The sequence below is a fragment of the Mesocricetus auratus genome, unplaced genomic scaffold (assembly GCF_017639785.1).
Source record: "Mesocricetus auratus isolate SY011 unplaced genomic scaffold, BCM_Maur_2.0 Super-Scaffold_100019, whole genome shotgun sequence".
NCBI lineage: Eukaryota > Metazoa > Chordata > Mammalia > Rodentia > Cricetidae > Mesocricetus > Mesocricetus auratus.
The window spans coordinates 4,371,095-4,515,273 of NW_024429200.1; the positions used below are offsets into that span (position 1 = coordinate 4,371,095).

The 144,179-nt window shown below is 42.0% G+C and overlaps 1 protein-coding gene and 1 long non-coding RNA gene across 2 annotated transcripts in view; one reads left to right on the plus strand and one right to left on the minus strand.

Annotated features, from left to right (window-relative positions):
• The window catches only part of LOC110343174, an 11,322-nt gene extending 10,708 nt beyond the window's left edge, over positions 1–614 (plus strand). The window contains exon 4 of the long non-coding RNA XR_002385370.2: positions 1–614. This exon is cut by the window's left edge and continues 117 nt beyond it. This is a non-coding gene — a long non-coding RNA (uncharacterized LOC110343174).
• A 33,127-nt stretch (positions 615–33,741) lies between these two features.
• Positions 33,742–108,115, minus strand: Akr1d1 (aldo-keto reductase family 1 member D1). The gene is made up of 10 exons (XM_021234289.2): positions 107,993–108,115; positions 71,273–71,411; positions 68,852–69,016; positions 65,970–66,086; positions 49,568–49,645; positions 43,277–43,399; positions 41,398–41,507; positions 40,433–40,598; positions 37,510–37,592; positions 33,742–35,177 (listed from the first exon to the last, which is right to left on the minus strand). Exons 2-10 carry the CDS (start codon positions 71,363–71,365, stop codon positions 35,135–35,137), a joined length of 978 nt encoding a protein of 325 aa, XP_021089948.1. The 5' UTR covers positions 71,366–71,411; positions 107,993–108,115; the 3' UTR covers positions 33,742–35,134.
• Between the last annotated feature and the right edge of the window lie 36,064 nt (positions 108,116–144,179).

The window sequence follows — 144,179 nt, forward strand, 5'->3', positions numbered from 1 at the left end:
GCCAGCCAGGTGAAGCAGAGCACAGCTATGAGGCAGCAGTGAGCGCAGAAGGTGCACCTGAGGATGACACTGCAGGCCACTCCCAGCACCGGGAAGGACAGGACCCACTGTAGCACTGAGATGACCTGTGGCTGCTTGTCCTCCTTGGACCTGTTGTCCCAAGTGATGGAGAAGATGTCCTGGAGGGCCGAGAGGATGCTGGAACCAGTTCCCCATCGCCCGGACCCCTCGTGTGCTTGTTCTCGCTGCAGGCAGCTTCGACTGTCACAGCTGTACAGAAAGTGGCCTCACATGGCACCCCTGGCTCATGCCCCAGCCCCCAGGGCCGGGGCTTCGCGCTGAGCTCTGGGAGCCTGGGAACAGTGCCCAGGCGGTGGTGGAAACGGGGCAGAAACCGGGCGGGGACCTAGGCAGGCAGCAGTGAGCCAGGGAAGGGCGGCCAAGCACCTCGCTGCAGCCCACCAACAGTGTGCATTTTGTAAACATACCAATTCATGGCTTTCTTTCCTGTGATGACGAAAGCTCACGGAACTTTGACACGGTGGAACATGCCATTCAAAGTAACTTGACTCCCTAGTCCCAGGCGTGACCTGTGACTTTTGGCTGAGAATAAACCACTTATTTCCTAAAAGCAGAGTTTTATTTTATGCCAGTGTTGGATAAACGTGGAACTGAAGCAAAGGAAATATTTGGTTACAGTTACCTCTTCTGGATTATTCCAATTGAAGGTCTCTAGTTAGAGGTTAGGCGTCACTTTCTGACTGGCTAAGGTTAAGCTGTTTTCCATTTTGCTAATCATTTGCAAACAGAGTGTTTGAGTTTCGTTTGTCTTGCCTACATAGGGATCTAGGACATTAGAACCATTCCATCTAATGTCCTCACATTTAATCATCTTAACAGTGTCCTCTGGTCTTGTTTGCCCATTACTGATCTAGCTTCTAAGTTTTGATTGATACCTTTTGTCTCATATGGTTTTATTCTTTTGGCCTTTGAATTTATGGTGGTTGAAGTTCAAAAGTAATAGATCAAACAGTGCCACTCAGGCATGCTCAGTACATTAAACTAAATGACAATGTAAGGCCTACCTCACCTGGCCTCTCTCTCTGATTTTAAGGATCCTCCTTTGTTGCTAGGCAAGTTAGGAAAATCATTATTTTTCACCTCTACAGCAGACCATAAAAACAACACTCACCAAGTCCTATAACCCAGAGATAATTTTCTAACCTGGGCATTGTGACTCATGCCTGTGATCTTAGGAATGGAGAGACTGAGGAGGGTCATTAATTAGAGGTTAGCTTGAGGTACATAGAGACCCTCTCTCAAAAACTTAAAAGTAAGGATTACTCTAACCCAGTGGTTTTCAACCTTCTTAATGCTGTGATCCTTTAATACAGTTCCTCATGTTGTGACCCCAACCATAAAATTATTTCATTCCTACTTTATAACTATAATTTTGCTACTATTATGAATCATAGAGTAAATTTGTCTGATATACAGGATATCTAATACGTGACCCCCAAAGAGGTCGTGATCCACAGGTTGAGAACCACTGCTCTGACCTTCCCTACTTCCCTGACTTACGTTGTGGGATATTGGTTATATGACCTTGAGGAAGGGTTCTGACCTCTACCTCAGGTAAGGGAAAGCTTTACAGAGAAGCCTGAAGAATTTGAACAGATCTTGTTGAAGTCTTAGTCTGGTACCATCAGATTGCATCGTCTCTGTCCTCCAATCCGGTTTCTTCACAGGTATTTATCCTCATCAAATGTAAGCATACACTGAACATTTTCCCCATGCGTCTTTCTTTGTGCCTTTGTTTCTAAATCTCGTGCTACTTTGAAGACATAAATCCATTATATTTCTCTCTTGCTAATGTGCCTTTGGTTGTGGAAGTGTTAGCTATGGCCCTTATGATGGTAGGAAAAGGATGCCATCTTCCTGCCTATCGTGTGTGTGTGTGTGTGTGTGTGTGTGTGTGTGTGTGTGTGTGTGTGTGTGTGCTGTGTCAGAAGCGGAGATGAACATGTTTGTGTCTTCCCACGGCGTCAGAATATATTTCATGACAATGAATTCACAAGGTATGCTGGTTCTGTTGGCAGCATTTGCCAAGTAGTCTCTGTCTTTGACAGCCACCGAGGCCATAAAGGTTCTTTTATTCCAATCTTAATTGCCGATCGTTACTCTCAAATCCCCCCCCCTCTCTCGTAACACACACACACACACTCACACACACACACACACACCCTAGGATGGCTTCAGAAGGATTAAAGAGGCCGTAGTATAGTTCAAGGATGCTGACCAGAGGCAGAGTGAGAACCTGATAGGGATACTAAACAGTTTCGGTGGGGAAAGGGAAAAAATGATAACAAATCAAGGCTGACTGGAGCTTGCTGGAGACTCCTGCAGCTGTAGAATCCGGCTGCCTAGTTAGAGTTGAGCTGAACCTCAGGGTCAAGCTGAAACTGTAAAAGCCAAGTGTGACACCTTGGAACCTGTAGAGGCAGAGGGAGACTGAGTCCCGATGAATGGGCAGACGGCTGGCTGGCAGGGGAATCAACGTTGGGGACCAAGTGGAACTGAAGCCCCCAGACGGTCCGGAGCTCTCTGCTGTCTGTCAGCTCTTAGTCATGCACACCAGGTGGCCAGATGGCGGATTAGTGGTACTGTTGCCATCACAGTGTTAGCTAATCTCTTCTTTGGGATCCAAGTGAGGAAACCGTATCCTTTCTTTTTTTTCTCGTCTTTTTTCTTATTTAAATTAGAAACAAGTTTGCTTCATATGTCAATCCCAGCTCCCTCTCCCTCCCCTCCTCTTCCCCCACTCCCCCAATCCTCACTCCTCCCCAGGGAGGGGGAGGCCCTCCATGGGGGATGTCCAGAGTTTGTCATTTCTTTCAGGGCAGGGCCTAGGCCCTCCCCCAAGAGTCCAGGCTGAGAGAGCATCCCTCATTGTGGGATGGGCACCCAAAGTCCATTTGTATGCCAGGGATAAATACTGATCTACTGCCCAAAGCCCCATAGATTGCCTGGGTCTCCTCACTGACACCCACATTGAGGGAGTCTGGATCAGTCCCATGCTGGCCTCTCAGCCATCAGTCTGGGGTCCATGAGCTCCCCCTTGTTCAGGTCAGCTGTTTCTATGGGTTTCACCAGCCCAGTCTTGACCCCTTTGCTCATCACTCCTTTCTCTCTGTCACTGGGCTCCATGGGTTCAGTTCGGTGTTTAGTTGTGGGTGTCTGCCTCTGCTTCCATCAGTCGCTGGATGAAGGTTCTAGGATGGCATATAAAGTGGTCCTCAATCTCATTATCAGGGAGGGGCATTTAAGGTAGTCTCTCCACTACTGCTTAGTTTGCCAGTTGGTGTCATCCTTGTAGATCTCTGGAAATCTCACTAGTGCCAGATCTCTCCTCAATTCTATAATGACTTTATTATGGTATCTCTCATCCTGCTCTCCTCTATTCTTCCCCCAACTCAACCTTCCTGCTCCCTCATTGCTCCTCTCTCCTCTCCCCTCCTCTTCTCCCCTTCTCTTTTTCCCAGCTCCCCTCCCCCCATCCTTTCTTTAGTCTGGTAAGTTCTTGGAGCTAGTTTTCCTGGTATGATTTTAATATTTCCATGTCCTTCCATAGTCCCATAATATACTATGAGAAATTTATAGAGTGGTTGTTAGTATTCAGGCATCTGTCCTGGCCTGAACTTGGGGTTCTGACAGGATACATCCTCAACTACAGTCACTAAGAGCACCATTTGTGCACTGTGGGGGCAACAGACCTTGGCCAGAGACCCACTTCCCCATCAGCCTGGGACCAAGCAGCTGTAAGACAATGTTTACTAAAAACAATACAGTGCGTGGGACAGTAAGTTCCTTAAAAGGACGTGCCCACGGGAATACCCTGACCTCGACCTTTTCCAAAGACTAACCGCCTCTTTCGATCCACCCACCGCTGCCTCTGGTGTCAGGGTATATAATAACCAGCCAGCGTAGGAATAAAAGAGAGCCTTCTTGAAGAGCCTTCTGGAAGCCACTGATGGGTCTCTGTGTCATCAATCCCGATACCCTCGCCACATTCTCAGATACAGGCTGCGCAGGGGGCGTGGCAGTGCACATTCACTATGTTCCCTTTTAAAAGGACCCTGCCCACTTCTCATCTCTCTCTCTCTCTCTCTCTCTCTCTCTCTCTCTCTCTCTCTCTCTCTCTCTTTTTGCTTATCTCTCTCTGTCTCTGTCTCTCTGTCTCTCTGTCTCCTCTCTCTCTCTCTGCCTTTCTCTTCTCTTCTGATACTCCTGTCCCCAGAGGCTGGTCCCTTCTCCCCTTGCCCTCTTTTCCATTCACTTTCCCCCAATAAAAATCCCCTTCACCCAAGCTCTGTCACATGACATCTTTTTTTTTAATTGCAGCAGAGGTGCCCTTTCTACTTTAAAGAATAAATTATTTACCACTCTGTGTATCTAGGTGGTACAGGACAGGTGGTGGTGTTTGTGTGTCTGCCAAGTTTCGGAGCCATCCTGCCTGGGCATTTGCACTTGAAATGGAGTCAATCTGTTAGTTTACACAATATGCAACCACTCAGGCCATGGTGCAGCTTGATCTCAACGTTCTTCTACATGGCTCATTTGACTTTTGTTTTCCATGCAGTTTCTGGATGATTAGTGGAAACATGTTCATGCATTTGGAAGCCTTACTTGTCCCATCTACTTCTTTCCAAAAGCAATGATTAGGTTTGGAGACGTGACTCAGCAGTTAAGAGCAATGATTAGCTTTGGAGACATGACTCAGCAGTTAAGAGCAATGATTAGCTTTAGAGACATGACTCAGCAGTTAGGAGCATTGGCTGCTCTTCCAGAGGACCCAGTTTGATTCCCAGCACCCATATGTTGACTCACAATCACCTGAACCTCCCCTTCCAGGGCATTGGACACCCTCTTCTGGCTTACTTGGGTACCAGACATGCATGTAGTACACATGCATATGTGCTGTCAAAACACACATACACAGAAAATAGAAGTAAATAAACCTTTAAAAAATAGTTTAAGAACAGTGATCACTAGAAGGTTCTCCATTGCATGGAGAAAGAGGATGGACAGCCTAGCAGTCTGAATTTCACCAATGTCTTACTAAATATCTGCACACGCATCATGGCAATCTGACAAAAATCCAAGCTGATTTGTCTGACTCCTGCAGAATTCTATCATTAGCAGGCTTTCCCTGGGCCCAAGGCTTTAATTTTATAACGTGCTTGATGGCTGTGCTCGGGGCGTGCAGGAGCTTCTTGGGGTAGAGGTGGTGCTGTGCTGGGGCAGTAGATGAAGAGGCTCAGAGAAGCTCTTCAATCTGTCAGTGGACAGCTGCTGTCTTACTCCTGACTGCTGAATCCCGGCAGCCTTTATGCGTGGAATTTAACCCTGTTCCCACGGTATGCATGAGCACTGCTCTTCGTTCCCAGCCCCTCCTACACAATACAAGGATCTCTCCTAGTCTGTGATGTATAAATCATATATGTACACACATATGGTATTACAACTCTGATCTTGCTTCTGTTCCGTTTGTCATAATTTATACCTGCTTTTCTTTCATCCTTATTATCTCTTTATTTCATCTGTCTTCTTTCCGTCACTATGAATTTTGCTGTGTTATTTCTCTTAGGATGTCTACTTTGGCTTAATAAAGGAGACTGAGAACAAATTGCACATGTATTTTGGGCATTCTTTGATTTATGGAGGAAATCTGTTGATGGAGGAGGCTGGGAGATTTTCAGTTCAGATTTACGGTTTTTCTTTTCTTGTTTATAATACCAGGTTAATTCTGTTTGTAATACTGGATTATACACACACACACACACACACACACACACACACACACACACATTCACACCTATAAGACTATCTGGAGTTGTTTTCAAGATGAGAGGGATGGTGGTTTTAAAACTGGTGATGTGAAACCTGTTTGATGTAGACAGAGCTATTTAGAGACAATATTGGGAAGAACAGAGCCCTGAAAACTCGTTTGCTTTCCACTCCCTTAGAGTAGATGAAAGATCACATTTACGAAGCTTCCTTACGGTTTCTTCTGCAGAAATGGCCACCATTCAGCATTTCCTAGTTCTCTTTATAGAAGCAAATGATCCTTCAAATCATCTATACAAAGAGAAAAGGCCTCTCCAAGTCTAATCCTCGAAGAAAATCTCCTTGAGAGTTAAATCTGAGTTCCTGGAACAAGGGAAGAATAGGCCAGGGTTTCTTTATCTTCCCCTGCTTGGGGATTCCTAGGCAGATCACACAGACGTGAAAGCAAGCTCAGGGCTAGACATTCTTCCCTCTGCTTTTTGTTTCTTCTCCCTTTGTGAAGTCTAGAAGACAGACTTGCCCAGAGGCAAAAGAGCTCAGCAGTTTCTAAACTTGAACTAGAGGGCAAAGCCTGGTAGTATTGTAAAGACCTTTGTTCCTGATTAAGATAAGAATAGAATCCAGGCGAAACTGTGTGCCAATGCTGAGTGTAGGAAAATGAATAGTGATTTTTTTTTCCTTTCTGGGAGGATTAGCAGCATGATGAAGGCTTTCCTTTACAGATTATGATAAATCAAACTTGAGAAGCATCCTTTCCCAAGGACCTCCCTCCTTTTGAGAAGAGGGTGTTGTGTTATTCAGAATGCCCGAGTTAAACAATGATTACTTGGGTTCCCCTCATGGCCTCTCCTGCCCTGTACTCTAGTGAGACCCCACTCCAATCAAAGGCGGCTAACCCATAAATCTTGTAAAAAATGTTCATGCAAAGGAATTAAAAAAATTAATCTCTACCTGGTAAGATCTACATTGATGCACAAGCCTTACGGCATCCCTGGGACCTGATGGCCCAGAGCAGAGTGCTCCATCCCTTTTGTCCAAATTAGCCAATCAGAAGTAGACTATGAGGCTGAACCTCAGTTGATGAGAAATGGCCGATTGTTCTCTTTCACTAGGGATGAAGGACAGGACAGAGGCCCGTTGTGCTGCTTGCTAGTCCAGTTTGGGTTGTAGAAATTTCCTTGCTGAGTTGCTTCCTCATCGTTCATGTGTGTGTTTGTGCAATATTGGGATTATTCTCAGCCAACACTCAGCCTTTCTTAAAGTCAGATGAGGGGCCTCCCACTCAGTGACAATAGGAATGGTGGTATTTCACAAGTAGGGGTGGGGGAATGGTGGGGGGTGCGGGTGGTGTCAGGAAGAAGTGGCTAGCTTTTGGAAAAATCAAAGTCAGGGTATTCCCATGAGCCCTTATCAGGAACTTATTGCTCCTTGTTCCGGTAAACATTTCTTGAGCACTGGATTGTTTTCAGTAAACATGTTTTTAGCAAACATTGTCTTACAGCTGCCTGCTCCCAGGCTGATGGGGAAGTGGGCCTCTGGCCAAGGTCTTTTGTTCCCACATAGACCTAGGTACAAAAGTCTTGACAGGTAAACAGGCAGACAGGTAGGCGGTTGAGCAGACTGTGTCAGGAACAGTTGACCAAAGTGGGCTGAAGCTTTAGGGGCAATCAGGTAGCTCTCTGCTCCTTGGTCCTTTATACACAGAGACACCAGGTGTCGGGGGTAGGTTGGTGCGGGCCTCCACGCCACACTCTTTCCTTGTTCTGGTGTGTCTGATAAGTTCTTGGACCTGGTTTCACTGATATGATTTTAATATGCCCATGTATCCCTATAGTTCACCCCCAATAAACTATTATAAAAACCAGAAAACAACAACAAAAACATAGTGTGGCTCCCTCTCTGCTCCTAAGACTGAGTCACTCATTAGATTTTGCTGATGGGTGGTACCTGACAGGTGCCACCATTTCTGTCCATTTAGGGGCTGTCATCATCTGTGTCCCTCAAAACGAGGGCAAACACACTTGAAAGAAAATGAAGTCTCCTAGGACAAGGCACAACCTGAGAACAAAAAACAAAACAAAAGACCGTTTTATACAACAGGGAGTCACGTAGAGCAACAAGAGTCCACCACTCAAAGCATTCTCTTAACTGTGAGATTCTATAAAATAAAAAACCAGGTTACATATTTCCAACATACAATGGCACTGTTGGGGTACCCCGAATTGAGGAGGGGTCCCCAAGCTGGATTTGTCACCCCAAGAATCAAGAGTCCACGTGCCAATTGATGCAACACGCAAGAGGCTTTAATTAGGCATCTGCAGATGGGCCTCTCGGTCAGCTTTTAGACTGATTGGCCCCGAGGTTCAGTTACAATCAGCTTTTAAAGACAAAAACCACAAGCTTTTGGGAGGGGTCCCTATCTTGTGACGGGGGGAAGGGGGTATGTAACTCCCGACCCAGGGAAGTAGATGTCTTCCTGACCTACATGCTGTAAATTCCTCAAACCTTGGCATGAGTTAATTATCTCTCCCTAAGTAAATAGTGTTATCTCCTTGTTTCCCACTAATCTTGTTTGCCCATCTCTGACGCCCTGGTCAGTTCTTCACAGGTGGTCAGCAGCCCGGAATTGGCGTTTTGTGGGTTTACAGCCCTTCTGCAATTAAGGTTGCTAAACCATACATTCCATTCTGTGGTATGGCCGGTTCCTGGGATGGAGTCCTTTGTTCACTTCCCAAGTTCTCTAGTGGGGTGCCCTCCCCTGTTTAAGCTTATATTTTATTTCTATAAATTCAGGGTCTTTCAGCACAAAATGTATATTCCCAATTTTAAAAAAATTGAAGAGTAGCAAGGAATGATTGGACCAAAGCAAGACTAACACACAGCAGGGCAAACCCTGAATCCTACAGCTCCATATCCAGCATTTGGTATGCATGATGAAGCTGGACAGACTCCAAGGAAATTCCACTGTGTTACACCCCCAGTCTGTTCCTCACAGCACCCTGACCCTGCCATAAATTTCCTGGTCAAGATGCTTTCTGGCACCATGGAACTCCATGACTCCCTCAATCGTATAGCTCGCATGCCTACAAAGCCAGTGTTGCAAGGGTCACACTACGACCACCATGGCCAGAAGGAGGCAAGAAGGGGTTTGGTTCAACACAACTAAGTATTCAGTGTTGGTTCAGACGTTAAGAGTCTGAACCCCAGGAACTAATTTTAGGCATATTTAAGTATAGCACAATTTGGTAAAATTTTTCCTGGTGATAATTAACTTCATCTCATATGCACAAGAAACCTAGAGATGTGACTACATCAAAACTCTTTGTGAAGTACATGTGATGCCTTCCGTAAAAATAGATTCTGTAGATTGACAAGCTCATGTTAAGGGTCTGGGGATCTGGTGTGGTATCGGCCCCATGGATGGTGTAATGGTTACCAGGCTATTAACCACATCTGCTTCCAGCCTTCTGGGCAGATAACAAGATAAGCATTCCTCCCTCTGAAGGCACAAACCATGTGTTTAACATGCCTGGTGCTTCTATGCTGATCTGGGAGCCTAAGAACCTCCATACATGGATGACATCACCAAGCTATACTGCCAGTTTGAGATGCAATCTGACCCCGCAAACAACAGTTTGTCTGAAAACAAATTTTTAAAAATGGAGAATGTATTTGCCCTAGTTGAGAGACCACAGAGGTTATGCTCCCAAGTAACTGGATGTATCCATCATCATCTCACTCAGTATCCTAACAAGTCGCACATGGTTACATAATTTGAGCATGTTCTTATGTTACCTAGCATGAGTCTTCTAGAATGCAACTGGTAACAGCTCCTTGGAACGGCTTACACCTCGACATCTTGGTTCAGCCTTTCCACATTCAATTTCCCCCTTCCCCTTCCTCCTTTTCCTTTAAAACAGGAGGTGAAAGCAAGGAGAAGGAGCAGGTGCTGGGGGTGGGAATTATGCGGTGGGACAAAACGAGTGGCGTGTGGGAAAACACGTGACTACCTTCTCTAAAAACTTTAATTAGCTTTGTCAGTGAGTATACACACACTGGCAAATATATATCCCATGTGTGTGATATTTCTCCTATTAATAGGTGAGTTTTACATCACATTAAATGTGACATTACTGCCTTCCCACACCCTTGTATAGTGTTTGCATCGCTGGAGGATCCCAGATAAAAACTGTTTCAACAGGAGTCGCTTATTTACAGACTTTGAAAACAATTTTTCTTTCCACCGTTTCTTTCTGCAAGCATTTGGCAATACAGTTGGCGGTCAAAGCGGATTAAAATGGCTCAGGTCAGGAAGCTCGTACTTGAGAAAGGATGCTCAAGGGCTGACATCTGTACCACGACCCACGGAAAACAGTGAAACTGCTGTCCCGGAGGTAAAATGTGCTATGGTATGTTCGTACTTCCATGTTTCCTGAGTAATAAACTCAGACTGAAGTGGTAAAAGCTCCAGAAAGTGGAAAGAAGAGAAATCCATTCATTTCCATACAGTTGCTAATAGCTTATCATTTCTTTTCTGGTCATTTTCCAAGCAGGGGGGGGTCTCCCTTCCCTCCTTATGACAGTTATTATGCTGTACATACATGGTGAAGCCTTAGCTTTCCAAGGGACCCCAAGTTTGACGCAGGAGGGCACACCACGGAAGGCTGGGGATTTTTGGCCCAGCCGCGGTGTGGTGCGTGGCTGGCTGGACAGGTGGAGGTCCCTTCCGTTTTGAAGGTGTAGGCTTCCTCCCCAGTTCTGACACCAGCTGACGCAGGAGGTCAATGCAATATGGAATATAACATATTTATTTACATACAAGCTGAGAGGACAGAAAGCATGGCAGGCATCCAGAGGAGGAGAGAGAGAATACTTTTTCTTTCCTTAAATAGCCCACCTGTCTAATCTTCATATCTCCGCCCCTTTTGGGCGGATAGCTTTGTGGGGTTCACCCCTACAATAGTTGTTGTTTTTTTTTCAAATTTATAATTTTCAGTCTCTAAGCAGGATCTTTTATCAAAGCCATGCTCACTTACAATATGGCCCAGCTAACAGACAGTGAGAAAATTACTGATTAAGGAGCTGAGTGTCAGATCACACCCGAACCTGTCTGGAATTTAAGGGAAAGTTTGGGGAGTATTCATATCCATTTTCTCCTCAATAGCCAAGGGTGCTTTTGGCAGCCAGCCTGGTGATAAACTGCCAGCCACCACCGCCAACTACTGGCAATTATCTTTAAAAGTCTCAGAGCTTTTGACAAGCATGGAAGGAAAAGGCTAGTTCCTGATTTGTAAATATTTGGTCTATTATTCACATGACAGACACCAAAAAAAAAAATTGATGCAGAAAATGCCGTTTATGGTAAATCTTATTTATTTGGAAGACTGGCGTGAACGGCCATCTCTGGTCTGTCGATCCATGACGTTTCTAACTGACTCCCACAGGGCAGTTTTCAGTATCATCGAATCTCCAGCATCTCAAGCCCTGAGCAGGCGTTCACATTTGTTCTTAACTTTGGTGGCGAGGAGATTCACACATCCCGCCATTTACCCCCTCCCCTCTCCCGCCCCCCCCCCGGAAGGCTTTCCTTCCCTAGAGAAAAATCAGCAGAGGATGAACAGTGTCAGTGTTCAGAGGGCTTTATGCAGACAGACACTATGAACAATTCACAAGAAATCAAGCGAATGCCACCGACCCGGGGCGTTTATCTGCCGCTGGCGCCCGAATCTCCCTCGTAGAAGCAGGGACCCGACGACGTGAAGGATGAGGAGCGCACCGTGCGCACAGCCATTTCAAAGCAAACACCCCTGTGCACAAAAGCACTGCTTTGGGTAAAAGATGGCAGCTGCAGAGCTGGAATGGTCGCTGGTTGCCATAGTTACCAAAAACTCGGATTCAGCCATCCTGTGCCACCTGGCGTTCTCAGCCTGGAAACGCAGCCCTGGAGTGGCCTGGCTTGGCCCTAGGACCTTGGCAGGGGCGGTGGTTCCTGGGCGGTAGAACCGCTGGGGCTTGAAGTTGCTTCTATTGTTAGACCTGCCACTGGAAAGCGGGGGTCACGTGGCATTATGAATCAAATTAAGGGTTCAGCTGGGGAAAGAGATTACAGCTGTGTGTTCTTTCTCTTTCCCTATATGCGTGTCTTCCCTCCTTCCCCCCTTCCCATTTTCTGTCTTCTTCACCCCCCACCAGCCCTTTCTGAGTTAATTAGCTCATGGAAAGTTACCATTTGGATGTTTATTTTCGAAAAGGTCAGCCTCAGTGGTAGAGCCTGTTCCCGGCATATGGGAGGCTGTGAGTTCAATCCCTAGCACTAAGAATTATATATTCTGTCTTTTCAGAATAAACTTGCTATTCCAAATCTTATAACCCATAGGCTTTAGCGACAGCAACAACTCAACGTGCTGATGACAATTACAGAGCATAGATGTGTATCAGTTCACAGCAATCCATAATTCCCACAACGATCTTCTCTTCCTTTCTTCCTCCCCCTCAAGTGCAAGGGATGGAAACACCGGTGTCTCCCTTGGTGCGAGCTACATCTCCAGTTTTTCTGCCTTCTGAAAATGCTATAAGGCAAGCAGCATCCGTATGACATTTTTAAATACAAGAAGACATTAAAAATGTGTATTTTTATTTTATGTGTATTAGTGTTTTGCCTGCGTTTATGTCTATGTACCATGTGCATGCCTGGTGCCTGTGGAGACCTGAAGATGGCATCAGATCTTCCAGAACTGGAATTACAGGTAACAAGCTGGAATGTGCATGCTGGGAACTGAACTTTGGTCCTCTGAAAGAATGATAGCTGCTCTTAAGCACTGGGCCATCTCTCCAGCCCCAATCTGACTATTTTAATATTTGTATCTACCTTTTTTATGTTTAGATAATATATAGGTATGTGATGACCTTTAAATGAATATATGTAACTTTATTTGACACAGTCTTTGAAACAATAAATCTATAGCCTTTGAGCTGTACCCCAATGGAATGGAAGGCAGAAGCCAGCCTCTCGTCTTGAGACTCCTTGGGAACATTGGCGATTGTCGGTTGTCACTGCTTACTGGTATCTACGTACGCAATGTGATGTAGGGTAGTGATACTACAATCTCAGTCCTGATGGTAAGTGTGGGACTTTGTGTTGATTTGTATGCTTAGAAGAAGGATATTGATGAAGGTTAAATATTGCTGGTGATTCAACATTGATGTAAGGTGCTCTGAGTTGAAGAAGCAGAAAACAGTTGTTACTCCCTATAATTATTGCTGTTATTTCAGAACGTTTAACAACATTCAAATAAAGAATATAGAGTTGTCTTTGAGATGATCAGGAGTCTGTCTCATCCTTCTTCCTTTTCTTCTTCTAATTATCAGTATTATTTTTATTTTATGTATATGAGTCTCACCGGCACCTAAGTGAACACACACATGCAGTGCCTGCAGAGGCCAGAAGAGGGCATCAGATTCCCAGAACTGTAGTTAAACGTTTATGGGCTGCCATGTGGGAAACCAGACATGGAGCTTTCACAAGAGCAGGAAGAGCTGTTAACCACAGAGCCATCTATCTCTCCAGCCCCATAATTATTTATATTCTTAATTAATTTATTAGTAGTTGATTAATTTGAAATGGGAGTCTTAGTATGTCATTCAAGCTTGTCTCAAACTGTTGGGTCAAGTGATCCTCTCAGTCTTGTGAGTAGGTGGTACAAGAGTATGATATCACATTGGGCTTTACTTTTTAAAAAATTTGTTCAGCCGGGCAGTGGTGGCGCTCGCCTTTAATCCCAGCACTTGGGAAGCAGAGGCAGGAGGATCTCTATGAGTCTGAGGCCAGCCTAGCCTACAGAGTGAGTTCCAGGACAGCCTCCGAAAGCTACACAGAAAAACCCTGTGTCAAAAGCAAACAAACAAAAACCAACCACACAAACAAAAATTGTTGTTCATCAGAAGCACCTCATTGTTTTAAGTAATTGACTTGTAGTGACTACATGAATGTATGAAATGCATGTTGTTAGGTAAAGCGGAATGGGAAACAATTGAAAATAGCTCTTACTTCTCCTACATTTGAGATTTCAAATGTAATTTTTCCTTTGCAAAATTTAGCGATCTGTTGTTAGAAGTCAAAATCAGTAGATTTGACAGTGTCAGAGCCCCACTCAAATACAGGCGGTCGCCCCCAGCTGATGACCGTTGGGACTTCTCAGCCTCTGCTGACATGAAACCCGGTTGTCCCCAGCTGGTGACCGTAGGGACTTCTCAGCCTCTGCTGACATGAAACCCGGTTGCCCCCAGCTGATGACTGTAGGGACTTCTCAGCCTCTGCTGACATGAAACCCGGTTGTCCCCAGCTGATGACCGTAGGGACTTCTCAGCCTCTGCTGACATGAAACCCGGTTGTCCCCAGCTGGTGACCGTAGGGACTTCTCAGCCTCTGCTGACATGAAACCCGGTTGCCCCCAGCTGATGACTGTAGGGATTTCTCAGCCTCTGCTGACATGAAAGCCATAGTCTCTCCAGTTGCAGCTCCACCTCTCCCTCCTGTATTAGCTACTTCCCTGTTGCCATGACCACCATGACCCAAATCTTGTGGAAGAAAGGGTTTATTTTGGCTTACGACTCCAGAGGGATAAGAGTCCGTCATGGCAGCCAGTGACAGGCATGATGATGGGAGCAGGAAGCAGAGAAGTCACAGCTCAGCTACAATCTCGAAGCATACAAGTCAACTCAGGGAGCTTTAGGAAACTTATCCTTCCTTACAGTCCATCTGGAAATGCCGTTCCTGCCGTTATTGATTGGATCAAGGAAAAAGGAGTCATGTAGCTCAGTGTTGCAATCTGATGAGCTTCGAAGCAAATGCAAACCAGGTCTATCTGTCGAAACACTTCAGGTTCAAGTGTGCATGCATCAGCCTCGTGGTCACAGTGACCGAGCACCTTAAAGTCTGAAGGATTTATTTCTGTGCACAGCGTTAGAGCCTTCAGCCTACTGTTGTGTGGCTCTGTGTGCTTACAGGAGCTTGTGGTGCAGACAAACATCTACAGTTCACCTGAGAGTGTCACCGTCTAGGGACTAAGTAGTCAACTAGTGAGCTCGTGATGACATTTCCTATTCAAACCGTAGAAAATATTTTTTCTCTTTGTCTGCTGGACGTGATTCAAACAGGTACCACATAAATTCTGGCATTCCTAATCCACTCATGCTCTAAATTCCACCCCATCTTGTTATAATAGACCATGTCCAGCCTGAAAATAAAAATAGACCCAAAGAGAAAAATTGCATTTGCATTTTTAAATTGAATAACCTTCTCTTCTGCAGCAGGACTTCTAACTGGTATTAATAATAAAAACTCAGACACAGATATTGGGATTAAAAGCTGATGATCAGAGAAGCAAAGCGGCCAGCCACCAGAGAGTTCTCACCTCCACCAATGCTCAGACCAAAGGGGCGACCCTGTCCTCATCCTGCATCTCCAGACTGCATCTGTCTCCACCAAACCTCCGACTGCACCAAACCTCAGACTGTGCTGAGCTCCTGTCTCCTCCCACCTTATATTCCTCTCTAGTGCTGGGATTAAAGGCGTGGATCCCAAGTGCTGAGGTCACCTTTGTGTGAGCTCTATTTCTTTTTTAGACAGGATCGATTTGGTGTAGCTCAGGGTGGCCTTGAATTAACAGAGATCCATCTGTCTCTGTCTCCTGAGTGCTGGGATTAAAGGTATACACCACTGCTGCCTGGCTTTTATGGCTAACTAGTGTGGCTTCTGGGATTAAAGGTGTGTGCCACCACTGCCTGGCCCTTATGGCTAGCCAGTGTGGCTAGCCTTGCACTCTGATTGTCAGGCAAGTTTATTTGTTAGATCATAAACAAAATATTGCCATACTCTTTGATGATCACGTATATAAAATCATTAAAAGTGCACTTGCACAACTTCACCAAGGTTGGGTTGTTCCAGTGGTTGGCTCAGTACTAGTATCTGCTAGTACTTTCCTTATCACTGTCTCTGTTAGAAACCTTTTACCTACCACCATCCTTGTTTCCACACCCACCAGTGCAGAAACCAAAGCGGAGAGACAAAGCCTTTCAGTTCTGGGGATGGTGGCTACCAGAGTCTGGAGTGGTAGGTGGGAGGCAGCCATCTTCACAATAGTTTTTAAGACATTCTAATCTGTTGACTGAGTTGCTGTCCCGCCTGATCCTGCAGCCTAAAGAAACACACAGAGGGTTATATAAATTATAAACTGTGTGGCAGATGGCTCAGGCTTCTTATTGGATAGCTCTCTCTTAATTATTAAACCATTTCTATTAAACTAGGTATTTCCATGAGGTTGTAGCTTACCCGTAGTACTCTGGCATGTTACTCCTTCGGCGGCTACAAGGTGTCTCCCCTGGTGACTCACTGCATTCCTCTTCCCTGCCTTCTCCGTGTCTGGTAATGTTGCCTGTACTTCCTGCCTGGCTAATGCCCAATCCAGTCAGCATTTATTCACCAACCAATAAGAGCAACATATACTCACAGCATTCAAAAGAACATCCCCCATCACTAATCAGTCTCACTGTTTGAGCTGGGCTTCTTTATTTACTTATTTGTGTGTGTGCGTGCATGCGTGCGTGTGTGCATGTGTGTATTTCATGAACACGCCCGCAGACATGCTCACGCATGCACACAGGCACATGCAAGCAGAAAACTTCCCATTAAAACACCTCAAGGACGCCCCATCCTCCTGCAGGTACAGAGAACAAACCATGCTCTCTGCTTCAGACTCAGAGAGTGTGGTATTTCTCAAGGATACTTGCTCTGAATTTCGAGTGACTTAACCACAGAAGCAAAACTGTTGACACCACTCTTGATACTTTTTTTTTAAATACATAAACAAAATCATTTCAATATTTCTAAAAATTTTAATTATAGCACACTAAGTAAATACTCATTGTGTTTTGGTTCTTTTCTGTACATATTTATAGTCAAAAGTAAGATATTTTTCAGTGTTGTTACAAAATGTCAGCCCCACAGTTACGTACACTTTTTCATACTGTTGCTATGGTGACCGTGCATGGCTTTAGCTTGCTTTTCCTTTTACGATCCTATCCTGTCATGCAAAGAGATGGGTTCTTATAGTTGACGTAACGCTGATTATCGCTGTGCATTTATTTACGTTCATCTTATTTGCATTACTTTGGTTGTAGTCGAGAGTGGGTGGTACACATCTGGATTTCAAGCCTGTGGTGAGCCTGTGGCACTGCAAGTTCCTTGGGCTGCTTAGCAAGAGCCCATCTCAAAATAATAACGTAGAGAAGGGCTTAGGCTGTAGAGGTGTGGTAGACCACTTGCTTAGCGCATGAGGCAGGGGTTCAGTCCCCGGTCCTGAAAAATTTAGCGTTACTGATGCCTTTCAGCATTAAAATTTAATCTCTTGTGTTATGTCTAGCCCACAGAACCTGCAAAGTTATATATAGAGATTATAAATATATGTGTATATACATACAAATATATATGTGCATGTATATGTGTGTCTATACTTAAATATATACATGTGTATATGTATATGCATGTGTATATACTTGTATATGATATATAAATAATCTCCAAGTATCTTACTTTAATTTGCTTACATTTACTCTAGGTTATGCATTTATTTACACATTCCTGACATACATTTTCAATACTATTTTTCAGCTCTTGAATTATTACAAGGGATCAGGCAGTGGTGGCACACGCCTTTAGTCCCACCACTTGAGAGGCAGAGGCAGCAGAATTCCTGTGAGTTCGAAGCCAGCCTGGTCTACAGGGTGAGTTCCAGGACACCCAGAGAGACCCTGTCTCGAAAAATAAAACAAATCATTACCAAGATGGCCGTCATGTGCACAGATCTTGCAATGGGCTGGAGTTGAATCTCTCCAGAACAGGGTGGCTCTGAGTACCCGAACCAGACCACAGCTGACTATGCACCTTGGTCATGCCAGTCATCTGGAGCTTGGTGCGCTGGTGAGAGCCGCTGCCACTTAGCTTGTGTCCCCTTCTGCCCTCGCCATCGCCCCTGAAGCTGCCAAGGAGGAGCCTAGGCTGCTGCCAAACAGCTGGAACCCAAGCCAGAGCCAGAAGGCTACCCTGCCCCAGGAAACCCAGGGAATAGCACCAGAGAGAACGACCATATCTCTGGTAAATGTGCCCTGGCACATCTGTAATTTCCATTATCAAAACGTTTTAGATGGGCGGTGGTGGCGCATGCCTTTAATCCCAGCACTCGGAAGGCAGAGGCAGGCGGATCTCTGTGAGTTCGAGGCCGGGCTGGACCGACAGCCTCCAAAACAATACAGAGAAACCCTGTCTCGTAAAACCAAAAAAAAAAAAAGTTTTAAAAATTATTCGAAGATCAATTCAAACTGGTGGCCGCCAGCACTGGAGGGGCCACAAAGCAACTCATAGAGTGGGTTCTCAATGCCCCGGGAGGCTTGGACAGTGGACCAACCCACAGCATGGAGCTGCCATTGCTGCCGCTCATGTTGCTCGCCCTACTGGGAGAGGGGAGTCGGGCCAAGGCTCTGCCAGTGGGCTGCAGGCAAAGATGGCTATACCCACTGAGTCAGCAGAACTCCACCGAGGGCAGAGGGGTATGTGGCAGCATGGAGCTCTAGTGGATCCTGCTCCCAGATGCTCTGGCCAGCCAAAAGATCACGCTGACTCTAGGCAACAACAGAATATCCAAGACGAGTCTCAGTCCAGTATTTGTGGTGTTTCAGAAACTGGGAACCTTGAGCCAAACCAATGACTCATTGCAAAAAGCATTTGTTTGTAAAGTGTTAATATATACTGTGTGGTGCATTGCAGTTTGCAACGGCACGTGGATGAATACGAGTGTGATGGAGAGAAGGGAAGGCGGCTGAACGGAGCAGCGTGTGTGTGTGTGTGTGTGTGTGTGTGTGTGTGTGTGTTTGTGAGTGTGAGTTGTGCGCGTGTGAGTGTGTGAGTGTGTGAGTGTGTGAGTGTGGTGTGAGTGTGTGTGGATGTGTGTGAGTGTGTGTGGTGTGTTTGTGAGTGTGTGTGTGGTGCGATAAAGATCCTGAGGTGAACCACATGGAACCTTCTAAAAAATCAACCACATACTTGGCAACATATCAAACCTCAGCAGCTACAAAAAAAATTGGAATAAGTCCATGCATCTTATCAGACCACCATGCGTTAAAATTAGAATTCAACAACAACACAAATTGGAGAAACCCTACAAACTCATGGAAATTGAATAATGCACAATTGCACCATTCATGGGTCAAAGAAGAAATAAAAAAAAAAGAAATTAAAGGCTTCCTAGAATTCAATGAGAATGAAGACACAACACACTCAAACCTATTAGACACTTTGAAAGCAGTGCTATGGGGGAAATTCATAGCACTAAATGCCCACATGAAGAAACTGGAGAATAGTTATACTAGAGAATTAACAGCACAGCTGAAAGCTCTAGAACACAAAGAAGCAAACTCCCCCAGGATGAGTAGATGCCAGGAAATAATCAAACTGAGGGCTGAAATCAATAAACTAGGAAAACAATACAAAAAAAATCAATGCAACGAGAGTTGGTTCTTTGAGAAAATCAACAAGATAGACAAACCTTTTTTGTCCAAACTTCTTACCAAATAGTAGAGTGTGAACATGCAAATTAACAAAATCAGAAATGAAAAGGGGGACATAACAACAGACTCTGAGGAAATTCAGAGAATCATCAGGTCATACTTTGAAAACTTGTAACCCAACAAAATTCGAAAATTTAAAGGTAATGGACAATTTTCAGGATAGCTATCACTTGCCAAAATTAAATCAAGAACAGATAAGCAATTTAAATAGACCTATAACCCCTATGGAATTAGAAGCAGTCATCAAAAGTCTCCCAACCAAAAAAAGTCCAGGTCCAGATGGCCTCAGTGCAGAATTCTACCAGAAATTCAAAGAGCAGCTTATACCAATTCTTCTCAAAGTATTCCATGCAATAGAAGCAGAAGGGTCTTTGCCAAACTCTTTCTAGGAGGCTTCAATAACCTTGATCCCCAAGCCACACAAAGACACAACTAAGAAGAGAACTTCAGACCAATCTCCCTCATGAACATTGATGCAAAAATACTCAATAAAATACTTGCAAATAGGATCCAAGAACACATCAAAACAATCATTCACCATGATCATGTAGGTTTCATCCCAGGGATGCAGGGATGGTTCAACATACAAAAATCCATCAATGTAATCCACCATATAAACAAGCTGAAAAGCAAAAATCACAGGATCATCTCACTACATGCAGAAAAAGCCTTTGACAAAATCCAACACCCCTTCATTATAAAGGTCTTGGAGAGATCTGGGATAACAGGAACATACTTAAACATAATAAAAGCTATATACAGTAAACAAACAGCCAACATCAAACTAAATGGACAGAAACTCAATGCAATTCTGCTAAAATCAGCAACAAGACAAGGCTGTCCACTCTCTCCATACCTTTTTAATATTGTACTTGAAGTTCTAGCTAGAGCCATGCGACAACAAAAGGAGATCAAGGGATACAAATTGGAAAGGAAGAGGTCAACCTTTCACTATTTGCAGATGGTATGATAGTTTGAATAAATGACACAAAGAACTCTCCCAGGGAACTCTTATAGCTGATTAAAACCTTCAGAAAAGTGGCAGGGTACAAGATCAACTCAAGAAAATCAGTAGCCCTACTATATACAGACGATAAAAGGGCTGAGAAAGAAATAAGAGAAACATCACCCTTTACAATTGCCACAAAGAACATAAAATACCTTGGGGTAATGCTAACCAAACAAGTAAAAGACCTGTATCACAAAAACTTTGAGTCTTTAAAGAAAGAAATAAAAGAAGACACCAGAAAATGGAGAGATCTCCCATGCTCTTGGATAGGTAGGATCAATGTAGTAAAAATGGCAATCCTGCCAAAAGCAATCTACAGATTCAATGCAATCCCCATTAAAATACCAGCACAATTCTTCACAGACCTTGAAAGAACAGTAATCAATTTTGTATGGAAAAACAAAAGACCCAGGATAGACAACAACCTTACTCAACAAAGCAACATCTGGAGGCATCACCATCCCTAACCTCAAGCTCTATTATAGAGCTGTAGTCCTGAAAACAGTTTGGTATTGGCACAAAAATAGACAGGTAGACCGATGGAATCGAATTGAACACCCTGATATTAACCCATACATGTATGAACATCTGATCTTTGACAAAGAAGCTAAAAATATACAATGGAAATAAGAAAGCATCTTTAACAAATGGTGCTGGCATAACTGGATGCTGGCATGTAGAAGAATGTGAATAGATCCATGTCTATTGCCATATACAAAACTTATGTCCAAATGGATCAAAGACCTCAACATAAATCCAGTCACAGTGAACCTCTTAGAAGAGAAAGTGGGTGGTACCCTTGAATGAATTGGTACAGGAGACAGCTTCCTGAACATAACAGCAGTAGCATAGACAGTGAGGCCAGTAATTAATAAATGGGACCCCCTGAAACTGAGAAGCTTCTGTAAGGCAAAGGACATAGTCAACAAGACAAAAAGGCAGCCCACAGAATGGGAAAAGATATTCATTAACCCCACATCTGACAGAGGGCTGATCTCCAAAATTTACAAAGAACTCAAGAAGCAAGTCTCCCAAACATCAAAGGATCCAATTAAAAAGTAGGCTACAGAACTAAATAGAGAATTCTCAGTAGAGGCGTCTAAAATGGCTGAGAGACACTTGAGAAAGTGCTCAACATCCTTAGCCATCCGGGAAATGGAAATCAAAACAACTCTGAGATACCATCTCACTCCTGTCAGAATGGCTAAAATCAAAAACACCAACAACAATTTATGCTGGAAAGGTTGTGGAGAGGGGAACACTCCTCCATTGCTGGTGGGAGTGCCAACTCGTACAGCCACTTTGGAAATCAGTATGGAGATTCCTCAGAAAAATGGGAATAAACCTACTACAAGACCCAGCAACTGCACTCTTAGGCATATATCCAAAAGATGCCCATTCATACAACAAGGATATCTGTTCAACTATGTTCATAGCAGCATTATTTGTAATAGCCAGAACTTCGAAGCAACCTAGATGCCCTTCAACCAAAGAGTGGATAGAGAAAATGTGGTACATTTACACAATGGAGTACTGAATAGCAGAAAAAACAATGGAATCCTGAAATTCGCAGGCAAATGAATGGCACTAGAAGAAACCATCCTGAGTGAGGTAACCCAGTCACAAAAAGAGAAACATGGCATGTACTCTCTCATATATGGATTTTAGACATAGATCTGGGAAGTGCCAGCCTATAATCCCATGACCAGAGAGTCTGGGAAACAGAACCTTCATTCAATGGTTGATGGAAGAAGAGGCAGACTCCCACAACTAAACACTGAGCTGAACTCAAGGAATCCAGTGACAGAGAAGGAAGACTGATGAGCAAAGGGGTTAAAACTGGGCTGATTTAACCCCCAGAAACAGCTGACCTGACAAGAGTTAGCTCTTGAATCCTAGACTGATGCCTGGGAATCCAGCATGGGACTGATCAAGACCCCCTGAATGTGGGTGTCAGTGAGGAGGCCTAGGTAATCTATTGGGCCTTGGGTAGTAGATCAATATTTATCCAGGGTATACAAATAGACTTTGGACACCCATCCAACAATGAGAGATGCACTCTCACCCTGGATAATTGAAAGTGATGCAGATCTTTAAAATATTTTTCAAAAGATCATTGCTGTGGAATAATCTTCTTGTACACTGTGAAGATTTGTCACTGTGATTGGCTTAACAAAGAAGCTGACCAGCCAATAGCTGCACAGGATAGAGTCAGACAGGAGAGCCAAGTTGAGAATGCTGGGAAGGGGAAGGGTTGAGTCAGGAGTTGCCAGCCAGATGCAGAGGGAGCCACAGATGCCAACAAAGGAACTGCCATATGGCAGAGAGTAAATAAGGAATATGGGTTTACTTAAAATGTAAGAGCTAGGCCTGGCAGTGGTGACTCACACCTTTAATTCCAGTACCTGGGAGGCAGAAGCAGGCAGATCTCTGTGAGTTCAAGGCCAGCCTGGTCTACAAAGCTAGTTCCAGGACAGCACAGAGAAACACTGTCTCAAAAAACAAAAAACAAGCAAAGCATGTAAGAGCTAGTTAGTAATAAGCCTGAGCTATCGACAGAGCTGTTGTAATTAATATTAAGTGGCTGAGAGATTATTGGAGAGTGGCTGTGGGACAGGAACAGTCTCCCTACAGATCATATCTTGCAGTGTTGCTGAGGCTGGCTTTAGATTTTTGGGTTCAAACAAAAGTTCCTTCTGATTCAGTCTTCTAAATAGCTGGGACTATAGTAGCATGCCAAGCACCTGGAGTTTTACAATATATATGCCTTGGGATATGAAGCCTTTCCATGTGGATTTCCATAATGTATGGGCTAGTTCATAGCCCCCCCCAATAGCATTTATTCTCAGTTGTTTTGTTGATGACTGCCTTTGGGGAGATGGGTTAGGAAGGAATTTAAATGCACTTTAGATTTGCATTTCTTTGATTGTTAGTGAGGTTGAACATATTTTCCAGTGCTTTTGGCCATGTGTCTTTTGAAATATCCGTTCATTTCATCAGCCCCTTCAACTGAGTTCTTTTTCTAGCTATTACTATTTTCAGATGCAAAGCTGGCAAAGATTTTTCTACCTGGCTCCTTTGCTGTGTTGGAGCTTTCTAAGTTCATGAAGTCCTGTCTGTCAATTGATGATGCTATTTCCTGAGCCACTGGATCTCACTCCCATGGAATAGTTAAGGCAACACTGGTGTTTTACTGATAAAATCACAGAAAAGACAGCAATCTCTGACCCCAGAGTACTGGAACATTTTAACTTATACCAAGAATCATCTTGTTAGGACTATGGTATAAACCCTTCTCCTGGGTTTGTTCCTGTCACTGGTTTCTTTGCTTTCCTCGGGCAGATGTTAGGAGGATAATGCTTATATATGAAAAGTTGTAAGGCACTGGTCCTTTTGTAGCTCCATAGACCCCTTTAATACTGACAGGTCTCCTGCTCCTGACTATGGTTATGGCCCCGTCCTCTTCCCTGCTATAATTGCATGCTTGGAGGGAATGCTGCAATCAGCTTCCCTTTGTTGTTTCCCCCCTTGTCCCATGGTTCATTTTTTGTTTTTTAGATTTATTTATTATGTATACAGTGTTCTCTCAGCCAGAAGAGAACACCAGATCTCATTATAAGTGGCTGTGAGCCACCATGTGGTTGGTAGGAATTGAACTTAGGACCTCTGGAAGAGCAGCCCATGCTCTTAACCACAGAACCATCTCTCCAGCCCCTGTCCTGTGGTTCTAAAATTACTCTACACAGTGTTCTGTTTTTCTGTCAGACTTAGTAATTTATCTTCTTCAGGTATACTATTCTCTTATTTGGATTTTATGTACATTAGCGTTTTGTCTGCATGTATGTCTGTGTGAGGGTGTTGGATACCCTGGACAGTTGTGAGTTGCCATGTGGGTACTGGGACTTGAGCCTGGGTCCCCTGGATGAGCAGTCAGTGCTCTTCACTGCTGAACCATCTCTCCGTCCCCAGATATAGTATTCTCATTGATTAGAAGGGAGGAATTTTTAGCTTTCGGAACAAATGGATACTGGTACTCCTCAGAGCGGTGTGTGTGTGTGTGTGTGTGTGTGTGTGTGTGTGTGTGTGTGTGTGTGTGTATGTGTGTGTGTGAAGAATTACAGTTGCATATGATCAGTTCTGAGATCCAACCTGGGGCTTTGTGCATGCTAGGCAACCAACCAACCCTACACTCTAGCACCCTAACAGTTCCTATGTTTTTACTTGCAGTTGACTTTAAGGCTGGAGTATGTCTAATAAAGTCCCTATATTTGTAGCAGTTGATTACTGTATGCATTCTAGATTACAGTATTGTTTCATTTCTTTGCCAATCCAATTCCTTCTTTTTGTCATTTAGGACTTGGAGTTCCTAAAAGAATCTTTTTTTTTTAATTCAATAGGTGACATAGATTTGACCTTCCTAATTTGCATAGTTATTCTGAGGAATCTGTATGAGGAGGTGAGGGGAGTAGATCTTCTTCTTAATATATTCTCTCTGCCCCTTTTTTGATAGCAGCCTGCTATTTACCAGAGTAATTTGCTCTTAACATGCTAAGGAAATACTTTATATAATTTTTTCTTCTTGTATTAGCTAATTTTCATTGGGATTCATTTGTCCATCTGCTATAAACTCAAAGGCTAGCACATGAAACCCGTTGTTTTAGAGTTTTCATTGCTATGAAGAGACACCAATGACCATAGCAACTCTTACGAAGGAAAATATTTAATTGGGGGCTGGCTTACAGTTCCAGAGGTTTAGTCCAGTGCCTTCATGGTGGCGTACAGGCAGACATGGGTGCTAGAGAAGGAACTGAGAGTTCTACAACCTTGATCTGCAGGCAGCAGAAGCAACTGTGTATCACACTAGGCCTCGCTTCAGTATATATGAGACCTCAAAGCCCACCTCCACAGTGACACACTTTCTTCCACAAGGCCACACCTCCTAATAGTGACACTCCTTATGGGCCAAGAACTCGAGCACATGAGTCTATAGGGACCATACATATTCAAACCACAGCATTCATCATCAGTTTAACAGTCTGTGAAAAGATAGAAGGCATGAAGAAGCATGGATAAGCAATAAGGGATTTGTGAGAATTTTTTTTTCTTTGAAAGTTGGTTAGTCTGACAAGAGCTCTTATTCCCTGAACTTCTTCTAGCTCCTACATACTGATTAACCAGTCACCTCAGATGTGAAATTAAGCTCCCATTAATGGGATGAAACGAAGTCAACGCCTACACCAGGGATAAAAGAGGCCATGTAGGTTGAGTATGCTGCTCCATACGCAGGCTTAGGTCGAGGCACACCCTTTTTATAGAAATAAATTGTCTTGCTGAATTACTTCACTTTGGGTGACACTGATGTTATTCTTTCCCAACAGATGGACTGTTTATGTTAAGGATTGTAGCAATGAGCCTCAGAAGACTGGCTTTCAGTTACATACAATGAGCTGAGATCACGGTACGGGAATGAGTACATTTTAACATCTATTAAGAGCTTGTGTCAGCAAAGTGTTGCAGCCTCCTGACTGGCATTTGGAGCTGGGTAATTCTTTGCTATAAGAACTGCCTGATAATCAAAGACCTCAACATAAATCCAGTCACACTGAACCTCTTAGAAGAGAAAGTAGGAGGTACCTTTAAACGAATCGGTACAGGATACCACTTCCTAAACATAACACCAGTAGCACAGACACTGAGATCGACAATTAATAAATGGTGCCTCCTGAAACTGAGAAGCTTTTTCGAGGCAAAGCCACAGTCAACAAGACAAGATGGCAGCCCTCAGAATGGGAAAAGATCTTCACCAACCCTACATCTGACAAAAGGCTGATCTCAAAAATTTACAAAGAACTCAAGAAGCTAGTCTCCAAAACACCAAATAATCCAATTAAAAACTGGAGTACAGAATTAAATAGAGATTTCTCGATAGAGGAGTTTAAAATGGCTGAGAGACACTTAAGAAAATGCTCAACATCCTTAGCCATCAGGGAAATGCAAACCAAAACAACTCTGAGATACCAACTTACTCCTGTCAGAATGGCTAAAATAAAAAACACCGAAGACAATTTATGCTGGAGAGGATGTGGAGAGAGGGGAACACTTCTCCACTGCTGGTGGGAGTGCCAACTCGTACAGCCACTTTGGAAATCAGTATGGAGATTCCTCAGGAAAATGGGATTCAGTCTATCACAAGACCCAGCAACTCCACTCTTAGGCATATACCCAAAAGATGCACATTCATACAACAAGGACATCTGTTCCGCTATGTTCATAGCAGCATTATTTGTAATAGCCAGAACCTGGAAAGAACCTAGATGCCACTCAACTGAAAAGTGGATAGAGAAAATGTGGTACATTTACCCAATAAAACACTACTCAGCAGAAAAAAACAAACAAACAAAAAACAAAAAAACAAAACAAAACAAAAAACAATGGAATCTTGAAATTCTCAGGCAAATGAATGGAACTAGAAAAAAAAAAACATCCTGAGCATGGTAACCCAGTCACAGAAAGACAAACACAGTATGTACTTACTCATATATGGACATTAGACATAGAGCAAAGGATTACCAGCCTACAATCCACACTGCCAAAGAAGCTAGGAAACAAGGAGGACCCCAAGAGAGACATACATGGTCCCCTGGAGAAGGGGAAAGGGACAAGATCTCCTGAGCAAATTGAGAGAATGGCAGGAAGGGAGAGGGAGCTAGAACAAAGAGAAGGGGAGAAGAGGAGGGGAGAGGAGGACATGAGGGGCCAGGAGTTTGAGTCTGGGAAAGAATAGAGGAGAGCAGGATGAGAGATACCATAATAGAGGAAGTCGTTATAGGTTTAAAGAGAAATCTGGCATTAGGGAAAGGTTCAGAGATCTACAAAGATGACACCAAGTAATAATCTAAGCAATAGTGGAGAGACTACCTTAAATGCCCTTCTCCAATAATGAGATTGATGACTACCTTATATGCCATCCTAGAGCCTTCATCCAGTAGCTGACAGAAGCAGAAACAGAGACCCACATCAGTACTGAGCTGAACTCCTGGAATCCAGTTGTAGAGAGGGAGGAATGATGAGCAAAGGGGTCAAGACCAGGCTGGTAAAACTCACAGAAACGGTTGACCTGAGCAAGGGGGAGCTGATAGAGAACCCCTGAATGTGGGTGTTAGTGAGGAGGCCTCAGCAATCTATGGGGCCTCCGGTAGTGGGTCAGTATTTATCCCCAGCATACGAAGGGACTTTGGGAGCCCACTCCACATAGAGAGATACTGTCTAAACATAGACACACATGGGAGGTCTAGGCCCCACTCCAAATGATATGACAGACTTTGAAGATTCTCCCATGGAAGGCCTCACCCTCCCAGGGGAGACAAGAGGGGATGAGATAGGGGATCAGTGGGGGACAGGGGAGGAGGGGAGGGAGAGGGAACTGGGATTGACATGTAAAACAAACTTGTTTCTAATTTAAATAAAAAAATAGAAAAAATAACTAAAAAACAAAACAAAACAAACAAATAAACAAAAAAACCCTGCCTGATAATTGGAAAGTATTTAGCAAACTTTTGCCTCTGCCTCCTAAGTGCTCATTGCATTTCTATGTCCCCAACCCCAGTTGTGACAAGCAGAGACACCCTCAGACATAGCTAAATCTCTTCTGTAGGAGGATAGAACATAATTGCTCATAGTTAAGAATGAGGGCAGTGAAGGAATTAAATCACTCACTCACTCATTGTAACTTTTCCAGTATCACAGGTAACAACTAATAACACACGACAACATGTCTGTTATATACAACTCAAGACTTTAGAACATACTGAAAATTGTTCTAACCTCATGTTAAGAACACTGTTATCTGAACTCAGTATGATTAAAAGTAGATTATGAACTCAGGAGGATAAAGCTCTCATATTAAAAATTAAAATAACTTGCAAATAGCTATGAAGTATTTTCTCTTTTGTTTATATTTACTGTGTGTGTGTCTGTGTAAATTTATGTGCATGTGTACACATACCGGAGGAAGCCAGAAGAAGGCAGTGGATCTAGGAGGATGGAGTTACAGGTGGTTGTGATCTCTCTGATGTGGGTGCTGGGATCTGAACTCAGGTCATCTGGAAGAGCAGTAAACACTCCTAGCCTGTGAGCCATCTCCCTAGCCACCTGTAAACATCTACCAACCAAAGAATTAATTAAATTTGGAGTTTAGGAAATGTGTAGAAACAAAACTAAAATTGTATTTGTAAAAATCTTAACCCTAACAGTACTTAGAAAAAACTTCACTGTGTTTGGAGTCCATATCACTAAGCAAGAAAAAGATAAGCAAACCAAAAACATTGGTCAAATGGCATTTAGCCTAAGAAGTAAGGGTACTTACTATTGGTAAGCAAAGAAAGACAGAGGAAAGATGCTAGGATAAGAAAATTAAATCTGAATGGATAAAACCATGGAGCGAGTTATATTTTTCTTTTCTTTTGCAAATTTATTCTAAGTGAAACCCAGAAAGAAAATAAAAAGGAACAAAGAATTGGACTAAGCACAGATTAATTGATAGCAAAAGGTAAGAATAAGAACAGAAAAAAAACTGAATATGCTATAGGAAAATTAACTGTCATTAAAGAATAAGAATGTAAGTACTGAGAATCAGATTTCTGTTGTGCTCACTGAGGTAGCCCAAGGAGCTAACCAAGCACACAAAATATATGTGGGATAAATAAGTGAATGCACTTTTTCTATACAAAATAACAATAATATATTTTGAAAAAATATGAATTTGTGAAATTGGTCTTTGATGAAAAATAAAATATATAGACTATACACAGAGATAAAATTCTGAGGCAAGCATCTAACATACTTTTACATTTATTATTATTACCTTATTTTTTGTGAATTTGTGTATTTGCATGTGCATAGTTGTATTCATGTATGTGAGCTTTGTAGCAGTCAGAGGTCATTGTCAAATGACATTTCCGTTCCTCAGTTCTCTACCTTATTTTTGAGGCAGGGTTTCTCACTGAACCTGGAACTTGATAATTCAATTAGAGTGGTGGTTGACCAGTTGTCCCAAGAATGCTTTGGGCTTTGCTTCCCTATCAGCAGGGTTTTTCTGCAGGCTCATAGTGCTGTGGTAATGGAAATTGAATTCAAGTCCTCATGCTTGCATGGCAAGCGCTGTACTAAGTGAGCCATTTCCTCAGCCTTAGAAATGCTCATCTCTTGATCTGAATGTTATCTGTGGTGTGATAGTTCAAAAGAAAATGGTCCCCAAAGGGAACATCACTATTAGGAGGCGTGGTTTTGTTGGAGTAGGTGTGGTCTTGTTAAGGATAGAAGGCTTTATAAGGATAGAAGAAAGGGCTATGAAATTTGCCTCCTCAACTAAAGAAAGCCACTGAACCAAGCATGTGTCAGGAGTGTCTCTAAATGGAGGCCCAGAGAAGCTATTGCATGAAGCTGTGAAGGTGAATCCTGGATTACCTTGGAGACCCCAAGATATTACAGATGCCAGAGCCATGGGAAGCTGCCAAGGAAAACTGCTAACAGGGAATGGAATCAGTCCAAGAGAAAGGAGTATGCTGCAGTCAACAAAGCTGAAAGGAGTTGGAGATCAGAAGAGCATTTTGACATCAGACATGGAGATGCAGAGTTTGGAGTTTGCCCAGCTGCTTTTCAGTCTTGGTTTGATCCAGTATTTCCTACTATGCTTTCTTTCCCACGTTTTGGAATGGTAATGTATATCCTGTGCTATTGTATGTTGGAAGTAAGTGATCTGCTTTTTTATTTTGATTATACAGGGGATTATTGTGAAGAGACTACATGAATCTCAGAACAGACTTTGAGCTTTTTAGACTTTTAAACAAGTTTGAGACTGTGATACGAGATGATGGGGACTTTTGAAGTTGAACTGGGTGCATTTTTGCATTGTGCTATGGCTACAAGCCTTTGGGGGCCAGGGAATGGAATGTGGTGGCTTGAAGAAATGGCCCCCAAAGGGAATGGCACTATTAGGAGGTGTGGCCTTGTTGGAGGAAGCATGTCACTGTGGAGGAGGGCTTTGAGGGCTCCTATGTGCTCAAGCCATGCCCAGTGAGACAATACTTACTATTGCCTGCGAGTCAAGATGTATTAGCTCTAAGCTCCTGCTCCATGTCTGCCTGTACCCCACCACATCCCATCATGATGATAATGGACTCAGCCTCTGAAAATGTGAGCCACCTAATTAAATGCTTTCCTTTGTAGGAGTTTTCATGGTCATGGTGTCTCTTGACAGCAATAAAAACCCTAAGATAGGCGAGTACGTATAAATGTGAAAAATATCCCTGAGCTGCAAGCCGCAGATTCATGGACCCCATGTACCTTGCTCTGTGTGTGGATATAAGCCAGTACGCTGTACTGTAAAATGAAGAACTCGTGTGTGGGTAAACACAGAGCGGAACTGTTGAGTGGTCTAGCGGTACTCAGTTTTACTGAGTCCTTCTTTCCTGTGAGTTTGTTTGCTTGTTGCCTGTGGGGATGTTTCATGTGGACATCTGGACACTTTAGTGCCTCTGCCTGTAGAGCAGGTAAGTGCCTAAGGTGACCCCTGAAAGTACTGCAGTATCCCTGCCCCAGCTCAGCAAGAGCACACGAGGATGGCTTCATAGCGAGACAAAGTTATCCAATATCTGAAAAAGAGTGAAAGTTGCTGTGGGAGCAGTGTGCAGCTGGCTTCCTCACAGGCTACCTGGTTTCCCAGAGAAACTTTCATGTTTTTGTTGGCTATATGTACATGTGTGTGCATGCATCTGTGTGTGTGTGTGTGTGCATGCATCTATCTTGTCTGTGTGTGTGTGCATGCATCTATATTGTCTGTGTGTGTGTGTGCATGCATCTATCTTCTGTGTGTGTGTGCATGCATCTGTCTGTCTGTGTGTGTGTGTGTGTGCATGCATCTATCTTGTCTGTGTGTGTGTGTGCATGCATCTGTCTGTCTGTGTGTGTGTGCATGCATCTGTCTGTCTGTGTGTGTGTCTGTGTGTGTTCATGCATCTGTCTGTCTGTGTGTGTGTGTGTGTGCATGCATCTGTCTGTCTGTGTGTGTGTGTGCATGCATCTGTCTGTCTGTGTATGTGTCTGTGTGTGTGCATGCATCTGTCTGTCTGTGTGTGTGTGTGTGCATGCATCTATATTGTCTGTGTGTGTGTGCATGCATCTATATTGTCTGTGTGTGTGTGTGCATGCATCTATCTTCTGTGTCTGTGTGTATGCATGCATCTGTCTGTCTGTGTGTGTGTGTGCATGCATCTATCTTGTCTGTGTGTGTGTCTGTGTGTGTGCATGCATCTGTCTGTCTGTGTGTGTGTCTGTGTGCGCACAAGCTCGAGTGCGCACATGCACTCAGTTTGTTTGATTCTATGTTTTGTGATGGAGTCTCACTTTGCAGCCCAAGCTAGCCTCAAACTCGCTGCAATCCTTCTGCCTCAGGCCCCCTCAAATGCTGGGATTAGAGGCCTGGGCAGTCACACCCAGCCAGTATGTTAACTGTTTGTGGTAAAGGTCTCCTGAGTCTACCCTCAGGTCCCATGACTTACTAAAGTAAGGCACAGAACTCAGGAAAGGAGTCATACCCATGTCTATGGCTAATGACAATGCGAGTATGTAGGTTATAATTAGCCAAAGTGCAAGAAGCACAGGTCAGAATTTGTGTGGGAAATCAGGCACAGGCTTCTATTGTTTTCTTCCAGTGGAATTCCACGGATCTTGCTTACTTGCCTCCAAGCAATCGTGTCTGACGATCTATCTGTAGTACTGCCAGCCAGGGAAATCCACCTGAGATTTCAGGTCCAGAGTTCTTGTCTGATCAGCTGCTTAGGCATGAAGCCTCGGTATGGCTGAGCCTGCTCAGTGTACAGACTCTGTAGGACAAAGTAAGACTATGTGGTAGAAAGTTCTCATGTTATCATTCACTACCATAAACCATCCAGAACCTCCAATGGACCAGATATAACATTCTTCTTGACAATGGTATTCCAGTGTCATCTTCCTTGAGTGGTTAAAGGACAGATTTGGGATGTGTGGAGTGTGAACATACCAGACCCCCGAGTCAGTTTCTCAAGAGAATGCTTTGTAGCTTAGTGAGGGCAGTGGCCTCTCGCTGAAGAGCTGGTGGTGATGAGCGTGATGGCCATTCAGCAGTGCTGCAGGATCTTCGGGCAGAGGTAAATGATGAAATCTGGTCACCTTGGGCTCCATGGTTTTATAGTCCTTGAGAACACTTACCTGCCCCCACCACACATATTTCTCTTTTCCTCCCACCCCTTCCTTTCCACCTCAGGCATTGAACCTACGGTTTCTCATATGCTAGTCAAGCACTCAATGGTACCCCAGACCTCCTTTTACTCTTAAGACAAGATCTCACTAAGTTTCAGGCTGGCCTTGAACTTGTGTTCCTCCTGCCTTGGGCTACCCAATAGCTGAGACTACAAGCCTGTGTGTGCCATCAGGTCTGGCTTCCTGTAGTTCTCTCATTACCTTGACTGATTCTGTCACTGATGAGCTATAGGAATCATTGATATGTTTACACTTTGTATTCATATGAGAATGATACTTCTACATTTTTAAAAAAAAAGTTTGCTTTGATTATTTTCTATCATTATGCCTGCAGCTGGTGAACCTGTATGCTCAGGGCTGTGTTGTTTTGTGCAGGGACTCTGAAGTGATGGAATCAGTGTGACCCCATCTTAATTAACCACAGATATCAGGACCTTTTTCATATAATGCCATGTCCTGCGTCACTGGAGTTTGAGATTTCAACATAAACTTTGGGCGGGGGTAGGAGGAGACATACTTTATACGAAGAACTGACATACAGAGGTTCATACCAGACTATCATTCTTTTCCAAATTCTCTATTTTCTGTCCCCAACTCTTTTCCCTCCATTACTTCTATAATTAAGACAGACCTTATCCTCTTTTGATTCAGGAACAAGTTCCTTGACAAATGGTGGGACCCTTTTTAAAGCATCTACCTCTTAGAAATGGTTTGTCAGATGTTAAGTCTAGTCCTGCCTCCACATGACCCCTACCCCCATGAAAAACCCTAAAGGGCTCTAACAACAGAGACTCATATTTCTCATTCTGTACTCTTGTCTTTCTTCTCTTCCCAAAGCTAAAAGCACAGGAAGAACTTGACCTCAGCCCTTTCCATATACTTTCATGAAGACGCTTCCTCCATCCTTAGAAACAGAACAGAGATCGTGCAGTAGAATGAATCATTATACTTTATTAATTCTTGCAAGTAAAATATTTTCCAGAGAACAGCATTGTTGACATTAATATTGGAAAAAATTCATGTAATCACATTTTTTAACTCACAATTTCTCTGAAATGTTTTACTTTGGGCCATTCAATTTTATCAATTTCTAGTGGAAGAATATGATATTTGAAGAATTCCCTCGCCCTTTGAGAGTGATCTAATATAAACCAATATATTATTTTCATAGTTAAATTAAAAATAGACACAGTTGTAATCATTCAATTTACTTCTTAAAAATTTACATATCATAAAATTGTCCGTGTTCTTATAGAACTTGAAACTTCATCAAAATTCAGATAGATATCCCAATATATTCTTAAGCCTTTGTAAAAGAAGCTTGTGAAGACCTTATCTTCTAGTATTTCTCATATCCGCCTTTAAAAATTCATTCATTTAAAATCACCATCTTCAGACCATTTTATGACATGAAAAGCTTGATTGGTATGTGTTGGTTGTTTTAGCCACCTTACATGATGGTTTTCTTGATGAATGGAGAGTACAAGTATGGCTTACCAGTCATGTGGAAGCCCAGGCCCTTAAAAATGTAATAGAGACCAGGGGTTCAGTTTTTAAGTCCAGTATCAGATGCACAGCAAGTGGACGGGCAGCATGAACTACATGAAGCCCAGCCCCAACTCCCCACCACTCCGAACAAAAAAGATTTAAGAAAGAATCAGTACTTCCTATCCTTCAAGCACAGTAAAAGCTGAGTGGGTACACTGGATGGAAACAAATGAGAAACAATCATTATGCCTTTGCTGACTGACCCCACACCCTCACCGGGGTCTCCAGCATGCCAGCCAAGCACTGCAGCATGCCCCTACAGCCCTTGCCCAATCTATTGTGTTTTTTCTTTAAAACATTTCTAGACTTCTAGTTCTCTCAATACTCAAGATGCATTAATAATGGCACACAGATTTCTGTCTTGGCTGTGTCTGTCTTGCAACCAATGACCCAAACCTTTAGTAGATCAAGGTCATAATCAACACCTGGAAGCATGCCAGCTACAAACCTATTTTTGCTGTCCTGATAAAGGCTAAACAATGCAGACTTTCTTACATATTTGTGAGTCAGAATTGGCTTTTATGTGCCACTTTTGAAGTAAAGTTTACTGTTTTCCATCAACAACCTAGAAGACATTAATCTAAAAATAACTAGCAAAGCATTTTCAAAGAATTACTTAGATAGATTTGAATCTATTTATTTCTTCATCAGAACTTTGTTGAGTTCATACTACACAAAAGTTAAACATGGTGTGTTCTATTCAATCTAAGGATAGCAAGACTCTCCTCCCCCATTGATTTCCATATTTGGAGAGGATTACCCAGCCCAAGATCCTGAATGAGTGAAAAACATCTTTGGAAGAACTGTCCATGTTCAGTATTCATCATGAAATGGGTATTCAGGATGGTCGCTCCACCTGCCAAAATAACACCCCCAAGAGGAAGACAGTTTATTGTAATGGTGGCACAGCTGTGTTACCAACATCCTTTGATAAGGTCATGCTCTTCTCCCCCTTTGTTTCTAGTCATTCACCTTTTACTTCCTCCTCATCTCCTCTTAAGCCAGCACCTTTTCATGGTGTGAACACACATACACACACACACACACACACACACACAGTAGGCAAGGGAATGCTGGTTGTAGCTACATCATTTCACTCAAAACAAAACAAGGTGAGGGTCTTGCCTGCCTGTCCTCGCATTCTAAGTGCTACTGTTTGTAATGATGATGATGCTAATGAATCCATTTCATACTGTTTGTAACAATGAGCATGATGATGACGATGGTGGTGGCAATGATGATGATGATGATGATAACCCTACCTCTTAAATAACAAAGGTGAGAATGTTCAAAACAGTCAAAAGTGCATGCATTTCTGTCATGGAACATATCCAAGATTTAGCTCTCTGCAACTACCATGAAAATATAAAACAAATGGTGCTCTTCAATAGCATCAGAGAAAAGTCATAGCCCAGGACATCTCAAAGACACAAATTTTAAATTATTATTATTAATGGAGTTTAATCTTTGTATCACTTTGTTGATTTTCTAGTTGTTTTCTGCAAGAATGAGTCATATTCCCCCTAGTACTGTTATGTAAATCAAACAATGTTGTTAGTAAAAGAAAATCAATAGGATGATAGATTCAGGTCATATTATTATTTCTTCTTAACGATACTGTTAAGTAGGAATAGCATATCTTCAATAGCTATTGATTCCCTTATAGCTTAGTTTCTGGTAAACAGTTATGCGTGTTTGCGTTTTTTCATATGTTTTGAGGCTGGGTGGTATCTTTATATGCCAAGCAGTGTTCTCCCTGGAAAAAGTCACATTAAGGAGCTGTTTTATTACAGTAATTCAGAAAATCAATGCCACTCCATCCAGAATATGTTCTGACTTGCGAAAAGCAATGAGGTCAATTGTGTTCCGACTCTAGGCATTATCTTCATGGGTGCTGTCTAGCTTTTTGCTTAAAGAGAAGACCAAATAAAGAAAGCGACTGCCAACATAATTTGAGAAATCAGTAGGAGTGATGGGAAACTGACAAAGAACAAAATCCAATATGTGCATGCATATACACATCTGACCATGTGTAAGCCACACCAGTTTTAGCTTAAAGGACCTTCAGTGTTGAGGGGATAGAGAGCTACTTTGTTGTCTTGGCCAAGCTTGACAACATCTTCACATGGTGTGAAAAGGTCTCATAGGAAAGGTAGCTGACACTCAGAGCTTAGCTCTCTAAATCATTTTAAAAGGATACATTTTGTTATTTTTCACGTGTATGTGTGTTTTGGCTTCACGTATGTCTATGAACCACATGCATGCCTAGTACCTGGTGAAGCCAGAAGAGGGTATCAGAGCCCTGAGAACTGGAGTCACAGATGGTTGTGAGCCACCATGTGGGTGCTGGGAACTGAACCCAGTCCTCTGGAAGAGCAACCAGTACTCTTAGCCACTGAGCCATTGCTCCAGCCCTGTTTATTTATGAATTTATTTCTGAAGACAGGGTCTTCAGTATGTAGCCCTGGATGGCCTGGAATTCATTAGACAGACGTAGCTAACATTGAACTCACAGAAATCCACCTGCTTCTGCCTCCTGAGGGCTGGGATTTAAGGTACATTCTACCACACCCAGTTTACTTATTTAGTTTTATTTGTGTGTAAGTGTGGGTGTGAATTTATGTGCACCGTATGAATGAAGGTGCCTTTGATGCCAGGAGAGGGCTTCAGATCCCTGGGAACTGTAGTTATTGGGGACTCTGAGCTGCCTGACTGATATGGGTGCTGAGAACTGAACCCAGATCCTAAAAAGAGCTGCAAGTGCTCTTAACCACTGAACAAATCTTTCCAGTCCCAAAGCCCCAAATCTTACAGGCAAGAAAATATTTGATTAAAACTCTAGGTTTGGTTCACAACCTGATATTCCTTCTATACTATACAAGAGGGCCTCTCCCAGATGTTTTAAAAAATAGATTTGCTCCAATTTGGGATTTTTAGTTAGAAGTAAACAGTGTTATTTCAGAACTTGTGCTGTTGGCAGTAGCAGGTGTAGCATGGAGGGTTAATTCTCCTTGTTTCCATGTCACGCCTTCACCTGTGTCGGACAGTCACCCAGGTGTGTCTACTATTCAGACCACACTGCTCATCCCTCATGCTGGTGTTTCAATGGGCATCGGGGAGGGTGCACAGGCACCTCTTTGGTTAACATGTGAAAAGCGCTATCTGAATGGCGATCCCAGGACACTTACATGAGCAGCTCCACAAAGCGGACATTTTTATTCAAGGCTTCAATGTCCTTCATTTCTTCTTCAGTGAGAGAGAAGTCAAAGATCTGAAATAAGAGAAACAGAAGACAGGACATTTGTGAAGATGGCTTGGAGGCAGCCAGGGAGAACCTCGGGCGAGCTCTACAATTGTCTGAGAGAGCTGGGTTCCTGTATGAGGGCATGTATCCTGCAGGAGAGCAGAGGATAGGCGAGGGCGGGGAGGGGCTCAGTTTGACCTTCTGCTCTGACCTTTGTCTTGGAAGCAATTCTCCTTGGGACCCCTCAGACTTACTGAACAGTAGGCATTTAAAACATCTAATGCTCTATATGTGAAAGATTCTTTTTTTCCACATTAAATATTGGATGGTTTTATTCTGGACTATTGCCTTCTCACACTGAGAACATATCTCCTAATCTTTAAAATTGCTAATAATAATAATGATAATAATGACAACAATAATGTTCTGAGACAGGGTCTTGCTGTGCAGCTCAAGCTGGTCTGGGACTTGCTAGGTCTCATGATCCCCCTGCTTCAGCCTCCTGTGTGTTGGGATCACAGGTGCACTCCACTGTGTCAGCTTCTCCCATCATCTTAAATGTCTCTTCTTAGTTTTGCTGCAATTATTTTCTCTGTTTCTCACATCTCTTTGTTTAGTGTGTGCATGCATGTCTGTTGGCACACATGTGTCATGGCTCACATATGGGGCTCAGAAGATAATTTGCAGGGACTGGTTCTCTCCTTCCACGATGTGGCCTCTGGGAACTGGACTTGGGTTGCCAGTCCTTATTTTTTCCTTCTTTCTTTTGTTAAGGCAGGATTTCTCTTTGTAGCCCTGGCTGGCTCTCCTGGAATTTGCTCTGTAGACCAGATTGGCCTTGAACTTAGAGATTCATTTTTTTCCCAGCTTTTTTTTGTTTTGTTTCTCTGTGTAGCCTTAGCTGTCCTGCTGGTATTAAGGGTGTGCACCATCACTGCCTGGCAGTTTTTCCTAGATTTTGTACTTTGTTTATATTCTCATTTTATAATTGTTCTGTATTAGCTTTTGATGTTTTATTTTCACTCCAATTTTAATATTTAGTGTATCCACAGTTTATAATTTTTAATTATGTAAGTAGTTTGTAAATCCATGCTCTTCATAAATAGACGCTGTATGGGTTCCAAAGGGGAAGGGTCTTCACCCACCCACTCTGGCACTTTCTCTTTCCAGGTGCTAAACATGTCAGGGTAAATAAATGTAGCACAACTCCCTTCCTTACTCATACATTAGTGGTCCTTGTGATCTGTCTATGGACACATAGAAGTAACCTTATTTTTATTCAGTCACTTTTCACAGAATATATTAAATACACTTACTTAGTTGCTCCCCCATGGATCATGTCCAAGCATTAGTTTCAGAGAATTCCTTCCTTTGATTATCTTTTATCCAGACATTGAAGTTCATGAAATGATAGAATGAATTGTTGGACTACGGGGGAGGGGGGGTTGGAGAGCTGGCTCAGCGGCTTAGAGCACTTGCTGCTCTTGCAGAGGATCCGGGTTCACAATCACCTATAACTCCAGTGCTAGGGGATATGGCACCCTTTTCGGACCTCTGCATGTACCAGGCATGTACGTAGTGAACATACATACATACATACATGCAGGTAACACTAACACATACAAAATAGGAAAACAAAATCTAGAAGAAAGATTTAAAAATTGAGTTATGAAACCCCAGTCCCAATAAACTCTTGGCTAGAGAAGAGTCCTTCCACAGGTACACTCTTTGCTCATAGTAGGTCTATTCGCTCCACCATGGATCCTAGTGACAAACTGAAGCAGGCCTTGTAAGGACACAGATTTCATGAACTCAATAATGAGAGAAGATTTGAAGATTTATTTTACTTATAGGCACAATATTTCCCAAGTAAAGGCAAAGCCAAGTTTAAAATTCATATGTATATATATATATGCATACATATATATATGAAAAGAACAGCTGATATTAAAATTCCCCTTCAGGTGAAAAAGTATTCTCTTTAGGATCATTCTATGAAAGTCTCTGTGAAATATAGGATTCTGTGCTGCATATCATGCAAATTTTATCAAATGTCTCATAAAAAGCCAGCACGGATTTTGCTTCCTCTAGGATTCAGTCTATGTAGGCAACTGGAACCTACATTTTGCTGTGAATCAAAGAAATCCATTTGTAATTTTGTAAATTTTGGTTTTTAACTTCAGGATAAACTTCCAAATTCTCTCTTTCTATGTTGTCTCTAATCATTTTCCTTGTTCAATGTGGTCTTCTTTTAATTTCATGGCGCAAATGTGAAGGGAGATTTCATACTATGAAATGAAATTATTAACTGCCAGGTAATCGTGCCTGTACCCTCAGACAGGTGGAGGCAGAAGAATCAAGCTTCCAAAGCCATCCTTAGCTACACAGAAAGCCTGAGGCCAGCATGAACCAAAACCCGTATGACACAGTTTCCCATCAGAGTAAATGTTCTAAGAAAGAGAAGAGTGTCAACTGGACGAAATGTGTTTGAAATCTCTGACCCCACAGAAGTCCCCTGTGCCCCCGAGGAAAGCTGTCCCATGTGGTCTGCGGGGTGAAATCTCAGTTTTAATGGGGCTAAGGTAACGGGGAAGTGGCCTGAGAGCAGATTTCCCTTTCAAGAGGTTGGCTGCAAACAGAAAGAGGGCCACCGCGGGGAAGTGAATCTGCACCGGCTTTAAGTCTGCAAGACCAGAAGTCTGAGTTCCACAGAGAGGGGAGTGCTTAATGCGCACGGCACACAGCAGGGGGCGTTTGTGAGACTGATGGCATGAAAGGGACACATCACACTGTCCGAGAACATTCCCCGGGAGCAACAGCAGACGACACGGTCAGTCTTTCCACATTTCCAAAGGCAATTCTCTTACCTGGAAGTTCTCTTGAATCCTTTGGGGATTAAAGCTTTTAGGAATGACAACCACCCCTCGCTGGATGTTGAAACGCAACCCAATTTGAGCTGCAGTCTTATTGTACTTTTTCCCCAGTGAGTTTAAAAGCTTATCCTTTAGCAAGGATGGAGAAGATACATTCACCCTTGGAAAAAGAGAAAATATATGTCATCTTTAGAAGCTACCGTTGTCCCCATTCACTGCCAGGACACTCAAGTCACCTCTAGTTTAATTTCTCTGGGTGTAAAGAATTATGGAGTGAAGAGTTGCCTTTAGCATGAAAAGATCAAGGGAGGCAGGTGGGTGGGCTGATACAGAGGACAAATAATACACACCTATATACATTATATATAACTATATATTACATACAATACATATACAGCACACACACACACACACACACACACACACACACACACACCAAGCCTTCTTTCTCTTCATGTGTGTGGATGTGGGGTAAAGAGTCTTACAGAGAGTTTGGTCTGAAGTAGACTCATAGGGAAAGGCAAAGAAAAAAGAAAAAAGAAAAAGAAAAACAAAAACTGGAGTAGAAGAGAGGAGCTCAGCCCACGCCATCAGGGTACACATGTTTCTAAAGCCCCTTGGAGTCCATCAAAGGTATTGCCATTGTGTACTGAATTCAGCCACTTAAAAGCTTTCAGAACACAGCTACAGAAACTCTCATATACCTCAACATTTACTGAGTTTCTTACACATCAGGAAGTAACAGGAAATGCCATAGATTTAATGTAATCAACAGGTAACCTTCCTTCAGTGAGGAAGGTATCATGAGTTTTCATTTGTTTATGGGGACCTTGACTTGAAAGGGCCATTTTTTTGAAGATCCCACAGCCAGAGTCCTTCCACTTAGCAAGTTCCCTCTGTGTTTGTGCCTTATTAACATGGAAGGAGACACTTCTTGAAGAGAACACAGCATCACTTACCACATTGGGTTCCGACAGGTCCCCAAAGGGCTATATGCGACAATAACAATGTCATGTTGCCGGCAAAACTTCAAGAGTTTTTGTTGGGTGAAATATGGGTGGCACTCCACCTGCGTGGTTCCATTAGAGAACAGAGAGCAACATTAAGGTCTACAATCAAATGCAGCTCTACATAGCTTTTGAAAGTTATTTAGGGGCTGGTTACACGGCTCAGTAGACAAAGGCCCTGGTCACCGAGTCTTCTGACCTGAGTTCAATCCCTGGGGTCCACATGGTGGAAGGAGAGAACCAACTCCTCCAAGTTGTCCTCTGACCTCCACACACATATGCACACGCTAATAAAACACGCAGTTGGAAAAAAAATCTGAGACCACAAATACAAATTGCTATCCAGAAGGGCTGAACCGATCAATGTGCATTCATGGATGCTCCATCCCTTGCTTAGAGGATCATTGTATGAAACACAAGTCTGATAGGTTTTTTGAAGACTTGTTTTCCTTTTATTTTATGTGTGTGGGTGTTTTGCCAGCATGTATGTGAGGATACCACAGATGTGCAGTGCCCACAGAGTCCAGAAGACAGTGCTGGACTCCCTAGAACTGGAGTTACAAATGGTTTTGGGTGCTGGGAACCAAACCTGGGTCCTCTTTGAGAGCAACAAGTGCTCAAAACCACTGAGCCATCGCTCCAGCACCAAGTCTGATATGAATGTGCTTGCACGTAATAGGGCCTCACATTTACATCAAGTCTTCTCTAACAGTGAGTGGAGCATTTCCCCATGTTTAATAGTCTTGGGAGTGGCTTTCTGTGACTTTCCATTTGTTTGTTTTGCTAAGTTTCTGACAAGTCTTAGAGGGATTTCCCCCCCATCAAGTACTTTAGTTCATTTTTGTTAGTCTTTTAATTCATAAATGTATGCATTCTTTTATTTTACTTAAAATATGTCACTGTATTTTTGCTTGCCTGTTGTTTCTAGCAGGGTCTCCCCTCAGTTTTAGGAACTCAGCCAGGGTCTTGTGCCCGCTGGATGAGCATGGCCACCACTCGGCTAAACTGATCCAAGTTTCCTTTACGACTCTTTCATGGCTTCCTTTTCTATCCGTGGTTCCAGAAAACAAAATTCTTCTGCTGAATTTACAAATGATTCCTGTCTTCTAGTCTAGGAGAGTGCCGTGAAGCAAAGCCCACTTGTTTCTAGACAGCCAGCCATTTTTCTCAAACTACTGGGAGATTTCATGCCTTTGCCATTAGTTTTGTGTTGCTTCATTTTAGAGCAGGTTTTTTTTTAAAATTATACCTTTGTCAGCCTCTAAGTATTTGTTTTCTTCTGTTAATCTGCATTCTTTGTTCATGTGCCACCTTTATATATTATTTAATTTTTGAGAGAGGGTATTGGTACTTGCTGGTCTCGATCTTCTGGCCTGAAGGGATCTTCCTACCTTAGTTCCCTGAGCCATGGGTTATTTTAAATGCTCTATATAACATCTTGATCTGGCAAGTCTCATTTCCTTTCCACTTCTTTTCGTCTTCAAAAAACCATTTCGTTTACATCCGCTTGGATCTGAGTTTTCAAAATGATGTAAACTTTTTGTTTGTTTGTTTTTGTTTTGTTTCTTTGCGACACACTCTTGTGCTGTAGCCCAGGCTGGTCTCAAACTCACCTGCATTTCCCCAGATGTGCCTACTATGTCTGTTTTTGCTTTTTTTTTTTTGGTAAGAGATGTAAATTGAAAGAAGTGAAAAGATTGTCCTGGAGTCTTAGACTATGATTTCTGTGGAACACCTGGAAGACTTCCTGCTGCAAGGTCCCAGGACCTTGTTATCACTTAGAAATTCTACTGAGTGCCTCTCCCCACACAGCCAGACCGCTCTGCTGTACCTGGTTGCTGACTGGCTTGTACTTGAGTCCTGGTTTGTTCAAGATGAGCTCCAGCTGCCTGCGGTTAAAATTAGATACCCCAAGGGATTTCACCAAGCCAGCATCTTTGCAAGCTTCCAACGCCTGTAGGGGAAAGGCCAACAGTCAACAGAGAGACTCTCGGGAAATAAGAATGAACGTGGACAGTGCACACCCACCATCCCCAAAGAGATGCATATTTTAAAAACCCAAACAAAAGAAAATGCATTTTGATACATTCTAATATATGCACATGCTAGTAAAATAATTCACCCTATACATCAGTGGAGTGCTGATAAATGTTTAACATCCAGCTATCTAGGATAGGGGAAACAACCACCCAACTTATGACACTTGTCAATTCCTGTGGTGTCACGTTATCACCAGGCTGCATTCAAGCTAGCTGAGTGACATCCCTGGCCATGGAACTAGAAAGAGATTTGCAAAGTCAGATTTTACAAGCTGGTGTGAGCTGGTTTCAGCACAACATTGAAAAGACAAACTCCCCCACCAACATGCCAGGTCCTTCTATAGCAATCTTGACACCGTATTTTACGGATCAACTTCAGCATTCTCTAATGTCTTTCACTGATAGAGGAGCTGTGTAAATGCAGCGCTATACAATTTTTGTAACTGTAACAATTCTAAACCTATTGCAAATCCTTCATCCTCTTTTTTAATTAATGTTTTTAAGTTTACTTTTTGATGGAGCTGGGGTCATGGTTCCTAGAACACCCAAATTCCCTGCCTAGCACCCATATCACACAGCTCACAACTGCTTGTAACTCCAGCCCTCTTCTGGCCTCCACAATCACCCAAACATACATGGCATATGCTCATACAAAAACCAAGAAAAATCATTAAAGATTATTCTTTTTTTCTTCCTTTTATTAAAATTTAAGTTAGAAACAAGCTTGTTTCACATGCAATCACAGCTCCCTCTCCCATCCCTCCTCCCCATCCCTTCCCACCAGAACCTCCCCCCCCCAGTCTCTCACCCAATCTCTACTCTGATCCCCAGGGAGGGTGAGGCCCTCCTTGGTGCATCTCCAGAGTCTGTCATGTCATGGGGTAGGATCTAGGCCTTCCTTCAAGAGTCCCAGCTGAGAGAGCATCCCATACTGTGGCATGGGCATTCAAAGTCTATTTGTACGCCAGGGATAAATACTACCCAAGGCCCCATAGATTACCTAGACCTCCTCACTGACAACCACATTCAGGAGATCTGGGTCAGTCCCATGCTTTCCACACAGCCATCAATCTGGGGTCCAAGAGCTCACCCTTGTTCAGGTCAACTGTTTCTGTGGGTTAAACCAACCCAGTCTTATCGGTCCTCCCTTTCTGTCACTGGATTCCAGGAGTTCAGTTCAGTGTTTACCCAAACCCTAACCCTAACCCTAACCCTAACCCTAACCCTAACCCTAACCCAAACCCTAACCCTAGCCCCCTAACCCTAACCCTAACCCCCTAACCCTAACCCTAACCCCCTAACCCTAACCCCCTAATCCTCTAACCCTAACCCTAACCTAACCTTAACCCTAGCCCCCTAACCCTAACTCCCTAGCCCCCTAACCCTAACCCCCTAACCCTAATCCTGCCTCTGGGATTAACAGACATCTATAAAAATTATTCTTTGAAAATTTCACATGCATACATATACAGTGATATATAAAGATAAATTATATCTATATATAATATATCTATATACATATGTTCCTCACCATATCTACTCACTTTGTTCTTTAGAGCATTATAGATGTTTTTTTATTTCAGTGAGTGTTTCTTACTAGGATTTTATTGATTCTTTAGATGAGTTTGGAGAGAATTAACATCATAACATTGAATATTAAGAGATGTGATGTATTTATCCACTCATTTAGATCTCTGATTTCTTTTAGTTACACACTATTGTTTTTTAATGTTGAAAGCTTATGCATGTTTTATCAAATTTCTATCTAAATATTTAATATTGCTTTTCCAAAGATTCAATTTCTAATTGTGTGAGGCTAGCATATGGATTGCATGTAGTTGGTTTTATTTCCTTTTTGTCTTATTAATTATTTACATGTGTTTCTCTGTTCCTAAATATTTGATGTTTTCTCAGACATCTTTTTCTTCTTGGTTTCAGATTTCATTTCAGCATAATAAGACCGCACAGCTTGCATAACTAGAATACTTAAAAGCACTGAGATGTTTTGTGGATGAGAACACAGATCTTGGTGTCACAGTTTCCATGGGGACTAGAAAAGTGGCATTCTGTTTGTGTGTGTATTTTTAAGACTTATTTGTGCCAGGTGTTTTATCTGGGGGGTGCCAACCAGCTCCCTAATCATGACATGGAGATTTAATATTAGTTATGAATGCTTGGCCTAGCTTAGGCTTATTTCTGGCTAGCTCTTTATCTATCTTTTGCCTGGGGGCATTTTACTTTTCTTTCCTTCACTGCTTCTTGTGTTTGCTGACCGGAGGCTTCCTGGATTCTTACCCCAGTCATGCCCCTCTCTATCTCCCTCATTCTCATTCTTCTTTTCTTCTCACTCGAGCCTGGAGTTCTCCTGCCTATTCTCTCTACCTGGCCGCCCCACCTAGCCTTTCTCCTGCATGGCTATTGGCCATTCAGCTTTTTCTTAGACCAATCCGGTGTCTCAGGCAGGCAAGGTGAAACAAAAGCTGCACATCTTTTCATAATTAAACAAATGCAGCATAAACAATGTAACACATCTTTTCACAGTCAAAGTACTATCCCACAGTATAAACAATGTAACACATCTTTTCACAGTCAAACTACTATCCCAAGCATAAACAATGTAACATGTTTTTTCCTTAAACAATGTAACACGTTTTTCCCCAGTTAAGTAGTATCCCACAGCACTTGTTCATTTTTACTTGTGAGTATGGGTGTTTTGCTTGCATACATACCAGAGCATTGCATGTGAGCAGTGCCCACAGAGGCCAGAAGAGAGATGGCTCTTCTAGAGCTGGAGCTACAGGCAGTTGTTAGGTGCCACATGGGTGCTGGGATCCTAACCTGGGTCCTTAGAAAGAGCAGCAAATGCTCTAAATCCCTGAGCCATCTCTCCAGTCCCTCTGCTGTATTTTGGTGGAGTGTTCTGTGAGTTTAAATTATGTCAAAAGGTTGATTGTCCATGAATCTCATTGATGTACAGCTATTGTCTTAATTTGTAAGAGGATTTGGAATCTTTAATCATAAGCATGGATTGCTCATTCTCTCTTCTGTTATTTTAGTGTAGACTTCATGACTAAACTTATTTTTAGAAGTTGAAATAGCCACCCAAATTTCTTTGGATTAAAGCTAACTTGATATATTTTTTCTATAGTTTTTCTATTGACATGCTTGTGCCTTTTTATTTAAAATTGTGTTTTATATATACACACACATAAATAAATACACTATGTAACGGGACTTGGAATTTTGCATTTTGGCAAATTCTACCTCTTCCTTGATATCACTAAGATTTCCAAATGGGCATTTATTTTCTACCTTCTTCATGGGTTTACTTCCTTTACTTTCCTGCCTTCTTTTCAAGTGATGACTTTTTATTGTACTAGTGTATTTACTATATTCTGGAAGGTTTAATTTTTTCCCACCTAAATATTTCTTCTTGATATTCTGCGATCTCACTATAACCACATGGGAAATATGTTGCCTTTTTTTTTTATTAGAGGGTTAAATGAGACAAGGGAAACACCATTTTGAAAGACAACTGTAAAAATGCCATTGAGCAAAAATCTCTCCCCGGGTCAGCGTTTTCCTGAAATCAGAATATATGTTCAAGGTTACATTCTGCTTATCAGTTGCTCATTAACTTTTAATTGCATAAAAAAGCATGGCACTGGGCCTGGCCACGTCCATCGGATGAGGCCCAGGACCCTTTGAGCTGGAGATAAAGCTAGGGTGATGGCTTGCTTGGTTTAGCACTAGCAACCCCTCTGCAGAGGAAAACTGTCTGCACTGCTGAACTATCTCAGATTATGTGGTCATTCCCTGGAGACCTCAGACCTATCCCCAGCACCGTGCAGGCACTGGCTTCCTTCTCCCTCTTGTGTACACTCTGACCTGCTCAGTGTCTCTCTTTCTTCAAATATTGCTACTTTATCTCCTTCCTCTTAGCTGGGAGTTTTAATTTTATTCTTTCTGTTGGTTACCTTTTCCTTTCAAAATGAAGTGGGGGGTTTTGTTTGTTTGTTTGTTTTCCCTCTTGTTCATTCTGATTCTTAAATGCTATACTCTTTTTAATTCTTGGCTGTTTCTAATATGTATTCATTCTCATGTGTCTTATTATGTTTTTAAATATTTCCTTGTTAGTATTTTTGCTTGTTTGCTTACGTGTTATTCATGTAGCTTATATTTCTTTTTAATGTCTTTAATGCAAAGCTTCTTAGTTCTCTGTTCTGTATATGTTGGGATACATCACTGAGATAAGTTTTCTTCTGAAGCAAACACCTTGCTACTTTGGGTCATGAACTTGTTTTCTTTTCCAGAAAGCCCCTCAGAAGGGGGTGCCAGGCCCTCAAGCTCATCACAACAAAGCCAGTGCATCTGGATATAGGCTCCAGATATCACAAAACCCTCCAGACAGCTGTGTGGTTCAGACCCTCAACTATTAACCCCAGGAGGAAATAGACAGAGACCCTTACTCATCCTCATTTTCTTGATAAGTAGAGGTGGGTGGCGTGCAGGTGGAGGGGGTGGGTGGAGGGGGTGTGGTGCAGGTGGAGGGGGGTGGGGTACAGGTGGAGGGGTGGGGTGCAGGTGAAGGGGTGGGTGCAGGTGGAGGGGATGGGTGGAGGTGGAGGGGGTGGGGTGCAGGTGGAGGGGTGAGGTGCAGGTGGAGGGTGGGGTTCAGGTGGAGGGTGGGGTTCAGGTGGAGGGGGTTTGTTGTTTCAGGGTAAGATTTCTGCTCTAACCCCTCCCTAGACCAGCACAGTGCATCCCTTCCCTGGATGCTTCAACAATAATTTTCTTAGGCTCCTCTACTCCCCCACTCCCATGCTCCGGGGAAAGAGCCAGTAGCTGGTCCAGAAATGGAACCGAAATCTTCAGCTTTACATGGGCTATTTTGAGTTTATTCCTTTTAGATATCACACTAATCTTTAAAACTCAAATTTTAACTAGTGGGCTATTGCATTTATGTTTTAAAGTGCTGTTTTGTAGAACGCATTCTCTGTGTTTCTCTTTCCATTTCTGGAAATTACTGTTTTTAATAAGAAAAAATAAGAATTTTTCTCCACATCACTTAGTGGATAGGGGTGTTTGCTGCCTGATGACCTGAGTACAATTTCCAGGACTCACATGTCCACGAGATGTGCCTGACCTCCATGGCACAAGTGTGCAAGCATACACACACACCATACACCACACACTACAAACACCACATGCACATACATGTATATATATATATATACACACACACACCACACACACCACATACACCACACACTACAAACACCACATGCACATACATGTATATATATATACACACACACCACACACCACACACACCACATACACACACACACCACACACCACACACCACACACACACCATACACCACACACTACAAACACCACATGCACATACATGTATATATATATACACACACACCACACACCACACACACCACATACACCACACACTACAAACACCACATGCACATACATGTATATATATATATACACACACCACACACACCACACACCACACACTACATACACACACACCACACACACACCATACACCACACACTACAAACACCACATGCACATACATGTATATATATATATACACACACACCACACACACACACACCACATACACACACACACCACACACCACACACACCACATACACACACACCACACACACCACACATACACCACACACTACAAACACCACATACACCACATACACCACATACCACACACACACACCACACATACTACACACATTCCACACATCACATACATACACATACCATATGCACACCACATGCACACCATACATACACCACTCATACACCACACATGCTCCACACACCACATACACCACAAACCACACCCCCACACCTCACACACACACACACACACACACACACAAAGCACCTACAGGTGGAGGTTTACATTTGTGTGTGTGGCTAGAAATCCTGTCACTTATTATTGAATGTAAAGATGCTAGCTGTCAGGACTTGTGCAGTAGGGATAGGACTCACAAGTTAAAATGTAGGCCAACAGATGACACGCACATAAACTCACCTCCCATGTGGCACACAGATCTGATTTGTGGTATAACCATTGGCCATTTTCATCTTTAGGATACACTTCCTTTCCAGGCTGTAAAATACAAAACATTTATTTATGTTTGAGAATTAAAAATAGATAATTTAAGAAGTTGTCAGTAGGATTGGAAAGATGGCTCAGTGGTTAAGAGCACAGGCTGCTCTTCTAGAGGTCCTGAGTTCAATTCCTTGCAACCACATGGTGGCTCACAACCATCTGTAATGAGATCTGGCACCCTCTTCTGGCACACATGCAGGCAGAACACTGTATATATAATAATTAATCATAAAAAAGAAATTGTCAGCATACCAATATATTGTGGCCCTGCAATCAAGCTTCCCAATTTATATACTTTCCTAATAAATGTTGTATATACATATAATATTGTTATATCACATAGAACATATGTATATTTACACAAAATCATATGTCATAGTATACATTATGATAGCTTATTAATGATATATGATATATAGTTATACAATCACAAAATATGATATTTTATAATCGTGGAGGCCCCTGTGAGTGTCACAGCAGGCAGAGAAATGACCCAGGTAAGATAAGAATGAAATGGTTCAGCCTGACTTAGCTAGCCAGTGCTGAGTGAAACTTCTTGGACTCTGACACCAGTTGGTTTATTTTAGCCATAATTAATCCCAGAACAAGTTTGGAAAAAAATTTCCAGATGACAACTAACTTAGTCCCAAGTTGCAATAAGCTTAAGAAATGCTTACATTGAAACTGTACATCTGGCTTCTTCCATAAAGATAGGTTCTGTTGACTCAGAAACAATGCTCAGTGTATAGGGGGAAAGGGTCTGGGATAAACAAAACATGAATTCTGGGGGATAGAGGTGGAGCCCACCTCAATGGATAGCAAAGGATCACCAGGTTGTAAACTACGTCCTTTCCCAACATACCAGGAGGAAGACAGATAAACATCTCCTTCCCTTGAAGAGATGAGTCTGCATGTCTAATTTTCCCTGGATTCTCCAATGCCCTTTACACACAATTAATAAAATATAGTTAACACAGTCTTTCTTCCGTGGTACTCTCCAGGTAGTCTCATTTGTCCAATGCCCTTGGCACATTGCTTCCCTTATCTTGCCTGACATTTGTTTTGCGATGGAAGAATTTCCCAGTCTTTGACAATAGCCGTGTGCAAACAGGGGAAGGAACGGTGGCTGAGACTGGGGACTTTCAGTGGCCAGAGTTCTGGCAGTCTTCCCTATCTGAAGTTCAAGGCAACAAAGCTCCTACTCTCTTAATAAGCCCTAATCACAGCGAAGAGAGAGGAGAAATTCTTCTCTGTACAAGACCTGCCGACACCACGCCAGTCAGCATGCTGACAAGGAGAGAGGAAGATTTCATAGAGAGCTACAGGCAGGCAGTGGCTGCTGAGGGACGGAGAACAGGTTTTTTTTGTTTTTTTTGTTTTTTGTTTTTTTTTTTGGGATGAGATCCCAATCCTAAGTGGTTATCCCAAAACTCACACAAATAAGGGCAGTACTAATTGGATTGAGTAGATTTCACACACACACACACACACACACACACACACACACACACACGAATGACAAGGTCATGAATTTGAGAACAGGCAGATTGGTGGCATGGGGGGAGTTAGGGGTAGGAATAAAGCAAACACAGTGTACTCACATGTGTAATCCTCTAAATAAAAAGTGTTAAGACCCTGAAAAGTACAGAAGGAAGGAAAGCTGGCTAGGACAGCTGCTAGGCACAGTATGAGACTCCAGTCCCCATTCCAATCCCTACCAATGTGCCAGGGACTCTGTTCTCTTTTAATCTTCTAATGACACTTTGTTGTGGTTATGGTTTTGAGACAGGCTTCCTCTGTGTAGTATTGTCTGTCCTGGAACTCCTTCTGTGGAACAAGCTAGCCTTGATTCAAAGATCAGCCTGTCTCTGCCTCCTGAGTGCTGGTACTAATGGTGTGTGCCACCACTGCCCAGTTAATTACACTATTTTCTTTTATGTTTGTTTATTTATTTATTTATATTGAGCTATACATTTTCCCCATGCCCCTTTCCTTTTCTCCCCTCCCCTTTTACCTTCTCCCTGCTTCCTGTGCTCCCAATTTACTCAGAAGCTCTTGTCTTTTTCTCCTTCCTAGGCAGATACATGTATGTCTCTCTTAGGGTCCTCTTTGTTACCTAGGTTCTCTGGGGTTGTGGACTGTAAGCTGGTAATCCTTTGCTTTGTGTCTAATATCCACTTATGAGTGAGCACATACCATGTTTGTCTTTCTGGATCTGGGTTACATCTCACAGATAGCTTTTTCTAGTTCTGTCCATTTGCTTGCAAATTTCAAGATGTCATTGATTGATTTTTTACCACTGAGTATTACTCCATTGTGTAAATGCACCACATTTTCCTTATCCTTCTATGAGGTTCAGTGTGGTTGGTTTTATGTTGAGGTCTTTAATCCATTTGGACTTCAGTTGTGTGCATGGCGATAGACATGGATCTATCTGCAGTCTTCTACATGCCAGCATCCAGTTATGCCAGCACCATTTGTTGAAGATGCTTTCTTTTTTCCATTGTATAATTTTAGCTTCTTTGTCAAAAACCAAGTGTTCATATGTGTGTGGGTTAATATCAGGGTTTTCTATTGGATTCCATTGGTCTACCTATCTATTTTTGTCCCAATACTAAGCTGTTTTCAGGACTATAGCTTTATAATAGAGCTTGATGTCAGGGATGGTGATGCCTCTGGATGTTGCCTTGTTGGACAGGGAGGTTTTGGCTATCCTGGGTCTTTTGTTTTTCTACATAAAGTTGAGAAGTGTTTTTTCAAGGTCTGTGAAGAAGTGTGCTGTGATTTCAATGGGAATAGCACTGAATCTGTAGATTGTTTTTGGCAAGATTGCCATTTTTACTACATTGATCATACCTATCCAAGAGCATGGGAGATCTCTCCATTTTCTGGTGTCTTTTTTAATTTCTTTCTTTAAAGACTCAAAGTTCTTGTGATACAGGTCTTTTACTTGTTTGGTTAGCATTACCCCAAGGTATTTTATGTTCTTTGTGGCAATTGTAAAGGGTGATGTTTCTCTAATTTCTTGATCAGCCATTTTATCTTCTGTATATAGTAGGGCTACTGATTTTCTTGAGTTGATCTTGTATCCTGCCACTTTGCTGAAGGAGTTCCCTGGTAGAGTTTTTTGGGTCACTTATGTAAACTATCATATCATCTGCAAATAGTGAAAGTTTGATCTCTTCCTTTTCAATTTGTATTCCCTTGATCTCCTTTTGTTGTCTTATTGCTCTGGCTAGAACTTCAAGTACAGTATTGAAGAGGTATAGAGAGAGTGGGCAGCCTTGTCTTGTTCCTGTTTTTAGAGGAATTGCTCTCAGTTTCTCTCCATTTAGCTTGATGTTGGCTGTTGGTTTGCTATATATAGCTTTTATTGTGCTTAGGTATGTTCCTGTTATCCCTGATCTCTCCAAGACCTTTATCATGAAGGTGTGTTGGATTTTGTCAAAAGCTTTTTCAGCATCTAGTGAGATGATCATGCAATTTTGTTTCTCAACTTGTTCATATGGTGGATTACATTGATGGAATTTCGTATGTTGAACCATCCCTGCATCCCGGGGATGAAACCTACTTGATCATGGTGAGTTTTCTGATGTGTTCTTGGATCCAATTCACCAGTATTTTATTGAGTATTTTTGCATCAATGTTCATGAGGGATATTGGTCTGAAGTTCTCTTTCTTAGTTGTGTCTTTGTGTGGCTTGAAGCCTTGTAAAAGAGTTTGGAAAAGACCCTTCTGCTTCTATTGCATGGAATACTTTGAGGAGAATTGGTATAAGCTGATCTTTGAATTTTTGGTAGAATTCTGTACTGAGGCCATCTGGACCTGGGTGTTTTTTAGTTGGGAGGCTTTAGATTACTGTTTCAATTTCCATAGGGGTTATAGGTCTATTTAAATTGCTTATCTGTTCTTGATTTAATTTTGGCAGGTTATATCTATTCAGAAAGTTGTCCATTTCCTTTAAATTTTCGAATTTTGTGGAGTACAGGTTTTCGAAGTATGACCTGATGATTCTCTGAATTTCCTCAGTGTCCATTGTCATGTCCCCCTTTTCATTTCTGATTTTGTTAATTTGCATGTTCACATTCTATAGTTTGGTGACTTTGGATAAAGGTTTGTCTATCTTGTTGATGTTCTCAAAGAACCAACTCTTCGTTACATTGATTCTTTGTACTGTTTTCCTAGTTTCTGCTTTATTGAGTTCAGCCCTCATTTTGATTATTTACTGGTGTCTTACTCCTCCTTGTAGAGTTTGCTTCTTTTTGTTCTAGAGCTTTCAGTTGTGTTGTTAATTCTCTAGTGTGACTATTTTCCAGTTTATTCATGTGGACCCTTAGTGCTATGAACTTTCCTCTTAGCACTGCTTTCAAAGTGTCTCATAAATTTGGGTATGTTGTGTCTTGATTCTCATGGAATTCTAGGAAGTCTTTAATTTCTTTTTTTCTTCTTTGACCTAGAAGTAGTGCAATTGTGCATTATTCAATTTCCATAAGTTTGTAGGGTTTCTGCAATTTGTGTTGTTGTTGAATTGTAACTTTAAGGCATGGTGGTCTGATAAGATACATGGAGTTATTCCAATTTTTTGTACCTGTTGAGGTTTGATATGTTGCCAAGTATGTGGTCGATTTTTGAGAAGGTTCCCTGTGGCGCTGAGAAGAAGGTATATTCTTTTGTGTTTGGATGGAATGTTCTATAGATGAGTCAAAGCCAATTGGGTCATAATTTCTATTAGTTCCTTTGTTTCTTTGTTAAGCTCCTGTCTGGTAGTCCTGTCTAGTGGTGAGAGTAGGGTGTTGAAGTCTCTCACAATTAGTGTGTGAGGTTTTATGTGTGGTTTGAGTTTTAGTAAGGTCTCTTTTATGAATGTGGATGCCTTTGTGTTTGGGGCATAGATGTTTAGAATCAAGACTTCATCTTGGTGGATTTCTCCTGTGATGAATATGTATATGTGCTGCCGAAGCGAGCACAACCTGTGATGAATATGAAATGACCTTCTTCATCTCTTTTGACTGACTTCAGTTTAAATTCTAGTTTGTTAGATATTAGGATTGCTACCCCTGCTTGTTTCTTGGGTCCATTTGATTGGAAAATCTTTTCCCAAGCCTTAACTTTGATGTAACATCTGTCTTTGAAGCTGAGGTGTGTTTCTTGTATGCAGTAGAAGATGGATTCTGTCTTTGAATCCATTATGTTAGCTTGTGCCTTTTTTGGGCAAGTTATGACCATTAATATTGAGGGTTATTAATGACCTTTGATTTCTCATTCTTGTTTGTTTTGGAATGGTTGATGGTGGTGGAATTGTGTGTGGATTTCTGCCTGCTGTTTCTTTTGCCTGTTGGTAAAGTGAGATTATCTATTGCCTATGTTTGTCTGGTTGCAGCTAACTTTCTTGGATTGGAGTTTTCCTTCTAGAACTTTCTGTAGGCCTGGCTTAGTGGATATGTATTGTTTAAATCTGGTTTTGTCATGGAATATCTTGTTTTCTCCATCTATAGTGATTGAAACCTTTGCTGGGTATAGTAGCCTGGGCTGGCATCCATGGTCTCTTAGTGTTGGTAGAATATCTATCCAGGACCTTCTGGCTTTCAGAGTTTCCATGGAGAAGTCAGGTGTAATTTTTATAGGTTTGCCTTTATATGTTATTTGACATTTTTCCTTAGCTGCTCTCAGTATTCTTTCTGTATTCTGTATATTTGTGGTCTTCATTATTATGTGGTGAGGGGACTTTTTTGTGATCCACTCTATTTGGTGTTCTGTAAGCTTCTTCAACCTTCATTGGCATGTCTTTCTTTAGGTTGGAAAAGTTTTCTTCTATGATTTTGTTGAATATGTTTTCTGCCCCCTTTGAGTTGGGTTTCTTCACCTTCTTCTATATCTATTATTCTTAGGTTTCTTCTTTCCACGATATCTCATATTTCCTAAATGTTTTTTGTTAGGGATTTGTTGGACTTAAGATTTTCTTTGGTCGACAGATGAATCTATTTCTCCTAGTGTGTCTTTAGCACCTGTGATTCTCTCTTCCATCTCTTGTATTCTGTTGGTTATGCTGGCATCTCTAGTACCTTACCATTTCCCCAGTTTTTTGTATTTCCAGCATTCCTTCAGACTGTGTTTTTTTATTGTCTCCACGTCAGCTTTCAACCCTTGCACTGTTTGAATTGTTTCTTGTAATTTTTGCTTCGTGTTTTCCTCCCTTTCGTGCATTTGTTGGATTTTTGGTTTGTTTTTTCTTTTATTTCTTTAAGGGATTTTCTCATATCCTCTTTGAGGTACTCTATCATTTTCATGAAGGTGTTTTTAAGGTCATTTCCTTCTGCTTCATCTACACTGGAGTGTTCAGGTTTTGCTGGTGTAGAATCTCTAGAATCTGGTGGTGCCATATTTGTTTTACAGTTGCTTAGTATGTTAGTATATTGCCTCTTTCCCATCACTTCTTCCAGTGGGTGTAGAAAGAGCCTCTTCCTCTCCTGGTGGGTAGGCAACCAGGGTTCCCTTTTGGTGGGTGCAAGCATTCCTAGAAATAAAGCTTCTACCAGGAATGCTTCAGACAGAAGGACTCAGCCTTCTGGTCTCTGTAGGAGGTGTGGAAAGGGCAAACATTGGACCAAGAAATTCTGGTCGACTACAGACAGACAAGGTAGACCTTTACATCCAGGAAATTGGTCCAGGGGCCTCAGGAAGGCCCCACAAAGCAAGATTATCTGGTCATTCCCAGTGACAGTGGAGGACAGCCTCTTCCAGGACAAATAGAAGATCCATTGCCCATTGTAAATAATACGGCACTGGATAATACATGACATTAGCTACAGAAGATGAATCAATTATATCAGGAGGAAATGCAAAACGTATATTTTGGCAAACTTCTATACAATATCATAGACCCAAGTTTCCAATTAAAGTAAATAATACAGTGATTAATGGCATTTTAGACACTGGAGATCATCATAAATCAGGAGTCTTGGCACTCGATTTGGCCTCTAAAAGAGGTAAATGTTCAATTCTTAGGGATTGGAACCCTATCTCAAGTTAAACAGAGCATTAAATGGATTGACTTTATTGGGCCAGAAGGACTGAGAGGAAAGTTAAAATCATATGTTGCAGATATTGCTATAAATCTCTGGGGTTGTGATCTATTACAGCAATGGAATACCCAGATTAACATTCCTCCTGTATCAGATAGGAATTATACACAAGCTCTTGGTGGTAGAAAGAATATAGTATGGCAGTACAGAAAACAGATGCCAAATATACAGGCTGTACAGAAACAGGATGCCAGTGCCAAATGTACAGAGCAACCAAAAGCTCTACCCTTAAAATGGCTAACAGATGAACCTGTCTGGGTGGGTCAATGGCCTATGACATCTGAGAAGTTAGAGGCTTTGGAGAGTTAGTGCAGGAACAGCTAGATGCTGGATATATTGAGGAATCAACTAGCGCATCGAATTCACCTGTTTTTGCTATCAAGGAGAAATCTGGAAAATGGAGAATGGTTACTGATCTTAGAGCCATCAACAAGGTAATTCAGCCTATGGGGTCTCTACAATCTGGGATGCCACTACCTTCTCTAATACTTAAGGATTGGCCAATTATAGTTATAGATTAAAAATTGCTTCTTCACTATTCCATTACAAGAAAACAACAGAGAAAAGTTCGCCTTCACAGTACCTACCTATAATAATACCCGACCGGTACAAAGATTCTAGTGGAAGGTGCTGCCTCAAGGTATGTTAAATAGCCTGACTTTCCGTCAATATTTTGTGTATAAACCTCTAGAAATAATTCATAAACAATTTCCACATTCGTTAATATATCATTATATTACTGTCTGATTCAAGTAAGGATACTTTGGAAAAGATGTTTGAAGCAGTTAAGGAAACTTTGCCTCACTTTGCCCCAGAAAAAATACAAAGAGGAGATTGTATTAATTATTTAGATTATAAAATAGACTCTCAGAAAATCAGACCGCAGAAAGTACAGATCTGAAGAGACCATTACCAGATTCTTAATGATTTCAAAAACTATTAGGAGAAATCTCTCAATTACAGACGATTATTGGTGTAGAAGGGCATGATTTAAAACACTTGAAAATGACTTTAAAAGGAGATAAAGACCTAAATAGCCTGCAAGTACTATCAGCTAAGGCTGAAAAGGAATTAGAATGGGTAGAAAAGAGAATATTAGAAGCACATGTGGACCATGTGGATCCAAAACTGGACTGTATTCTGGTTATTTTACCATCTAGAGAATACCCCTCAGGAATTTTAATGCTGAGGGAAGACATCATACTAGAATGGGTATTTCTGTCACATAAACAAAATAAAAACTGAAAACATATATAGATAAGATCTCGGATTTGATATTAAAAGGTAAGTTAAGGCTTCGTCAACTGACTGGGAAAGACCCAGCTGAAATTATTGTACCTTTAACTAATGAGGAAATTTCCTCCTTATGGAAGGATAATGAGTATTAGTAAATAAATTGCAGTGACTTTTTTGGAACTATTAGTAACAACTATCCCAAAACAGAGAGAATCAAATTCATAAAGAAAACAATTTGGTGTCTTCCGCGTATCGTGAGACAAACACCTATTTCTGGAGTTTCTGCAAGCAAATCAGGTAAGGCAGGATATAAATCAGGAAATATAAGTAAAGTAGTTCAACGCCATTATAACTCTGTACAAAAGGCAGAGTTATATGCCATTCTCATAGCATTTAAAGACTTTACAGAGCCTCTCAATATAGTCACGGATTCTCAGTATGCAGAGAGAGTTGTCTTACACATTGAGACTGCAGAATTTGTTCCTGATGGCACAGAATTAACCTCATTGTTTTTACAACTACAGGAAACCATCAGAAACAGGACTTATCCTATATCTATAACACACATCAGATCCCATACAGGCCTACCAGATCCTCTGTGAGTTTGAGGCCAACCTGGTCTACAGAGGGAGTTCTAGGACAGGCCTCAAAGCTGCAGAGAAACCCGAATCCTTACAGAGCCTTCTTGACTGAGTGCGACCATGCGGCTGTGGCCTACCCTAGGGCCCACCTGCCCCACCTGGCTGTTCCCTTCGATGCCCAGGCCCTCTAGGCAGAGGGGCAGTCTAGCCAACTTCTGCTGACAAACCCTGCTGCCAGTCATAATGCATTTACTTTTGTGCCTTTTGCTTCTTTGTCTCTAACTTCTTCTTTCCCTGGCTCTGTTGCCCGTGGGGCGTAATGGTGTGCCTTTCCAGGGCCCAGCAGGGCTCCTGTTTCACGAAAAAACCCTGCCTGTTCCATCTTCCGCAGGTCTGCTCTCTCCACCTGGAGCAAATCTGCTTTCTGGCCTTTCATTTTGCACTATACCGGTTTGCTTTCTTTTAATCTATTCAACTCCCGTTTAAAAATAAATTGTATGAATGTTAGCGTGAGCCAGCTCTAACTCTGTATGTATGTATGTAATGTTCAAATTCATATGTTTACATGCAGGCAATGTTTAAGAAATGTATGCTAGCTTTACCTATGTATGCGTATCTCTTTCTAGGCTAAGAAAGTAAGTCTCAAAAATTGGTGTGTATCCTCATGTGATGGTAAAAACTGTATTTTTCAATTGCTATGTACTTTTAAATGATTATAAAAAATTTAAGGTTATAAAGATCTATTTCAGAGTAACAAAATATTTACACCACCCAATCCTTCCTGTAAGCTGTTTACAAGAGTGACCTAACAAAGTAAAATTAAATTAAATCGACTATAAGCTAAAGAGAATTGCCTCCTGCACCGTGTGACTTTCACTATTGTCGGTTCTTAAGGTTAAGCTTCTATTACAGAAGGGAATTTTTCTTCACTCCTCAAAGGCATAAATCTGACCTACAAAGTTACACTCAGTTACACTCAGGCTGGAGGACTCTGAGTAAAACATCCCTCCACAGCCTCTCGGCTTGGATCCAGTTCTCCAGACAGATGCTGTACTAAGTCACTGCAGCCATACTAGGTACAGATATAATTAATTACAGAGATAAAGCCTTACCTAGCCGCCTCTGTGCTTAATCACCAGAGACAAATTTGTCTGCTGAGACATACTAAATAGACAGGCAGCCCTCAAATGCTCAGAGATCTAGAGAATATGGCATTTACGTTGTCTTTTTCAAAAAGCTTTTTGTAACAGAGAGACAGACCAGCTGCTGGCATCGCCCCCATTTCCTCCAAAAGAAGGACACTGAAGAAACTCTAGCCACAAAGTGACAGAAACCTGCTTTTCCCCTCAGCTGCTGCAAAGGACTCAGGAAGACTCACCTACTGCTGGCCTGACACAACTTGGAGGAAGTGATTCCAGTGTCCTCTTGTCCACAGTCTGAGGACACTGGAATCAACTTCCTCCAGGTTGTGTCAGGCCAACAGTAGGCGAGACTTCCTAAAGCTCCTAATCTGAAGGGTCTTCTGGTGCCTTGCAGCCTCACACTAACAGCAGAAGGCAGGCGTCCTTAGAGCCTCTGCTCTCAGCACTTGTGGAGGGCTCTGGGCGTGACTGTCCGTGTGGCCAGCTAGTAAGTCTCTGTCATTCTTTAAATCATTGATTCGGGTAAAAATTCATCCTTCTTAAGAACTCTGTTGAAGTTTGACAGCTGGTGGGTTTCAGTATAACTTCTTAACCATCCCTCTGTTTAATAAGGTCTTTTAAGGTATGAAGTTTATATAAAAAACATAAAAGCTTAAGCTGAAAGGATCTAAAAATGTTTTAAGTTATAACAAAGTAACTTAAGGTCTACAAATAAATGCAAGTTATCAAACTTTTTTCTCTCATTATGCTACTATTCATTCTCTTAATATTAATAGTTTTAATAAGCTATTAATCCAATTCTGACAGGGTACAAAACATCAAACTATACTACTATATGATCATAACATCAAGGTTAAGGCACCTTTCATTGCACAAAAAAAGTCTGTCAGTTTTCCAGATAAAAGGAAGAGTGTTAATGCTTTCAACCAAAATCATTTCTAACACAAATATACTGCCATTTCAACAATGCAAATTTCAGTATAGATTATAAACAGTAAGAATGCTAATGTGTCTAAAATTTACCTTTTCACAAAGAATTGTTATAAGTTCCAGGGAGCCGAATTGGACCTACCCAAACAGATCAGATTCATTCCAGATAAATATCATTCAACCTTTCCCTGGTCCTGGGACTCCCTTTCCTCATCTTGAGATCCCTATGAACCACCCCCACCTCATCTTACAATCCTCCTCCCCTCAATTACCAGGACCTAAGAATTTTTTTTTCCTAAACTCAACCTTGTCCTCTGCTCTGCCAACATCTTGCCAGGTCCAAGAGGTGCTAGAGAGTTCCATAGAGTCTGGACTGCAATGAAATAACCAGCTACCCCAGGACGTGGCAGCACCCCAGCCTTTTCAGGTCTCCCCAAATGTCATCAATACCCCCCCAGGTCAGCAGGAAGTAGTCTCAAGAACTTGATGCCTTCATTCCCTAATTTGCCATGCATAACTCCTTACCTTTTCAAATATTAGACCAAGGTGGGGATATAAGGATTCAGGCATTATTCTGGCCTCCCCCTGTCATCTGGCAGAATGCACTCAGGCAGTGCCCTGGTCAGCCCAGGGGTCCATGACTGTAGTCTGCACGCAGGAGCAAAGGACCCCTTTAAAAGGAAGCACCCACTTCTGTCCTCTTTCCTGCTGTTCCTCTGAAGGGGCAGACAAGACATCCCCCCTCTCCTTCCCTCCCTCCCCTTTCTAATAAACCTTCTCAATTAAGCTATGACTGCCTGGCCTCTTTGTCCCTCACTCGCCATGGAATTTGCCAAGGTCTGTTTACCCCCTACCCTCCCACACACACCAAAAATTGTAACAGTTTCTTTAAGCAAAATGATTCTTTGGAAAGAAATCCCTGAAACCATGGGACCATATAGTATGATGACTCTGCACATGTGAGTCCCCTTGTGCCCTCTTGATTACACCAAGAACAGGAAAATTAGACATTTACTGACTGGACACACCTGGCCTCAATGACGAACTCCAGATCCAGAGTCTGAGGTCAGTAAGAGCAAGGGTGTAGAGAAATCCGAATGGTACAGCACAATGGAAAGAGAGTAAGATATCAGGACCTTCCCTTTTGGGAGTGTGTGGGGGGAACAGGCCCATGTAGCAAGACTAAGAGAAAAGGGGACACTGTTAGGGAATGACTTAGTGCAAATGCTGCATCACACCCCTCGAGGAATGAAAATTGCTCTTAGATTGCAGTAGAGTATCTGGTCCCCAGCAGTCAGGCATTTGGATAAGGGTCTCCATTACCTCAGGGGCTTAAGGAAAGTTCTTACTTGCTAAAAGCAGTCTTTCTCCTTATCACTGGCAGGAAGAACCTGTGGCCCTTCCGTTGATGTAAGAGGGTGCCTGGTGGAGTATGGAGGGCCCTAAATAAGGCTAGCATAATAGAAGCCATCTTAATATTCCTACGCATTCCTAGAGACTAACACTTAGTTACGTTTCTGTTTCTCCGTGTCTGCTTATCTTCCTGTACAGCATACTCTCCAGGCCTGTAGTCCAGACTCCCCCAGCTGCAGACTTGTGTCCTTGGAACACACCCTGCCAAGGGGAACTTCTGCTCCCCCCTTCTGCCACCTGCCCTACTCAAGCCCTGCTGGCACTTTCAATAAACGAGACTTGATCAGAATCCTGCCTTGTCTCCCTCTCTCGAGTCCCCCCATTCTCACTCCCTCCCCCAGGGTCCCTGCTGACTGACCAGGGCAGTGGAGTTCTGAACCTTTGACAACAATAGACATTTAGGTCCTTGCTGAACGTAAGGTTTTGTCTCAGCGAAAATGCTTCAATGAAGTTGATGGCCGCTTTCCTCCCTGCATCATTATTGAGCAGCCTGCTTTCAACCTTGCCTGTGGCTAAACTATTGAATATAAAAGGTGAATCCTTTTTTACATAAAGGCAGCCATCCCAATTCACCCTCAGTGTCAGTCATGTAACCCCCCACCCCTCCACCACCATGTGTCACCAACTTCCCCGACTGACTCCAGGTCCCTCTTCTTTGGGACCTGAACCAAGCTGGAAAGTAATACTAAACAATGACAGCTTGAAATTTTCAGGAAAATGGATGGAACTAGAAAAAAAAACATTCTGAGTAAGGTAACCCAGAACCAGAAAGACAAACACAGTATGTATTCACTCATAAGTAGGCATTAGATGTAGAGCAAAGGATGACCAGGCTACGGTCCACAACCACAGAGAAGCTAAGTAAGAAGGGGGACCCAACAAGGGAAAATAGTTAAGATCTCCTGGGTAAACTGGGAGGAGGTAGAAAGGAAGGGATGGGGCATGAGAACATGAGAGATCAAGAAGACTGAGTTGGGGGAGAGGTGGAGGGGGAGAGCAATGAAAGAGAGATCTTGATAGAGGGAGCCATTATGGGGTTAGGGAGAAACCTGGTGCCAGAGAAATTCTCAGGAATCCACAAGAATGACCCCAGCTAAGACTCCTAGCAATAGTGGAAAGGATGTCTGAACTGACCTTCCCACTTAATCAGATTAGGGACTACACTAACTGTCATCCTAGAACCTATATCCATAACTGATGGAAGCAGATGCAGTGAACCACAGCCAAGCACTGGGTTGAGCTCCTGGAGTTCAGTTGAAGAGAGGGATGAGGGATCACATGAACACAGTCACTTTCCTGTGGGTCCTGCATGTCCAGTTTATACAGCAACAGTCAAGAAGTCTAGGCAAGAGCAGTTTCTTGCCCAAATGGCTAATCTTGCCATGTTGAAAGCAAACTCCACAACGAGTTTCTTCGATGCCCATCTTCCTCTCAGACATAATTGGCGCTGCCAGGAGCAGACATTTCTCATTGTCAAGAAAAACCCTAATGCATTTTAAATGCCATTTTCTGAAGGTCTTTGAAAGGTTTGAAGACTGTCTATCTATCTGTCTCAAATACTATATATCTCAAATTTCTATATATCTAGAAAACCTAACTTACCTAACTATAAATTGTGACTATTATAAGTAACTATCTATAGTCTGTATTTAATTATGCATTGTGTTTTAAAATAACAGTATAAGCACAATACTTAATCAGGAGGAGAAATATATGCATCACAAAATTGACCTTGAATTTGTATCAATAAATGAAAAACCAAACCTATACAAAGTATTCATTTCCATATCATAAACCCCTTTTTCCTTTAAAAAGAGATTGGTTGTGATCATTAACCAATTATAAACAACCCATTTAAATGAAAACAAAGATTTATAAAAACAAGATGGGAATTAGGACGTCACTCATTCCAAACTGCTTCGTGCTGGAAGGGGGCCCTGTTCATACCATGGGGATCATGACAAAACTCAGAAACCTGTATAAGTCCTTATTTTTAGGGTCTGTGAAGCTCCATCATCTTAGCTGTCTCAATTGTTGGCACACCTGGCCCACTGCTTCCGGGGGTCTTGGTTCATCAAACCACAGAAGCCTGGAAGGAATCCTCAGCTTTTCATTTTCTGTAGGAACATAAACAAAACCTCTTTTCCAAAGTAACATCCTTATACTTAAAATTTGAAATCAAGGCATTTTCAAAAGATATAAGTTGAATTAATTCAGCAGCATTTATAATCAAGTGTACTTTAGTAGTTGTTCCTGAGCAATCAAAAACCTGAAAAACACAGTAGCATACAGTATCCAGACTCTCTGTGTATTTTCCATCTTTGTGTGGCTTATTTATTTATCTACTATTACTTTATTTCTTTTACTTTTATTTATTTTTCTCTGAGATAGGGTTTCTCTTTGGAAATCTGCCTGCCTCTGCCTCTGGAGTAGATCCTACTGGCTTGCACCACCACAGCCGGCTTCTGTATTTACCACTATGCCGTTTCTTTTTCTCTCTCAATCTTAAGTATATTTTTAAACACATTGTAAACTTTTAGAGGCTTTTCTTTACCCAAGTCTGACTTTACTGTAAATCTTTATGTTTTTCTGGCCAAGTATCTTATTTGTTAAAACCACGGCTGTTTAAACTGCAGTTTTTCCAAGATGGCAGGCATAAGCGTGATTCCAGCTCACCGTCACAGTCTATGGTGACATCCAGCAAAAGCTGCCGGCTTGGAGATGTGGTCACTGCCACTTCCAGCTCTGTGTACACACTTTTCAATTGTTAGCAGAGTCTCTTAAAAGAACCTTGCTGTTTTTTTTTCTTCTTTTTTCTTTCTTTTTTTTTTTTATGCCGAGTCAGGAAGACTCCCTTAAGCACAATGAGTAAGTGCTTGTCGCTAGCAAAACAGAGCCCACCTGAAAAAAATGCTGCTATCAAAAAGCAGTGCTTTTCTTTGTCCTTTTGTTTCTAAAATCCCTTTAAAGCTTTTGTCGCTCTACGTGGAAATTCAATCCCACATGCCGACACCATTATGTAAAGGGAGGCTTTTCCTTGCTAGCTGCTTTGGTTTATCACCTGCCAGTCGCATGGACTCTGCTGCGTTGTAGTCCCCAAATATCACACAAGACACTGTATTAATTATGAAGCTGTTGGCCTTGCTTGTTTCTTACTGGCTAGCTCTGACTTAAGTATTTACCCCATAATTGTTAATCTAAGTATTTCCCTTACCGGAGAGGTTTCCGGGCTTCTTCTCCCTATGGCAGTTACATCTTGACTTCCTGTGTTTCTCCTACCCAGAGTCCTCCTCAACTCCTAGTCCCACCTATCTTGCTTCCCTATTGGCCAACAGTGCTTTATTGACATATACACAGGACTTCCCCCATCACACGGGTGGTTAAGACCATAATGGGGAAAGCCACAGAGACAGCTGGCCCAAGCTAGTGGGAGCCCATGGACTATGGACTGACAACTGGGGAAACTACATGGGACCAAACTTGATCCTCTGCTTGTGGGTGACAATTTTATGATTTGATCTTTGGTGGGGGGGGGCCTGTCAGTGCCACCAGGACTATCCCAAGGGCATGAACTGGCCTTTTGGAGCCGATTCCCTATGGTGGGATACCTTGGTCAGCCTTGATACTGGGGGAGGGGCTTGGTCCTGCCTCAACTTGATATGCTGTGTTGACTCCCCAAGGAAGGCTTTGCCCTTTCTGAGTGGATAGGGGGGTGAGAAGGGTGGGAGGCAGGGGAGGGAGGTTGAACTGGGGTTGGCGTGTAAATGAAAAATACGTTTTTAAAAATAAAAGAAACTTGGGCCCAAACCTGTTAGCATTATTTGTTGGGGGTTTGCCAGGTAAGATCAGCACCCTCCCATCTACAGTATCAACACTGCAGCATTCTGTGCTACTAAAGCAAGAATGAATGGAGCCCAGTGTAGGGAGCCCAGCTTACCTTAAAGGCCATGGGTATTTCAATGATATAAAGGTCCACATACTGTAGCTTGAGGCTCTGCAGCGTCCTTTCCAGGGCTGGGCGGACCCTCTCTGGGTCAAGATCTGTAGCCCACAGCTGGAAAGAAAAATCAAGGAGGATAGTCAAGTAATATCTACTCTCACGTTCTCATAATGAATCCCAGATACACACGTCATCTGCTCCTTTCATGTCACACATGTGTGTTTGCGGCTGAGCATGGATGTAAACACCACTATGATAGCCCTCTGTTCTTGGCACACACCCCAGGGCAATCCTGACAATTCTTGCTAAGACTTCACTCCACACCCCAAGTGTTAGATGGTGGATGAGTAAGGTCTGCCAATGCAGAAAAACACAGAGTGGTGATGGGAGATGGCATTCTGAAATCTGTCTCTTATTGGTTGTTGAATAAAGCACTGTTGGCCAATAGGGAAGCAAGATAGGTAGGACTAGGAGTCGAGGAGGACTCTGGGGAGGAGAAACACAGGGAGTCACCATGTAGCTGCCATAGGGGTAAGAGGTCCGGACCCTTTTCTCCATTAAGAGAAATACTTAGATTAACAATTATGGAGTAAATACTTAAGTCAGAGCTAGCCAATAAGAAACAAGCAAGACCAACAGCTTCATAATTAATACAGCCTCCTGTGTGTTCATTTGGGACTGATGCGGCTCTGAAACCAGGCTGGCGGGAAGGCTTCTCCCAACAGAGTGGTAATCAGATAAATTTGTAACATTGTATAGCATTAATTTTGCTTCACGGCTGTTTGGTGGGAGGGTCGGGAGAGGATTGGCTTTTTAAACCCTATTTATTATAGGAAATAAAATTGGAAAGTTAGAGTCCCCGGTTTTATTCTTGTCTTGAAAGCACAGAAGAAAAAAACAAAACAACAAATAAACAACAACAAAAAACCCAATCAGATATAATGGCACACACCTATAATATTAGCTACTTGTGAGGCTGTGACAGAAGGGTAGAAGGTTCAAGGGCTACCTGGAAGACAGAGTGAGTTCTAGACCAGATTAGGCAACTTGGCAAGGGTTGGTTGGTTGAAGGGAGGGTTAGGGGAATGGACTGGTGAGGTAGTTCAGTCAGTATAGGGCTTGACATACAAGTATGAAGACCCAAATTCAATTCCCTTGCCCCAGATAAAAAGAAGCCAGCTTGGTAGCATGTGCACAAACACTATACACAATCACAGCACTGGAGAGTCATCGATTGACAAGTAGATCCTTGTGGCTTGCCTGGCAGCCAGCCTAACCTAGCCAGTGGTCCCCAGGTCTCCAAAAACAAGATGGGTGACTACCGAGGAATGACAACCGAAGTTGGCTTCTGCCCCACCCCCAAAACCTGCACATACTTATATATACATATACACATATCATTTAAAAGGCTGGGGATATAGTCTAGTGAGTTAGTGTTTGCTTTGCATGTACAAGGCCCTGGGTTCAAACCCTAGTGATGGTGGGGAGGGAGCATACAATAGAAAAACAATGTAGTAGAGAGAGAATAGTAGAAAAATTCTTCTGTTACTACTATGGGCTCCATTGACATTATCCCTTCCATTCCATCCAACTGAAAATTCTGTTTTCCATTTTAATTCACTTTTTCTTTTCTTTCGTTGATGTTGGAGATTGAACTCAGGGCCTTTCGCAATAGGTAAACACTACCACTGAGCTACAGCCTAATTCCTTTTTAACTTTGGAGATGAAGGCTTGTTAAGCTACATTAGGCTCTCTTTGAACTCTATCTGTAGCCCAGGCAGGCATTGAGCCGTGATCATCCTGCCTCAGCCTCCTGAGTAGCTGGAGTTACAGACCCTGTTTTAATGTTCTTTTGTTCAACAAAGATGTAAAATATTGGTTTTGTGCTAGGTATATAATTTAAGTGCTTTGTAAATGCTAATTCATAAAGCAGGCTTGGCTTTATTATTCCCATCCTAAAGTGAGAAACTAAGATTTGTAAATGTGTAAACTAAATGCCACCTCACAGCTGGACCATACAGCTAGTTGTTGTAGTATGTTTCATTATGTTGTGGTGGGGAACATTTTCTGACCTGGGCAATTGTATTAGTCGCTGTTCTATTGCTGTGAAGAGACATCATGACCAAGACAACTCTTATAAAAGAAAGTGTTTAACTGGAGAATATTATAGTTAAAGCTATATTGTTATTGCTTACAGTTTTAAACCATCATTGTTGCAGGCAGACAGACATGCCATTGGAGCAGTAACTGAGAGCTTTACATGATCCACAGGCAGTAAGTGAAGAGAGTACAGGGCCTGGCTTGGGCTTTTGAAAACTCAAAGCTCACCCCTAACCACACACCTCCTCCAAGTACACCCCTCCTCCAACAAAGCTACACCCCCACGTCCTCCCAAACAATTCACCAGCTGCAGACTAAGCATGCAAATTTATGAGCCTATGGGGGTCATTCTTATCCAAACCACTTAGCAGTAATGACTATGCATTCAGCCTCCACCTTATACCACCCTTGGGTGGGGCTTGAGAAGCCCTGAAAGCAGATCCTAATGGACCAAAGTAAACAGCCTTTCCACGAACTCAGTCACACAAGGCCTTTCTGTTTACTTATGGTCATATTTCATTAAGTACTATAATATGTTTTATTGATGTGCACAAATACACAGGTATATTTTTTCAGCAAATTAAAGTATTTCAGAGGATAATTTGCCCACTTTTCTTCCTCTTCCTCCTCCTCTCCTTCCTTTTATTGTGTTCCAATGTTTGAGATCATATCTAGGTCCTTGTGCATGCTAGGTGAGGGCTATCCTACTGAGCTGTAAACCCCCCCCCACACACACTCCTTATGTGTTCACTGTATCTACATAGTGAGAAATGACTTACCTTTCCACAGTAGAAAATCTCTTCCCTCTTTACTTTCCCTTCTGCTATCTTTTCTCGGATGGCCTCGCCAACTTCATGCTCATTGTAGTAGAGGTAGGCCCCATCAATGTGCTGGTACCCCCGGTCAATGGCGGTTTTCACTGCCATGTACGTCTCACCGGGAACCTTATGTGATGAAGAGGGTAAGTGTGGGGAGAAGAGAAATGAGTTTTAAGTTCATGTTCAAAGGGACATTCTATGATACATTGTTTTATAGCCCACTCAACAGTTCCCACTTCCATGCTGCCATGAATGGAAGATCATGGAGATAAAAGAAACTATGGCGAATACCTCCTTCAGGACTCCTCCATCCACCCCAGATTGCTGCCCTTGGCATTGTAGCTTTGGAAATGTGATTTGACCACTATTGCTAAAACAGTGTGCAGAGTCTGATGTCTGGACATAAAATGACAGCTTCACATTTCAGCTCTGAGACTCAGCAACTTAATCTGGGGCAATGTGTTCAATCACTTTATGTTGTTTTCATGTTGGCCAGAGCGCTTAACTGGCATTATTTTGCAACATGAGGATTACATTAGAAAATGCATGTAGTACAATACATGTTCAGAGTTCCTGACACACAGTTAAGTGTCTGGAACACTAGCTATTATTTTTTTAAACTTTATTTGTATCTCCATGCCCTTTGATGTGCATATCCCTCTCACATTGGATTAATAAGTAGCATTTGAACATGCATCATATGCCAGACATTATCATGAGACTCTAGAGTTGAACAAGCAGTGATTTTTCCTCATGGAAAGATCTCAGGCCAGTGAGAAAGATTGCAGGGTGTCAGTAGTTACAGTTGTGATGAGAGCTATAGAGTGAGAACAAGGGGCTGTGTGTGAACACGTGTAAGTCAGGGTAGAGAGAGGGAAGAGGTATCCTTTGATCTCCTCTGGTGTTGAGCCTTAATTAAGAATGTTGTAGATGGGGCTGGGAGATGACTCAACTGGTAAACGGCATGGCCATGCTAGCATGAGTTTGGATCCCCAGAACCCACAGAAAAGCCAAATACAATAGGGTAAGTCTGTATCCACAGTGCTGCGGTGAGGATACAGTGCCGGCTTGAGACAGCCATGGAGACCTTTGGTCGGTCAGTGTAGCAGCTGGTGAGCCATCTCAAAAAACAAGGTGGAGGACAGCTGAAAAAGACACCCAATGTCAACCTCTGGCCTCCACACACAGTTAAACACATATGCACAGTTACACACATGTGCACACCCACTCATGTATATACATACACCCCAAGTTCAACAGCACATAAATGAACAGGTCCAAAGATAGGGCGAAGCAGATAGAGAAACAAGACAGTGTGTTCAAAGATGTTGTCATGGGAGAGTTACTAAAAAACTCAGATCATAGTCTTGTTTTGTTTTGAGTCTGTCTGTATGCATGCAAAGTAAATGAGATGTGTAAATGTGTAAATGACATACACACACACACACACACATATATATATACATACATTTGTTTGTGAGAATACACTCACCTGTGAATGTGTATGTGAAGGTCAGGGGTCTATTTCAGGTACTTTCTGTGGTGCAGTTGTGGAAGGCAGAGGACAACCTGTGGAAGTCAGCTCTCTCCTTCTACTATGTTGGTCCCAGGGTTTTTAACTCAGATTATCAGATTGACTGCAAGTCCCTTTACCTACTGAGCCAAACTCGCCAGCCCCATAGTCTTCTGTTATTCTTATCCATTTGTTTTGTTTTGTTTGGAGACAAGGTCTCTCACTGAATCTGGAGTTCCAGGTTTTGCCTAGACTAGCTCACCAATGAGGCGTTGGGAATCACCTGTCATGCTCCAACAACACTGGGGTTAGAGGCACACACCACCATGCCTGGCTTTTTAATGTGAGTGCCAGGGGTCCCAAAGCAGGTCCTCACATTTGTGAAGTTGACACTTCACCCACCTGGCCATGTCCTCAGCCCTAGATCCTGATTTGCAGGTAGGGAGAATGATAACGGCAGGTGGGCTGGACTGACAAGTCAGCTAACTTACGAAGGCTTGGAGTGCAGGGTAAGGAACATGGAATTTGCCGTTGATAGGGAATGGAAATGTGACGTGACCACACATGGACCTCGGAAAGACCCCGATGTTGCTTCTCTGACAACACCGCTTCACTTCATGTCCTCTTCCCGGTCATCATGAAGTGACCAGTTTGGCTCCATCATGCTCACCACTTTTATAGCATGCGCTACCACTCAGGGAAGCAATGATGGCCCCAAACTTCAAGGAGGGAAGGATTATTCTATGCAGACTCATTTCTGTGTGGTGACTGTGTGGAGAAGTCCTTTCACACACACACACACACACACACACACACACACACACACACACACACAAAACGACGACAACACACAGCGCACATGTACATACCGGTCTAGGATCTGAGTAGGTACCAAGCCCGATGACAGGAATGCTGTTTCCATCACTAAGAGGTATTCGATGGCTTGCAGCACTGAAGTTCATTGTGGAGTAAGTAGGGAGATGAGGCTTCAAGTTTCTGGTAGTGATTCTGAACAGGACAGAGGCACGTTATTTGAAATCTATTTTGAAAATAGATCCTAGGGCCTATTGCATAAAAGAGCTGAGCCCTAGGAGGAGGAACTTGGCAGGGAAAGAAAGTAAATAGATTTCTCAATATTGACCCCCCTCTCCCAAGGTTTCTCTGCATATTCTAAGCAGTGTGGTTTCTTTGAACTTCATCAGAGGCTTGAAATAGTAAACCTGCTGATGGGTTACGCTTAGTGTTCTGAAAAGAAAATGTATCTGGCTTCTGTTGGGAAGATTTATTGGCAAATAGCAGATCTATCTTAAAGTTGCTTAAATTATAGGAAAAAATGAGCTCATACTGGGTGTGAGGTAGCAGGTCAGTTCACTTGTCTCTAGTGGGAAGGATACTAACTCATCCCATCATGAAATTGTAACCACCATGCTTTCACTGAAAACGATTACCTCCCCAAACATCATCTTCAAATACAGTAGTTCATTTATCTGAGAGAAATTATTCCAAGGCCCACAATAAACGCCTGAAAATGCACATAGTGGGTATTGTTTCCTATACACACACTAGTCACACTTTTTTTGTGGTAAAGCTTTTATTTCTTTTTTTCTATATATTAATTCCAGTCCCCACTCTCCCCTCCTTCTGCACCCCCACCCTCCCTTTATCCCACCCCTATTTTGTTCCCCACAGAGGGTAAGGCCTCCCATGGGGAGTCAACGAAGTCCTGCCCCATCACCACATAGCTGCAGGACCAAGGCCCTCCCCTTGTGTCTAAACTGAGGAAGGTATCTCTCCATAGGAAATGGGCTCCAAAAAGCCAGTTCATGCATTAGGGATAGATTTTGGTCTCACTGCCAGTAACCCCCGAAACTTCCCAAGCCACCCACTGTCACCTGCATTCAGAGAGTCTAGTTCAGTTCTATGTAGGTTTCCCAGTTGTCAGTCCAGAGTCAGTGAGCTCCCACTGCCTCGAGCCAGCTGTTTCTGTGGGTTTCCCCATCCTGGTCTTGACTCCTTTGCTTGTATTATACCTCTTTCCTCTCTTTGACTGGACTCCAGGAGCTCACACCAGTGGATAGTTGTGTATTTCTACATCTACTTCCATCAGTTACTGAATAAAGGTCCTAGCTTCTCTAGGGTTGTGGACTGTAGACTGGTTATCTTTTGCTTTATGCCTAATATTCACTTATGAGTGAGTACATACCATGTTTGTCTTTCTGGATCTAAGTTACCTCACTAAAGGATGTTTTCTTTCTAGTTAATCCATTTCAAGATATCAATGAAATTTCAAGATATCATTATTATTTTTTTTAACCAATGAGTAGTACTCCATTGTACATTGTACCACATTTTTCCTTATCCATTCTTTGACTGAGGAGCATCTGGGCTGTTTCCAGGTTCTGACTTTTATGAATAATGCTGCTATGAACATAGTTGAACAAATGTCCTTGTGCTGTGAGTGTGCATCCTTTGGGTATGTGCCCAAGAGGTGGTATTGCTGAATCTTAAGGTAGACTTATTCCCACATTTCTGAGAAACCACCATACTGATTTCCAAAACTGCTGTACAAGTTTGCATTCCCACCAGCAATGGAGGATGTTCCCCTTATTCCACAACCTTTCCAGCATACGTTATCATGAGAGTTTGTGATCTTGGCCATTCTGACAGGTATGAGATGGTATCTCAGAGTTATTTTGATTTGCATTTACCTGATGTATTAGGATGCTGAGCAATTCATTAAATGTCTTTCAGGCATTTGAGTTTCTTTTGTTAAGTAAGAATTACGTTTATGTCTGTAGCCCATTTTTCAATTGAATTATTTGATCTTTTGATGACTAGTTTCCTGAGTCCTTTGTATATCTTGGAGATCAGCCCTCTGTCAGATGTGGAGTTGGTGAATATTTTTTCCCATTATGTAGGTTGCCATTTTGTTTTTTTGATCACATTCTTTGCCTTACAGAAGCTTCTCAGTTTCAACAATTTACTCATTGTTGTTCTCAGTGTCTGTGCTACTGGTGTATATTTAGGAAGTGTTCTCTTCCCAATTTCTCTTCTATGAGTTCAGTGTGGCTGAGTTTATATTGAGGTCTTAGATCCATCTGAACTTGTGATGGGAGAAGTCCTTCTGTGTATATTGTCTTATTGGTTGTTGAATAAAGCACTGTTGGCCAATAGGGAAGCAAGATAGGTGGGACTAGGAGTTGAGGAGGATTCTGGGAAAGAGAGGCACAGTGAGTCACGATATAGGACACCAGAGGAGTAAGAGGTCCGGACCCTTTCTCCAGTAAGAGAAGACCACTTGGAAATACTCAGATTAGCAGTTATGGGTTAATAATTAAGGCAAAGCTAGCCTATAAGAAATCATAGCAAACGGCCAACAGCATTATAATTAATATAGTGTGTCGATGTGTTATTTGGGGGCAGAGACAGCAGCAGGACCCAGGCAGCTGGTGGGAAAGACTACACGTTATAGACATGAGTTTTATGCCTGGTGATAGATATGGATCTATTTGCGTTCTTCTACATGTCGACCTCCAGTTATGCCAGCACCATTTGTTGAAGATGCTTTCTTTTTTCCATTGTATAATTTTAGTTTCTTTGTCAAAAATCAGGTCATCATAGGTGTGTGGGTTAATATCAGGGTTTTCAATAGATTTCTTTGGTCCACCTGTCTGTTTTTATGCCAATACCAAGCTGTTTTCATTACTGTAGCTGTATAATAGAACTTGAAGTTAGGGATGGTAATGCACCCATAAGTTCCTTTATTGTACAGGATTGTATTGGCTATCCTGAGTTTTCTGTTTTTCCACATGAAGCTGAGTATTGTTCTTTTGAGGTTTGTAGAGAATTATGCTGAGATTTTGATGGGGGTTGCATTGAGTCTGTAGCTTGCTTTTGGTAAGATTGCAATTTGTAACTATGTTAATCCTGCCTTTCCAAGAGCATGGGAGATCTTTCCATTTTTTTATATCCTCTTCAGTTTAGTTCTTCAAAGACTTACCATTTTTGTCATACAGGTCTTTCACTTGTTTGGTTACAGTTACCCCAAGATATTTTATGTTGTTTGTGGCTATTGTAAAGGATGATATTTCTCTGATATCTTTCTCATCCCATTTATCATTTGTATATAGGAGGGATACTAATTTTTTGAGTTAATCTTGTATCCTGCCACATTGCTGAAGGTGTTTATCAGATGTAGGAGTTTCTTGGTAGAATTTTGGGGATCACTTATGTATACTGTCATATAATCAGTAAATAGCAAAAGTTTGACTTCTTTCTTTTCCAATTTGTATCCGTGTCTCCTTTTGTTGTCTAGCTAGAACTTCAAATACTATATTGAATAGATATGGAGAAAGTGGACAGCTTTGGCCTGTTTCTGATTTCAGTGGGATCACTTTGGGTTTCTCTCCGTTTAGTTTGATGTTGGCTGTTGACTTGCTGTAAATTGCCTTCATTATGTTTAGGTATGTTACTCATATCCCTGACCTCTCCAAGACTTTTATCATGAAGAGGTGTTGAATTTTGTTGAAGGCTTTCTCAGAGTCTAATGAGATGACCATGTAGTTTTTTTCTTTCAGTTTGTTTATATGGTGTATTACATCGACAAATTTTAGTATGTTGAACCATCCCTACATCTCTGTGAAGAAGCCTACTTGACAAAAGTGAATGATTTTTCTAATTTGTTCTTGGATTTGGTTTGCCAGTATTTCCTTGAATATTTTTGCATCAATGTTGATGAGGGAGATGGTCTGTAATTTTCTTTCTTAGGTGTTTGTGTCTTTGTGTGGTTTGTGTATCAGGGTTACTGTAGACTTTTAGCAATGTTCCTTTGTTTCTATTGTGTGAAACACCTTGAGGAATATTGGTATTAGCTCTTCTTTGAACTTCTGATAGAATTTTGTACTGAAACCATTGGGCCCTGGGCTTTTTGTTGTTGTTTGGGAAAGTTTTTATGACTGTTTCTATTTTCTTAGGGATTATAGGTATATTAAGTTGTTTATCTGGTCTTGACTTAATTTTGGAATGTGGTATTTATCCAGAAATTGTCCATTTCCTTTAAGTTTTCCAATTTATCGAGTATATGTTTTTGAAGTATGACCTGATGATTCTCTGGATTTCCTCAGTGTCTTTTGTTATGTATCCATTTTCATTTCTGATTTTGTTAATTTGAATATTTTCTATCTGTCTTTTGGTTAGTTTGGATAAAGGTTTATCTATCTTGCTGATTTTCTCAAAGAACCAACTCTTTTTCTCATTGACTCTTTGTATTGTTTTCTTTGCTTCTATTTTATTGATTTCAGCCTTCAATTTTATTATTTCCAGCCTTCTACTCCTCCTGAGTGAGAATGCAGTGTTGAAGTCTCCCACTATTAGTGTGTGGGACTTGATGTGTGATTTAAGCTTTAGTAATGTTTCTTTTACAAATGTGGGTATAGATGCTCAGAATTGAGACTTCATCTTGATCGATTTTTCCTGTGACCAATATGAAATATCCTTCTTCATCTCTTTTGATTGCTTTTGGGTTGAAGTCTATTTTAATAGATATTAAGAAACACCAGCTTGTTTCTTAGGTCCATTTGATTGGAAAATCTTTTCCTAACACTTTACTCTGAGGTAATGTCTGTCTTTGAAATCGAGGTGTTTTTTGTATGCTGTAGAAGAATAGATTCTGTCTTCATATCCATTCTGTTAGCCTGTGTCTTTTTATAGGTGAGTTGAGTCCTTTGATATTAAGGGATAATAATGTCCAGTGATGGCTAGTTCCTGGTTTTTTGTTTTGTTTTGTTTGTTGTTGTTGGTATTGTATGTGCATGTTTCTCTTCTTAGAGATTTTCTCGTGTGGGATTTTCTATTGCCCACATTTTTTGTGGGTATAGCTAACTTCCTTGGGTCACTGTTTTCCTTCTAGTACTTTTGGTAGGGCTGGATTTGTGAATAGGTATTGTTTAAATCTGGTTTTGTCACGGAATATCTTGTTTTCTCTGTCTATGGTCATTAAAAGCTTTGCTGGGTATAGGAGTCTGGGCTGGCATCTGTGGTCTCTTAGTTTCTGCATAACTCCTCTCTGGGACCATCTGGCTTTCATTGTTTCCCTTGAGAAGTTGGGTGTAATTCTTTATATGTTACTTAGCCTTTTTCCTTTGCAGCTCTTAATATTTTTTCTTTATCCTGTATGTTTAGTGTTATGATTATTATGTGATGGAGGAACTTTTTTTTGGTCCAATCTATTTGGTATTCTGTAAGTATGTTGTACTTTCATAGGCATGTCCTTTTTTAGGTTGGGAAAGTTTTTTACTATGATTTTGTCAAATATATTTTCTGCTCCTTTGCACTAGACTTCTTCTCCTTCTTCTATCCCTATTATTCTTAGGTTCAATCTTTTCATGGTTCCCAGATTTCCTGAACATTTTGTGCTAGAAATATGTTGGATTTAACATTTTATTTGACCAATTAACCTATTCCTGCTATTGTATCTTCAATGTCTGAGGTTCTCTCTTCCATCTCTCATAGTCCATTGTTTATACTTGCATCTGTAGCTCCTGATCATTTACCCAGTTTTTTTTCATTTCCAGAGTTCCCTTAGTTTATTTTCTCTTTATTGCCTCTGTTTCAGTTTCTAAGTCTCGAACCGTTTCCTTCCCCTGTCTGTTTTTTCTTGGTTTCTGGTGGAGCCGTACTGCTCTTTGTGTTGCTGAGTGTGGTTTTACACTGTTGAATGTCCATATCTTCCTTCATCAGTACAGGTAGAGCCTGTTCTTCAGGGGGGTCTCTCTGACTTCAGTTGGTACAGATGGGGGTCTGTGGTTCCATTGATTGCTCTGCTGGGTGCAGGCAGGGAAGAGCCTCCGGTGGTCACTCCTCCAGGTGCAGGGGGGCCCAAGGCTCAGGTGGCTGCTCCTCTGGGTGCAGGTGAAGCCACAGCTCTAGAGGTAACTCCTCAAGTTCTTTTCCTCCATTTTATTTAAGGGAATTTTTTCATTTCCTCCTTAAGGGCCTCACTCATCTTCATAAAGGTATTTTTAGGGTCATTTTCTTCTGCTTCATCTGCATTGGAATGTTCAGGTCCTGCTGTTGTAGAACTACTAGTTTCAGGTGGATCTGTACTGCTGTTTGTTGAGTGTAGTGTTAACAGGGCCGTTGCTGCGTTGACGGCTCCTCTGTGCACAGGTGGGTCTGAGGCTCCAGTGGTCAGTGATGTGGCTGGGTATTTCATACAGAGGATGGCACTGGATGTTGGCTGGGACACAGGTGCTCTTTTCCAGAGGGCACTTCTTAAAATAGTTTCCGGAAGCTGTTGTTGATGCTTCTGGGCTATTCTGGGCTGCATGCTCCATCCACCTCTCTCTCTCTCTCTCTCTCTCTCTCTCTCTCTCTCTCTCTCTCTCTCTCTCTCTCTCTCTCTCTCTCTCTCTCTTTCTCTCTCTCCCTCCAAGCAGCTCCATATGTCTTTTCCCTTAAAGGAATCATTTTATAGTTTCTCTTTGGCATTCACGTTATCAGAATCACTAATGATGTAATTTGGAGTCATGATAAATTCAAGTAAGATTGACTTGAACTTCTTTCAACATTACAACAGTGAATCAGATGCCTGAGGTGGCTACTAAGTACTGAATGGGCCTGTGCGATTGGCCCTTTACTTTCTATAACAAAATATCCAGAAAAAATCAACTGCTAAGAAAGAAAGGTTCATTTGGTTCTCAGGTTTAGAGGTTTTGATCCCAGGTCAGAGACTCATTACTTTGCGCCTGTGGTAGAACAGTGTATCATGGTGGGAGCATGTAGCAGACTCATCAAGGTGGCCAAAACAGCAAAGAGAGAGACAAGTATTCACTTCTGAAAAGGCTCAGGACAGAGTCAATACTCCCCTCCTGTCTTGGCTAGTGTTTCTATTGCTGTGAAGACACACCATGACCATGGCAAATCCTACAAACGAAAACATTTCACTGGGTGGCTCACTTACGGAACAGAGGTTCAGTCCGTTATCATCATGGTGGGACGTGGCAGTGTGCAGGCAGACATGGTGCTGGAGAGACAGCTGCATCAGAGTGATATGCAGGCAGCAGGAAGCAGACTGAGTATCACACTGAGCAAAGCTTGCACATGTATGCGACTTCACAGGCCACCGTCTCAGTGACACGCTTCCTCCAACAAGGCCGTGCCTACTCCAATAAAGCCACACCTCCCAACAGTGCCATTTCTTTGGGAGCTATTTTCTTTCAAACCACCACACATCCCCAAGAGAGAAATAGGCCAATCATAAGGAGGCCAAATCAACAAGGCACAAACTTAGTCTCTTTTTTTTTTTATGTATGTTGGTGTATTGCCTGCATGTGTATCTGTGTGAAGGTGTCAGATACCCAGGAACATGCTTACAGACAGTTGTGAGCCGTCATGTGGGTGCTGGGAATTGAACCCAGGTCCTCTGGAAGAGCAGCCGGTGCTCTGAACCAGTGAGCCATCTCTCCAGCCCCACAAACTCAGCCTTGTAGCTCCATGTCTGACACACGCTGTGATACCAAGAGCTTAGACAGTTGTACCTCTATGGCTTCGCTGGTTCCAGCCCACATAGCAACTCTTCCAGCTGGATCCAGCTGGCTGGATACAGCTTTTCTTGACAGACTGCTACCACACCAGCTAAACATTCTTGGTTGGACTCTCCCCAGTTGTGTGCTTGTGGATGATTAGCCACATACACACTTAGTTAATGAGCATGCTTCTCCAGCACAGCATGGGGAGGCTTGTTAGTCAGCAGTTAGCTTTTAACCCTACCTACATGGAAATGAGAGCACTTGGTGTACTTTAAAAAAAAAAAACCCATATTCTGGTGTTCAGTCACCGTTCACTGATTTAATTACCTAAAAGAAATACCACTTGCATTTAATAAGAGAATTACTCGTGAATTATACCTTCTTAGCAGCTCCAAATTCACAACTGAAGTAGTAATAACAAAGAGGGTTTTTTTTCTTTTAGTTTACTTGTGTACTTTACAGGTTCTCCCTAATTTAATTTTCAAAACGGTCTTATATGGTAGGTCTTTTACTGGTTCATTGGTGTCTACTTGAAACTACAGAACATGATCTCTTTGGAAACAGAGTCTTTACATATAAAATGAGCGAAGATCAGTTCACACGGGCTTTTAATCCAATGACTGCTGTCCTTAGAAGATGAGAAAACAGACTCTGAGTGGGGAACATCACATGACAGGGACTGGAGTATGCAAAGCCAGAGAATTTGAGAATGCGTGGCAAGCATGGCCGCTGGAAGGAGGCAATGAGATCCTCCCTAGAATCTTCTTGAGTGTGTGTGTGTGTGTGTGTGTGTGTGTGTGTGTGTGTGTGTGTGTGTGTGTGTAAGAGAGACAGACAGACAGACAGACAGACAGACAGGAGAAGGCCAAAGGCCAGAGGTCAGTGCAGAGTATCTTCCTTAATTACTCTCCGTCTTCTTCTTATTGTTACTCTTTGTGACTAGAGTCTCTTGTTGAATGTGGAGCTCACCAGCTGTCTGGACTGGCTGGCCAGCAAGCCCCAGGGACTCTCTTGTCTCCACTTCCCTGGCACCATTACAGGTGTGCCCAGTCACACTCTGCTTTTCACTTGAGGATCAGAACTAAGGTTGTCACGTGTTCACGGCAAATGTTTTCCCAACTTCGATGATTAACTTTAACTGCCTATTTGACACAGCCTAGGACCACTGGGGAAGAGAAATTCAGTGAGGAACTATTTTAGGTTGGCCCACGGGTATACCTGTGGAGATTGCCTTATGTTCATTGATGTGGGAGGATCCAGCCCACCACGGGAGATACCACGCACTTCTCAGGCAGGGATCCCGAATGGTGTGTGAGCAGAGAAGTTAAACTGAGTGTAAGCAAGTACGCATGCGTGGCACTCATTTCCCTCTGCCTTTAACTGTGAATGTGATGCGGCCAGCTACTTACTGCAAGCTCCTGCCTGCCTTCGCAGCAATGGACTGCAACCTATAAAGTACAAGCTAAAACAAGTCCTTTCTCCCTTAAGCCGTTTGTTGTCAGCTGATTTTATCATAGCAACAAAAGTGAAACCACGACTGTGACCGAGATTCCTCCCTGAAATTTTCTGAGGGAGTTGCGTCCTGCTGACAGGTTGATTGCAGACTTCTAGGCTCACAAAAATGACAAACTGAAACAGGTGACAATCCATTGAGGCCTCTGTGTGTAATGTGCTAAAAATGCAAACTGGATACCCTTGCCTCAACAGATGAAATGGTTAGAAACGTCTTTACTTTGGGGGATGTCCGAGACAAAAGTTGATTCAATTTATTTGGTAGCTAATAGCAACAATAATTCAACAATGACAATTACAATGAGAAGTTTTAGGGTAAATCTTACCTTAGGAATTTTAAAGTTAAAAAATTGTTATTATTGGGGAATGGGCATATGTGTGTGTACATGTGGAGGTCAGAGGACAACTTTGTGGAATCCAGTCTTTCCTTCCACTTTTATGTGGGTTCTGGGACTTGAACTCAGGTCATCAAGTTTATACAACAAATGCTTTTACTGGCTGAGCCATCTCTTTGGCGTATGTCAGATGTTATAGATGATATTCAAATCCCATTTCGTCAGTAATTTGTCAGTGCTACCAGCCAACGGTCATTAAGAATATACAGGGAACCAGGAAGTGGCTCTCTGAGTCTGAGGTCAGTCTGGTCTACAGAGCAAATTCCAGGACAGCTGGGGCTACAGAGAGAAACCCTGTCTTGAACAAACCACCACCACCACCACCACCACCACCAACAACAACAACAACAACAAACCAAAAACAAAAAAATCCAAAACCAAACCAAAACAAAACAAAGCAGAACATACAAGCTTTGTTCTAACAAAGTCCAGAATTTGGGCATATCACATTCCATGAGGAAACTAGGAGACACAAGAGCTTATTTTAAACAGGGAATTTGAGTGACGTCTAGGGAAACTCAAGGATGCAGGTATATTTTGCATGTCATGTGCCCTCTTAGTGTGAGGACAAGTCAGTACTTGGGTATTTTAATATTTTTTTTTACCCCAAGGATCTGAAGATGAAGAAATAGCTACTGCTATTACTGGAGAAAAAGCAGTTAGTCCTGTTGGCAGAGGATGTAGTATTTGGTAATTACGTGTTTACGTGTTGCATCTGTCTCTCAAAGGAGGAAAAGTTAGGGCCTTTCTCATTCTGTGGTAGTGATGAAGTGCCTTCATCTGATGTTGGTATTCTCTTCTATTAGCGTGGGAACCCCATTCCTAGTCCTCACACACTGGTATTAGCTATCAGGGCTGCTACTGAAGAATGGCCCATTGTCTTCAACTGTTGGTACACACCTGTAGTCCCAGGACTGGGGAGCCTGAGAAAGGAGGGTCACTGTGACTTTAAGTTCAGCTTAGACTGAACACTGAAATCTTTTCTCCAAGGCAAAATACCATCTTAGAGCTTCGCTATGACATCAATTATTCATCCACAGTGTCTGACAAGGTCTGACTGATGAACACTGGAGACAAGCTATCCTTTGCTCTTTCTTCCAGAAGACAAACCTCCAGGTTTCAGGGAGTAGAAAAGGTGCCACGGTGTCTACTTTGGTAGACCACTGTGTCTGTTTGGTGATATGGTTGACAGTACTTTGGCATCAGCACTTGTTGCCTGGGAGAGTCTGGGGTTAGGATGGGAGGCTCTGTTGTGGTGGGGACGCTGTTATAGACACTGGGGCTTGAGGGAGTTGTACTGTAAAGGGTAATGGACACCTCACTTAGACTCTGAATGTGAGCTTGTCTCCGAAACTCAGAATTTTCAGAATTCCTTTGTTATTATTTCTTCTTTTCTCTCCTGAAACTTAAAAGGGGGGGTAATGAAGGTTCTGACACAAAACCTGCGAAGCTCTTTGATAATAGCCTGTCAAGAAAAGGTTTGGATCCGTCCTAAGAATAAAGAGCTTTAAAAAAACTTACTAGAAAATATCGATTATACCTACAGTTTCTTTTTTTAATGTTGTGTAACTGGCCAGTGCAACTGGAGACAGCTGCTGTCTCCAGAGGTAACTTGACATGTGTGCCAACAGTCAGTGTGGCTCAATGCATTACAGCTTCCTGACTTCAGTTTGGTGTGAAGTGTAAATTATTAATTGTTCTAAGAATTTGATTAGTAAAAGGATTACAGGACCCAGTTTGAACTCATGGGACCACACACCATTGCGGGTAAAGAATAAAGTGTCAACAGAAGGTGTGAAGCATCCGTAGGCTCTAGCCATCTCAGGGGCAGGCCCTCTCCCCTCCCACTGTCTGATGCACTGGATTCACCTCTACAGGTTGTTGAACCACCACTGGCTGACGTGGGTACCAAGAAGCCCAAAACTTTCGCCAGCTTCCTAGAGTGGGCTGGCCAGTCACATGGGCATGTTTTAGTGTGTGGCCAGCCTTAGTTCCTCCAAGTCCCACCCAAAGTCTGGGAAAATTATAAGTATAGTTATTACTATTGAATAACCCTGACAGACTAACTAGTATGTGCTGCCACAAAGCAACTCACAGACCAACGGCTGCATAACATTGTTTATCTTTAGTTAGTGGAGGGTCAATGCCATGACCCAGGCCATTTCAGAGATTAAACATTAAGTCAACGGAGCTGCATATTATAAACAGAGACTAGCCAAAGGCACATACAAGTTATACATTATTTCCAAGCACAGGGGAACAATCAAGAGGCCTTTCTTGTTAAGGTGGAGAAGGAGCATCTGTAGATTCACGGTGTGATGAGCAGACACATGAGAAGCAGAGACGAGCACTGAAGCCAGGCTTTTCTGTTTGCTTCATAAATCATGCTATAATTTCTTCTAGCTGAAGTCCATGTTTAAGTCTAAAGTTCTTAGGAGCTGGGAGGGAATCCTTTTATTTAAACATGGGAGTCCTATCACTTGGAAGGCTTGCCACAAGTTCAAGGTCCTCTTGGATAATACAGCAAAATTTAGCCTCAAAAAGGCAAAGCAAATTCAAACAAAACCTATGACCAACAGGCAAACAAGTAAACAGGGAAAGCTGGCTATGCTTCATTTAAATGGAGAAAGCACACACTTCTTGGTATGTACTTATATTGATAGGCTTTATTATATGTAACCCATGTGAGAAGGTTAACTTGAATTTTGATTTGTGAAGTTCCCCTCTGTCTCCTTTCCTTTCTGGTTTGCAAGGAAAAATATTTGCATAAAAGTTACAAATCAATGAAAACTCAAAGAATGTCACAGTCCTGGGTTGTTTTGTTGTTGTTGTTGTTTGTTTTGTTTTGCTTTTTTTTTTTTTTGGTTTTTACGAGACAGGGTTTCTCTGTATTGTTTTTGAGGCTGTTGGTCCAGCCCAGCCACGAACTCACAGAGATCCGCCTGCCTCTGCCTCCCGAGTGCTGGGATTAAAGGCGTGTGCCACCACCGCCTAGCTTGCTTTGCTTACTTTTAGAGATAAAAAAAAAATAGATCTTTGTGAGGGCTGATGAGCTCTGTCAAAAATTCAATGCAAGTTTAGTCACAAAAAGAGCACTAGACTGAAATGCTTCCGGTTTTCCATTGGAAAGGACTCAGCAGACTTAGAGAATATGGTCCCATAGGTAGCTGGAGATCATGGGCCAGGGTTACTGTCAAAGAAGGGACACTTATGCTTTCTAGTTTGAAGACAGAAGTTTCTGTAATACCTTTATCCCTTAGTCCCAAATAAACACACAGGGTCTTATATTAAGTATAATCTGTTTGACTAATGGCTCAGGCTTCTTGTTTGGCTAGCTCTCTCTTAATTATCAAGCCATTTCTATTAATCTGTGTATCTCCACTTTGTCTTGGCTTACTGGTGATGCCCAGTCCTCTTGTTCTCTTGGAAGCTCCATGGTGTCTCCCTGGTGGCTCCTCTCTGCCTTCCTCTTCCTAGTATTCTCCTAGTCTAGTAGCTCTGCCTTTGTTTCCTGGCCAATCAGCATTTATTTATCAACCAATAAGAAAAACATGTATTCACAGCATACAGAAGGACATCTCCATCAGCAGCTTCTGTCTTTTCATACAGTGTCCCACATCTCTGGATCACATAAGATCACTGCCGGGAATCTCAGCAGATACCAGATATGGAAACTAAACTCCCAGGAGGGGTTTTTATACTTCTGCAGCCTGATTAAGCCCCTCCTGCCTCTACTTCTTAAGTGCTGGTGTTACAGACACATGCCCCCACATCTGTCTTGGATAGCTTCCTTTTCTATTGGCCAAGATTCCAGAGCTTGTCTAAACTTCTCAGTGAGAGATAGGGCTTGCCAGTAATCCCCAGATCCTATGTGTCAGGCTCTCTACCAATTAATATCATGCAGCCAGCAGAGAAACAGAGGCAGGAGGGTTATCTCAAGTTTAAGGCTAACCTGGTCTACACAGAGAACTTTAGGCCTGTGTTTGTTTTGCCAGACTGTTGGGAGCACACCACAAAGCTCCTTGCACCCACACACATCCAAGGAAACTAGGAATGTTAATCCCCTAAGAACTTCCTTGCTCTAAAAAGAAGATACAATAATAAACAGAAGGCTCAGTGGGACTAAGAAGTTTTATAGGTGCTCCCTTTTACCAATAACAGCAGCAGATGTTCCTGGTTTCCCTATTAGGCAGGTCTTCCTTGCTAGTGTTTTCTAGCGACAGAGGTCTCAGCAGTTCAGTATTACTCTCATGGTTCACTAAGATTAGATTAATTTATTACTTTTTTATTATTTATTTTTAGGTTTAAATTTAGATTAGAAACAAGGTTGCTTCACAAGTCAGTTCCAGGTCCCTCTCCGTTTCCCTTCCCTCGTCCTGTGCCCTCCTCCAACCCTCCCCCAATATCCCCTCATTTCCCCAGGGAGGGTGAGGCCCTCCATGGGGGTGTCCACAGTCTGTCATTTCATCCAGGGCAGGGCCTAGACCCTCCCCCAAGAGTTCAGGGTGAGAGTGCATCTCACATTGTTGGATGGGAGTCCAAAGTCCATTTGTATACTCGGGATGAATACTGATGTACTGCCCAAGGCTCAATAGATTGATTTATTACTTTTTAAGCAAGGAAACTGAGATGAAGGAATGCACTGTCTTTTTTTTTCCAGTTTTCTCTCTTTTCCGTTTCTGTACCCAAACTATTCATGTCCCATCCATTCCAACTTTCTGTTCCCTAAAGTCCATCCTCAAGGACCTCATTCCAAATGTTTCCTTCCACTCTCTCATTTTTACATTCACACATTCCTGTTCTCTCAGTTTTTATTCGGTCAGTTTTTATTCCCAGGGCCTCTCTATCCTTCATCTGCTGATTTGTATATGAGGCAGGTGAATGTTGGACCTTAATCTCCCTTCAGGATACCCATTTTGGGTGAGGGAGTGGGAACTGAGTTTCCAAAGCTACCCATAAAGACTGGAAGACTGATTCTTCCTTAGTCCATCCAATAAACTGTCATCTGACGTTCAATAAACAGCAGAATCAGTTAAAATAATCAGTGACTGAGTAACAGTTAATAAGACCTGAGATTGATGCCGGGCAGTGGTGGCACCTTTAATGGCAGCACTCAGGAGGCAGAGGCAGGCAGATCTCTGCGAGTTTGAGACCAGCCTGGTCTACAAGAGCTATTTCCAGGAGAAACCCTGTCTCAAAAGAAAGAAGGAAAGAAGAAAGAAAGAAAGAAAGAAAGAAAGAAAGAAAGAAAGAAAGAAAGAAAGAAAAAGAGCTGATTGATTACAGCCAGTTTAGGCTCTTAGGCTGCATATCCTAGAGTGTGTACAATCCTTTCGTGGAGCACATGGAAATTGTCTGTAATATATATAATTCCTTGTCTTTGTGAAGAGGCAGAGACGAAAGTCTCCAGAAAGAAGCAATTAAAGAGCAGAGTCAAATCCTTAGTAGTGACAGGCAGATGAGAGTGTATTCAACTGATATGGTAGCTCAAAATTACAAATTTTGCTAGTTTATTTACCATGAAAGTTAAGCATTCACTTAAGTATTTATTTGATGAGCAGGAGAGGAGAGTGTCCAACATGTACGAATGACCGATACCTCAGATTTGTATCAGCACCGGCTTAAGTACTTTACAGCCTAGCTACAACGGTTTCTGTACTAGAAGCTGGGCTTATTTTAATTTCTCCCACGAAGGGGCCTTTGATATTGAAGTATCGCCTCTGTGAGGGAAAACCAAAACCAAGCAGAGATAAAACAGGCAAACAAAGGCCCAGAGTTGCCAAGCGAGCTCACAATAAGGCCCTGCCATTTCTTGGAACTCAGGTGTTGCCATTCTGCTGTCTCTGGGCTGGAAGGACCGACAGGATGAGGAAGAGGAGGAGGAGTCTTTACAGACTGCATTAGAGTTTTAATGCCCTGGAGAGGCACCATGACCATGGAGACTCTTATAAGGGAAGACCTGTAATCAGGGCTGGTTTACACTTTCAGAGGCTCGGTCCATCGCTGTTATGGTGGAAAGCAGGGCAGCGGGCAGGCAGACGCAGTGGAACGAAGGAGCTGAGAGGTCTACATCTGCATTAGCAGGCAGAGAACTGGCTGGAGTTTCTGAGACAACCTCCCCACAAAGTCCGCCCACTAGTGACTCACGTCCTCCAACAAAGCCACGCCCACTCCAACAAGGCCCCACCTCCTACTAGTGCCCCTCCCTGTGGGTCAAGTTTTCACCACACTGATTATTTATTGTCTGTTGAGGGGGATCCTGCAGATGTCCAGGCAGGGAAGCAAACCACCAAGGGTTGACAATGAAAGCTCAGTTCAGATTGATTTCGTCAACCTTTATGAGACTTGGGAAATTTGATGGTGGCAGAAGTTTGATGGTGGCAGTTTATTCCGGACAAATTCAAACACAGTATAATTTAGGAGAAAAAAAAGTTTCCCTAATGGAATACAATCCCTGGTGCACAAGAAAGGGTGATTCCATCAAAACGTGACCCAGGGTACATGTCATTTCTTCCAAGAAGATGGGCTCTACAGATAGGCTACCTGTATTAGCTTAAGGCCGAGGGAAGGCAGATATTGGTTACACAGATTGTAGAAACCATTTGGGTTATTAGCCACTTCTGGTCCTGGTTATGGGAGCTTCGGGGGAGGGAGGAGCCCCTGGAAATACAGATAATGTAAAGATCATTTAGATTATTAGGTATCTCCAGTCCTGGTTGTGAGAGCTTGGGCAGCCCCTGGGTATAAAGGTCATTTAGATTTTTTAGCCACCTTTGATCCTGATTGTAGAACCAGAGACAGACAGGAACAGGGCTCAAGATACTTTGGATTAGTATGGATTTTTATATGATAAGAAATTCCTAAAATTATAAAAATATATGCATGTTAACAAAAACTGACTTAGAGATATGTTCTAACCACTTAAGTCTTGCTGTGTTCAAGCCCAGGTTTCTACAAAACCTGAAATAGGATACAGCATGTATTTAATAAATAAGGTAAATCTGATGAGTAAGGTCTGTAAATTCCTAAGGTCTATTCAGGCTAGTAAAAACTGAAGATATATGTGTAACCTCTTAGTCTTTGTGTCTGTATTTATAATTTAAAATTTTATTTTGATGCTAAGAGATTTCAATTAAAAAATTTAAGGCTCAAACTTTAACAGGAATAAAACTGTAAAATCCCAATCTTATAAAAGTTATTAACTTGGAAAGTATTAAAGGTAAGACATGCAAGTTAATAGTCAATTGCCTTACAAATGATCAAATTCTTCAATGTGTTCAGAACCAAGCTTGTAGTTGTGCTTAGTAAAACTTTAATTTATTTACAAAGACAGTTTTGTCCTCTACATACTGTCAAGGTTAAGACAAAAATCAAGTAACAGAAAACAAAGTTGGTTTAAAAATCATGTATACTTGTAGACGGTCCTCAAACTCCTCAGAGATCAGCAAAATATGACATTTAAAATGTTTGCTAAAAAAGGCTTCCTGAGCCACTTGGATTATACTTCCTGCAGTGATTTAGCTGAAGCTCCATCAGTTTAACAGTGGCATTAGCAAAACAGGAAATTTTATCTTGCTTTTATTACTGGAACTTCATTTTCTGGATGTGTATTTTGTACAACATCAGGAAAGTCTTAAAGATAACAATGAAGACAGGTTTGAGGTGGATTAAAAAGGAATATAGGAGCAAATTAAAATCAAAGAAGCTTCAAAATATTTCTTCTGGAAATATGGTGAATAGTAACTGCAAACATAATTGCATGTTCCTTAAATTCCTTTGGAGGACAAAAAGAATTAAACCAAAAGTCCAATCAGTGAAAATCAGATAATTTGCAAAATTTTACCTAATATTATTTTTGGTCCAGTCTGAGAATCTGAGACATCACGCTGTCTGCAGAATGTGGTAAAATCTAAAGCCTCCCAACAAGTTCTTCCTCCATGGACTGTCATGCTTTGAGGCTCACAATTCTGTTTCATGTACAGTATTCAATGGATACATACTTTCATGCTTGCATGGGAAAATCCAATTGTTTCCTCCTTCAGGATTTTTGGTGATTATTTCTCAGGTACTTCTAAGTATCCTGTTACCTAGTAGGAAAGTCTTTTAACTCATAATTAAAATTGTCCTAAATTTTAAAGATGCCAAATCTCGAGTTAAAAGTCCTAAGTTACAAATTTTAGAGGTTAATGCCACTATTAATTGAATAGGTATAGGGGTTGTGTTTGTTTTATGCTTCCCCTTGGTTTGATAAAAAAAAAAAATCAAACTCCAGCAAGGGAGATAGAAGAGGTCCATGAGAAGTTATCCTCTACTAAAGACATTATTTTACAAAATATAAAGACATTATTATGCAGCATTCTGAACTTCTAGTACATAATTTGTTCTAAATGGACATCAACACGTCATATGAAGCTCTAGCTGCCTGTGTCTGGGGCTCTCTCTGCTGTCAGGTGCGTAGCGATCTGTGCACAACGCCTCTCCTCAATGAGTCAGCTGCAGAACGCTGCCCCAGACGTGGCATGGAGCTCTAGAGAGATGCCATCATATCATATCTGAAATCCAACCTTGTCAAATAGCTTTTTATACATCTCCTTGTAAGGACCATTAACACTACACAGTAGCAACGGTGGTCCTGTATATGTTAGCAAATGATTTGAGGAAATTTTGCTTGTTTTTACATCCCAATCAAGGTTTTCCCTCCCTCCTTTTCTCACAGTTCCTCCCCCCTCCACTCTCCCTCCTCTGTCTCTCTTCAGACATGGGAGAACCTCCCATGGATATCAACTAGCCATGGTATATCAAGTTGCAGTAAGACTTCTTCCGTTAAGGCTGGATGAGACAACCTGAGAGGAGGAACAGGTCCCAAGAGCAAGCAACGGAGTCAGAGACACCCCCTGCTGTCACTGAATTTGAGGAATTTTAATATTATCCATGTTACTAAAATCCCGTATTATCCACAGGGTCAAGCTATTATGGAATGCCACCATCAAATACTTAATTGGCAAATTAAAATTTAAATAAATTAAAGGAGATATGTGTACCTACCTAAATCCTCAAATACTATTTAGCTATTCTGACTTTAAATGAAAAAATAAAACTAAACAAAATAAATGTTTATTTGCTGGGCAGTGGTGGTACACACCTTTAATCCCAGCACTGGGGAGGCAGGAGGCAGGGGGCAGGGGGAGACAGGAGGCAGAGGGGAGGGGGCAGGGGATAGCGGGGAGAGGGCAGCAGGCAGGAGGCATCTCTGAGTCTGAGACCAGCCTGGTCTACAACGCCAGTTCCAGGACAGCTAGGGTTACACAGAGAAACCCTGCCTCAAAAAACGAAATAAACTAACAAAAATCACTTTAAAGGATAATGCTTTTTCTGGTACCCCAAAGCATTTTTCCCTAGAGATAGACCCTAAGGAATATGTTAAATGAAACAATGCAGAAACTAATCAATGAAAAAGATCTGTTATTAACATTGGAGCAAGGTTATGCTTCTGTCTTTCCAGAAAATAAATGAAGTCCCAGATGGCTCCTGATTTGACAGGCCATCCAGAGACCACCGGACAATAGAAACATCTGAAAGCAGGAGGTGTCCCAAGATAGGGAATAAGCTGATAACTTGGAGAGGCATCAGAACTTTAACCCATCAAGTTGAGACTTTAGGGAAACAACAAGTATTACTCCTAAAATTATGCTGTTACGTTTACTGACTGTTAATTATCAGTGTCCCTTTTTAGGGTTCTTAGTCTCTTTAATAAAAGAGCTTAAGAATGGACTCAGAAGAAATCTTGAAGACAATTTTACTAGAGTTTAAACCAAACCAAACAACCCACAAGGAGGGCAAGCTGTAAACCTCAGCAGCTGCCTGGAGGAGGAAGATGGAAAGAAGGAAGAGACAAACCACGCCTAAATCCAGTGTCTGGAGAAGACAGAAAAGAAAATAAAGACAAGTTATGCCTTGTGGTGCCTCTGTAGCACCTGCTGGGAGGGAGGGGTTGAGGGAAGGAAAAGTACACTACTTCAGGTGTTAACCACTCAGTTGCCAAACTTGAAACATCTGAGAAGGGAGATCCTCAGCTGAAGAATTGCCCCCCTCAGACTGGCCTGTGGGCGTGTCTCTGGGGGCATTGTCTTGACTGGTGATTAATGCAATTTCATTTTGCTGCAATCTGTCAAATAGTTAAGACATTTTTATCCAAAAGTGATGGGGGAAGTCCTGTGTATATGTCAATAAAGCACTGTTGGCCAATAGGGAACCAAGATAGGTGGGACTAGAAGTCCAGGAGGACTCTGGGAGGAAGAAACACAGGAAGTCAAGATGTAACCGCCATGGGGTAGGAAGCCTGGAAATTTGTCCGGTAAGAGAAATACTTAGATTAACAATTATAGGGTAAATACTTAAGTCAGAGGTATCCAGTAAGAAACAAGCAAGGCCAACAGCTTCATAATTAATATAGCCTCCTGTGTGTTTATTTGGGACTGATCCGGCTCTGGAACCAGGCTGGCGGGAAGGCTTCTCTTTACACAAAAGCTATCGAGAATAGTTGGATTTCTAATTTTTTTTCAGAAAATTTCCTTAAATATAAAAGTTGGGTAAAAGTATCATTGGAAAATAGCTTGGTGTCTAGTTAGGGTTTACTATTGCTGCGAAGAGACACTAGGACCACGGCAACTCTTAGAAAGAAAACATTTAACTGAGGGTGGCTCGCAGTTTCAGGATTAAGAGGTAGACAGATCTCTGCTAGTTCAAGGACTACACGAAACTGATCCAGTCCTAAAAGAAACAGTTTACATGAAGGTGATCTCGGCTCTAGGGATCACAGGCCTTCAGCCCCAGCACTAGGGAGGTGGAGACCGGAGAGAAAGGAGTGTAAGGAGAAGAGGAGCCGAGAGCCTTTTGCCTCTGAGCATGTGTGGAGACAGGCAGCCATGTCAGCTGGGTAGAGGTAAGATCTGCGGGCTTGGCTGCTTTGATTTTCTGCTCTTCACCCTGAAACTTGAGCCAGTCTCTGGGTCTTTATTTTTCCTGTTACATGTCACACTGAGAGAAGCTTGAGAAAAAGAGACCTCAAAGCCTGCCCCTACGGTGACATACTTTCTCCAACAAGCCCACACCTCCTATTAATGCCACCCCCTTTGGGGGCCACTTTCTCTGAGCATCATTGCACCTCCATACAGCATCTGGAACAAGTCACCCACTTCCTAGAATCAGCAGGGTGTGGCCACTCATTGGCTTCATCCCTAATATGCCAGTGTTTATCACTCAGCCGTGGCAAACACAATATATGTAGCTTAACTGCGGATTTCCAAAATTCAGTTAAAACACCTAGTGAAAGCAAATATTAAGCTAAATATTCTCTTTAAATATGTGGCAATAATACCCACGTGTGCGAGCTCGCGCACATGCAAGCACACTCGCACCTGTGTGCCAGAGGATGGCATCACGTGACTTCTCAATGGCTGTCTACTTCCCTTTGAGACATTGACTCCTTGGTCCTGGCGCCCCCTGCTGGTCAGTGAGCTGCAGGGGCTCTCCTATCTCTGCTTCCTCAATGCTGGGATTACAGCCATGTGCTACTGTGTCTGATTTTCCTTACGTGGGTTCTGGGGTATAAACTCGGGTCCTCATATTTGGAGAGCAAGCACTCTCAAGGCGTCAGTGGGCAAGGACCAAAGGGACCATTGTGAAGGATTATGTGGGGTTAGAGCAAGTAACAGAGAGATCACTGGAGTAGAAAACACTAGTGAGTCGAGAGTGCACACAAACACACACTTAAAATACTTTTTAAAATAATATTGCTAGTGTTTTTTAAATAACAGTAGCTCTGTTGGAGATGGAACTTCTCCAGATTAAAACAAACTAAGCCCCAACCATCTAAGGACTAGTTTGGGGGCTGGTGAGAGGGCTCAGCAGGTAAAGGCACCTGCTCCCAAGCCTGAGGACCTAAGTTTGCTCCTCGGGACCCACATAGTGAAACAGAAAACTAACTTCCATCTGTCAGCCTCTGACTTTCCACATGTATGCTGTGGTGTGTGCGTTTGTAAATACACATGCAAGAATGCATGCCCACACAAAATAGAAATACAACTAAAAATAAATAAATCAAAACTAGTTTTGCTAGCTTTAAAGTCTGCATAAAAATAAAAAACCAACCCAAACAAAAAAAAAACACAAAAAAACAGAATCACTAAACAGTCTGGAGTTTTGAAAAAAAATTGTAAAAGGTGCCAATGTGTTTTCATTAAACATAAATCATGCATCTCTGAAATGCAAGCAACTTTTTACATATTCACACAGATAGAATGAAGTGACTGTTTTCACGGTAGAGGAGAATTTTAATTTGGGGGGAAATAGAAAACATTTCTTTTCCTGAAAAACATATGCAATTTTCTTGAAAATTTTTGTATGCAGGATTACCAGACCATTCTCTTTTTGCTGATTGCTTATTATTTGAAGGAATATTTTTCACTATGAAGAAACAATTGTGCCCTATCACCTATGAATATCTATTATTATTGGTGTTGTTGTTACTGTCATTAATTATGAGATAAGGCCTCTAGTCCAGGTTGACCTCAATCTCCCTATACAGCTGAGGATGGCCTTGAACTTCTGACCATCCTGTCTCTACCTCCATAGTGCTGGGATGACAGGTGTGCCCACCACACCCAACATCCAAGTGCCAGGGATGCCCAGTGTATGCAGACGCAGAACTCTGTGTATACCAGGGAAGTATTTTTATGAACTGAGCTCCCTTCTTAGCTCCAAGTCTTCTGTTCTGTAGAGGTGCTGTAGGAGCAGATCTATGCTTCTCCAAAGACAAATCCTAGTCATCATGAGAGGCTCAGAGATAGGATCTAGATATGCCACATAAGGCCTTGAGTTTACCATGACCTAGTGGAAGAAACCATGCCTCAGACTGAGATGCCCCAGTATAGATGGGATACATTAAGACCCCTGAGAATATTTAGGTAAGTCCCCAGACTTCCTAATACTACTTATTTGTCTGCAGGTCATTTTGTTGCATATTAAAACTCTTTTACTCTACACCAAAGCCTAAGAAACAATAGTAAAAAATTGTTTGTCAATGTTATTGTGACTTATCACATGCTATGTTCTATAATAGAATTTATTATCTTCACTTGCTTGGACTCCTGCTGTTGTCTTGAGGGAATTGTTGCTTTGTCTTTAGAAAATTTCTCTAGCACTTATTCTATACCTGTGGTTGTTATAGAGGCTGCTAATCATACTATCTCCCACACTTCTCACTGTGTCAATTGATCCGAAGGACAGGCATGTTATAGGATGTCAGAGTCTTCCTGGAAATTAAAAAAAAAGCCCAAGTTGATTTGCACACAAGGACCCAAGCATTGCTGTCTAAAGCATCTCATGCCAAGAGTAAAATGATGATCTCACAGCTTGTCAAAGAAAATCAGAGATTGAGAACACCCTGGCTATGGCTGCAGGAACCTTTTAAAGAGGATGTAGGAGGAAATGTTGCCAGGGATGCTTTGTCCCAAAGCAAACAGGATGGGTATACTCTCACTACTCCCTTTTAATATAGCACTAGAAGCCTTCACAAGAGCTAGAATTAGGCAGGAAGAATACGCATTGAAGCTCTGAATTAGAATGGAGAAGTGAAACTGTCCCTTTGTAGACAAAATGATCTTGTGAAAGACTCTAAGGACTACAGAGAACTAATATTGCCGGGTACAAAGCAACATGCAAATGATAGTTGCATCTTTGAGATACTAACAATAAACATTTCTTTTTTTCCCTTCTTAAATTTAAATTAGAAACAAGCTTCTTTTACATGTCAATTCCAGTTCCCTCTCCCTCCTCTCCTCCCCTGCCCCCCATTGGCCCCTATCCTATCCCCTTTCTGCTCTCCAGGGAGGGTGAGGCCTTCCATGGGGCATCTTCAAAATCTGTCATATCATTTGGAGCAGAGCCTAGACCCTCCCCCATGTGTCTACGATGAGAGAGTATCCTTCTTTGTGGAATGGGCTCCCAAAGTCCATTCATATGCTAGGTATAAATACTGGCCCACTACCAGAGGCCCCATAGATTAGTCAGATCTCCAAACTGACATCCTCATTCACAGGGTCTGGATCAGTCCTACACTGGTTTTCTAGCTATCAGTCTGGAGTCCATGAGCTCCCCCTTGTTCAGGTCAGCTGTTTCTGTGGGTTTCTCCAGCCTGGTCTTGACCCATTTGCTCATCACTCCTCTCTCTCTGCAACTGGATTCCAGAGTTCAGCCCAGTATTTAGCTGTGGGTGTCTGCTTCTGCTTCTATCAGCTACTGGGTGAAGACTCTAGGATGGCATTTAAGGTAATCAATCTCATTATCAGAGAAGGGCTTTTAAGGTAGGCTCTCAGACTGTTGCTTATTTTATTAGTTGGGGTCAACCATGTAGATCTCTGGACATTTCCCTAGTGCCAGATTTCTCTTTAAACCTATCATTATGGTATCTCTTTTCTTGCTCTCCTCTGTTCTTCCCCTGATTTGATCTTCCTAAACATTTCTTAATTAAGAAAATGATTAGTTATAATGCAAAAAAGTTTTAAAATAAATTAAACCAAGAAGGTCCACTGAGACTTATGAAACTATAAAAACATAAAAAGTGAAAATATATTTGGTATTCATGTATTTGGAGAGTTGCTATTATTCAAATCCCTTATTATCCCAACCTTATCAAAATTACAATAGCTCTTTTTATAGAAACAGGAAGAATTCCTAAAATTAAATGGAATCCCCAAATACCCCAACAAGCTGAAGAAGTCTTGAGCAACAAGCACAAAGATAGAGGAACCATGTTACCCGATTTCAAAATAGACCACAAAGCCTAGGAACACTGACTTATCACGACCAGAAATAGATTTGTGCATTCTCTACTGAATGACTGACCTTCTATTGCCAAGAATATACAATGGAGAAAGTATAATTTCTTCAAAACATGATACTGAGAAAACTGGATGTTGGCATGACAGAGAATGAAATTCAGCCGTTATTCAATATACAAATATCAGGTCAAAAAGGAATAAAGACAGATGTAAAGAAGTCATTAAACCACTATAAAAATATAGGAGAAAATTTTCTTGATATTGGTCTGGGCAATAAAAATATTATATCCAAAACAGTCAACAACAACTATAATAGATATATGAGATTGCATTAGGTTATAAAACCTTTGTACCACAGGGAAATAAGCAACAGCATGAAAAGATACTCCACAACAAGAGTGAAAATGTAAGTAAACAATATACCTTATAAGAGGCTAATATTAAATATGAAGAGGGCCCATATCTCAACAATAAGAAGATAAACAATCAGACTTATGTTTCTATGTGTGGATTCATGCTGCTGTCATCCTTGGCCAGAGAAGCTTCTCTCTACAGCCATCAGCAGTTAATGTGGAGATTCATAATTATTCCAAGTGCTGGGAGGAAGCAAGCGTTGAGTGCTCAGCCTCAATGGGACAGCTAGAGCGTGAAGTCTCGGGGGACAGAGCTGGGGGATAGGGAGGACTGATGTGAAATGCAGTCTTTGGGGACATGACATGCAACTACTGCGTCTATGGTTACCTGTACAAGATCAACCATGTTTCAACAGGCAGCAGTAACCAGACTCAGCGGGGTTTCAGCAACAACAGGAGAAGACATGAGGAGGGGAAGGGGAACACGTTGAGGATGCCTACTGAGAATGAGAGGAAAGAACCTGGGGGTGTATATGATCCAGACACACTGTGCACATGTATGGCATTGTCAGAATTGATAAAAGATAGTCTAGTTTTAAAAATAAGCAATTAAGACATGGACAAAGGACCGGGCACAGTTCTGCACGTCTTTAATCCCAGCACCAGGGAGGCAGAAGCAGGCATATCTTTGTGAGCCAGAGGCCAGGCTGGTCTGTATAGTGAGTTACATGACAGGACTATTACACAGAGAACCCTGCCTTGAGCCCTCCCCCAAACAATGACCAACAGGAATATTCAAAATGCCTGACATTATTGATCATCAGGGAGATGTAAATCTAGACCCAAATTAGATATCAACTTGCACCAATTAGAATGGCTATTACACCAAAGATAAGGTATAATTCAGTACTAAAGTATTTGTCTAGAATGAATGAGGTTCTCATATTGATCCTGGCATTGCAAAATAGCCAACACACAGGCAAGCAAAAGATAACATATGCTGTAGATGGTGTAGGTTTCCTTGTACTTTTTTCTGGGAATGAACATTATCCACAGTAATTGTGGATATATATATATATATATATATATATATATATATATATATCTTTGCTACAGAGATCATTACAAAAAAAACCTACAACCAATCAAAATGCACAGATGACACATCTACAAAACAACTTCTACATCTAAAGCTCAGAAACCATCATAAAAGATGGGAGTTTGTTGTGAGATTGTGTCTCTTAATAATGAGCTGAACAAAGACAGCAATGATAGACATACTAAAATGAAAGGAAAAGACTATGAGATCACAACCCTATACCCAACAGGCACCTAAGGGATGCTCAGAGAAGGGGAAATGATCTTTTCCAGGGAAAGCACACCAATTGGTTATCCGGTACTAGTGATCAGTCCTGAAAACACACATATCAGTAACATTACATAGACTGAGCAGGCTAGACTCAGGAACATATGTGTACATAACAATAATCAATGACAAAAGAGGTCATGAACTTGAAAGACAGCAAGGAAGGATATGTGGAAGATTTTGGAGGGAGGAGAGGGAAGGGGAAAGGGGTATGATAATCTATCTCAAAAATAAAATAAACAATAAAAACATTGCAGTAAAACTACCTGTTTCTGAGTTGTCTCACTTCAGGGCATCCACACAAAGGAAGCAAATCCCACATCTCAAAGAAACCATTCCCCTTCCATGTTTGTTGCAACATTATCCACAGCAACTAAGATACAGAACCTATCTAAATGCCTGCCCAAGGCTTAAAGTCAAAGATAACATAGCATAGACATAGAATATTCTTTAGCCCTTAAAAGGAAGGAAATCTTGTCATTGTGATGACATAGGTAAACCCAGGAGATGCACTAAGTGACATGATTCAGCACACACACACAAAAAGGAAAACCTTAATTATCTCAGTTGTAAACTTTCAAGAGTTGAATAGACAATAGAATGAGTCAGCTAGGGATGAGGGATAGGGAAGAAGCAGTGATGTCAGTCAGGGACAGTATGTTTCACTTAATCAGGGTGAATAAATTCTAGGGACTGAACACTGCAGAATCATGATTATTAGTAATGACAGAAAAGCAGGCCTTAAGTGCTCTGACCACACAAAAGGAAAATATAATTATGCAAGGTGCTGGATATGTTCATTCAGTTGACTATGGCAATCAACGTACACACACTCAAAGATTGTAGATACATCATATACATATATATATATATATATATATTGTGGTTGCTAATCAAATCACATCCCAGTGAAGCTGAGTGTCTTAGCAAACCATATCTCAGTAAAACCAAACTAAAAAGAAAACAGGGACTTCTAAAGTACACACTAGAAAGACATGCAGTTTGGATGAGCCAAAATGAAAACAGTTCTTCTGGGCATAGTAGGAGCAGAAGGGAATTCCATGTGATGGAAACAATATATATGCAACTGAGACAGCGACACAGACCAGCAATTTCAGCAAACTGTTAGGACGATTCTCTAAGATCTGGAAATGAAATAGCACACGATGGGACTCAGGGCCCCTGTTTCAGAAGCTCATTCAAGGGTTATTTAATTCTTTAATGCTTTTCACTATTTGGTGAAAATTACTCACCGAGTTTACATACTAATGTGTAGATTTTGTCTGGCAGAAAAGATAATCTCCCAATTGTAATTATATTGCCAGCGGGGCACTAGCTACTTTTAAAATCTGTCATTTTTTTCTGTTTCCAATATTTTTAGAAAGCCTTCTTTTATATTCTTATAGATTTTGTATACCTCTTTAAAATACTCTCAAAACTGCAACATTAGCACTTCTCTATTTCCATTCATTCATTTATTAGTTATTGAACCAAGAGCTCTAATGTTACAGTAAACATAGAGGTCAAGGCCAAAGAATATTAGGGTTAAAAGAGCAGGTGAGAAACATTGAATATGAAAAATAAAAGAGCTCGCAACTGCATGTGGGCTAACCATGCTAGCTGACTAGGTAACAGGAAGGGCAGAGCTTGGAACCAGTGTTGGCAGGATGGCTGAGTTCCGTGAATCCCAACCCTGAAGAACATAGGCAAAGCACTGTCCTCTTTCATATATCTTTGCTTCTAATTCATCTAACCATAAGAGTCTAAACTGTAAGTAAAGACGCTTCCAAAACTCCTCCATCTAGCTCAGGGAACAGATAATCCCAGACTCCTATAGACATGGAGTTAAACACAAAAGCAACAGAGAATGAGAGCAGCTGTATCTTGATGGGGTGGGGGTAGTTAGCTCGATGATAAACCTATACTGGGCACAGTTTGATTAGCATCCAGCAAGACACTTCCAAGGACCACAGCAGCAACATCAGCTGGGGTTAATGGCTAGCAAGACGGTCAAGGCCAGAAGCCAGCAAAGCAAGTCAGAGATGAGCTGGGGTCTCAAAGCCTGACCCCCCACACATCAATTTTCATGAGCACTTTCTGCTGGAAACAGGCAAACGTGCTTGTGCCTCTCCACAAGGTCAGAATCTACTGAAAAATAGCAAATTCACAAGGCTGAGCGGTTTAATGACAGAAATTTGTCAAAAAACAAAACAAAAAAACAAACAAAAAACCCAAATACACCTACCTTGGTGACTTGACTGAGGCAAAGCAAGTTCTTTCATTCCAATCTTACTTACTAATATCAGCACTCATGGCCACAGTGCGTGGCAAGTCTTATCTATAGATAGGCTACAGAATGAATCTACGTGAAAGCAGCTGTAGCAGAATTCAAGAGGCTTCAGGAGGGGCTTGAGAAAAGGCCTGTGTAGATAAGATAAGGAGCCAGACCAGTGTTGCAAGGGAGTTGAGTGGCAAGGGTCAGTCAGCCTTCAGAACAAGGCTGCAGGTTTCAAGGCTAGGAGGTGTCCAGAGCAGAAAACAGATAAGGTCCAGGTTCCAGATGGGATAATAAACAGTGGACTAGGCTGTGTCAAGTGTGGGGGACCACGTTAGCTGGGGAGTCCTCGGTCCTTGGCACACATGCCAGGTATCAGATGATAAGTTGGTGTGAGGTCACACCGTCCCAGTGTCTATCTCTTTACACGGCCCAGGCAAGGGAGGTGTCTGATAAATCCTTGGGGTCTTGTTTCTCTGGTAAGATTTTAATACAACCATGGGCGTGTTGTCTCCCCCAATAAACTTACAGGGTGGCTCCCTTTGTCTTCCTAGGAATAAGTCATTTATCAGCCCCTGCTGCATGGGTGGTGCCTGTCAGATGGTACAATTGCTGGGTCCCCCCCCCCAAAGGCTGTTGTCATCCTTCTCCCTCAGAATAGACTCAAAAGCTGCTGGTAAACTGGAGTCTCCTAGGGAAAGACACAACTTGAAAATAAAAACCTCACTGTTTTAGACAATATAGAGTTACTTAGATCAGGTCATAGCATAAGTTCAATATAACTAAAAAGCTCTGTGTGAACAGATCTTACCATGTCCTTGGCTGGACCAGGGGACCTGCCAGGAGCTGGTGGACCCTACATTGGCTTGACTTGCGATCTTCTTAGAAAACTAACCAGTCTCTATAAAATTTACCCCAGTGTTGTCTAGTTTCAACCATAAATCCTAGAAAGGTCCCTAGATGAACAGTTCAACATGTTTTGCCCTCTCTTGGGGCCTTCTAGGGGTTTCTCTTGCCTTCTGGATGAGCCTCTGCTTTCTTTCTGCAATCCTTAAATCATTCTTTAAAATGTTTGCTCTACAACGTAAACTCCTTTTAGACCTCACTGTGATTGCCATCCATAGTTCGTCCTTCGAGTTTGTGAGGCAAGGAAGGACCTGGAGCAGAGGGCTACCGATTCAGCGAGAGCTCCATATGACCATGAACATCCAATACCGTAAGTTCTGAGTCACGCACACCTGTGTCGAGAACCTTCGCCCTAAAGCACACCCACTCTCTCCTGCTTCACTACCACTGAGCTCAGCCAAACTCCAGAACACAGAAATCCACTGGAGTCCAGCCTTGGCTCTGGTTCAAGTCCTGAGATGGAGAAGGAAAATTTTCCTTCCATTCAGTCCAAGGAAAATGCTGACCATGAAGTAGATTGCAGTCAAGTGGTCCGAATAGCTTGAGTCATCCTTATTTATTTATACTTTAGCAGGTTTTTTCCTATGAGGCTTACATGAACAACTTTATTTATTGGCTCCTATTTTTGACTTTTAAGAAATATATCATAGTTTAAGAAATAGATCATAATCATTATAAAAATCCTCCATTGTTCCCCTTTATGCTTCCCCAGATATACTTTCCCACCCCCTACATAACCTTATTCCAGACACAGGATTCAGCATGTTTGCACATTTAACTAAATATCGGACCAGGCACATCCTGTTCTAGCCTCACTTAGATCAACTGGCAGCTACCTGTGGTTGCAAAGTTAAAAACTAATAGACATGAGCACAATGCTTTAAGGACGGAAATATTCAGACCCAAGCAATTCTTTTATGTCTGCAAGATATGCTTTCACACAGTTCCCCTTTTTTATAAGGGGACCCTTGTCTCAATCTCTCCGTAAAAGACAGACTTTGGTAAGGCACCCCTTTTCTGTCCCGCCTATGCCATACTTCTTTCACTAATATAAGCTCCTGTATATCATGAAGATGGATTTTTTTACATTGCATTTCTCCCCGTGGGACCATACTAGATCCTTTCATTGATTATGCTTGGTGTCCAGGGAACTTGCTTTCAGCAGTCAGCACTATGTACTCCTGAGGTCTTCTCCCTATTCTGCGTATGCATGCCTTACTCTCCTTTCCAGAACTGTGAGACGTGGCTAACATTCCAAGTGTTGTCTTCTCATATGTACCTAACTACCTCTATTCAGTCAGAAAAAGTTCCCAGGAATAGGAGTTGTAGTCAGTAATTCCGGATAAGAGACTTGAGAAGCATTATCCCCCAGCTGAATCTTAGGGGGAAAATATTCGAGACAGAACAGAATTTCCAGGGGAAATTACAGCTGATGCATGTGTGTGACTGACAAAGTAAGACTAAAAGCCACCCAAAGAATCAGCAATATAACGAGGGAGAAAAGAGCCTACAGGCTGCACAACTTTTGCAAATTCCTGTGCTGTCCCATGGACTACTGGTCCCCGCCAAGTGAGACTCAGTTTCCATGGATGCCCCGCCCCTAGGAAATTCGTTGGACAGGTATTCATATGCCAGTCTGGGACGTGGCTTCTGACATCTCCTACTTTTTTAATTTTTAAAATAATGAGGGGGACAAAGGCCACTGGTCATGGAATGCAAACATTTGGTGATGACCAGAAAAAGAATGACCCGCATCAAAAACAACCCCACTGCAATGCCCATATTAACAATAAAATACCCAAAATCGCCAGCAGAAACTGACCAGCCTAAAGAAAAGAAAAAGGCAGCAATCCCTTCTGGAGAAAACATTTGTAAGTGAGCATATGAAACAGTAGAAATAGTTTTGATTTAATCATGAATATTAATATTTAAATCAGAATTTTCCAAATTCCCTTAACATGTGCCTGAATGTGCTTCCAAGTAAAATCTGTGTCATTATAAGGCAAAGGAGTAATATAAATCCATTTATATGCTGCATGAGAAGAGACTGAGTCTGACTTTTGTATCTGAATTTGGAGTGCCCATGTATAATATAGCCTCCTCTAAACTGTTAACCCTATCCAATAACCCTTTATCTATACTTTCTTGTGTAACAAGTGCCAGTGTAACAAGTGTAACAATTTTTTGTACAAATTATTAACATGATCCTCTGTATGTACTTGCTGTACCAGAGCAGTGATAGATGTTGCCATAGAAGCCACGAGAAATATTAGGGCAGTAATGCCCCAAATCAGAGCTTGAGGAACAGTGTCCAAGGCATAAATACTATGATCATCAAACTAAGGCAAAGATAAGTTTACAGGCAGCAAAACAAAAGGATGTTGTCTGACAATCAGGAAATTACCTGGAGTGCAAGTGTGATCAGTACAGTTGGTGATAACACAATTAATACAGGAAATATCATAAGTAGTATAATGATCCAGGCAAACTTCCACCCACTTCCACTTCCCTCTGTCTCTTCCGTCATTTCTCTGAGGAGACAGCTCTCTCTGTCCCCATCTGTCTCCATGCCTGTCTTCCTGTCTTTATCTCTTCTCTCTCTCCTTCCCTTGTTTTCTTACCTTCCTCCCAATAAACTGTCCACATAAGTCATGTCTACAGGTCTCTGTCTCTTGTCCGCCTTGGGACTCAACTGAGGTCCAGCCTCAGACTGCCTGAGGACCCTGAGCAGACCAACTGCCCATTTGGCTACAGCTGGCCCCCTTTTGCCTGTCACCTCCAAAAAATTTCCCAGGAGTGAGGCCCACATCACCCTCACCGGGTGGTATCTTCTTCCTTCAGCTTCAAGCCTTAGGCAGTAACAATGATTCCAGCGTCATTTCAGGCTTCTTATTCCTGGGTCATCGTTTCTTTCAGCTGTAAAAGCAACCTGTGCCAGGATCTTGATCCTCGGTGTAATAGCCATTGGATCTCTCTGCCTCACCCAAGGGAGACAAGTCGACAAAGTATATCCCAAAACCTTAAGGGGCCTTTCTTGGCTAAGGGCAAACACATAACCTGTCCCTGGCAGCCGCCATCTATGTGAAGGCAACCATGCGATCACCACCATTTTGCTTGAAGTCAAGAGAGATGCTTAAAAGCCTTTTTTTATTAAAGGCAAGACAGGCTTATGATCCAGCCACAGGCCCACCCACCCAACATAGTTCTTCCCTGCACAGTGGCCTCTGCCGACAAACCCTGCTGCCAGTCATAATTCATTTACCTTTTTGCCTTTTGCTTCTTTGTCTCTAACTTCTTCTTTCCCTGGCTCTGTTGCATGTGGCTTGTTTGCATAATGCCTGCTGTGCCTTTCCAGGGCCCAGCTGGGCACCCGTTTCATGCAAAAATACTTGGTGCGGCATCTACAGAGGATCTGCCCTCTCCACCTGTAACGAATCTGCTCTGTGGCCTTTCGTCTTGGTCAACACTGGCTTTCCCTTCTTTTAAAATTTACTTAGCTCCTGTTTAAGAAATACACATGTTGCCGGGCAGTGGTGGGGCACACCTTTAATCCCAGCACTCGGGAGGCAGAGGCAGGCAGATCTCTGTGAGTTCGAGGCCGGCCTGGACCGACAGCCTCCAAAACAATACAGAGAAACCCTGTCTCGTAAAAACCAAAAAAAAAAAAAAAAAAAATACACATGTGCATGAACGTGAACTAGCTCTAACTCTGTGTGTATGTATGCAACTTTCAAATTCAACTGTGCGTATGCGTACATGTAGCTACTGTTTAAAAAAAATGTAAGCTAGCTTTATCTATGCATGCACATCTCTTTCCCTGCTAAGGAAGCAATAAGTCTCAAATATTTTTTAAATTGGTATATGTTCTTATACGGTGATTAAAAAATTTAATTTTTATATTGGCATATATTTTTAAAAGATGATTTTAAAAATTTAAGATTATAAAGATCTATTTCAAATTAACAAACTACTTACACCACCCAGTCCTTCCTGCAAGCTGTTTACAAGAGTGACCCAACCAAGTAAAATTAAATTAAATCGGCTATAAGCTAAAGAGAATTGCCTCCCGCGCGGCGTGGCCTTCACTGTTGTCGGTATTTAAGATTAAGCTTCTATTACAAAAGGGAATTTTTCTTCACTTCTTTGTCCTTCACAGACATAAATCTAACCTACTAAGTTAAATCCAGTTACATTCAGGCTGGAGGACTCTGAGTAAAACATCCCTCCACAGCCTCTCGGCTTGGATCCAGTTCTCCAGACAGATCCTACACTAATGTCATTGTAGCCATACTAGGTACAGATATAATTAATTACAGGGATAAGGCCTTACCTGGCCACCTCTGTGTTTAAGACAAGTAACTGAAGAAAAATTTTGTCTGCTGAGATATACTAAATAGACAGCTCCTAAATGCTCAGAGATCTATAGAACATAGTGTTTAAAATGTAACATGCCAACTGGTGGCACCACCCCATTTCCTCCAAAGACTGGTGAACGCTAAAGACATTCTACTCACGAAAGTGGCATCGCTAGCCACTTAGCAAACCTGCCTTTTACTTGATCTGCTGCAAAGGGCTCTTCAGACGATGGACAACAGGATGCTGAGGAACTGACTGCCACAGGACCTTCTTAAAACTTAGCAGGCCTGGAGATAGAAGCAGAAGGCAAATGGCCTAAAGCCACTGCCCTCAACAATTGTGGAGGACTCTGGCAATGGCGTTCCAGGTAGTCAGTTAATAAGTCTCTGTCATTCTCTAATCATTAATTCAAGTAAAATTTATCCTTCTCAAGAACTCTGATACAGTTTGACAACTGGTAGATTTGCCAGTTTAGAAGGGACAAACTCACAAAACAGATTTCAGTATCATTTCTTATCATTCCTTTGTTTAAGGTGTAAAGTTTATGTGAGGACATGAAGGATTAAGATGTGAGGATCTAGAAATGTTTCAAGGTATAAGAAAGTGACTTAAGGTGTACAAATACCCTGTCATATTTCTCTCTCTCATTATGCTACTGTTCATAGTCTTAACATTAATCAATAAAGTTCTGATAAGCTATTAATCCAACTCTGACAGGGCACTAAACAACATATTATAGATTAAGGTGCTTCTCGTTGTGCTAAAAATCTGCTTGTGACATAAATATACTGCCATTTCTACAATACAAATTTCAGTACAGATTATAAACAGTAGAAATGCTAGTGTGTCTAAAATTTATCTTTTCACAAACTCACAAAGAATTCTCGTAAATTCCGGGGAGCCAAATTGGATCCACCCAAACAGATCAGATTCACTCTAGATAAATATCATTCGACCTTTCCCTGGTTCTGGGACTTCGTTCCCTCATCTTGGGACCCCTCGGGAACTCCTCCCTCATCTTACAATCCTCTTCCCTCAATTACCAGGACCTAAGAAATTTTTTTCCTAAACCTAACCTTGTCCTCTGCTCTGCCAACATCTTGCCAGATCCAAGAAGTGCCAGAGAGTTCCATAGAGCCTGGACTGCAATGAAACAACCAGCTATCCCAGGATGTGGCAGCACCCCAGCTTTCTCAGATCCCCCAAAGATGGTCAACTCCCCCCAGGTCAGCAGGAAGTAGTCTTGAGAACTTGATGCCCTCATTCCCTAACCTGCCATGCCTAACTCCTTACCTTTTTAACATAAAAAAACATGATCAATACAGTTAGTAATAACACAATTAATGCAGGAAATATAGTAGGTAGTATAATAATCCAGGCAAACCTGGCCCTGCCCTTTGACATAGCACTCATTCTTTAAAGCGGAAAACTCCATCCACTTCTACTCCCCTCTCTCTCTCTCCTTCTGACATTACTCTAATGAGGCAGCTCTCTCTGTCCCCCTCTGTCTCTGTCTCTCTGTCCTTCTTTACCTCTTCTCTCTTTACTTCCCTTATCTTCTTACCTCTTCATCAATAAACTCTCCACATAAGTCATGGCTACAGGTCCCTGTCTCTCACTGCCACGGGACATATCACGGGACCTACCTGGGTCCCACCTCCTGCCATATTCCCACCATGCCATATTCTTAACAAGTAGAATTTGATTTCACACACAAGAATCTCCACATGTCAGCATAGCAAAAAGTATCAGTAACACAGGCCTGAAGGCCACTTATGACTGTGGAGGATTGCAGGGGCCTTTGAATAGAAGCATAGTTGGTAGCCACAAATAACTTGTATAAATGTCTTTGAAGAACAGGATGAAGTAATGGTTTGGTCAAAAACATAGGGACAACCCATCCTGGCGAAAAGCAACGAGTAAGTTTCTCCTGCTACTAAAAATTATTTATTCCACAGAGGATATCCTTGTTTATTGCCAGTCAGATATTGTGTATAATCATGAGTGGGACTAGAACAGACTAGTCATAAATTTTGCCTTGGATGCCCTTAGGGGAATAAACAACACCTTTTTCAGAAAAAAAAAACCCACAAGGAAACCAACCAACTTGGGTACCTTGTAAACAGGACCAATAGACTCCCATGAACGGTTCTATTTTCCCTGGGGCAAGCAATCAGGAAGTTGTTATGGTGATCTCTCTTTAGTACTAGCCAATTGAATGGGCAGGGTTTCATCAGCCCCTTAGACAAAAGAAAAAAACCAAAGGTCCCATTTACCATCTTCCTTTCCTCTAAGTGAGTCAGCCACCAATGTCCTATAAGAGAGGCACATCCAGACTCAAGAGTGATATCAGCCAAGAAGCATCTTCATGTCCTGTATAGTTTAGGAGACCAGAACTCTTATGATGAACAAAAACATCCCTGCCTTCCCCACTCAGCTTAGAATCATTAGCCACCATGATCACTTCCTCAAAATCCCAAGCCACAGGGTGAAAATTTTGGAAAGCAGGTATTTATCCCCTTATATAAGGACATGTTTACCTGGGACCTAAGACATACTGTTCATGAATATACACAACTATAATACAGCATTGCTGTCTTTAACAGCTCCATATATAGTCTAAGTTATCAGGTACCTCAAAACCATGTTTTAGAAAAAGGTTATTGTGCAATGCCATGGTAAAAAGGAATTAAGTCTCTCAAGTATTCCTTTGGAGGCAGTTAAAATAAGTCTAAAAATAAATAAAATTAATACAACCATGATTTTAATGTAGGACTATCAGTAAGCAAAACCAAAAATAATTAAATGTGGACAGTCCAGACTGCCACAAAAAAAAAGAAGAAAAAAGAAAAGAAAATCTATTTATTTTACTTATATAGCTATATAGTTTTTTATTACATGGGTCACCAGAGGCTAACTTTCAAGTCTACATCAGAAGGAGTATTTGTTAAAACAAAATTAAACAAACTTAGAACCATGATTCAACAGAAACCGGCTCTGGGACATAAGTCCAGAATTATTCCTGAGTAGCACGTACTGATACTAAAGATAGCAGTACCTGTGTGTGGAGAGAGAGAGAGATCAGCCAAAAGTTGAGAGGGAGGAGAGTCTTCCTTCACAACTTAATCAATCTTCAGGACTGACAGGATCTTTAGTTATATGTCCTGGGTTTGGAACTTAAACATCCCAACCCTTCTGTTGAATGAGTGACAAGGGGTGACGTAATCGTCTATGACTACTTCCTGCTGACATTAGGACATTGCTGGGGACCAAAAAGGCTGGAATGCTGACCTAGTCTAGGAAGAGCGAGCTGCTTTATTCACTGTCCAGGTTCTAGAAAACCATCTGGGGACTTGGAGGCAGGAGTTGGCATAGTCTTTAGCCTTTATTTGACTGGAAATCTGATGTTTATTGAGGGCAAGAAATAAAGTTAAGGACCTTTGGGGGGGGATTTTATTTTCTTAGGTGTACATTTGAAACTTCCAGGTCCAAGGTCCTGGGGGCTAGGGCAAGGGTGTTCCAAAATCAGGGAAAGGGGAAGAGGTCCTGTCCCCCAAAGGATAGGCAAGTAAGAAAACAGGTTTGTTGAGTTACTTTTCTGGAGTCCTGTGAGAGGTGGATCCAAACTGATCTCCTGTTGCTTATAAGAACTTCTCTTTCTGTCTGTTGATGGGGAAGTCCTGTGTATATGTCAATAAAGCACTGTTGGCCAATAGGGAAGCAAGATAGGTGGGACTAGGAGTCGAGGAGGATTCTGAGAAAGAGAAACACAGGGACTCATAATGTAGCCACCATAGAAATAAGAGGTCCGGACCCTTTTCTCCGGTAAGAGAAATACTTAGATTAGCAATTATGAGTTAAATACTTAAGTCAAAGCTAGCCAGTAAGAAACAACCAAAGGCCAACAGAACAGCTTCATAATTAATATAGCCTCCTGTGTGTTCATTTGGGACTGATGCGGCTCTGGAACCAGGCTGGCGGGAAGACTTCACGCTACATATGGTGTCAGCATGTGGGATTGAATTTCCACGTAGAATGACAAAAGCTTAAAAGGAATTTTAGAAACAAAAGAACAGAGAGAAGCATGGCTTCTTGATAGCAGCGTTTTTCTCAGGTGGGCTCTGTTTTACCAGAGACAGCAGAGACTCACAAGGCTCACTTAAGGGAGTCTTCATAACTCGGAATAAGCAAAAAAAAAAAAAGCAAGGTTCTTTTAAGAGGCTCTGTTAACAACTGAAAGGTGTGCACGAGCATCTGGCAGTGGCAGTGACCACATCTCCAAGCTGGCACCATGCTGCTGCATGTCAGCATAGATTGAGGCGGTGAGCTGGAGTCAAACTTACGTTACACCCACCATGTTGGACAGCCAGCAACTGTTTATGCTTTAATTTTAGCAATGTTATTTAGCCTATATAAGACATGTGTCCAGAAAAACATAAAGTTTTACAGTAAGGTCAGATTCAGATAAAGAAAAATATAAGTAGACTTGGGAGAGTAAAAGAAACAAGATATTGAAGAAATTAAAAATAAAGTAGCTGGGTGTGGTGGCACACGCTTTTAATCCCAGCACTCTAGAGACAGAGGCAGGTAGATTTCCAAAGAGAAACCCTGTCTCAGAGAAAAATAAATAAAAGTAAAGGAAATAGAGTAATATAAGCCACATAAAGATGGAAAATACACAGAAATTCTGGATACTGTATGCTATTGTGTTTTTCAGTTGTTTAGTGGCTAAGGAAGGAACAATTGCTAAAATATACTTGATTATAAATGCTGCTGAATTAATTCAACTTACATATTTCAAAAATGCTTTGACCTCTAACTTTAAATATAAGGACCAGTTACTTGGGAAAAGAATTTTTGTTTGTATTTCTACAGAAAATGGAAAGCTGTGGATCCCTTCCAGGCTTCTGTGGTTTGATGATCCAAGACCCCTGGAAGCAGTAGGCCAGGTGTTCCAACAATTAAGACAGCTAAGATGATGTAGCCTTACAGACCACAAAAATAAGGACTTTTACAGGTTTTTTAGTTTTGTCATGATCCCCATGGTATGAACAGCGCCCCCTTCCAGCAGGAAACTGTTTGGAATGAGCTACATCCAAATTCCCATATTGTTTATAAATCTTTCTTTTCATTTGAATGGGGTTGCTTATAATTGGTTAATGATCACAACCAATCTCTTTTTAATGGTAAAAGGGGTATTATGGTATGGAATGAATACTTGGTATGGGTATAGTTTTTCATTTATTGATACAAATTCAAAGTCAATTTTGTGATGTGCATGTTTCTCCTCTTTATTAACTATTGTGTTTATACTAATCTTTTAAAATGTAATGCATAATTAAATACAGATTATAGACAGTTACTTATAATAGTCAGAACTTATAGTTAGGTTAGTTAGGTTTTCTAGATATACAGAGATATATTTGAGATAGATAGTCTTCAAACCTTTCAAAGACCTTCAGAAAATGGCATTTAAAATGGTTTATGGTTTTTCTTGACAATGAGAAATGTCTGCTCCTGGCACATCAATTACATCTGAGAGGAAGATGGGCATCGAAGAAACTTGTTATGAAGTTTGCTTTCAATATGGCAAGATTAGTCATTTGGGCAAGAAACTGCTCTTGCCTGGACTGCTTGACTGTTGCTGTATAAACTAGACATGCAGGACCCACAGGAAGGTGACTGCTGAATTCAGTGTCACAGGGTTCCTGCTTCATAGAAGAGTCTGCCAGACTTTCTGCAGGACACAGAAAATGACTGACTGACTGCCAATGCAGATATACAGCTTGAAATTTCCTGCTTTGCTGAGAAGTCTTCCAGACACACTGTGGCCTATGGGCTGAAGATGGATGCCCCAGCGTTACAGAGGAACTTTGGGTGACTGTCCAGGCAGCGAGATGTCTCTGTCAATTCTAGTGTTTATATATTATCCTTCTGTGGTCTTTGATGGAGTTGAAGACAGACAGTTATAATCATAGTTTTCCTTAGTTATGGTAAAAGATAAATTACATATAAGACTTTAGACTCACAAAGATAGGATAGATGGTATTTTCTTTAAATCTTACTAAATGTTAATGAACAAAATATTCTAACTATGCTCTTACTTGATAACTGTTCTGTTATATGTAATTTGACTATGTTAAAGATAAAACCTTTTTATTTAGACAGAAAAGAGGCTCTGGAACCAGACTGGCGGGAAGGCTGCACTCTGCAGTCTGTCTATCTGTTATGTCTATGTTAGCTACCTGTCTATGTTAGCAAGTGAGCATTACCATTGTTTGTAGTCTATACTGGAATTCACATTGTAGAAAAGGTAGTAGACTCATGCCTTCGAGTCATAGTAAAATGTTATGAGCCTAAAAATAGAACTTGTATTTGCATACCTTAAGTTACATATGTTTTAGACCTTAAAACAGTTTTTTTTTATCCTTACAGTGTATGTTTTTTATATCTTTAGGACTTGTACAGGCTTTACAACTTTTTAATCCAGTTGTGTATACCATGAAATATAGGTAGTTGATTACTGAAACATTTATTATAAAGCAAGCTTCTTGTAATAAAAGAATAGTAAAAAATTACTTTGAAACTCTATTTATTTGTTTATTTCATTTATTTCTGGAATCTGATAGCAAAGCAATAGTAGCTCTAGGGGAGTGAGGCCTGTGAACTGATTGTCACATGAAAGGAGAATGGAGGGGGTAGGTCAAGCCTTGTGAAAGGGAAGGAACTGTGTGCTTCTTACTCTTAAAGCTACAATCAGTCAGAATCCTCAGAGGTCTGGAAAGGACAAATTATAACTGGAAATATAATCTAAATGGTCTATGTATCAATTAAAATGACAGAGATCCATTACCTAGACAAGTTTCCCCAGGTCCTGGTGGTCTCCATAGTTTTGTTGGGGGGCAGTGGTGGTAGGTCTTTGGCTGTCATACAGGACTACACTTAATTTTTCTGTAGAAGAGCACTTTAGGCTGGCCGGGCAGTGGTGGCACACGCCTTTAATCCCAGCACTCAGGAGGCAGAGGCAGGCGGATCTCTGTGAGTTCGAGGCCAGGCTGGACCGACAGCCTCCAAAACAATACAGAGAAACCCTGTCTCATAAAACCAAAAAAAAAAAAAAAAAAGAAGAGCACTTTAGGGGAATGACCTCACTTTGACCAGGCCAAATAGGGCAATCAACCCAAAAGTGTCCACAATTTGAGCAAAGCTCTGGCAACAAGTGAGGCATGGGGCAGTTTTGTCTATTATGGAAGCTTAGACATTTTAAATGTCGTATTTTGCAGATCCCTGAAGCTTATGTCTGAATAGAAACTTTTTATTTCTAATAACTTGTTTTAGGCTTAACTTTGAAAATTGTGAGGGCTAACGAAGGCTTATTTTTATAATTAGTTATATTAGTATTTATTATGACTAAAACCAAAATTTTGAGGATATTAAAGAATTTGATCATTTATAAGGTGACTTACACATAATTACATAATTTCCACTCTCTGCCTTTCTCCCTCCAAACCCTCCCACACTCCTCATTTCCTCTCAAAATCACGGCCCATTTTTCTTTATTATTGTTACACATATATACATGCATAAATGCATAAATAAAACCTGCAGGCTGGAGAGATGGCTTAGCCGTTAAAGACTAGGCTCACAACCAAAAATTTAAAACGTGCTGAGTCTGTTCAGTGCTGTGTGCATGCATATGATTTCAGGGCTGCCCACTTGGGAGTGGGAAGCCAGTTAGAGAGCCATCCCTGGGAAAGGCTAATTCTCCCTCTTTGCATTCCTTAGCTGCCTGAAGTTCTTTGTCTTAGAGGTGAGACCCCCTGAGCTTTCCTTCCTCCATGTTAGCTGTATATTGATGCTGTACTTGTTCGGGTCTTGTTCAGACAGGCATACTATTGAGACACAACAGTTGTAACTTCCCTGTCCTCTTTAGGAGACAGAAGCTCACGCACTTTTATTTTAAATTGTGCATGTGTGCGTCTGTGTGAATACATGCTAAGTGTATTCAGGAGCCTCCGGAGGCCAGAAGCACACACTGGAGCCCCTGGCGAGGGAGTTGCAAGCGTTTGCAAGATACAGGTCCTGGGAATCAAACTTGGTCCTATACATGAGCAATACACACCCCTACTGCTGAGCCATCTTTCTAGCCTCTAGCTCCCGGAGCCTAGGAGTGACTCTTAAAAGCAATGACAACAGCAACAACAAACTAGGAAAATGCTTGGAACGGAGATACAAGGAGGCCTGCCTGAAAGAGTAAGGCAAATAAACAGGACCATGGAAAACCCCTGCGAGCCACAGAGCTCACACGGGACAGACGGACTGATGGAAGCCAGGGAAGGAACAGGAGATGCAAACAGATGCAAATGCATGCGGCGGTGAGGAAAAGATGGACTCTTTAGTGAGCGGAGATGTGACAATTGTGTAGCTACATGGTGAAAAGAAAACATTAGATTAGGATAAATTCCTAAATGGCCAGGCAGCTAAATATAAAAGCAAATTAAAAGGGGACCAAAACATATAGAAGAAGACCTTAATTATGCTAAAAAAAAAAACTCCTAGGAAACAGAAATCTGTGTGTACTGAATGTGCCGGCGTGTGTGTGTGTGTGTGTGTGTGTGTGTGTGTGTGTGTGTGTGTGTGTAAGTGTGCGACCTGTGTATGTGTGGGATGAAGGGCTCATATTCCCAGTTACTGAACAACTTCTTAGAAATGGAGAGAGCAACAGAACATGTCCTCTTAGAAGTACGATAATAATTCTGATTGAAAAAGAAGGGGCTTGGGATGTAGTTCAATTGGTAGAGTGTTTATGTAGTGTGAATGAAGTCCTGGATTCAATTCCCAGCACAAGGAAGCCACCACTAACATCCATCTGCAAAAGCACATAATTAGGAGCCCTCATAAATCATTCATACTTGCAAGAACAAAAAACAAAAATAATAACGAAAACACTACCATAAATCCAGACAGAGCCATTTATTTGATCAAGGCTATTTTTCTGAATCCATAGCTTCCCTAGTCCATTCCAGAATTTACTAAGCCAGATGCTACTGTTTGGGGTTGAGACCATAACTTGGGTGGGCGTGAGCTTCTCACTATATTTCGTTTGCCAATAAATTTGGCCAAGAGCATGCTGTTTGGTAAATAATTATAATGCAAAAGACACCGGAAATCTGCATATACTGGCAGAGCTGTGAACGAGGAAGGTCAGATGTGCCAATTGGCCCCATACATTGAGGATGTGCACACTGTCCCCCATGTGACAGAAAAGGGGTCATGTAATAGTCTAAAACCAATGAAATGACCGTGGTCCACCATGGACAATAGGTCATGTTGCTGTTGTCTTACGGGATTCTGAGGAATGGTGTTAGGCCAGGGAGCTTTAGTGAGGAGAGGCTTGATTTCTTCTGCTTTTTGCTTCTTGATCCATTGAGCAAGAAGTCGGTGGCTAGGAAGATGCCAAAGAATGCTTACTGTGCTAATCTTGTTTTCCACTAAGCAGTGACTACGCAGAGACTGTCATCTGAGTGACATTCACATGGGCACAGATAGAGTGTCATACTCTATTTTAATAGTGTCATCCTCTAACCTGTTTTCTAGGCAGTACCCATGAACCAGTGTTGACCTTGACTTCAGGCTTCTTCTTTATTTCTCACAACTAGCTATACTGTTCAATGTACCCAATGGGAGGATGCTTCAAGCCATCGTTTGTCTGGTGTTGGTCACTGTGCACATCCATCTGGGTGTGCACCAAGCCTTCAGCAGTTTGCTCTTTACAGTCTGGTCATTTGGAACTTCCTGGTAAATGTATAGAAGGAAACTGCAGAACTTTCTGACTAACAGCAGTGGCTATCATCATGTGAGCTCCCTAATACTGAAAGTTCAGAGAGAAAAGGCTTCCTGGAATGTGTTACTAATTTTCTTTTGAAAAGTGTTTTCTTGGAATTTGAGAGATGTTTACTCATTGCTCTTGCAGAGAACCCTGGTTCAGTCTTCAGCATCCAGGGACCTGCAATTGCCTGTAACTCCAGTTTCATGGGAACTGGTGTCTCTTCTGGCCTCTGTGGCAACAGGCACGCACTTGGTCCAAGTGTACACACAGACACTCACATAGACACATACAACAAAAATAACTCTTTTAAAAATTGTTTGATTACTTACACTTTTTTCTTGTGGTCCATCTGCTCATGAAAATATACATGAATGCATACACACACACCACACACACCACCCACACCACATACACACACACACACACACACACAAAGACTTAAACACTAAAGCTCATGGATCATGGCAGATTTATTTATGAGTCCCAAAGTGGAGACAGTACAAAAATCTATGGGCAGGTAAATGGATAAACAAGGAGACAATATTGAGCTTTTTTTGTTTTTAAAGGAGCAAACTCCTAATATATATGATGATATGGAGGAATCTCAAATTCCTTGTGCTCAGTGAAAAAGGCGTGCACAATAGTGCATGAATTTCAGTGTCACTTCAAAAAAACTGCAGGGAACACTGTCCTTTCTATAGGGAAAGCTAGTCAGGGACTGCCTGGAGTCTGGAGTAGAAGCTTGAATTTCATGGAGAAGAGGCACAAAGAAATCTTTGGGAATACCACTCTGATAAAAATATGAGCACAAGCAGGTGGTAGTTACACACACCTTTAATCCCAACACTCGGGAGACAGAGGCAGGTGGGTCTCTGTGAGTTTGAGGCCAGCCTGGTCTACAGAGTAAGTCAGAGTGAGTTCCAGGACAGCCAGGGCTATTACACAGAGAAACCCTGTCTCAAAAAAAAAAACAAAAAAGACGTGCACAAAAAACTCTTTCCAGAAGTTTAATCCTAACTCTGCTATCCTCTTTGTTTTTATGCTATTTTAATTTCATGCACATGATTTTTAATTTCTTTATTTTTAATGTATGTGCTTGAGTGGTTTACTGGCACATATGTATGTATACAGTGAGTGTGCCTGGTGTTTCAGGAGTCCAGAAGAGAGTGTCAGATACCCTGGAGCTGAAGCAGAGGTCTTCTTCAATAGCAGCAAGTTTCTTAACCACTGATTCCTCTCCTCAAACCAATTTCACATATACTTCAGCAATCCAAAAGCACAGTCACTGCTTTCCCAGGTTTGGTTTTTGTTTTGAGCAAAGAACTTGGTGTGTAGTCCAAGTGGGCCTCAATTGTCACTTGACTGGTCTCTAACTTGAGGTAATCTCCCTGCCTTACCTTCTAAATGCTGCAATCCCAGACATGTACCATCACAACCTGTTGTGTTTATCTACTTAGCTAGTCTTGCTTGTTTTCAGACAGGGTTTTTTTGCTGCTTATCTGAGACTGGCTTAAGAACTTCCAGCAGTCCTTGGGTGCTTAGAATCAGCCTCCAGTGTGCTGGCACCTTGATCTTTCTTTAGCAGCCAGTGATCTTTTTGACTGTTTTCTATCAAGTCTACTGAGTATTCTGATATTGTAAGAGAAAGAGGTGTATCATCACATGTGACCAGTTGTGTATTCATTTCTGTAACTGTCTCTCCTGGAGAGAAATCTCTCTGAGGAAGACACCCTCAGATCTGACATAGTTCTTATGAAATAATCGTGACCAAAATAAATAAATAAATAAGTCTCTGGATAATGAAGTCATGAACTCTAGAGTTGGAATACAATTTGCAAAAGTCCTTTGCTATTAACTGAATACCATGGTTTTAATGTCCTAATCGTCATTCTGAACCTTATCAGTCTCCTAAATGGCATTGGTTGCTCACTCACAGTCTGGGCATTTGATTTTAAAAGAGGCAGTTCAGTGTCTACTAATTAGCTTGTGTGTGTGTGTGTGTGTGTGTGTGTGTGTGTGTGTGTGTGTGTGCTGCCAATCAAGAAAATGCTGCCACAGGAAATACAAAGCTATCTCAAAGTGACTGAGTCCTGGCTTAGTTCAGCATAATTCCTCTCAATCATAGAGAAATATGGGGGCCAAGGCACGTTTGTCTTGAAGCAGGGGGCCGACGCACGCTTGCCTTCTTCCTTCCGTCCTACGAACACCTGTCTGTGAATCCAACTGGCAAAGTCAGTTCATTATGTCTTTAACCCAGCTTAAAAGTACATCATCAGATATTTTGATGTGATGTGCACATAAATGTTTGCTTCACTGACTCAGACCAGTACTTCCAGGAAATGAAACTTTCCAGTGCCTTGGAATTGGCCTCCAAATGATAGAAAGTTCTAGAAGGCGTTAAGAAGGGCTGTAAGTGAAGAAGGCAGAATAGACCCAACAGTCTTAAAAGCTATAACAGCATTAATGGGCATACACAATGTAGTGGAGACAGACATACCTCCACGGGGACAGAGAGAGGGAATAAAGGAAGGATGATTCTGCTCTAGGGTTTTCTTGAGTTAGCTGAAGCTATTCTTCTGTTAGTCAATGCACCCATGCTGGAAAGACAATAAATGCAGTCTTTTTGCATTCCCAAGTTTTACACCATACTGCTCTGTAGTCCTTTCCTTAGCGTAATTACCTGGAAATACCGGGGATGGCTACTTTCCACACTGTCCTTCCAGAGGCATGCTGTCAATGTCATTAGAAGCACTCTGGTTTCAGTGAAGATTCTCTGGCATTGGAAATTTGCTATTCATGGAAAACTCAGAAGTGTTTTTCCCCCGTACCAGCTATATGTATAGAACTTTAGAAAGTGGAACAAAACCCATTTGGAAGGGTTATTTCTTTTCATTTCCCCCCAGCTTTTGGCCTTTCCTATTAAATGAGGCATGAGAGGGGCCAGGCAGATGGCTCAGCATAAAAGTGCTTGCTGAGCAAGCCCGTCAACCCGGGTTCAATCCCTGGGAAAAGTGTAAAAACACAGGCATGGCAGTGAGCATCTGCAGTCCATCTACCCCTCTGAAGGAGGTGAAGACAGGAGAAATGCCTGGAAGCTTCTGAGCAACTTAACCTGGAGTAGGTAGCAGGGCAGGTAAGATGAGAGACTTTGCCTCACAACAAGGTAGAAGGAGAGAACCAACTCCTAAAAAGGCTCTCCCCGCCCTCTACACAACGTCCTAAAAAGGCCCTCCTGCCCTCTACACAACGATGTCCTGAAAAGGCCCTCCTGCCCTCTACACAACGTCCTGAGCACGAGTCATCCCACTCACACAGATAAAAACTGAAAATTTAAATTTTATCTTTCTGTGTGTGCAGGTGCTTTGCTTGCATGTATGTCGTGTGTACCAGGAGTGTGCCTGGTGCCCTCAGAGGTCAAAACGGCACAGGATTGATTCCCCTGGGGTTACATGTGGTTGTGGGTATCCACGCAGGTTCTGGGAATCAAACCCAGATCTCCCGAAAAAGCGACGAGTACTCTTAACTACTGAGACAACTCCCCAGCTCCAAAAACAATCTTTTGAAAGGTACTTCGAGGACACAACCCATAGTGGCAAGTTCAAGACCACCAATGCCACCTTACACGCTCTCGATGGTTTCCTATTCACGATGTCCAGGTTTCTAAGCATAGGCTGCCCCTCTTGTTGCTGTGTGTCCTCGGGGTTCTAGGGAAAAGTGGATGATGTCCGTGTTACCAAACTCTTTGTAGTGTGTGGGATCTGACTCACAGATGAGAAAAGCAAGTAATCCTTTAAAAGTAAGCACGAAGACACGTGCTTATTCTCAAGGGTTTCCACCTACCATCTATGGGTCTAACACAACGGTCCTCAACCTGTGGACCATGACGCACGGGAGCCATGTTTCAGATATCCTGCATATCAGATATTTACATTACGATTCATGACAGTAGCAAAACTACAGTTATGAACAGCAATGAAATGGTTTTATGGTTGGGGGTCACCACAGCATGAGGAATGAGGAACTGTGTGCAGCAGTTGGAAGGCTGAGAACCACCGGTCTAACACTTAGGAAGGTGAAGGCTCCCCGCTCTCCAGACTCCCCCCTTCACTTGTGTCTATCCCCACTCCAATCCCAAACCGAAGCCCAAACCCAAACACCACCATGCCATGGTTGAAGTGATACCCAGTGTAGGCTTCACAGACGGGCTCCCTTCACGCGGTTCTGCGCACTCAGGACCATTGATGACACCATCTACGTCCATGCACTTACTCTGGCATCATTAAATTACTACTAAAGGAAGCATAAGAACATAAACTCCTCTTTTGTCAGTGGCATGTACCTGATGCTTTGATGCTTGTGAACCCCATGTGGTTCACATCGGGTTCAAACATCTGTTTTCTCGAACGTTTATCATTTGTTTGTGGCAAAGACGTTCAGACGCCTTTTTTTTTTTAAGGTGTCTTGATGCACACAGTGTGTAATTGTTATCTCTAGGTCACAGTGCTATGCTGAAGCACAGCAGGACTCCTATCTATCGTCTATCAGTGTTCCTCGAGGGACACTCCCCCGTATGCCCCTGCATGCTCTCTAACTTCTGGCAATCACTATTTTATCTTCAACTCCTGTGAGAACATTTTTAAAAAGTATCCTGCATATAAGTGAGAGCCCGTAGTGCTTATCTGTTCATGTCTGGTTATTTCACTGTCGTTCTAGCTACACTTTTGCAAACGGAAGTACGTCATCTAGCTTTACCGCTGAGTAGTATTCCTTTGTGCATATATGTTAAGTTTTCAGTATCCGTTCTTCAGTTGGTGAGCGCTTAGGTTAGTTATTTCCGTCTATTGGCCTTGGAACTAACTAACACTGCAGTGACTCTGGAATGCAGAGGCCCCTGTGACGTACTGTGATGTCACTTCCTCCCGTCTTCTCGCAGAAGGATGCTGTGGAGCTGGGCGTGCCTCTCATCCCAGAACTCAAGTAAAGATGCTGTGGTGCCCTGTGTGCCTCTCATCTTGGGTTCTGGCGCTCTGACTCAGGCTGTCATGCTTGCATGCTCACACTTTACCAACTGAGCCATCTCCCCAGCCCTGTTTTCTATCTTCTTAAAGTGAAATCTTAAATTACTGCTTTTGCGTCTTTATTATTTTTGTATACATTTTGTTGCTATAAATTTCTTTGAAAATGCTGCTTTTACTGTATCTCTCACTTTTAAAAACTGTTTGTTTTCCCCCTTGAAATGGGGTCCCCTATGGTCCAGACTAACCTTGAGTATTTATGAAGATTGTCCTTGAACTCTTGGTCTTCCTACTTCTATCTGAGTGACACTATACCCTCACTTTTTTTTTTTGGACAAGGTATGCAGCCTCGGCCTTGAATAGATGCTCCTGGCTCAGCCTACTGAGGGTAAGACTACAGGCATTAACCGAACCTCTTAGAATGAATTGGTACAGGAGACTGCTTCCTGAACATAATAACACCAGTAACACAGGCACTGAGATCAACAATTAATAACTGAGAAGTTTCTGTAAGGCAAAGGACACAAAACGAGACAAAAAAGCAGCCCATAGAATGGGAAAAGATATTCACTAACCTCACATCTGACAGAGGGCTGATCTCCAAATTTCACAAAGAACTAAAGAAGCAAGTCTCCAAAACACCAAAGGATCCAATTAAAAAGTGGGCTACTGAATTCTCAATAGAGGAGTCTAAAATAACTGAGAGACACTTAAGAAATTTCTCAACATCCTTAGCCATTAGGGAAAGGCAAATAAAAACAACTCTGAGATATCATCTTATTCCTGTCAGAATGGCTAAAATCAAAACCACCAATGACAGTTTATGCTGGAGATAATGTGGAGAAAGGGGAACACTCCTCCACTGCTGGTGGGAGTGCCAACTCCATACAGCCACTTTGGAAATCAGTATGGAGATTCCTCAGGAAAATGGGAATCAGTCTACCACAAAATCCAACAATTCCACTCTTAGGCATATATCCAAAAGATGCACATTCATACAACAAGGATGTCTGTTCCACTATATTCATAGCAGCATTATTTGTAATATCCAGGACCTGGAAGCAACCTAGATGCCCCACAACTGAAGAGTGGATAGAGAAAATGTGGTACATTTACACAGTGGAGTACTACTCAGCGGAAACAATGGAATCTTGAAATTTGCAGGCAAATGGACACACTAGAAGAAATCATCCTGAGCACGGTAACTCAGTCACAAAAAGACAAACACGAACCTTCATCCAGTGACTGATGGAAGCAGAGACAGACACCCACAGCTAAACACTGAACTGAACTCAGTGACAGAGAGGGAGGAGGGATGAGCAAAGGGGTCAAGAATGAGCAGGTGAAACCCACAGAAACAGCTGACCTGAACAAGGGGGAGCTCATGGACCCTAGACTGATGACTGATAGGCCAGCATGGGACTGATCCAGACCTGAATGTGGGTGTCAGTGAGGAGGCCTAGACAATCTCTGGGGCCTTGGTTAGTAGATCAGTATTTATCCCTGGCCTACAAATGGACTTTGGGTGCCCATCCCACAATGAGAGATGCTCTCTCAAACTGAACTCCTGAGGGAGAGCCTAGGCCCTGTCCTGAATGAAATGACAGACTATGAAATGACAGACTCTGGAGATCCCCTATGGAGAGCCTCACCCTTCCTGGGGAACAGAGTGGGCATTGGGTGGGGGCCTGGTGGGGGCAGGAGAGGAGGGGAAGGAGAGGGAACTGGGATTGACATGTGAAGCAAGCTTGTTTCTAATGTAAATAAAAACATATTTAAAAAAAGACTACAGACATGTGTCACCACCCCCAGTTTGTATTACACAAATTTTGGTGCACTATACTTACCTGTCTTATGGCTGCATCGACCTATGTTTGCTTTGGAATATGCACTTTAATTTCAAGTATTCTAGGGAGTTGTCTAGTATTCTCTTATGGTTTTCTAGTTTAATCCCATTGCCATTTGTGAGCTTTGTATAATATTTGTTTATTTAAGACTTAAAAAGAAAAGAAAAAAAGATTGGTGCTGGGTGTAGTGGCCCATGCCTTGAATCCCAGCACTAGGGACACAGAGGCAGATGGATCCCTATGAGTTTGAGGCAGCCTGGTCTACATTTTGAGCTCCACACCAGCCAGTGCTGAAGAGTATGAGATCCTGTCCCAAAGATATTTTTACTTGTGTGTATGAGTGTTTACTTATATGTGTGAATACCATATGCATGCCTGATGCCCACAGAAGAAAGTATCAGATATTCTAGAACTACAGTTACAGGTGGTTATGAGCCACCATGTTGGTGCTGGGAAATCAACCTAGTTTTTTGTTTGTTTTAAATAGGTTTTTTTTTGAGACCTTCTCTATGTAGCCCTGGAACCCACTTTTTAGACCAGGCTGGCCTCAAACTCATAGATCTGCCTGCCTCTGCCTCCAGAGTCCTGGGATTAAAGGCGTGTGCCACCACTGCCCAGCAAACATAATGTAAGTGCAGCCAGTGTAATTATTCATGGAGACATCTCTCCAGCAGCTTTTTAGGATATTTTAAGAGTGTTTTTGTGGCCCAATGTTGTTTTGACTGACAGTGCTGATTGTTTTCTATGAGCTTGAAATAAACAATTTTTCTGTTGTTGGGTAGCATATTCTACAGGTGCCAATTGTATCCCGTAAGCTGATGGTGTTATTCAGTTCAAGTGTGTCATGATTCTCTATCCTCTGAGCCTATCAAATACTGGTAGAATGGGGTTGGGATTTCCCACTGTAAAAGTAGAGTCTCCGAGTGCAGTTTCTATGTGACCAGGCCTTGGTCTTCTGTGGGTCCTTGGACTGTGACTCTGACCGAGGGCCTGATCAGTGTCACCACAGCCCCCGTAGTTGACCTGGAAATGCTAGAGTAGAGTTAATGCTTCAGTAAATGAAATTCTCAAAGCATGTAGTAAACAATATAACAAGAATGGTCTCAGAAACACATAGTAAATATGAGAAGGAAGGTCCTATAAATCCTAGGATGCAAGTGACAGAAAGATAGGTGACTTGTGGTATGTTCGCACAATGGAATAGTATGTCAAGAGAAAAACGAGTGAATAATGGCTTTACAGAACAATGTGCACAGGTTTCACCCATGTAAAATGAGAGAAAGCAGTACAGAAAGGAATAAATGCAAGATATCCTTCCTATGGAGGGCATGTAGATCTAGGTTATATGTTGCTGTGGCTTAGACATAGTCAGTGCTTTATATGATGTGTGTCCCTTGTCTATGTATTCAGTCAGTGATGGATTTAGTACTTAGGCCTCCAATGGCTGTATGTGTATAGACACATAAATACTTCTGCTCTTGTCATCACTCCCCTAAAAATATAGTATACAGTTTATTTACGGGTGCCGCAGAGACAGCTCAGCAGGTAAGGGTGCTTGCTTTGTAAGCATGAAGTCCTGTGTTTGAATCCACAGCAACCATAGCAAAAGCTGGGCAGGGCTACACATGCCTGTAACCACAACACGGGGGGGGGGGGGTTCTGAGAGCTTGCTGGCTAGCCAGCCTCGCTGACACAGTGAGCTTGGGGCTCAGCAGAGACCTTGTCTCAAGGCAATGATAAAGGAAGGCTTTTGACAGCCTGTTCTGGCCTCTGCACCAGTGTGCACTAGCACGCTCACGTGTATACAATACAGACAAGGGCACTGTGCACACACAGAGAGAGAAAGAGCAAAGACTGGTCGATTGTACGAGCAATCTGAAATTCATTGCAAGTGTAAGGGGGTAGGTGTCAGTTATATCCCAGATACGGCTTCGTTTTACGTAAGGGGCTCGAGCACAGGTGGATTTTGATATCTGTACTGATTACAGGAACCAGTCTCCATGGCTATGGTGGCATGCCCATGCTATATTCCATTGATTATAAGACAAACATTGAAGAAAAGCACTGGAGAGACAAGGTAGAAACTAATAAAAGCAGCTCCCCCTAGTGGCTGAGACGATGGAAGGGAGGTGGTAGTGGAAGCCTTAGTTACTACTTCACTAAATATAATTTTGTGTCATAATACCAATCTTCTGCATTTCCCCATTCTTTTCACCTTAAAAGCACATATTCAAAAAGCAAAATTGGATGGCAAAGGAAAACAAGAATAGGATCCCTGTAATAGAGAACACCTGGAAATTAACAAAACTGTATGTCAGGCTGGAGAGGGAGGGTCATTCCTGCACATGCTCAGCTTCTAGTACCGCCCCAGCCCACGGACCGCTGTTTCCCACAGCGGAGGGTAATTTTTCCACACCAGGCAATTCTGCAGCTCACTGCGGGGAGCGATTAGGAGTCCCGTTATTCAGTTCCACCTGACATTACCTAAGTGCTCACAGACCCCACAGACCCGGGGTTCATCGGCGGGAGACTGTCGCCTCTTCGGATACCACTTACAAGTGGTGTGGCTTCAGCTTACGAATCATTTCTATTTTGATTAGCTACACGACGCATTAGACCGCCCTATGACCCTCCCGCCTTGGTTGCTGTCAGTTGACAGACGACTCAGCCAAACACGTTTAGTGGTTTATTATAAACTAAATGAACAGCCGATGAAACGACACAAGGTCTAGAACAGTCCTAAATATGAGAGTGTCTGGATGCATGGAATTGGTTGTGACCCTCTCTCACCTGTGGATGTGTTCAGGGATGCATGTTGACGCTCTCAGGGTCGTCTAGAGATTTCTTTTACTGAGGAATCAGGTAAAACTGTTTATCCTCTCTCTAAACCATGGCAACTGAGGCTGAAAGGTTCAAACTTATAAACTTGTATTTACTTAATTAAACTCCTTCCTTCCTTCTTTCTTCCCCTTCCTTCCTTCCTTCCTTCCTTCCTTCCTTCCTTCCTTCCTTCCTTCCTTCCTTCCTTCCTTCCGTGTTTCCTTCCTTCTTTGAAATGGTCTCATAGTCCAGACAGGCCTGGAACTTGTAACCCAGGTTGACATCAAAGTCCTGATCCTCCAGCTTCCCTCTCCCAAGATCTGGGTTTGTGGGAATGTGGCATACCCAGCACTAAACACCGAACTTGACACATTTGGGTTTTCTGGTGACCGATGTCCACCCCAGCCCACCAGGAGTCACCTCACTGGAAGGAAGGGTACTGCTGTCCCTTAGGAAATCCTGAGGGATTTAGGAACCTGTGCTCCTGGCACTTGAAAATACATTAAGATTTCTGGAGCTCTGTTAGGAATCACAGTCAAAGAAAATACCAGAACAAAAGATTCTCCCACATGTAAGCTGTTTCCCCACCTCACAGAAGTCACATAATCTCAGAGGCAAAAATGATTTTCTAAGTGACATTCAAACTTGGTTCTTAGCAACTTTAGGTGACACTCAGACTAAACACTCTGCATGTCATAGAGAGCTACAGACAACGCAAGCTCTCCCCCATTAACTTAGTTTTATAACAGGGCCCTGAACCCTTAGCACAACTGACTCCACCGTGGAACAACCATTCTGGCTGTAGACAACCATTCGGCTTGTAGACAACCCATCTGCCAAAGCTAAAGCAAAGACCTAATCCGTCAGTCTCTAATGCACTAACCTCGCTTTTTGGTTTTTGTAGATCCACTTCTGGCTAACCGTTCTTGATAACTGAAATATGACAACCCAGGACCTGGTCCTTGTGCTTAAAACAAACCCTAGGGGAGGCCCAGTGCTATGCTGGGATCCTGTAAACCCAGTGTAGTTGCCGGCCGATGATAAAGCCCATGTCAGAGCAGTCCTCTCTGGTAAATACCCTATGACATTGCTGAGTGGTAATGATGAGGATTCTTTAAATTTAGAGGCAGGACCTCTTAGGGCCAGGTGTGCGTGACTCAGAGACCTAGAATGCCAGACACCCATGGTCATTAAAATCGGCCTGAGACACTGGGTGCAGCTTGTTGTCTCATGACATGAAGGAAATGTTTGTGGGTGCAGGCAAAGCAGAAACAGGCTTTATAAAGAGCAATTACAGAAAAGTGAAAATAAAGGAAAGTGAGCCTCCCGAGAGTGGCAGGGTTTTCAAGAGAGGAAAAAGCTGTTCAACCCCCATTGTTTAGAAGTTTTGTAGGGCGGTGGCAGACACGGGACAAAGGCTGAGATCTCTGTCCAGATGGGTTAATTCTCTGGGTTACCACGGGCAGAGCCAACGGAGGGCCCATGTGATACGCGCGTGCCCCTTGGGACCTCTTAGGTGCCCACTTAGAGAGCTCAGCCCCCACCCCATTCATCTTTGACCCCAGCTCTGCTGTCCTCTGTCTGCTAACAGGTAGTCTCATGCTCTGACCCTGCTGGAGCCTCGAGTGCTTTAATTATACCAACTCTCGTTCTCACATCTTCACCGTCAGCCTGCAGGGAGTTAATTCCATCCCAGGCACCAACAGGGAACTGTAAGTCCTTAGTGGTCCACCCTGGTAGTCCTCGTTATAGATGGTGTAGGGTGGCCTCCTAGGTGGGAGGTCTTATCGGAAGCCGTCTTTGTTTACAGTTTAGTCGGCTTTATTAGCTGTATTAAAAGCAAGAGTGTCTTACACGGGTCTCCCAGGGTGCGGGAGGAGGGGCGGCGGGTCTGGGGTCACTGGTTCAGAGCCTGCCATCCTCCTCCTCTGTTTGGTGATTCAGCTTCCCCAGTGCTCCTGCCTTTGCCATTTTAACCCTTTACTCTCTTTTAACCCCAGCCTCTGTTCGCACTGTAGCGCATGTGAGCACCGGGCAGTTTTCCTCTTGGCCTTTCTTCCTTACCGCCTGTAGAGAGCTAGTTCCAGCCTCAGCGATACGGGTGTGGCAGTACCGAAAGCATTTTATCTTTATTGTAAAGCAAAGGAAAGGAGTGTCTCGGAGTTATTTAAAACCAAGACTTAAGCCGGCGGTGGTGGCACACACCTTTGGTCCCAGCACTCCGGAGGCAGAGGCAGGGGGATTTCTGTGAATTCCAGGCCAGCGTGGTCTACACAGTGGTTCCACGACTACACAGGGAAACTCTGTCTCAGAAAACAAAACAAAACAAAAAACAACAAAAACAAAACAGCAAAAAACAAAAGCAAGACTTAAAAGTGATAAAGAGCTACTAAACAATTCTGTATCACACTGTGTTGGAATTGATCATATCAATACAAATTCAACCGAAAAACCTATTACTTTGGTTGCATAATGAGGCCCTGTTTAAAAAAAAAAAGCTGGGTAGTGGCACACACCTTTAGTCCCAGAACTCAGGAGACAGAGGCAGGCGCATCTCTGTGAGTTCAAAGCCACAGTGAAACTCTGTCTTGAACCACCCCACCTCCAAAAAAAAAAAAAAAAAAAGCAAGCAAACAAAAACCAAACAGATAACTAAGTAGTAAAAATAAAATAAAATGGTAAATTATGTCTGTCCCTGTCTGTATGCATGTGTATGGGATAGTCAGTTCTCTGCGTTTGTAGGGAATAGGCTCTAAGACCCCCATGGATATCAAAACCCTTAGATGCACAACTTCCTCGTATGAAATGATGTAGCATTTGCATAGAACCTACATCTCTCCTGCTGATGACTTTAACTCATCTCTAGATTATGTATACTGCGATGTGAGGCCATGAGAACGGTTACTAACCCTGTATCATTTAAGAAGAGATGGCAGCAGGGGGCCAGCAGGATGACTTACTTGGCAGGAAGTAGCTGTGCCAGCTCTGCCAGCCTGACAGTCTGAGCCTGATTCCTGGAACCCATAGTGGAAGGAGAGAACCAACTCCTCACAGTCATCCCCTGATCTCCAGCAGTGTGTTTTGACACATGTGTGCCCTAACATGTACAATAATGATAATAAGTCAAATAGAAGTGTACTTAAAAAGAGGTAATAGCAAGGAAAAATGATTTTTCATTTTTCAAAAGATTTCTTTTTTTTTTAATTAAAAGTAGTTTTTTTTCATACAAATATATTCTGATTATGGTTCCCCCTCCTCCCACCCCTCCCAGTTCCTCCCCCACCTCCCCTCCCATCTTGAACTGTTGGGGCACAGAGGTCCTTGTACTCACAGGGAAGCACCAAGAGAACCAGGAATGTTCGTCATGCAGGGGTGTCTCCTCAATGGAGGAGATAAAATCAAATCCGGAAAGCCAAGGGCGGAGGCTGTTAACTATCTGCTGACCTCTTTGCTGTCTGGGGAGGCACACCTCACCTACCTTTTGTATGGAGTCAGACCTCACCCTAACTCCCTAGAATGATTATCCCAGACTCTTCCCTCCCTAGACCATTGTCCATCCTTAGGGAGCTGTCACAAATACTTTATGGCCTGCTGACCTCTATCAGACTAGTTAGAGACCACAAGTAGATCCTAGGCCTTGGCTGCAGCAATACACCCTCACAGCCACATGAGGTACTCTTACCTTAAGCTTTATTATACACTTGGAATTGAACTGACTGGACTGATTATTGCCTGTAAACCTTTCCCCAAATTGTACTGTGTGTTTAGGATGCTGGCAATGAACCTCCTGGCATTGATCCAGGCTGACTTTGTCGTCAGTCTGCACCAGGTTTTTGTTATCCCTTCGCCTGGGGTTTGCTTCCCTGAATGACACCTGCAGGGTTCCCCTCACTGAATCACTCCATTTCCCCACTCGCCTTAGAAAACAAACAGGAGGAATTATTATTCTAAGGAATAATAGTAAGATAAAACAAAACCAGAAATATGTTGGGGGATATTCGATCTCACTGTGAACCTCGAGTTTGCATTGATTAAATGAAAGTTAACCTTGGGTCAGGAGGCTGTGGTAGCAACTAGTTGACAGAAGTAATGACAGAGCATCAGAGGGCATCCAGGAGAGCCAGAGAGACATGGGAAGTAGAAGGGAGGGATTAGGAGTGGAGTAGCTCCCCCCTTTAATTTTGTTTTGTCCAGTGGCCACTGTCTTTTGGAGACCCCAGCAAGGAGAGAGGGTTAGCCAGCTGCTACTCAACCTCTCCGAGCTCGCAGATTTTCACCCCAGTGTTCGCATCTCTTTTGAGTCTTTTTTATGAATAGAATGATGGAGATTTAGTGGAAGCTACCTTTAGCGGTCGCGGCAGGGCTGCTGCAGGTAGGAAGAGAATTCTGGGCAGGCTGCAGCCTGAGTGGCCGGTAACTGTGGAGTTGCAGTTGCTGAAATGCGGTGGGTTAAGACGCAGCCACTGTGCTGAATACAAAACAGCAGAAATACTGGAAAAGAACAAAACAGACAGGCAGAAGGAAAAGAGTCTGAGAAAAAGAACAAGGAGCTCACCCAGAGACACACACGTCCACATACACAGGGATTCCTTAAAAACAGAAAACTGTAAAACATAATGCAAAGGACTTGTGGGGGGGGGACAAAAAAACAAGTCCTGACACAGTATAGGACAAAGAGCCTCTAAAGACGCCATCTACGGCTGGCATGGAGCCTACCCCTGAGGAGTGGTTTGCTTCCCCAGTGAGACTCCTTTGGAGAGAACAGATTTCTCATTTGCAAGTGGCTATCAACTGGAGATAGCTTCTGGGTTAAGGATGGGGGCACGTGTCCACGCCTCCTTTCGGCCCTAGGGTTTCATACGGCACAGATCCATGCGAGCCCTGGGCATGCTGCCTCGGACTCTGTGGGCCACTGTCTCGTATGCGCACCAGTCCTGCTGTGTTCAGAAGGTCTTATTTCCCTTCTCCATCCCCTCTGGCTCTTACTCTTTTCCCACCGCCTCTTCTGCGTGGTTCCCTGAGCCCTGAAGACAGGGATTTGATGGAGACATCCCATTTAGGGCCGAGATTTCCTATGTCTCTCACACTCTGCATATGGTCTGGTCGTGGGTCCCTGTGTTTGTTCCCGTTTGCTACAGGAGGAAGGTTCTCGAATAGTGGCTGAGAAAATCACACTGGGCTATGAATATAGCAGAGTTGTTTATTGCCACGTTCCCTTAGCAGAACAGCGGTAGTCTTCCCCTCGGTCTCTGGCCTATCTAGTCTCAGGTTCTGGGTCACTTGAGCAGCCTTGGGCACGGGTTCCGTTTCATGAAACGGGCCCTCAATCTAATCAGATACTGCTTGATTACTCCCACAAGCTTTGAGCCACTACTGTGTGTTTTGTAGACAGGTCACCATTGAAGGTTAGAGGGTTTGTAGCTGGCTTGGTGTTTACATCTCTCCTTTGGTAGCATGCAGAGTAACTTCCAGGACCACGAATACTATCCTGTAGTGGTGAAGGCTCTATGTAGGCCTAAGTTCAGCTTCTCCATGTTCAGTGAGTTATATAGGTGTTGTCTTCAACAATAGGGCTTTCCAGCCGGGCAGTGGTGGCGCAGGCCTTTAATCCCAGCACTCGGGAGGCAGAGGCAGGCGGATCTCTGTGAGTTCGAGGCCAGGCTGGACCGACAGCCTCCAAAACAATACAGAGAAACCCTGTCTCATAAAAAAAAAAAAATAGGGCTTTCCAGTCAATTTGTGAAGAACAGCCAATGACCCTGGCAATAGCCTGGGTTGGGGATTCCCATTGAACCCCTTTGGCCAACCACTTGATCAGATGTAACTCATTCTTAGTACTAGAAGCTTCATTTGGTCATGAGAAATGTCCAATTGGGGCTCTCTCTCCCCTGCTATTTGCCAATTTTATTTAGACCACCTTCATATGTATATATGTATATGTATAAATACCTACTTATTAGGTTTCCATATAACCCCTCAAATGGACCTTAATTTTATCTGTCTCTTCCTCTTTCCTCCCCCACCCATTTGACTATCCTGTTCTAGACCCTATTCTTGCCGCCTGCTCCTTTTGGGTACTATTTCTTCTTATTGTTCTAGAGGCAAGTATGCTATTGTTACTAGTATAAGATCTCTTCAGTTTTTAAATTCAGGCACTTAGTGCTATGAACTTGTCTGTTAGAACCATCTTCATTGTGTCCCATACATTTGGGTACATTGTGTTTTTGTTTTCATTCAATTCTAGAAAGTTTCTGATTTTTTTTCTTAATTTGTCTTGACCCGTTTTTTTCATTCAGTAGTAAAATTTTCATTCAGCTTCCATGAGTTTGTAAGCTTTCTGTTTCTCTGTTGTTGCTATCCAGCTTTAATCCATGGTGGTCAGATAGGATGCAGGATGCTACTTAAATTTTCTTTTATCTGTTTAGACTTGCTCTGTGTATGACTATATGGCCAATTTTGAAGAAAGTTCCATGAGGGGCCAAGAAGAAGATATATTCTTTTGTGTTTGGGTGAAACATTCTGTAAGTATCTGTCTTTTAGGTTCATTTGGTTTATAATGTCTGTTATCTCTAGTATTTCTCTGTTAGTTTTTGTGTGGATGACCAGTCTATTGGCAAGAGTTGGGTATTGAAGCCTTTCACTATCACTGTGTGTGGGTCATTGTGTGATTTAAGCTATTCAGGGTTTATTTTATGAGCTTGTGTGTCCTTGTGTTTGGTGCAGATATGTTAAGAATTGCAGAATTCTCTTGGTGGGGTTTTCCTTTGGTGAATATGCAGTGCCCTTCCCTGTTTCTTCTGATCAGTTTTGGTTTGAAGTCTATTTTGTCAGATATTAAAACAGCTATGCCAGCTTGCCTCTTAGGTACATGGTTTGGAATATCTTTTTCCATACTTTTCTTTGAGGTTAAGGTCTATGCTTGGTGTTAAGGAGTGTTTCTTGGATGCTGCAGAAGGATGGATCCTCTTTTCAAATCCATTCTGTTAGTCTGTGTCTTTTTGTTGGAGATTTGAGACCATCTATTTTGAGAATTATCATTGAGCAGTGCTTGTTGATTTCTGGTATTTTTGTTGTTATGTGCCCCCCCTTTTGGTATTTATTGTCTAATATTTATTGATTGTGTTTCATTGGGCATGGTGTATTTACTAATGTCCTCTTTAAAGATCTCTAACATAGTCTTAAAGTCTATTTTGAGGTCCTGGTCTTGTGCTCCAGCTATGTTGATTTCTCAGGGCCTACTCTAGTAGAGTTTCCAGGCTCTAGTGGAGACATATTGTCCTGCTGTTACTGATCGTGGTCTCAGACCGGAGTCTTGGCTTCTGGGTTTGGGATGATTGCAATTCCAGATGCTGATATCTGGTTTTGCCTTTGTTAAGTGAGTGTTCAAATCTTTGGTTTCTGTTCCCCCTCTCTGTTTTTAGGAGAGTGTGGTGGTTGTGGGTTGCCTGGTAGGGAGTGCTTTCAAGATCTTGTCAGGCGTGGCCATTGGGGGTAGAGTGTAGACTGTGTTTCTTGATATTGGGAGCTGACACTGTACTGGAGATGGGTGGGGTGTGGGGTGGGGTTGAAAGTGTCCACAGGAATGAGGAAAGCAGGGTGTGCCACATGGGAATGTGCTTAGTTCCTTGTGACTGGGAGCAGAGAGGGAGGAGAGGCCACAGCAGGTGGTCTGCTGCAGAGCTAGAGTTGAGACTGGGGGATTGGAGTTGGAGTAGACAGGAAGACTGAAGATCTGAAGATCACCTGCTTCCTTTCCTGGCTGGTGTGGCCTGCGGTTCCTAGGGAATGACTGTGGCAGTTGGTTGCCGAGACCTTTCAAAAGATTTTCGATCTGCTGTTGGTTGAGTCCACGGATGTTACAGGAGTGGAAAGCAAAGTATACATAAATTCTGCACACTGAGAGAACCTAAAAATAATATCTGAGTAGTTACAATATTGAATCTCAGAGTTGAGATTCAAGCAGCCCGCAGACCTCGGAAGCCTCTAAAACTGTGAGTGAAAGGAAATTTCCACTCTAGTTTCTTTTCTGCTGGGACAAATGCCCTGACAAAAGCAACTTTGAGGAGAAAGGGGTTATTGAGCTTACACTCCAGGTTCATGAGGGGAAAAAGCAGGAGCTGAAAGCAGGAAGTCATGGCACATGCGCAGTCAAGAGCAAACACAATTGAAGGCATCCATGCTGCCTTCTTGTTTATCTCACCCGGCCTTCTTCCCTAGTCAGTAATTAGTCCTATGGGTACCACGTTCTGAGCCAATGGAGGAACCAACCTAGTCTAGATAATTCCTCAGTCGAGAATCTCTCCCGTAGGTGATTTAAGGTTGAAGCAAGTTGACATTTAAACCGACCAGCACACCCTCTCTCCTTAAGTAGCTTTTTCTTGGATATTTTGCACATACTCTCTCTCTCTCTCTCTCGAATTTATAAGGCAACTAGCCTTGGCTCTTCAGATAAATCACAGGTTGTGTATTCTGGTTTTAAAAACACATCACTAATATAATGCACAAATCTTGAGTGAGTCTTGCCTTTGAAACAGAGTTGGGGACAATCACAGGAATTTGAATATTAACTGGATATTTGGAAATAGTGTTAACTTTCATAGACAGCAGTGGGGTATCACTGATTTATGTTAAAGAAAAAGGAAGCTTTTGAATAAAAATTAATTTGTAGCAGTGTATAGTGCACATATGTTCAATTCAAGCACTTAGGAGGCAGAGGGAAGCAGAGCTCTGTATGTTTGAGGCTAGGCTAGTCTACATAGTAAGTTCTAGGCTTCCTTAGAACTCTAGACTACAGAGTAAGATTCTGTCTCAAAAATAAATAGGTAAGTAAATAAATAATTGTAAATTAAAGAGAGAGCAAGTATTCAAGAGAGTACATGAGGTTGGGTGGATAGGAAGGAGAGGATTGGGAGAGGCTGGGAGAAGATGACTATAATTAAAATGCATTGTTCAAAATTCTCAAAGAAAAACATAAACATTATAATTAATATAAAACAACAAGACCCCCACATAATTCTAACATATGAAGAAATTATTCTTTTTCATAATAGAAACTCAACATTTCATAGTATTTTTCTTAGGGAGCTAAGATCTTAGGGAGTCTTCATCTTAGTTCCTTGATTCAGCACCCAGATATGTGAGAAACAATATTTCTATTGTTTAAGTAACATTTCTTACAGCAAATGACAATGGGTATTTATGAGATTACTATTATAAATATGTTCCTTGAGGCATAGAAGACAACACTTGATAAACTCTCTTATGAATTGTCTTAACAAACAACTAAGTATAGGTGGTATCCCTGGGAGAATCTAACATTCAAAAAATATACATGAACATTTGCAGAAAATAGAGATGACATAGTTGTTCAAAATGATTTTTTATAGTCCAACATAAAATATACTTAACCAATAATATATTACTGAGGAAGTATATATTATTCACAAATATAGATGTGATGATCTACGACAAAATACTGAAAGATCAAATTTAAAATAAAAAAGTTGATTCTCAGATACAAAGTCCATTTAACACTTAAATGGCAATTGTCAAGATTCACCATGTTAATAGAATAAAGGATAGAAACTAGATGACTGTCTCAATAAGTGCTTTACAGAATTCAACATTCATTTGTAGTTTTTAAACAGGGATCCACAAGCTAGGACTGTAAATGACAAGGGGCATCTATAGGCACCTTGGCCAATGTCATACTTCATGGCAAAGATAGAATTGTTTTCCTTTATGACTAGGCACACAGCAATGGTATATATTTCCATTGCTTCCATCAACACTATATTGCAAGTCCTGGTCCCTTTCTTGTTGCTGTGACCAATACCTGGCAAGAAGCCACTTAAAGAAGAAAGGGTTTATTCTGGCTTAGTGTTTAAGAATGGATGCAGTTTGTCATGACAGAGAAGGCATGGTATCAGGAGCATGAGGTAGCTGCTCACATTTGCTCTACGGTCAGGAAGCGGAGGTTCCGCCCATCTTCCTTCACCCAATGTAGACACTTCCTTATAGACATTACCAGAGATTTGTGCCCTCAGTGATTCTGGATCCCATCACATTGACAACCATGTTAACCATCACACACCTGGGTAATGTAATATGACTAAAATAAATAAACAAATAAACACAAATAAATAAAAGTACACAAGTTCTAAAAAGTGTTAAGTTGTCCCTAATTAGAAATGGTATTGTAGGGGAGCCCAGAATTGAGGAGGGGTCCCCAAGCTGGATTCGTCACCCCAAGAATCAAGAGTCCACTCGCCAATTGATGCAACACACAAGAGGCTTTAATTAGGCATCTGCAGATGGGCCTCTCGGTCAGCTTTTAGACCGATTGGCCCCGAGGTTCAGTTACAATCAGCTTTTAAAGACAAAAACCACAAGCCTTTGGGAGGGGTCCCTATCTTGTGATGGGGGGGGGTACGTGACTACTGACCAGGGGAAGTAGATGTCTTCCTGACCTACACGTTGTAAATTCCTCAAACCTTGGTATGAGTTAATCATCTCTCCCTAAGTAAATGGTGGTTATCATCTCATCGTTTCCCACGAATCTTGTTTGTCCATCTCTGACGCCCTGGTCAGTTCTTCACAGGTGGTCAGCAGCCCGGAATTTGGCCTTTTGTGGGTTTACAGCCCTTCTGCAATTAAGGTTGCTAAACCATACATCCCATTCTGTGGTTTAGCCAGTTCCTGGGATGTGACTCTTTGTTTACTTTCTGAGTTCTCTAGTGGGGTGCCCTCCCCTGTTTAAGCTTATATTTTATTTCTATAAATTCGGGGTCTTTCAGTATGAGTTGCTTATATAGAAAAATCACAGAAAGTGTATAATTACTAAAACTAATATATACATTTGGAAATGTTACAGGATACTAAGTTAGTATATTATAAAGTCGAATGATTAGAAAATGGATTCTTTTATGATACAATCCTCCCCCAAACAAAAATATCTAGGAATAAAAGACATCAAAGACCATTAGGCTGAAAGCTTCAAATCACTATGAGACACTGGAGATCTAAAAGTAGAAAGAAAAACTGTTTATGTATTAGAATCTCAACAGTTTTCTTGTTGTTGTTGTCTGCTGCTGCTGATTTTAGCTTCCAAGTAATCTTTGAACACAGAGCTCTAGATGAGCTTCAGATTAACTGTTTCAAAATGTCAGTGAGGGAGCCACAACTAAGTCAGCTTCTTCACTCATTTTGTTTTATTTTAGTAATGATAATGCAGGGTTTGTTTGCTTGTTTGTTTGTTTTTAAGAGTGGGAAGACCTTTCATAGCCCAGTTGTGTATGACCCAAGGATCTAGGATGACAAACACTCATGGAAACTAAAAAAAAAAATCTCCGTGGCCAGTGGATCCAAGTGTGTTGTCTGGTGCCAGTGAGGATTACTGACAAGGACTCTTGTGGATTCTGGAAAAGCTGAAGCAGGGTTTTTCGTTTTTGTTTTTTGCTTTTTGTTTTTTTTTTTTAAGAATTACAACAGAAAAGCAAAAAAAGTGAAGAAATTTGAGGAATCAAGGAAAAGACAAATTCCCAAGACTGGGAGGGTTCGCAGGAGAGGAAAAGCTGTTGAATTTCCTTTGTTTAGTTTGTTTAGGAGTTTTATTAAGCAAATAAACACTGGACAAGGGATGAGGTCATCTCTACTGAGATTGGTTAATTCTCTGAGCTTTCATGGGCTGAGCCAATAGGATGTCGGTTTGCTGTGCCCATGACATTTTGGCTCAATCAGGGAGAGAGGTAGTCAGCACTGTTCACATACTGCACATCCAGACAGGCGGGTTGAAGTCTCTCTCTGTCCCTTTTGACTCTAGCCTTGACCCTGACTGTCACTTGGTGAGTCACTTGACTGTCACCTAGCTGTTAGTCATTTGACCAGAGGCGCCAACACCCTCTTATCTTGCAGGAGTTTCAAGTATTGTTAATTACACTAAGCTCTCTTTGTTCTTGTATTTACAGGATCAGCTTGTAGTGTTGCTATGGCAGAGAGGTAACTCTAGCCCAGCTACAAAATGTAGGTAGTTTGTGGTTATCGAGTATTCAGCGACCTATCTACAGGGTGGTCTGAAGTGGTCTTGCTAGAAAGCATCTTTACTTACAATTAAGTCTGTGTAATTAGCTGTATTAGAAGCAAGAGTGTATGAAAGGGCTATAGTGCCTAACACAAATCTGTCAGGAGTATGCGGGGAGGGGCAGCCGGCCTGCAGTCACTGGCCAAGAGCCCTGCTCTCCTTCATTTGAAGGGGACACACACACACACATATATATATATAGCCAATTGTTATCTGACAATGGTACCCAGGTGACTCAACAGGGAAAGCATTTTCAAAACATGGTCCTGGAGCAGCATCAACTCCTAGAAGAAAAGAGAATAAAAATATTCAAAAACTTTGGCTAAAGGATACTTAGAATATAAAAAGTAAGAAAATACATAAATTAAAATTCATTTATTCAAAATTTTGTTTTTTCAAAGATACCATTAAAAAAATCAAAAGGCAGACCAGGCATGGTAGCACGTGTGTGCATGTACTCACTCACAAGCACACATACCCCTATAATTCCAGCACTCATAAGGTTGAGGCAGGAGAATCCTGGGGTTGAGGTTAGGTTGCTAAGACTCTATTACAAAGAAAAAAGAACTGTCGGTGCAGTTCTAAGGAGTGAGAACACACAATAGGAGCTATCGCAGTACCTGATCTCAAATTACTCTACAGAGCCATAGTGACAAAGACAGCCTAGCACTAGCATGAAAAAAAAAAAAAGACTAATGGAATAGACTAGAGAAACTGGAAATAAAATGACAAAGCTATGGCAACCTTTTTTTTTTAAGATAGAAAAAAGACTAGCTTATTCAACGAACAGTGCTGGCAAAACTGGGCATTGGCCCAAAGAAGGATTTAATTAGATTTGTATCTTCCTCTTGAAGGAAAACCAGCGCAAGGATCAACAACCTTAATTTAAAAACCTGAAACATTGAAACTGCCCGAGGAACATATAAGGACTACTCCTCAAGATACTGGGTGAGGCAAAAAATTTCTGAGCCGTAGGCAAGAGCATTCTGACCATTTCCCTCCCCTCCCATCCTCCCGTGCCCTCCCCCCAGCCCCCCAATATCCCCTCATTTCCCCAGGGAGAGAGTGCATCTCTCATTGTTGAATGGGCACCCAAAGTCCTTTTGTATGCGAGGGATAAATACTGATCTACTGCCCAAGGCTCAATAGATTACCTAGGCCTCCTCACTGACACCCACATTCAGGGGGTTTTGATCAGTCCCATGCTGGATTCCCAGGCATCAGCCTGGGATTCAAGAGCTAACCCTTTTCAGGTCAGCTGTTTCTGCTGGCACTTTTAATAAGGAGACTTGATCAGAATCCTGTCTTGTCTCCATCTCTCAAGTCTGCTGTTGCCTCCCATTCTCCCTCCCTTCCTTAGGATCCTCATTAACTGGCCCCTCGGGCTGGGGCAAGGAAGGACAGACTGCAGATGAAAGGATGCATGAGTCATGAAAAAAGAACACCAGGGTTTTTATTTATTTATTGGTCTAGTTTTGATTCTATCATGGCTGTTATTTTTCATTCTGAATATGTGAATTCAACATTTTGCGTATTGAAGTAACAAAGACTATTTTTACTTCACATAACATGTTTACATCTATGAGGTGGTGGCCTTGACAGTCAAACCTTCCTTTGAATCCCATTGACCACTAGTGCAATAGGAGACAGACACACTATTGCATCAAAAAGTTGGAGGGAAGCAATCAGCACATTTTCATAACAAAGCACTGTCTTTACTTTGAGGAGAGGAAGACTCAGCCCAATTTAGACTTGAATAATGTATTCATACACAGAAACACCACAGAGTGGACGTCTCCTTATTGTGCAGTTTTTGTGCTATCTGTTAAATGAATTTAATTTTAATTTTGAAAGACTGAAAGTCAGTATATAGACTTGGAGAAAATATCAAATTAACACCTATTCACACTATAACATACTCCTTATAGTTCAGTAGGATGAAGTCTATCTAATAAAATGGGCACCTGGGCACTTCATAAAAGGCTTCCAATGTCTAAGTACCAGAAGAGATGGTAAATGTCAGTCAGCAACCCATGAACAGTAATTCTCTAGTGACCTGGAACTTAACATACAAAATGCTTAAAATCAGGAAGGCGGACATACAAATCTTAGGTAATGGTGATGCACACCTTTGTGTAAAAGTCACACAAACTCTTGGGAAACAGCTCTTCAGTTGCACAAACAGTTAAACACACACAGGTCATATTATCTCCCCCTTTCACCCCTCTTGCTGTACTCACGAGAAAATAAAAATATACATCCACCCAAAGACTTCTTTTTTAAAATTGGAAGCAGTTTTTGTCTAATAGGAAGAAATCAGAAATGTTCATTATTACACATTCATGATAAGTGGATTCAAAGACAAATGAACCAATGTTGTTTATGTCAGTGATTTTGACCTAAGGTCAACATGAAAAAAATCATATTAGTAGATGGCTTCATTCTTTAATTATTTTCAGATTGTGTTATATTTGGGAATGAGAAGTTTTAGAAGAGGATTGCATTTTTTGCAATTAGATGGCTCTGTGACAGATAAGTCATAGTAAAACATAAGAACATACATGCATAAATATTAAGTAATAAAATACATATGGTTATTCTTTCATTTTATTTTAAAATGATATAGTTTAAAATTTCTAGCTTATCACACAATTTGTTGTCTATGTCACCAGAGACAAAAGAATTCAGTAACATTGGTTCTATATTTAATTTCTTTTGATCTTGTGTTAATTTTGACTTTTTAATAATAGTTCTAATTTTCCAACATGTTAAATTATGGTATTATTTATTTTAGAGACTGAATGTTGGTACCTTTAAATTTTTTTCTTTTTTTTAATTTAAACTAGAAACAAGCTTGCTTCACATGTCAATCCCAGTTCCCTCTTCCTCCTCTCCTCTCCTGTCCCCCACCAACTCCCACAACCCTCCCCCCAATCCTCACTCTGCTCCCCAGGGAGGGTGAGGCCCTCCATGGGATGTCTCCAAAGTCTGTCATATCATCCAGGGCAGTGCCTAGGCCCCAATCCCCAATGTGTCTAGGCTGAGAGAGCATGTCTCCATGTGGAATGGGCTCCCAAAGTTCATTCATATGCCAGGGATAAATACTGATCTACTACCAGAGGTCCCGTATATTGCTGAGGCCTCTTCACTGACACCCAGATTTAGGGTGTCTGGATAATTCCCATGCTGGCCTCCAGCTATCAGTCTGTGGTCTATGAGCTCCCCCTTGTTCAGGTCAGCTATTTCTGTGCGTTTCACAAGCCTGTTCTTGACCCTTTGCTCATCACTCCTCCCTCTCTGCAACTGGATTCCAGGAGTTCAGTTCAGTGTTTAGCTATGGGTGTCTGCCTCTGCTTCCATCAGCCGCTGGATGAAGATTCTAGGATGGCATATAAGGTAGTTGTCCATCTTATTATCGGGGAAGGGTATTTAAGGCAGCCTCTCCACTACTGCTTAGATTGTCAGTTGATGTCATCCTTGTAGATCTCTGGAAATCTCACCAGTGCCAGATCTCTTCTCAAACTTATAATGACTCCCTCTATTATGGTGTCTCTCATCCTGCTCTCTATTCTTCCCCTGACTCAACCTTCCTACTCCCTCATGTCCTCCTCTCCTCTCTTTTTCTCCATGCTCCCTCTCCCCTCCCCCTGTGCTCCCAATCCACTCAGGACATCCTGTCCCATTCCCCTTCTCCTGGAAACCATGCATATATTTCTTAGGGTCCTCTTTGATTCCTAGACTCACTGGCCGTGGGATTGTAGGCTGGCGATCTCCTGCTCCATGTCCAAAATCCATATATGAGCAAATACATACTATGTTTGTCTTTTTGTGACTGGGTTACCTCACTCGGGATGGTTTCTTCTAGTGTCATTCATTTGCCTGAAAATTTCAGGATTCCATTGTTTTTTCTGCTGAGCCATACTTCATTGTATAAATGTACCACATCTGCTCTATCCAGTGTTCAGTTGAGGGACATCTAGGTTGCTTCCAGGTTCTGGCTATTACAAATAATGAAGCTATGAACACAGCTGAACAGATGTCCTTGTTGTATGAATGGGCATCTTTTGGATATACACATAGAAGTGGAATTGGTGGGTCTTGTGGTAGACTGATTCCCATTTTCATGAGAAATCTCCATACTGATTTCCAAAGTGACTGTACAAGTTGGCACTCCCATCAGCAGTGGAGGAGTGTTCCCCTGTCTCCACATCCTCTCCAGCATAAACTGTCATTGGTGTTTTTTATTTTAGCCACTCTGACAGGACAAGATAGTATCTCAGAGTTGATTTGATTTACATTTCCCTAATGGCTAGGGATGTTGAGCACTTTCTTAAGTGTCTATCAGTCATTTTAGACTCCTCTAATGAGAATTCTCTATTTAGTTCAGTAGCCCACTTTTTAATTGGATCCTTTGGTGTTTTGGCAACTTGCTTCTTGAGTTCTTTGTAAATTTTGGAAATCAGCCCTCTGTCAGATGTGGGGTTATCTGTGGGCTGCCTTTTTGTCTTGCTGACTGTGTCCTTTGCCTTACAGAAGCTTCTCAGTTTCAGGAGGTACCATGTATTAATTGTTGATCTCAGTGTCTATGTTATGCTCAGGAACCAATTCGTTCAAGGATACCCCCCACTTTCTCTTCTAAGAGGCTCAGTGTGACTAGATTTATGTTGAGGTCCTTGATCCTTTGGACTTAAGTTTTGTGCATGGTGATAAATATGGATCTATCTGTAATCTTCTACATGCCAGCATCCAGTTATGCCAGCATCATTTGTTGAAGATGCTTTCTTTATTCCATTGTATAATTTTTGCTTCTTTGTCAAAAATAAGGTGTTCATAGGTGTGTGGGTTAATATCAGGGTTTTCAGTTCGATTCCATTGGTCTGCCTGTCTATTTTTGTGCCAATACCATGCTGTTTTTAGGATTACAGCTCTAACATAAAGCTTGAAGTCAGGGATGGTGATGCCTCCGGATGTTGCTTTTTTGAACAGGGTTGTTTTTGGCTATCCTGAGTCTTTTGCTTTTCCATATGAAGTTGAGAATTGTTCTTTCAAGGTCTGTGAAGAGTTGTGCTGGGATTTTGATGGGGATTGCATTGAGTCTGTAGTTTGCTTTTGGTAAGATTGCCATTTTTACTATGTTGATCCTACCTATCCAAGAGCATGTAAGATCTTTCCATTTTCTTGTATCTTCTGTAATTTCTTTCTTTAAAGACTCAAAGTTCTTGCTATACAGCTCTTTCACTTGTTTGGTTAGAGTTACCTCAAGATATTTTATGTTGTTTGTGGCTATTGTAAAGGGTGATGTTACTCTGATTTCTTTCTCAGTCCATTTATTGTCAGTATATAGTAGGGCTACTGATTTTTTTTAGTTAATCATGTATCCTGCCACTTTGCTGAATGTGTTTATCAGCTGTAGGAGTTCCCGTGTAGAGTTTTTTCAGGTCACTTATGTAAACTATCATATTATCTGCAAATGGTGAAAGTTTGATTTCTTCTTTTCCTATTTGTATCCCTTTCATCTCCTTTTGTTTTCTTATTTCTCTAGCTAGAACTTCAAGTACAATATTGAAGAGATATGGAGAGAGTGGACAGCATTGTCTTGTTCCTGATTTTAGAGAAATCACGCTGAGTTTCTCTCCATTTAGTTTGATATTAGCTGTTGGTTTACTGCATATTGCTTTTATTATGTTCAGGTATGTTCCTGTTGTCCCTGATCTCTCCAGGACCTTTATCATGAAGGGATGTTGGATTCTGTCAAAGGCCTTTTCAGCATCTAGAGAGATGATCATGTGACTTTTCTTTTGCAGTTTGTTTATATAGTGGATTACATTGATAGACTTTTGTATGTTGAACCACCCTGCATCCCTGGGATGAAGACTATCATGGTGGATGATATTTTGATGTGTTCTTGGATTCGATTTGCTAATATTTTGTTGAGTATTTTGCATCAATGTTCATTAGCGATATTGGTCTGTAGTTCCCTTTCTTCATTGTGTCTTTGTGTGGCTTGGCTACCAAGATAATTATAGCCTCTTAAAAAGAGTTTGGCATGCCGGGCATTGGTGGCGCATGCCTTTAATCCTAGCACTTGGGAGGCAGAGGTAGGCGGATCTCTGTGAGTTCGAGGCCAGGCTGGACGGACAGCCTCCAAAACAATACAGAGAAACCCTGTCTCGTAAAACCAAAAAAAAAAAAAAAGAGTTTGGCAATGAACCTTCTGCTTCTATTGTGTGGAATATTTTGAGGAGTATTGGTATTAGCTGTTCTTTGAATGTCTGGTAGAATTCTACATTAACGCCATCTGGGCCTGGAATTTTTCTGGTTGGGAGACTTTTGATGATTGCTTCCATTTCATTAGGCATTATAGGTCTGTTTAGATTGCTTATCTACTCTTAATTTAATTTTGGTAAGGGATATCTATTCATAAAATTGTTCATTTTCTTTAAATTTTCGAATTTTGTGGAGTACAGGTTTTCAAAGTATGACCTGAAGATTCTCTGAATTTCCTCATTGTCAGTTGTTGTGTCCCCCTTTTCATTCCTGATTTTGTTAATTTGTGTTATGTGTGATTTGAGTTTTAGTAATGTTTCTTTTATGAACGTGGGTGCCTTTTTATTTGGGGCATAGATGTTCCGAATTGAGACTCCTTCCTGATGGATTTTTCCTGTGATGAATATGAAATGACCTACTTCATCTCTTTTGATTGAGTTTAGTTTGAAGTCTAATTTGTTAGATACTAGGATAGCTACACCAACTTGTTTCTTGTGTCCATTTGATTGGAAAATCTTATCCTAACTCTTTACTCTGAGGTAATGTCTGTCTTTGAATTGTGGTGTGTTTCTTGTGTGTAGCAGAAGGATGGATTCTGTCTTGGTATCCATTCTGTTAGCCTGTGTCTTTTTATAGGCAAATAAGACCATTAATACTGAGGGAAATTAAGGACCATTGAGTGTTAATCCTTATTTGTTTTTGATTTGTTGGTGGTGGTGGTATTGTTTGTGGATTTACTCTGCTTTTTCTTTTTGGCTTTTGGTAAAGTGGAATTATCTATTGCCTATGTTTTTGTGAGTGTAGTTAACTTCACTCAGGAAGAAGTCTCAATTCTGAACATCTATGCCCCAAATAAAAAGGCACCCGTGTTCATAAAAGAAACATTACTAAAACTCAAATCACACATAATATAAATTAACAAAATCAGGAGTTTTCCTTCTAGAACTTTTGTAGGGCTGAATTAGTGGATATGTAATTTTTAAGTCTGATTTTGTCATGGAATATCTTGTTTTCTCCATCTATATTGATTGAAAGCTTTGCTGGGTATAGCAGTCTGGGCTGGCATCTGTGGTCTCTTAGTGCTGGTAGAATATCTATCCAGGACCTTCTGTTTTTCAGAGTTTCCATAGAGAAGTCAAGTGTGATTCTGATAAGTTTGCCTTTATATGTTACTAGGCCTTTTTTCCTTTGCTGCTCTTAATATTCTTTCTTTATTCTGTATGTTTGGTGTTTTAATTATTATGTGCCGAGGGGACATCTTTTTGTGGTTTACTCTGTTTGTGTTCTCTAGGCATCTTGTACTTTCATTGGCATGCCTTTCTTTAGGTTGGGCAAGTTTTCTTCTATGATTTTTGTTGGATATGTTTTCTGTACCTTTGAGTTGGGTT

What these genes read in the sequence shown, in the direction of transcription:
- Akr1d1 (XM_021234289.2), bottom strand. Translation starts at nt 71,365, where the DNA reads ATGAACTTCAGTGCTGCAAGCCATCGAATACCTCTTAGTGATGGAAAC. An exon ending in AGATTTTCTACTGTGGAAAG is followed by an intron (nt 66,087 to 68,851) that starts GTAAGTCATTTC and finishes TTTTCTTTCCAG; the next exon opens with CTGTGGGCTACAGATCTTGA. An exon ending in ACCTGTCGGAACCCAATGTG is followed by an intron (nt 40,599 to 41,397) that starts GTAAGTGATGCT and finishes TCTTTTTCCAAG; the next exon opens with GGTGAATGTATCTTCTCCAT.